At 42.1% G+C, this 144,179-nt stretch overlaps 2 protein-coding genes across 2 annotated transcripts; both read left to right on the top strand.

Annotated features, from left to right (window-relative positions):
- Positions 1-42,579: 42,579 nt before the first annotated feature.
- Positions 42,580-42,774, top strand: LOC122698357 (H/ACA ribonucleoprotein complex subunit 3-like). The gene has a single exon (XM_043909272.1). The coding sequence runs from the start codon at positions 42,580-42,582 to the stop codon at positions 42,772-42,774; it is 195 nt and encodes a 64-aa protein (XP_043765207.1).
- Positions 42,775-49,051: 6,277 nt separating this feature from the next.
- Positions 49,052-121,431, top strand: CLIC4 (chloride intracellular channel 4). The gene is made up of 6 exons (XM_043909271.1): positions 49,052-49,347; positions 88,441-88,550; positions 98,643-98,768; positions 105,855-105,961; positions 116,567-116,748; positions 117,923-121,431. Exons 1-6 carry the CDS (start codon positions 49,276-49,278, stop codon positions 118,085-118,087), a joined length of 762 nt encoding a protein of 253 aa, XP_043765206.1. The 5' UTR covers positions 49,052-49,275; the 3' UTR covers positions 118,088-121,431.
- The last annotated feature ends 22,748 nt before the right edge of the window (positions 121,432-144,179 follow it).

The following is a 144,179-nucleotide window of genomic DNA, read 5'->3' on the forward strand; positions in this document are numbered from 1 at the left end:
CCACTCTTGGCGTCCACCAAGTCCCCTGGAAAGGAAGAGACAGAGCAGGACGAAAGGCCCAAGCCTCGGATTCTTATCTAGAACTTCCCTCCACCCTGGGCCCTTCAGGGGAAGAGCAACTCTGAACTGTCACCACCGAGTTCCAGGCATTCCAAAGGGCTCAGCGGGGAGGAAGGCTGTCATCGCCCAAGCCAGCAGCAGCCAGAGAGAGGCCTGGAAGGGTTGGCGGAAATCCAGGCCTTGCAGCCTCCATCCTTGCCCTGCCCTGGTCTCACTGTCCTACCCGAGGCCCGAGAGACTGGTCCGCCCAAGAGAAGCCGCGGACCGCAGGCCCCAGCAGTGATGGCCCACTGCCCAACCCTCCCGAGCGGCAGCTTTAAGGGCGACTGGGATTTGGACTCAGGGGGCCTGGCCTCTGTTCTGGTTTAGTCCTCTCCCCTCTCTGGACCTCAGTGTCCCCCCTGTGGACTAGGAATGTCAGGGAAGGGCACTGCAGTCCTGAGGTGAAGTCAGAGTCCCTGCTACGCGGTCACAAAGTGCCCCTCTCATCCTTCTTCCCAGGCTGCCCTCTGGGTCCCGGTCACAGTCCTCCAGCCCAGGGCTTCCACGTGCATGCCATCTTTATAATTCTGTATCCCTGATGCTTCCTGAATTCTAGGTCTTTCTTGCTCCCAGTTAGGCTGAGAGGTCCTTAAGGCTGAGAGTATGGGGGCTTGCTCGCTTCTCTGCACCCCTCAGAGCCTAGCCCAAGGCTGAGTTCTTTCCTGATCGTGCTGCTGGGCCCTCCTGGGGACCCCTGATGGACACTCAGTCCACTCCCAGTGCCTGTCGGAAAGAGTTCTGGCCAAAGAGATGGGGCAGTCCTGCCTTCTGACCCCAGCTGCCCCCAACTCAGACTGCGTGATTTTGTTCAGGGCCCTTCCCCTCTCCCAGAAGGATCTGTGGCTCTTTGAAACATGCTCAGTGGAGACCCAGTGAACACTGCGGCTCCGAGGAGAGTGAGAAGTGGGTATTCCTGGGTGGTGGGGTGAGGCCCAGGGCAGGAGCCGGTACTTTAGACCTCAATACCACCCTGCCCCCAGAGCTGCTCTGCTTTTAACTTGTATGCACTGGGCAAACCTGGGATTTGTGTTGTGTGTGTGTTTAAGGCTTTCCTGAGGCAAAACTGATGCACAATAAACTGCCATATTTAATATGTAGGCACTTTTGGACTTCCCTGGTGGTCCAGTGGATAAGAAAGTGAAAGTCGCTCAGTCATGTCCGACTCTTTGCGACCTCATGGACTATACAGTCCATGGGATTCTTCAGGCCAGAATACTGGAGTGGGAAGCCTTTCCCTTCTCCAGGGGATCTTCCCAACCCAGGGATCAAACCCAGGTCTCCCACATTGCGGGCAGATTCTTTACCAGCTGAGCTATCAGGGAATCCTCCTGCCAATGCAGGAGACACAGGTTGGATCCCTGGTCTGCGAAGAGCCATCATCCCATGGGGCAACTAGGCTCATGCACCACAACTAGGCAGCCTATGCTCTAGAGACAGTCCTCTGCAACAAGAGAAGTTATTAAAATGGGAAGCTGGTATACTGTACGAAGACCCAGAGAAACCAAAAATAATTTTTTAAAAAAAGACTTAAGAAAGTGTACGCTTTGATAAGTTTTGACATACGTGTACACACAGGAAATCATCTACAATCATGAGGGCGGAGGTATCCATCACCCTCAAAACTTGCCCCACGCCCCTTTCTAGTTCCCCCCATTACCCAAGAGCCACCAATCCGCTTTCTGTCACCGCACACCAGTGGTCATGTTGGACATTTTTTTTATGTAAATTGGCTCACCTAGTACGGTCTTTTGCCTGGTTTCTTTCACTCAGCATAAATACTCTGAGATTCGTCTATGTAGGCACCTGTATCAGTAGCCCATCCCCTTTTAATGCTGCCTGGGGTTCTGCTGTGTAGATTCACTGCAGTTGTTAACCCACTGACCTGGTGATGGCCATTTGGGTTGCTTCCCATTTTTACCTATTGCAAATGCGTGTTCCTGCTATGAGTGTTCCAGTTCACAGGATTTTATCTGAAAAAGTTGCACTATTTAAAAAAAAAAAAAAAGCTAGGGGACTTCCCTAGTGATCCAGTGGTTAAGAATCTGCCTTGCAATGCAGAGGATGCAGGTTCAACCCCTGGTCCGGAAACAAACATTTCACATGCTATGGAGCAGCTAAGCCCACACCACAACTACAGAGCCTCTGCGCACAATGAAAGCCCAGCAGCATGCAACAAAGACGCCTCACGCTGCGATGAAGACCTGATGCAGCCAAATAAATGAATAAATAAATAAATGTTTTAATCGGTATTGCTGTTGTTCAGTTGCTAAGTTACGTTTGATTCTTTGCGACCTCATGGACCGCAGCAAGCTGAGCTTCTCTGCCCTTCACCATCTCCCGGAGTTTGCTCATACTCGTGTCCACTGAGTCCATGATGCCATCCAACCATCTCATCCGCTGTCATCCCCTTCTCCTCCTGCCCTCACTTTCCCAGCATCAGGGTCTTTTCCAATGAGTCAGCTCTTCCCGTCAGTGGCCAAAGTATGGGGACTTCAGCTTCAACATCATTCCTTCCAATGAATATTCAGGGTTGATTTCCTTTAGGATTGACTGGTTTGATCTCCTTACTGCCCAAGGGACTCTCCAGAGTCTTCTCCAGCACCACAATTCAAAAGCATCAGTTCTTCAGTGCTCAGCCTTCTTTGTAGTCCAACTCTCACATCCTTACATGACTACTGGAAAAACGATAGTTTTGACTACACTGACCTTTGTTGGTAAAGTAACGTCTCTTCTTTTTAATATGCTATCTAGGGTTGTTATAACTTTTCTTACAAGGATTAAGTGTCTTTTAATTTCATGGCTGCGGTCACCATCCGCAGTGATTTTCTGCAGTGATTTTGGAGCCCAAGAAAATAAAATCTACTGCTGTTTCCCCTTCCCCCCATCTATTTGTCATGAAGTGATGGGACTGGATGCCATGATCTTAGTTTTTCAGTGTTAAGTTTTAAGCCAGCTTTTGCACTCTCCTCTTTCACCCTCATCAAGAGGCTCTTTAGTTCCTCTTCACTTTTTGCCATTAGAGTGGTATCATCTGCATATCTGAGGTTACTAGTATTTCTCCTGGCAATCTGGATTCCACCTTGTGATTCATCTAGCCCAGCATTTCGCATGATGTAGTCTGCTTATAAGCTAAATAAGCAGGGTGATAATATAAAGCCTTGACAAACTCCTCTCTCAATTTTGAACCAGTCTGTTGCTCCATGTCTGGCTCTAACTTTTGCTTCCTGGTCTGCATATAGGTTTCTCAAGAGGCAGGTAAAAATGTATACGTGTGTACATATTTTTTTTTAAGCTAGACAATGTGATTCCTCCCAATTGAAGGCTCTTAAGGACCAGAAAGCTGTCAAGGACTTCAGGGAGCTGCTGTTTTGCTCTCCTACTGGTGCCAAGAACCTGACCACATCTGCTCATTTAATTATAGAACATCTGGAAAGCAGGTGCCATTGTTATTTTACAGATAAAATAGCTGAGACCTAGAGGCATGGATGCAGCTAGCTGACGACACGTATCTAGGCTGGGGCAGAGCCATGACCCAGGCCCAAAGCCTAGCTGCCTCTTGCCTGTGAAGAGAAACAGCACTGGTTCCTTCTTGACTCATTGTGTGGCTGGGGATGACGTCTGCGTTGACTTTTGTCATACTGGGCCTGCTGGGGATAACCAGTCAAGCCTGGAAGGCACAGTGGGGAGCTGGGGCCAGAGCAGGGGCAGGAAGTGAGTCAGTCAGCCGCACTCATGAGGGCCACCGGGTCGGGGCCCGGCCGAGGAAGACCTCACACAGAGGTCACCAGGCTTCCCGCACAGGTTCTCTCCTACAATGTTCACCGCAATTCTGAGACGTGAGAATGACCATCTCCATCTTACAGATGGGAAAACGGAGGCTCGGGAGGGTCTCTTAGTCAGGATTCTGTCAGCTTCCAGTAACAGAAAAGCCAGCTGAAAGTGGCTTCGGGGATTCCCTGGCAGTCCAGTGGTTAGCACTCTGTCCTTGCACTGCAGGGGCCCGGGGTCAATATCTGGTCGAGGAACTAAGATCCTGGGCCAAAAAAATATAAATAAATAAGTGGCTTAAACCATAAATACATTTAGTTGACAAAACCTCCAAAGCTCTAGGTTCGGCAAGAGCCAGGTTGTTGTCCAGAGGCCCCACGGGCCCTTAGGACCTGGGTTCTTCCCCTCATGGAGGCCTTCATCCTTCAGGTCTTGGCTCATCCCTCCCTCACAGCCCTGAGAAAGCCTGTAATGGTTTCAGGGGCCACAAGCCAACCATGACAACTGAAGGCAAACAGAGAACCCTCTCCCCCTTGTCACCCCGTGTAAGAGGGAGGAGGTCCTCCTGGGGCTCCCAGCACACTTCCCCTCACTTACCATCAGCTGTGCGTGTGTGCTAAGTCACTTCAGTCGTATCTGACTCTTTGTGACCTATGGACTGTAACCAGCCAGGCTCCTCTGTCCAAGGGAGTCTCCAGGCAAGAATAGTGGAGTGGGTTGCCAAACCCTCCTCCAGGGGATCTTCCTGACCCAGGGATCGAACCCATGTCTCTTATGTCTCCGGCATTGGCCGGCGGGTTCTTTACCACTAGCGCCACCTGGGAAACCCCTACCATCAGCCAGAATTGCCTAAAACCATCACTGGGTTAGGGATTGGACCTCACTTGTGGCCCAGACCCATCCGGACCCACCTCCAGGGTGGGATCCCTCTGGAGGCTGGGTGCTGAGAGGGGGATCTTGTTTTCGAGGAAGAAGGGGTCTGCCATGGGAGGAACAGAGGCCTGCACAATGTCATCTAGCTGGTAGAGGAGAAAATTGTGGCTCCTGTTATGGAAACCAGAAGCTTCCTTAGGCCGCCCTACTGTGCCAGCTGGGTATTATCCCGCCACCGTGAGGTGAGATGCTAATATTACACCCACTTTATAGAGGGAGATATGGAAGCTCAGAGAACAAGAAGTTTGCCTGAGGTCACACAGCCAGAAAGTGATGGCCCTGGTATTTGAACTCTGTCTGGAATTCCAGCTTGTTCTTCCTCCAGCCCAGCATTTCTCATGATGTACTCTGCATATGAGTTAAATAAGCAGGGCGACAATATACAGCCTTGACGTACTCCTTTTCCTATTTGGAAACAGTCTGTTGTTCCATGTCCAGTTCTAACTGTTGCTTCCTGACCTGCGTACAAGAGGCAGGTCAGGTGGTCTGGTATTCCCATCTCTTTCAGAATTTTCCACACTTTATTGTGATCCACACAGTCAAAGGCTTTGGCATAGTCAATAAATCAGAAATAGATGTTTTTCTGGAACTCCCTTGCTTTTTCGATGATCCAGCAGATGTTGGCAATTTGATCTCTGGTTGCTCTGCCTTTTCTAAAACCAGCTTGAACATCTGGAAGTTCACGTTTCACCTATTGCTGAAGCCTGACTTGAAGAATTTTGAGCATTACTTTACTAGCGTGTGAGATGAGTGCAATTGTGCGGTAGTTTGAGCATACTTTGACATTGCCTTTCTTAGGGATTGGAATAAAAACTGACCTTTTCCAGTCCTGTGGCCACTGCTGAGTTTCCCAAATTTGCTGACATATTGAGTGCAGCACTTTCACAGCATCATCTTTCAGGATTTGAAATAGCTCAACTGGAATTCCATCACCTCCACTAGCTTTGTTCATAGTGATGCTTCCTAAGGCCCACTTGACTTCACATTCCAGGACGTCTGGCTCTAGGTGAGTGATCACACCATTGTGATTATCTGGGTTGTGAAGATCTTTTTTGTATAGTTCTTCTGTGTATTCTTGCCACCTCTTCTTAATATCTTCTGCTTCTGTTAGGTCCATACCATTTCTATCGTTTATTGTGCCCATCTTTGCATGAAATGTTCTCTTGGTATCTCTAATTTTCTTCAAGAGATCTCTAGTCTTTCCTATTCTATTGTTTTCCTCTATTTCTTTGCACTGATCACTGAGGAGGGCTTTCTTATCTCTCCTGGCTATTCTTTGGAACTCTGCATTCAAATGGGTATATCTTTCCTTTTCTCCTTTGCTTTTCGCTTCTCTTCTTTTCACAGCTATTTGTAACGTGTCCTCCCCAGCCATTTTGCTTTTCTGCATTTCTTTTTCTTGGGGATGGTCTTGATCCCTGTCTCCTGTACAATGTCACGAACCTCCATCCATAGTTCATCAGGCAATCTGTCTATCAGATCTAGTCCCTTAAATCTATTTCTCACTTTCACTGTATAGTCATAAGGGATTTGATTTAGATCATACGGGAATGGTCTAGTGGTTTTCCCCACTTTCTTCAATTTAAGTCTGAATTTGGCAATAAGGAGTTCATGATCCGAGCCACAGTCAGCTCCCGGTCTTGTTTTTGCTGACTGTATAGGCTTCTCCATCTTTGGCTGCAAAGAATATAATCAATCTGATTTCAGTGTTGGCCATATGGTGATGTCCATGTGTAGAGTCTTCTCTTGTGTTGTTGGAAGAGGGTGTTTGCTATGACCAGTGCGTTCTCTTGGCAAAACTCTTATTAGCCTTTGCCCTGCTTCATTCCTTACTCCAAGGCCAAATTTGCCTGTTACTCCAGGTATTTCTTGACTTCCTACTTTTGCATTCCAGACCCCTATAATGAAAAGAACATTTTCTTGGTTTTAGTTCTAGAAGGTCTTGTAGGTCCTCACAGAACTGTTCAACTTCAGCTTCTTCAGCGTTACTGGTCCAACCAGTCCATCCTAAAGGAGATCAGTCCTGGGTGTTCATTGGAAGGACTGATGTTGAAGCTGAAACTCCAATACTTTGGCCACCTGATGTGAAGAACTGACTCATTGAAAAGACCCTGATCCTGGGAAAGATTGAAGGTGGGAGAAGAAGGGGACGACAGAGGATGAGATGGTTGGATGGCATCACTGACTCAATGGACATGAGTTTGAGTAAACTCCAGGAATTGGTGATGAACAGGGAGGCCTGGCATGCTGCAGTTCATTGGGTCGCAAAGAGTTGGACACAACTGAGTGACTGAACTGAACTGGTATTTGGATCCCACCTCACACAAAGATCAAGGGAGGGGCTTAGAGAAGGCCCAGGTGAGTGAATCAGAGGGCAGGTGGGGCAGCCCCCAGGCCAAGAAGAGATGGCTGAGCAGTGACAGGTAAGGGTCAGCTGCTTGGGAAGTCCAGTTGCCAGGAATAGGTCTGGGGCCAAGCTGGCCGGCAAGCCCAGCCCAGCCCGTAACACAAGCCCAGGAGGCTACCCCAGCCACCAACCTTGCCTGATTCTCAAGTTCCAAGTCTCTTGCCTGAGCCCCCTGCTCCACATTCTAGATTGAAAAACTGAGGCTGACCTTGCATAAAAGTCTGGTCTATCTGTTTTATTCACTGCCTCATCCTTTGGCCTAGAACAGTGCTTAGCCCATCGTAGGCAATAAATAAACATTTTTTCAATGACTGACTTGTTGAATGAAGGTGGTTTTCTGGAGGCACTCAGAATTGCAACAGAAAGCTGACTATCAGAACCAAGTCTCGGGACTTCTCTCTGGTGGTTCAATGGCTAGGACTCTGCTCCCAGTGCTGGGGTGGGGGAGGGCAGGGTTCAATCCCTGGTCCGGGAACGAGATCCCACATGCCACCATTGAAAAGATCCCCAAAGCCACAACTAAGATCTGGTGCAGCCAAATAAATACATTTTTTTTTTTAAGAGCAGCCTCTTCTTCAGTCCCTGATGTTGCACATGGGAAGAGTACTGGGGGTATCCCTCACAAGGCACACAGGCTCTCGCAGACACAACATTTAATACATTTCCCCCAATGCACGCACACACACGCAGACACACACACACTCACCTTACTTTGGTTCCAAGGACAGACTCCCCTCAGCCTACTTAAGCATAAACGGGGTGGCGGGAGGTGGAGAGGGTCACTGGCAGGACCCTTGTGTAAGGGCAAGATCAGGAAAAGCAGCCTGAGCTCCAAAGGGTCAGAAACAAAACGAGGGGAAAAAATGACATCACCCGCCACCACCCCTGCCCATTTGGGCTGAATGCCTCCTCTTTTCTCCCCTTCTCTGAACACTAGCTTTCTCAGGACTCCTGGCTACCTCAACCCCAGGTGTGCAGGTCCTCTCAGTTCCAACACCCAACTGAGACTGGTGTCTAGGTCTCAATTTCAAATTCTTTGAGAGTGAATCTGATTGGCTAGCTGGGGTTGGAAGCCACCTCCGGTTCAGGGGCCACCGCCCAGGACCCATGATGGTGGGGGCAGACCCTGAAAATGCCAGTGCACATGCCTTCTCTAACAGGAACGTGGAGGGTAGAGGAAGTGATGCCTTCACAGCCCCCATCCTTCAGGATATTCAAGAAGTCTTGAGTATCTCCCGTGATGGCGCTCTTGTTACCCATGCAGCACAATGCCATCCATTGTCCCTTGTTATTCAGCGCCTCGGTCACGTCTGACTCTGTGACCCATGGACTGCAGCACGCCAGGCTTCCTGTTTTTCACTGTCTCATGGAGCTTGCTCAAACTCATGTCCATTGAGTTGGTGATGCCATCCAAACATCTCATCCTCTGTCACCCCCTTTTCCTCCTGCCTTCAATCTTTTCTAGCACTGGGTCTTTTCCAATGAGTCAGCTCTTCCCATCAGGTGGCCAGTGTATTGGAGCCTCAGCTTCAGCATCAGTCCTTCCAATGAATATTCAGGGCTGATTTCCTTTAGGATTGACTCGTTGGATTTCCTTGCTGTCCAAAGGACTCACAAGAGTCTTCTCCAGCACCACATTTTGAAAGCATCAATTTTTCTGCAATCAGCCTTCTTTGAGGTTCAACTCTCACATCCATACGTTACTACTGGAAAAACCATAGTTTGATTATACTGACGTTTGTCAGTAAAGTGATGTCTCTGCTTTTTAATTGCTGTCTAGGTTTGTCATGGTTTTTCTTCCAAGGAAAATTATCTCTTAATTTCATGGCTACAATCACCACCCACAGTGATTTGGAGCCCAAGAAAATAAAATCTATCACTGTTTCCACTTCTTCCCATCTATTCGCCATGAAGTGATGGGACCGGATCCCATGATCTTAGTTTTTCAGTGTTGAGTTTTAAGCCAGCTTTTGCACTCTCCTCTTTCACCCTCATCAAGAGGCTCTTTAGTTCCTCTTCACTTTCTGTCATTGGAGTGGTGTCATCTGCATATCTGAGGTAGTTGATATTTCTCCTGGCAATCTTGATTCCAGCTTGTGATTCAGCTAGCCCGGCATTTCTCATGATGTACTCTGCATCTAAGTTAAATAAACAGGGTGACAATATACAGCCTTGTGGTACTCCTTTCCCAGTTTTGAATCAATCTCTTGTTTCATGTCTGGTTCAAACTGTTGCTTCTTGACCTGCATAAAGTTTCTCAGGAGGCAGATAGGGTGGTCTGGTATTCTCATCTCTTCAAAAATTTTCCACAGTTTGTTATGATCCATACAGTCAAATGCTTTAGCATAATGAAGGAAGCAGAAGGAGATGTTTTCCTGAAATTCCCTTGCTTTTTCTATGATCCAACGGATGTTGGCAATTTGGCCTCTATTTCCTCTGCCTTTTCTTAATCCAGCTTGCACATCTTGAAGTTCTCAGTTCATACACTGTGGAAGCCTAATTGAAGGATTGTGAGCATTACACCTTGGTAGCATGTGAAATGAGCACAGTTGTATAGTAGTTTCAACATTCTTTGGCATTGCCTTTCTTTGGGATTGGAATGAAAACTGACCTTTTCCAGTCCCATGGCCACTGCTGAGTTTTCCAAATTTGCTGGCATATTGAGTGTAGCATTTTCACAGCATCATCTTTTAGGATTTGAAATAGCTCAGCTGCAATTCCATCACCTCCACTAGCTTTGTTCGTTGTGCTGTTTCCTAGGGCCCACTTGACTTTACATTCCAGGGTGTCTGGCTATGGGTGAGTGACCACACCATCATAGTTATCTGGGTCATTAAGACCTTTTTTGTATAGTTCTTCTGGGCATTTTTGGCACCTCTTCTTCATCTCTTCTGCTTTTGTTAGGTCCTTGTTGCTTCTGTCCTTTATTGAGCCCATCTTTGCATGAAATGTTTCCTTAGTATCTCCAATTTTCTTGAATATCTCTAGTCTTTCCCACTCTATTGCTTTCCTCTATTTCTTTGCATTGTTCACTAAGAAGGCTTTCTTATCTCTCCTTGCTGTTCTCCGGAATTCTACATTCAGTTGGGTGTATCTTTCCCTTTCTCCTTTGCTTTTCGCTTCTCTTCTTTTTTCAGCTATTTGTAAGGCCCCCTCAGACAACCACTTTGCTTCCTGGTATTTCTTTTTCTTTGAGATGGTTTTGGTCACTACCTCCTGTACAATGTTATGAACTTCCATCCACAATTCTTCAGGCACTCTGTCTACTAGATCTAATCCTTTAAATGTATTTGAGAGATGTATACCACCTCTTCTATATAATCATAAGGGATTCGGTTTAGGTCATACCTGAATGGTCTAGTGGTTTTCCCTAGCTTCTTCAATTTAAGCCTGAATTTTTCGATAAGGAGTTCATGATCTGAGCCATAGTCAGCTCTCAGTCTAATTTTTGCTGACTGTGTAGAGCTTCTCCATTTTGGGCTGAAAAGACTATAATCCATCTTATTTCAGTATTGACCATCTGGTGATGTCCATGTGTAGTTATCTCCTGTGTCATTGGAAGAGAAGGTTTGATATGACCAGTGTGCTCTCTTGGAAAAATTCTTTTAGCTTTTTCCCTGCTTCATTTTGTACTCCAAGGCCAAACTTGCCTGTTATTCCAGGTATCGCTTGACTTTCTGCTTTTGCATTCCTATACCCTATGATGAAAAGGACATCTTTTTTTGCTGTAAGCTCTGGAAGGTGTTGTGGGTCTTCACAGAACCTTCAACTTCAGCTTATTTGGCTTTAGTGTTTGGGGCATAGATTCAGATTACTGTGATGTTGAATGCTTTGCATTGGAAATGAACCAAGATTGTTCTGTCTTGAGACTACACCCAAGTACTGTATTTTGGACTCTTTTGTTGATTGTGGGGGAGTACTCCATTTCTTCTAAGGGATTCTTGCCTAAAGCAGTAGATATAATGGCCAACCCGAGGATCAAACCCAGGTCTCCTGTATTGAGGCAGATTCTTTACCAACTGAGTCACTAGGGAAACCCTAGATATAACGGCCATCTGAATTAAATTCACCCATTCCTATCCTTTTTAGTTCACTAATTCCTAAAATGTTGATATTCACTCTTACCATCTCTTGCTTGATTGTGTCCAATTTACCTTGATTCATGGACCTAACATTCCAGGTTCCTATGCAATTGTTCTTTATGGCATTGGACCATTGTCCCTTATTACTCATTATTGGTTGAGGGCTCTTAAGTAATCCCTTCTTCTGAACTCACCATTGCTCATATGCTCACATCTGTGGCTGCAGCATTTACACAGTTTTAAGTCAAGGCAACAACCTGTTTCCTCATTCTGCTTCTTCCTAAATAATTTTTATACCTTGTAGAGCCAAACCTCACGTAAGAGAGGATGTGACTGGTTCTCTCATTTGTTAGCTTGCCAGTGCTTCCCCTGTTGGCCAGAGCATTCATGCCAGCTTGCCCACTGGTTGCTAGCCAACCTATAGATGGCTGTCCAAAGACCAGAGCCCCGCCCATTTCTGGACAGAGACGTTTGGGGTCATTTTTTAGCTTTGGCTTTTGAAAGTGTTTTCTCCTCTTATCCTAAGTTTCCTGCGGGTCTGGGCCAGTTCCCCCACCAGAATTCTTTGCTCATTGTTTACAGAGGCTTATTCTTCTCCTTCCTAGTGTTTCTCCACCTTTTCCCTGCCAATTGTGCGTTTTGGACACAGCTCTAATCATTTCAAGCAATGATCACATGTATCGCTGTGAGCAGGTCTCTTATCCTCTTTGAACCTCAGTTTTTCTGTGTGTATGTTGGGGCTGTGTGTGTGTGTGTGTGTGTGTGTGTGTGTGTGTGTGCTCAGCTGCTCAGTCACATCCTAGCCCATGGGCTGTAATCCACCAGGCTCCTCCGTCCGTGGAATTCTCCAAGCAAGATTATGGAGTGGGTTGCCATTTCCTCCTCCAGGGGATCTTCCTGACACAGGGATAGAACCCTCATCTCTTGCATCTCCTGCACTGGCAGGCAGATTCTTTACCACTGAGCCAACTGGGAAGTCAATGCTGGGGCTCCTAACTCTCATCTCACAGGATTACTGAGAAGATGAAAGGAGTCTATGTATGGGCAAGCTCCACAGAACTGAATCCTAAACAAACTCAGTGTTGGTCTTTCCTTTTGGCATCAGCCCTTAGTTAAGTTGATCAAAAGCTGAACCAGGAGAGAGAAGAGGTTTGACTTCAAGCCTCAGCTTGGCCATCTAATTTTCCGTGTTTGGGAAATTCCCTTCCTCTCTGGGATCAGTTTCCCCATCTGTATGCAGCTTCACTGAAAGGCAACTCCCCTCATCCGTCACCCATGGATCAGTGAAAGTCTACCACATCCTCACACGTGACCTTGGAGAAAGTTTTTACAAAGTGGGTGGGCTATGTTCAACCTTTGGGCTGCCAATGGAGTGGAAAGGGCCTTTAAGGGAGTTGAGAACTGAAGGAGATCAAGAATTCAGCAGGAGTAGGTTTTATGAAAGGAGGAAGTGAAGAAGCTGACTAGGAGAAATGGATCCCCTTCCCAAGAATTCCCATAGAGATTAGGAGGTGTGGTGGTCCTAAAACATGGTGCCCAAATGCTTTCTGACCCTCCCATAAGAATGTGGGGTTTTGTATGCCTTCCCCTTGAATATGGATTTTGTGACTGACCAATAGAGTATAGGGAATGACCCAAATCTTAAGAGACTGGAAGGTCACTTCCTATTTCCAAGAACACTTATTCTTGGAATCCAGCTGCCATACTGTGCCCAGGGTACCATAAGAGGCCATATGTAAGTGTTCTGGCCAACAGCCCCAGCTGACAACCAGTATCAACTGCCAGACATGTGAGTGGGGGAAGCCTCTAGAATACTCCAATTCCATCCACCATCTACACTTGATCTCAGTCAAAAGGCCAAGAAGTGTTCCATCCACCATCTGATCGCAACCACACGAAGAACCCTGAGAGAGAACCCAGCCTAGCTGAGCACAATTGACCCAGAGATCCAGAAATAATAACAAATAAAATAAAAATAACCCAGAAATAATAACAAATGATATTGTTTTAAGCAACTAAGTTTTCTGGTTTACTCCTTTCACAGCAACAGTTTAACTGGAATAGGAGACCAGCCATGAATCCTTCCACAGTGGGATAGGATAGGAAAGCCCATTCTTCATGAGATCTTAAAGCACAGGGGGACCCCTAGCAAGCTGTTAGACTTGGAGGTCGAAAGCAGTGACATCTGGAGGAAATTGGAGTGAGATAAGTTTCTGCTGTGACCTTTAGGAGTTGGCCAGAGACTCACCAGGTGAGAGAAAGTGTCAAAAATGACTTGGAAGTTTCTATCTCGAGCAACTGTCCTCGGTGATAGCAGGAGATGAAACTGGAAAAGAGGAGAGCAAGAGGATGAGCAGGTTTGGAGGGAGATGATGAGATCAGTTCTGTACACAATGTTGCATTTGCCAAGTGTCTTCTATAAGTACAAGAGCCTGCAGATAGACTGAGAAAAAAAGAGGAATTCTTTCTGGAAGCTTCAGCTTAGAACCCCAGTCCTCATTCATCAATGCCCATGCTAATTCACTCATTCATTCATTTATTCATCCATTCATTCACTCATTTAGTAACCCATTCAGACAGACAGGTATATTTAAGAACCCAGACTCTAGAGACTGCCTGGGTTCAAAGCCCATTTCTACCTCTTCCTACCCATATCCACCATGGCCTTGGGCAAGTAACATAATCTCTTGGTACCACAGCTTCCTTATCTCCAAACAGGAACGATAATAACAGTATTTATATTATTATAAAGATTAAAAGAGCATATACTTGGAAACCTTTAGAATAGTACTTGGAACATAAATAGATATTACATGCTAGCTATTAACAGTTCAACAGAAAATCTGTATGCTGGACCCCTTACTGCACTGAGGATGCAGCTGAGAATTAGGCAGACACAAGCCCTGCCACATGAGGCTTACATTTTTATCCTTAAGCACTTGGGCCCTAGGCTTCCTCAAGTTTTCTTTCATGAGTATTGTCCCTTTTGATCCTCAGGAAAAGATTATTAAAAACAAACAAACAAAAAAAAAAAACAGAAAGAGCCCATGAGGCTGGCATGACAGTGACCTTCTCCCCATTTGACAGAGGTGGAAACTGAGGCCCAGAGAGGAGCATGGATGTCCTCTTTGCACAGTGCCTCTGTCTACTGGCACAAATCAATGTGTCCCTTTAACAAAGGCACACTGGGGACTTCCCTGGCAGTCCAGTGGTTAAGACTCTGCCTTCCAATGCAGGGGGTGTGGGTTTGATCCCTGGTCAGGGAACTAGGATCTCACACACAGTGGGGTGTGGCCAACAAGTTAAAAAAAAAAAAAAAACAACCAAACATAAAAACAAAGACACTCCCATGAGTGGGCCTTTCTCCTGTCAGGTAACTCTGCTTCCTCTGCCCATAAATCCTTCAGCAAATGAAATCTCAACCATGATTAACCTCTGACCTCTGCGCGGGGATCTCCACAAGCCTTTTAAGGCGGAGTTTCCGGAGGGACAAGGTCAGGACCCTGTGCTTACACTGCCCCGCTCCTTACTTGGTCTTCCAGGGGAACTGGGTGTTTTTCCTCTTGGTGGGACAGCGCCAAACCCCACCCAATCCATATTATCTTCATGGATGCCTGAAATTCTAGCATTCATGATTCATTCTTTCAAGTTGAGCAACGCTCCCAGAAACATCCTGTAATATCCCCAAATCCCTCTGAAGTGGGTCACCAACACCTTATTGAGCTAAAAGCGGGTCTTGAACACGGTCACCTTCCTCCTACAAATGAGGAAACTCTGGTCCAGAAGGAACCTGCCTGAGGGCACAGAACTGGTCAGTGGCAAAGCAGGAGCGGAAGACAGCCCTGTTTCCTCATCCCATAGGAGGGACACAGGGTAGTCCCGTGGGTCTCCTGCTCAGTTCAGTTCAGTTCAGTGGCTCAGTCATGTCCGACGACTCTTTGAGACCCCATGGACTGCTGCACACCAGGCCTCCGTATCCATCACCAACTCCTGGAGTCTACCCAAAATCATGTCCACTGAGTCAGTGATGCCATCCAACCATCTCATCTCCCTGCTCATCTCATCTCCCTGCTTGTTTACAGCCTGCAAAGAGCTTCCCCATCAGAGCTCACCTGATGGAGGCCATGCCTATGAGCAGACCATCTTCCTCCCTGAGGTGCACATGGGCTGCCTGAGGCTACACAACAATCATGCCTGCTTCTGATAACAGGGCCTGGTCAATCGTTTAGGGAATCAGCTTAAAGGTACTGTTCATCGGTCCCAGCCGCTGGGTCCCCTGAGTGGCCCTGGTTGCTGGCCTTTCCAAGGCCTCGTTCAGGTCCTCCTCCCATTCTCTGGGCAGCCCTAGATCCTTCCAAGGCATTCCATTTATTGTCATTTAGGGAAAGCCAAGTTGTTTTCTGTCCTGGTTTCTTAAGAACTCTTAACTGACATACCCACTTTACAGGTAAGAGGGATGAGGTGTAGGGAGGAAATGTGAATGATAAGAAATAGGGCCAGGGGACTTCCCTGATGGTCCAGTGGTAAAGAACCTGCCTGCCACTGCAGGAGACGTGGGTTCGATCCCTGGCTTGGGAAGATCCCGTGCAGCAGGAAATGGCAACCCACTCCTGTATTCTTGTCTGGGAAACCCCATGGACAGAGGAGCCTTGCAGGTTACAGCTCATAGGGTCGCAAAAGTGTCAGACACAACCGAGCGACTAAAACAACAACAGCACCTCCGCTGTGCAGTGAACAGCTACACACAACAGCCCTGGAGACAGATTGTTGTTGTTTAGTTGCTAGGTTGTGTCTGACTCTTTTTTGCAACCCCATGGGCTGTAGCCCTCCAGGCTCCTCTGTCCTTGGAATTTTCCAGGCAAGAATACTGGAGTGCCTTGCCATTTCCTTCTCCAGGGGATCCTCCCCACCCAGGGATCGAAACCACATCTCCTGCATTGGCAGGTGGATTCTTTATCACTGAGCCGCTTACCTTATACGGTTGTTTTAAGGACTAAATGACATAAAGTCTTTGGCACCATGCCCAACACTTAGTAAGTGCTCAATAAATAGTAGCTAAATATGACACCCTCATCACAGGCTCTGTCTGGAAGGTGTCTGGCAGTCTGTGGTGAACCTGCAGGTCCTAAGTGCCTCGCTTTCTCATCGCCCACTCGCAAACCTCCTAACCTTTCCTGGATGGCCTCCGTGCCTGATCTCTTCCTCCAGGGCCCTGCAGGCTTGGCTGGGCTGTTGAGGAACAGGGTTCTGGCCTTGTCAGGCACATCGTAGCTTTCAGTTTGGCAAAGGCTCCGGATATACCAGGGCTCAGCTGTCAAGTCGTTCCTGCTCCAAGGTTCAAAAGGTTCCAGCAGGGTGTTCTACCCTCCAGCCTCCTTCAGCCCCCAAGCAGATAGAAATCCGAATGCAGCACCTCTTCAGGGCCCACCTACAGCACACCCAGTAGCCCCCATAGCTGCCCAAGCCTCCTCACACCTTCTCCGCCTCCCCTGCCAGCAGGCCCAAGCAGCCAGAGACAGGCATGGCCGGACCCAGGGCCTCTGGGAGAGCCACGTGTGCCAGCCCAGCGCCTGCCAGCTCTCAGGCTGATCTCACAATGGCCCCTTTCACCAGGGAGAGAGCTGGCTACCCTGGAGCCCCAGGGGTGACGTCCCAGCCCCAGGGGCAGGGAGGAGGAGGTCAGAACTCAGGAGGGGGCGGCCGAGGCTGGGAGAGAGCAAGGTGCTGAGGCCCTGCCGCCGCCATCTCCGCCTGACAGCAAGGTGCCCACAGCACAGCCAAACCACAGAGATCAGACCCCCCGGGGCCCGGGTGTGGGGGGACAGATAAGTGTGGGAGCAGATGGAGGGAAGGAGTTAGTCATGGGGTTCTGAGGGAAGGGAGGCTGGGCCCTCAGCCCACGCTCTGGCTGGCATCTCCAGGCCCATAGCAAAAGGGTGACGTGGTCTTGGTCCTTGAAACAGCCCTTCCCGTAACAATCCGGGCATCCCAGCCAGGCACCTTTTGCCCCTCCCCTTTGTCCCCATGCCTTTTGCCCCAGGCCTCCAGGAGCTCTTAAAGGAACTCGCATCTTCCTACAAGTATCTCTGTCCCTGTTGTTCAGTTCAGTTCAGTCGCTCAGTTGTGTCCGACTCTTTGCAACCCCATGGACTGCAGCGCGCTAGGCCTCCCTGTCCATCACCAACTCCTGGAGTTTACTCAAACTCATCTCCATGGAGTCGGTGATGCCAACCAACCACCTCATCCTCTGTCATCCCCTTCTCCTTCTACCTTCAATCTTTCCCAGCCTCAGGGTCTTTTCAAATGAGTCAGCTCTTCGCATCAGGTGGCCAAAGTATTGGTGTCCCAGATTCAGCATCAGTCCTTCCAATGAATATTCAGGCCTGATTTCCTTTAGGATGGACTGGTTTGATCTCCTTGCAGTGCAAGGGACTCTCAAGAGTCTTCTCCAACACCACAGTTCAAAAGCATCAGTTCTTCGGCACTCTGTCCCTGTTAGCTGCCCCCTTCTCCACTCCTAGTGCCTAAATCTAATCTAAGCCACTCAATCCCCAAATTAAAGCTTTCACTGGCTCCCCACTGCCCAAAGGACCATGACCTCAAAGTCTGGACTGTCAACTTTGCCCACCCAGTAGCCATTCCTTTTCCTTATTATCTCTAAATTCCTTTATTCCAGGGAAGCCATCCCTCCCTCACTCTGTCCCTGCGGTTTGGATGGGGCTCAGGGATATAGGCAAAGGCAGGTGACCCCAACCTGGCCAATCAGAGTAGTTAAGCCCCACCCCCAAACAGTGATTGGTTCAGGTGTAGTCATGTGACCCAGACCAGTCCAGGGAGAGTCAACTGCAGAACCTGTGTTTAAACCCTGGGAGAAATTGATTTTTTCCTTCCCCTGGGCTGGAAATTGGGATGGGACCAGTCTGGAGAGGCCTTCGTTTGGAAAGGAACTGCTCCAGAGGGAAGGCAACACAGGGAGAAGCAGAAAGATGGAGAATAAGTCCTCATGGCAGCATTTCAATCCCTAGATCCAGCTCTTTCCTGAAGCAGAGAAAATGAAGTTTTTGTTTTTGGTGGGGGCAAATTTCCTTCTCATTTAAGCCTCTTGGGATTGTGTTTTCTGTGTCTTGCAACCCAGGAGCTCTGACCGGTTCAGAGACCCTCCCTAGTCCAGTGCAGCACCGCATCAGCGTGGAGCACGCTGTCTGCCTCCCTCTGGATATACCGAACTTGCTGCTCTCCCAAACACCCCATGTACCCTGTGACTCTGCTGGGCTCTCTGCCTATGGTGAACTCACTTTTCCCTTTTGCTTTTGCTCAGCTCTTAAAGGTCCAGTTCAAATGCCCAGTTCCTCCACAGAGCCTCTGCCAGCTCCTCCCGGAGGAGAATTTGCTCTTTGCCCCTGGTCACTATAGAACCATTATTTGGCTGGATCACAGTAGTTTGTGTGTGAATCCATCTCCTTCACTAGATTATTGAGCTTCTCGAGGGCAGCGACTGTGATTTTCTTTTCTCAGTGTACAGTACCCGGTCTGGTACATCGTAGGGGCTCAGAAATGCTTGTGAAATGATCTGAATTGCCATCAGACTGGGTGGCTCCCAGCTTGGGGTTGGCATCATGGGGCTGGGCCCTGACTCTGGCATCACTATTGGCAACTCTGCAGCCCGTTCCCACCTCTGTGTGGATGCTCTTTCCTCAGCTTAAAATGTCTGTCTCAGCCTGTCCTTGTGGTTCAGTGGTTAAGACTCCATGATCCCAATGCAGGGGATGTGGGTTTGATCCCTGGTCAGGGAACTAGATTCAGCATGCCATCAGAAGAGCTCATCTGCTGTGACTAAGATCTGATGCAGTCAAATTAATAATAAAAAAAAGTCTGTCTCCCCTCAATTTATAAATCCTGCTCATCCATCAAGGAGCTCGAAGCTCTTAATATATGAGATGAAGGCTGCTTTGAAATTGAACAGACTTGAGTCCAAGTCCTGGCCCTTCCACACGGCACACGTGTTTATGGGGTGAGTCATAGAACTTCCCTGAGCCTCAGTTTCCTTCAAGTGGCAAGTGCAAAGGGTTTATTACATGCTGGGCATTGTTCTAAATGCTTTACTGGTGCCAGCGTGCCTCATTCTTCTGTCCATCCTCTGGGGTGGAGGCATTAATATTATCCTCATAACAGATGAGGGAACAGAGGCCCAGAGAGGTTAAGTGCTGCCTGAAGCCATGACTCGGAGGTGGCAGAACTGGGGTTGGAACTCACAGTCAGTCGCCAGAGCAGTCCTGCCCCTTGCAAAATGAGGACAGTACTAGCACCTTCTTTTCAAGGTTGTTGTGACAGTCAACCTTCACATAATGTGTGCAGAGGACTAGCAGAGCTGAGCACTGCTGTTACCTCTGGTGTGTTCTGAGCCTGGTAAAGTCCAGTCTTCCCAGAGAATCCTGGACCAGGGAGGGAGTGGGGCTGTGGCTTGGCCAGGACAGTGTCCACGTGGCTCTGGCTGCATTTTAGGCCTCTCTCTGCTTGGCAGAAGGATTCTGCTCATAATGCTCATTTGTCCAGACTGTGGGTCAATGGCTTCTGCATTCTCTGCATGCACTTCCCTGGGCGCAGAAGGGGTGGAAGAGGACAGCATGGACTCCAGCCAGGCTAGGGAAAGCTTCTGGGAATTGGGAGGTCTGGGGTGGCCAGAGGGCCTCGTTTCTAGAAACCCCAGCTCTGCCACTGCCTGGATATGAGAACTTGATCACTTAATCACCTTGGGCCTCAATTTCTTCATCTGTAAAGTGGGGACAGTCATGATATCTACTTGATCTGGTGGTGTGAAGATGAAAGATGGTGTGTTTTGCAGTATGTGTTGCGGGCACTCAGTGAAAGACAGTTGAGTATCAGTCTCATTTTGCTTTTTGCTCAATCAGGCTGTCTGGGACTCTGTCCTGGCTCTACTGTTTCCTAGTAGTGGGACCTTGAGCAAATTACTCAACTTCTCTGTGGTCAGCTCCTCACTTATGAATCTGGGACAAGGACAAGACATAATGAAACAACTGTGTCTGGCACATTAAGGATGCTCCATACATTTCAGTGCTTGTTGTTATTATTCTCCAGCTGTAAGACCTTGGGAGACAACCAGCCCCTCCACAAGACTTGGCTTCCCCATCTATTAAGTGAAGTTTAGACTTGGCTCTTGGGGCCATTTCCTAAGAGATTCCCGATTCCAGCCCCCACCACTGAATCACTCCCTCTGGGAGAGAGGCCAGATATCCTTTCTCTGGGAGCCGCTGTGTCCTCCTTCATCTTACTTCACTCCCTGCTGGGTCACCAAAGCCTGACCTGGACCTGGCAGATGATGGGACCTCAGTAAATGTTTACTGAATTTATGTGTGTTTTTTTTTAAATGAAACAAACACTGATTTAGAGATTTTTATGTTCCAGGCACTCCTCTGAAGTCTTTACAGACATATAAATGCGTTCACTCTTTGTGATCTTGGAGGAAGGGACTGTTTGTTTTTTTTTTTTTTTTTAATTAATTTATGTATTTGGCTGCACCAGGTCTTAGTTGCAGCACACAGGATCTTCAATCTTCGTTGTGGCAGGCGGGATCTAGTTCCTTGATCAGGGAGCAAACCCGGTTCCCCTTCAGTAGGAGCCCAGGGTCTTAGCCACTGGACCAGCAGAGAAGCCCCAGGAGGGATTCTTATTATCTCCATTTTTTTCACAAGTGAAGCAGCTGAGGCAGGGAGTCAGGCTGGTGTACCCAGGATTTACACCCAGGTTCTCTGGCTCCAGGTTCATCTTCAGACCTTCTCTGACCCTGCTCTCTCTGCTCTCTCTCTCTGCTCTCTCTGTTCAAGAACCGACATACACACTGTACCCATCCACCCACAGGTATCCATTACACATCTCCTGGGATGGGATTCTCCCATCCTCAGGGTGAGAGGCGGGGACTGGCCGTGAGATGCACAGAACTGAGCAATGGGTCTAGCCTCTTGGGGACAGTCTGCCAACACCTGCCACTCTGCCAAGTCCAAAAACGGCCTGGGAACAGCTCACATCCTGCTGCTCTTCCGGAGCCCGAGGAGCTAACAGGAAAGGCTCAGAGGCCTGGCTGCAGTGCTGACTCGCTGGGAGGCGGGGCAAGCAGCCGGTAGGGAAGGGCGAGCAGCACATTAAGTTCATCTTTCCTTTCTTGGGCACTCACTGGAATAAGGCTGGGCCCTGGAGCCAGAGGCCTGAATCCTCCAACCCAGAACCACAAGATGCTCCCAGGCCACACGTACTGGATTAAAACCTGGCCACAGCACCCCTCTAAGAAGATGAGGGTCTCTGCACGGCCAAATCCAGTATTGGCCTCCTTGAGCACTGCCCACTTGCTGACCACAGCCTGGCGGCCTAGAAAGGCCCCGGGAAGGAAATAAGGAGAAACTTGAAGCCTGAAAGTGGGAGGAGGGGATGAGAGCAGAGAAATGCAATCGGAAGAAAGAAGCAACGTGTCTAGACTCCGAAGGCTCCTAGGATGGAAATGGTTGCTGAACTTTTAAGAGGAAGTATATTTAATATTCAGATTTTATCTTTTAGTGGTGCCTCCACCCACCATCACCACCAACCTTCCAGATGGCCTTGTGGGATAAATTGTGAGTGTGTTAAGGGTAGGGCCATGTTCCTGGAATGGGACTTGGGGGTATGCACAGCACACATGGGACACAAGAGATGTCGAGACTGAGAACTCAGTAAAATGCAGCCCTGGGAGGCTGGTGAGTCAGGCTCTGTAACCTGCACATCTCCTGGGCTTCTTACAGGCAGGCGCTGGAGGCTTGAGCCATGTGGTAGAGTGCAAACTTTAGAGCTAGATTATGTGAGTCACACACTCTCTACATCTGTCTTAGACTCCTTGAGCCTTGATCTCATCTATAAAATGGGAATAATAAAGACTAATTTTTTCAGTACCTAGTACATGCTCGACACTGATATCAGTATACCTTATGTGGATTACCCTTTTTAAAATTCTTAATGCAACCCTATGAAGTACCTTCTGTTTTCCGATGAGGAAACTGAGGCATAAGAAGTTTAAGTTTATACAATAAGTAGCAGAGTTGCTAAAACTCAGGAGGTCTCAAATGACACAGGTCACATCTACCCACTAAGGGAGCTGTGAGTGTTTAATGAATACACACGTGTAAGTCTCACAGACCAGTGCCTGGCACATAGTTGCTATTGCTCAGTCTCTCAGTTGTGTCCAACACTCGCGACCCCATGGACTGCAGCACATCAGGATTCACTGGCCTTCACTATCTCCTAGAGTCTGCTCAAACTCACGTTCACTGAGTCTGTGAAACCATCCAAACATCTCATCCTCTGTCGTCCCCTTCTCCTACTGCCTTCTATCTTTCCCAGCCTCAGGGTCTTTTCCAATGAGTCAGCTGTTCACATCAGGTGGCCAAAGTATTGGAGTTTCAGCTTCAGCATCAGTCCTTCCAGTGAATATTCAGGGTGATTTCCTTTAGGATTAACTGATTTCATCTCCTTGCAGTCCAAGGGACTCTCAAGAGTCTTCTCCAACACCACAGTTCTACAGTATCACTTCTTTGGTGCTCAGACTTTCTTATTGTCCAGCTCTCACATCCGTACATGACTACTGGAAAAACCATAGCTTTGACTATACAGATCTTTGTAGGCAAAGTAATGTCTCTGCTTTTTAATATGCTGTCTAGGTTTGTCATTGCTTTTCTTCCAAGGAGCAAGTGTCTTTTAATTTCATGGCTCAGTCACTGTCCACAGTGATTTTGGAGCCCAAGAAAATAAAGTCTGCCACTGTTTCCATTGTTTCCCCATCTACTAGCTACGAAGTGTTGAAACCAGATGCCATGATCTTTGTTCTTTGAATGTTGAGTTTCAAACAAGTTTTTTCACTGTCCTCTTTTACCTTCATCAAGAGGCTCTTTAATTCCTCTTCGCTTTCTGCCATTTAAGTGGTATCATCGGTATACTGAGGTTATTGATATTTCTCTCTGCAGTCTTGATTCCAGCTTGTGATTCAACCAGCCAGGCATTTCGCATGGTGTACTCTGCATAGAAATTAAATAAGCAGGGTGACTATATGCAGCCTTGATGTACTTCTTTTCCAATTTGGAACCATTCTGTTCCATGTCTGGTTCTAACTGTTGCATCTTGACCTGCATACAGGTTTCTCAGGTGGCAGGTAATGTGGCCTGGTATTCCCAACTCTTTAAGAATTTTCCACAGTTTGTTAGTAACCACACAGTCAAAAGCTTCTGAGTAGTCAATAAAACAGAAGTAGATGTTTTTCTGGAACTCTCTAGCTTTTTCTATGATCCAATGGATATTGGCAATTTGATCTCTGGTTCCTCTGCCTTTTCTAAATCCAGCTTGTACATCTAGAAGTTCTCTGTTCAGACACTATTGAAGCCTAGCTTGAAGGATTTTGAGCATTACTTTCCTAGCATGTGAAATGTGTGCAATTGTGTGGTAGTTTGAACACTCCTTGGCATTGCCTTTCTCCCTCTTCCAACAACTGAAGAGATGACTCTACACATGGACATCATCAGATGGTCAATACTAAAATCAGATGGATTATGTCCTTTGAGCTGAAGATGGAGAAACTCTATACAGTCAGCAAAGACAAGACGGGGAATGGACTGGCACAGAGTAAGTTCTATGCGCCACAAGTACTGGCACATAATAAATTAAATGTGAGCTCTTGTGCTCACAGTGAAGCACAAGAGTGGCATCAGTGAAGATGTGACCATCTGACTCATTGGGGTTAAACAACAAGGGAATTTGTTATTTCATCAACTGGAAGTCCCTGGGCATTCTTGACCTCAGGATTGATTGAGGCAGTGGTTCTATGATGGCATAAAGACCTAGAATCTGTCTCCTGCTCTGCACATTGGCTTCAACCCAAGGGAAGTGGCGACACTTGGTGGCAAGGTGGCTGCCAGCAACACCTGGAAAATCCTACATCCTCATTCTTCCCCAGCAAGAGGAAGAAACTGTGTTCCTGAACTTAAACGAAGCAGGGCAAAGTCTAAGAGAGTTTTGCCAAAAGAATACACTTTTGGGTCACAGCAACCACCCTCTTCCAACAACACAAGAGATACACTACACATGGACATCACCAGATGGTCAATACTGATTTCAGATTGATTACACTCTTTTAGTCAAAGATGGAGAAGCTCTATACAGTCAGCAAAGACAAGACATGGAACTGACAGTGGCTCAGATCATGAGCTCCTTATAAAAAAAATTCAGGCTTAAATTGAAAAAACTAGGGAAAACCACTGGACTATTCAGTTCAGTTCAGTCGCTCAGTCATGTCTGACTCTTTGTGACCCCATGGACTGCAGCATGCCAGGCTTCCCTGTCCATCACCAACTCCCAGAGCTTGCTTAAACTCATGTCCATCGAGTCGGTGATGCCATCCAACCATCTAATCCTCTTTCATTCCCTTCTTTTCCTCCCTTCAATCTTTCCCAGCCTCAGGGTCTTTTCCAACGAGTCAGTTCTTAGCATCAGGTGGCAAAAGGATTGGAGCTTCAGCTTCAGCATCAGTTCTTCCAATGAACACCCAGGACTGATCTCCTTTAGGATGGACTGGTTGGATCTCCATGCAGTCCAAGGGACTCTCAAAAGTCTTCTCCAACACTGCAGTTCAAAAGCACCAATTCTTTGGCGCTCAGCTTCCTTTATAGTCCAACTCTCACATCCATACATGACTACTGGAAAAACCATAGCTTTTACTAGATGGATCTTTGCCGACAAAGTAATGTCTCTGCTTTTAAATATGCTGGTAACCCACTCCAGTATTCTTGCCTGGAAAATCCCATGGACAGAGGAGCCTGGTGGGCTACAGTCCATGGGGTCGCTAAGAGTTGGACACGACTGAGTGACTTCACTCATTTTTCACTTTCATGCATTGGAGAAGGAAATGGCAACCCACTCCAGTATTCTTGCCTGGAGAATCCCAGGGACAGAGGAGCCTGGTAGGCTGCCGTCTATGGGGTTACACAGAGTTGGACATGACTGACGCGTCTTAGCATCAGCAGCAGCTTGGTCATAGCTTTTCTTCCAAGGAGCAAGCGTCTTAATTTCATGGCTGCAGTCACCATCTGCAGTGATTTTGGAGCCCCCAAAAATAAAGTCTCTCACTGTTTCCATTGTTTCCCCACCTATTTGACATGAAGTGATGGGACTGGATGCCATGATCTTAGTTTTTTGAATGTTGAGTTTTAAGCCAGCTTTTTCACTCTCCTCTTTCACTTTCATCAAGAGGCTCTTTAGTTCTTCTTCACTTTCTGCCATAAGGGTGGTGTCATCTGCATATTTGAAGTTATTGATATATCTCTTTGCAGTCTTGATTCCAGCTTGTGATTCATCCAGCCTGGCATTTCTCATGATGTACTCTGCATATAAGTTAAATAAGCAGAGTGACAATATGCAGCCTTGTTGTACTCCTTTCCCAATTTGGAACCAGTCTATTGTTCCATTTCTGGTTCTAACTGTTGCTTCTTGACCTGCATACAGATTTCTCAGGAGGCAGGTAAGATGGTCTATTATTCCCAACTTTTTAAGAGTTTTCCCCATTTTGTTGAATCTGCACAAAATGGATCACAAGTCACTTGCTTTGGCATAGTCAATAAAGCAGAAATAGATGTTTTTCTGGAGCTCTCTTGCTTTTTCGATGATCCAACGGATGTTGACAATCTCTGGTTCCTCTGCCTTTTCTAAAACAAGCTTGAACATCTGGAAGTTCATGGTTCACATACTGTTGAAGCCTGGCTTGGAAAATTTTGAGCATTACTTTGCTAGTGTGTGAGATGAATGCAATTGTGTGGTAGTTTGAGCATTTTTGGCATTACCTTTCTTTGAGATTGGAATAAAAACTGACCTTTTCCAGTCCTGTGGCCACTGTTGAGTGTTCCAAATTTGCTGGCATATTGAGTGCAGCACTTTCACAGCATCATCTTTTTGGATTTGAAATAGATCAACTGGAATTCTATCACCTCCACTAGCTTTGTTTGTAGTGATGCTTTCTAAGGCCCACTTGATTTCTCATTCCAGGATGTCTGGCTCTAGGTGAGTGATAACACCATCATGATTATATGTGTCATGAAGATCTTTTTTGTGTAGTTCTTCTGTGTATTCTTGCCACCTCTTCTTGATATCTTCTGCTTCTGTTAGGTCCATACCATTTCTGTCCTTTCTTGTGCTCATCTTTGCATGAAATGTTACATTGGTGTCATTGATTTTCTTGAAGAGATCTCTAGTCTTTCCCATTCTATTGTTTTCCTCCATTTCTTTGCACTGATTACTGGTTACTGAGGAAGGCTTTCTTATCTCTCCATGGTATTCTTTGGAACTCTGCATTCAGTTGGGTATATCTTTCCTTTTATTCTTTGCCTTTAGCATCTCTTCTTTTCTCAGCTATTTGTAAGTCCTCCTCATACAAGTATCTTGCCTTTTTGCTTTTCTTTTTTGTGGGGATGGTCTTGATCACTGCCTCCTGTATAATGTCACAAACCATTTATGTATGACCTAAATCAAATCCCTTATGATTATACAGTGGAGGTGACAAATAGATTCAAGGGATTAGATCTGGTAGACACTGCCTGAAGAACTATGGATGGAAGTTCATAACACTGTACAGGAGGCAGTGACCAAAACCATCTCAAAGAAAAAGAAATACAAGAAGGCAAAGTGGTTGTCTGAACAGGCCTTACAAATAGCTGAGAAAAGAAGAGAAGTGAATGGCAAAGGAGAAAGGGAAAGACATACCCAACTGAATGCAGAGTTCCAGAGAACAGCAAGGAGAGATAAGAAAGCCTTCTTAAGTGAACAATGCAAAGAAATAGAGGAAAGCAATAGAGTGGGAAAGACTAGAGATCTTCAAGAAAATTGGAGATATCAAGGGAATATTTCATGCAAAGATGGGCTCAATAAAGGACAGAAACAACAAGGACCTAACAAAAGCAGAAGAGATGAAGAAGAGGTGGCAAGAATGCCCAGAAGAACTATACCAAAAAGGTCTTAATGACCCAGATAACCACAGTGGTGTGGTCACTCACCTAGAACCAGATATCCTGGGGTGTAAAGTCAAGTGGACCTTAGGAAGCATTATTTAGAACAAAGCTAGTGGAGGTGATGGAATTGCAGCTGAGCTATTTCAAATCCTAAAAGATGATGCTGTGAAAGTGCTGCACTCAGTATGCCAGCAAATTTGTAAAACTTAGCAGTGGCCACAGGACTGGAAAAAGTTTTCATTCCAATCCCAAAGAAAAGCAATGCTAAAGAAAGTTCAAACTACTGTACAGTTGCTCTCATCTCCTATACTAGCAAGGTGATGCTCCAAATCCTTCAAGCTAGGCTTCAATAGCATGTGAACTGAGAACTTCGAGATGTGCAAGCTGGATTTAGAAAAGGCAGGATTTAGAAAAGGATTTAGAAAATCCTAAAGAGGAACCAGAGATCAAATTACCAACATCCGCTGGATCATAGAAAAAGCAAGAGAATTCCAGAGAAACATCTACTGCTTTGTTGACTACTTAAAAGCCTTTGATTGTTGGATCACAACAAACTGGAAAATTCTTAGAGAAATGGAAATACCAGACCACCTTGCCTGCCTCCTGAGAAACCCGTATGCAGGTCAAGAAGCAACAGTTCTAACCAGACATGGAACAACAAACTGGTTCAAAACTGGGAAAGGAATACATCAAGACCATATATTGTCACCCTGCTTATTTAACTTCTATGCAGTGTACATCATGTGAAATCCTGAGCTGGATGAATCACAAGCTGGAATCAAGACTGCAAAGAGATATATCAATAACTTCAAATATGCAGATGGTACCACCCTAATGGCAGAAAGCGAAGAAGAATGAAAAACCTCTTGATGAGGGTGAAAGAGAAGAGTGAAAAAACTGGCTCAAAACTCAACATTTGAAAAACGAAGGTCATAGCATCTGGTCTAATCACTTTATGGTTAATAGATGGGGAAAAATGGAAACAGTGACAGATTTTACTTTCTTCGGCTCCAAAATCACTGTGGATGGTGACTGTCACTATGAAATTAAAGGGCACTTGCTCCTTGGAAGGAAAGCTATGAGCAACCTAGACAGCATATTAAAAAGCAGAGACTTCACTTTGCTGACAAAGATCCATCTAGCCAAAGCTATGGTTTTCCCAACAGTCATGTATGCATGTGAGAGTAGAACTGTAAAGAAGGCTGAGTGCCTAAGAATTGATACTTTCGAATTGTGGTCTGGAGAAGACTCTTGAGAATCCCCTTGAACAGCAAGGAGATCCAACAAGTCAATCCTAAAGGAAATCAACCCTGAATATTCATTGGAAGGACTGATGCTGAAGCTGAAGCTCCAATACTTTGGCCACCTGATGTGAAAAGCCAACTCACTGGAAAAGACCCTGATACTGGGAGGAATTGAAGGCAAGAGGAGAGGGGGTGACAGAAGATGAAGTGGGTGGATGGCATCGTTGACTCAATGGACATGAGTTTGGGCAAACTCTGGGAGATAGTGAAGGACAGAGAAGCATGGCATGCTGCAGTCCATGGTGTCACAAAGAGTTTGCCATGGCTTAGCGACTGAACAGCAAGTCTGACTGGTCAAGCTGAATCTTGTGCTCATCTGTGGACCAATAACAGCACCAAAACAGTGCCAGGAGCTGCTAGTATTAGCCTTCACTGGCTCCACCCCTAGAGCTGAAACTGGGGCAAACATTCCCAGAATAGGGGGGCTGGCCAGAGGACTCTGTTAGGAAGGTATAAGGAGGGGTGTGGATGCAACTTTAAAGAACTGGTGACCCGTGTTAGCTGGAGGACTGGGGGAACCCTGGGTTACACAATCCTGTGTACTCATCCAGTGTCCAGTGGTGCTGGATCCAGAGGAAGAAGAGGTTTATTTGGATTGAGGGTGGAGGTATGTTTTTGGAGGCTCCCTGGAGGCTTTGCCTCTGAATCCTGAAATATGAGAAAGATTTCCTCAGCCAGGAAAGTCTGGAAAGAGAGTCAGAGAGTATAGCGTGAGCAAAGATCTGTGGATTTGGGGGAAGTTGGGACCCTGGGCAGAGTAGCCTGGGGGGAGGGAGGTGTAATGTGAGATGGGGGCTTCAGGGCACAGGACTCCTGTCCTCCCCACCTCACCTCTGGGCTGAGAGGACCAGAATAACAGATAACATTACCAAGCGCTTGCTCTCTGTGCATACTTTCTGGGCAATTAATCCTCATGACAGCTCTAGGGAGAGGTACTGCTACTGTCCCATTTTACAGCTGGGGAAAGTGAGACACAGATTAAGTAATTTGCCTAAGATCACACAACTGGACAGGGCAGACCTGGGCTACAAATCCAAGCAGTCTGACCTCAAAGCCTATGCTTTCAACATGCCCTTGACCTTCCTTGCTTGTCCCCATCCCAAAAGGGGCTGAGCAGCACGGGGCAGGGAGAGAGAAGTTCCATCAGGCCTGTGCGTCATTTTGTGTCACTGCAGCTGGTGCTTGCCGCAGCAGGGGCACCTGCATCTGGCAGACAAAGGCTCAAGAAGGTTTTGTCTCCAGTGGGCAGGGAGTCAGCCCCCTTCCTGAGGCACGGGAGACAGGGAGAAGGCGGGAGAGCTGACGTGGAAGGAGCTCCAGGGCCAGGAGATCTTCCTTCCTAGTACTTGAGTTCTTTGAGTCTCCATTCTCTCCTTTGAAATAATAATAATTCTCATTATTCCAAATATCATGCTATTAGGAGGAGGCAGATGGAACTCGGTAAAGAATACAAAGCTGCTTTTTACCATGTCATTCAAAGGTTATTTGTTTTTCTTGCTAAAGCAGAAATCCTGGGTTGGAAATGTTAGCAGTGATTGCCTTTGCAGCTTCATTCTTTGTTCTGCTTTTCATTCTTTTTTTTTTTTTTTAAATCTTCTGTACAATGAACATATTTTACTTTTTAATGGACTCTCCCCCACAAAGAAGAACATTAAAATTCATTATTAAAATTCTTCCATGGGATATATCTACATAAACCTATGCAGATGTATGTAGAATGGCTTTGGAAGGCAACCCAGGAAAATGACTGTGTGCAGCCTAGGGGAGGGGAAATAAGAGCCTGGGGTGGGGGTGGGGAACTACCCTTGAGCTGTAGGCTCTCTGGGACTGCTTGAATTATTATTTATTTATTTTACCCCTTGCTTGCATAACCTCTCAAAAACTGTTTTTTTTTTTCAGCCAAGAGAAAGAATCAGAGCCAAGCCCCAAATCCTCGCTGGGTCCCCTGGTGACCATTCTTGGGATCCATCTCTGAGCTCCCCTTCCCCTTCTCTGTTCTGGCTTTTTAAGAGATGCCTTAAAAAGACCCCGGTGGGACTGGAAGACTGACTTGCCTTGTCTCCCAGCCAAGTGGCTGATTCCAATGAAGTGGGTGTCAGACATCTTGCGTGGGGCGGGGAGTTCTTCCCCCACTCAGCATGGAGCTACTCACTGCAGCCTCCACACCAAGACCACATTTCTTTTCTTTTTAGTTAATAAAATTAATTAATCTTTAGCTGCGATGAGTCTTCGATGCTGTGCATGCTCAGGCTTTCTCTAGCTGCAGAGAGTGAGGGCTACTCTTCGCGGTGGCTCGAGGGCTTATTGTGGAGGCTTCTCTTTTGGAGCGCGGCTCTAGGCACTCGGGTTTCAGTAGTTGCAGCCCAAGAGGCTTAGTTGCTCCGCTGCATATGGGATCTTCCCAGACCAGGGGTTGAACCCGTGTGCCCTTCATTGGCAGGCAGATTCTTAACCACTGGACCATCAGGGGAATCCTGGCCACATTTCTTAGGGCAGTATAAGGCCCTCCCTGCCTGGCCTTTCCTCTGTCCAGTTTCACATTCTCCACCCCCTCATCTCAGACTGATGGCCAGGCACCAAAAGAGCCTATCTTCTCTCACCCCAGGTCCACGCACAAGCTGTTCCCTCCACCTGAACAGTCCTTCTCCCCCGTCTGCACAGCTAATACCAACTGATTATGCAAACCTCGTCTTAGATGGAACCTCCTCCAGGAAGCTCTCCTTGATCCATCCTGTTAGGGGCCCTCCTCTGGACTCCCACAACACCCTGGGATCCCCTAGTGCAGAATTCTAGCTGCGCCACTTTTTCCCTGGCTGTGTAACTCTGGGCTAATGATCTAACCTCTCTGTGCCTCAGTTTCCTCATGTGTAAAAGTGCACTTAGCTCAGAGTTGTTGTAAAGATGATATGACTCAACGCAGATAAAATGTTCAGAATCGTGCCTGGTACTTTGTAAACTCTGGATAACTCTCGTTCTTATCACGTGATGTTTGGAATGGCCTGTTTATCTGTCTCCCCCGCTAGATTGTTATGAGCTTCCTGAACCCTGGGTCATCCTGATGTTCACTCAGGGCCTGGTACATATTAAGACAATCTTGAAAAATTCCTGTTAAATAAGTGAAATAATCTGTTCAGATTAATAAACATTTCTTGAGCACTTGCAAAGCATGTATAATATGTAACACTCCTTATTAGACACGGGGCTACTAGGTACCTTCTAAGCAATGTTTCACTTAACCCTTATTACAAGGGTTTGAGTCAGGTACTTGCAGCATTCCCATTTCACAGACAGGTAAGCTTTCTGTCCCCATGACCTGTTTCATTTTTTCACCATAGCACATCACCTCCTGACATGTTATGCATTTATTTGTCTGTGAGACAGGCTGCCTCCCCTGGCAGTTCTGTAACAGCAGAGACTCTATTTTGTATTATATTTTGCAGTGTTCACAGGGCCTAGGACAATGTCTTACACAGAGCAAGTGCTCATTTTTTGTCTGTATTAAACACCATTGCCTTTTCTTTTTTTTTTACCATTGCCTCTTGAGAAAACTTTGATGACTGCCTTCCACCCCAGACTAAGTTAGATGCCCCCATCTGTGCTTTCATAGCACCTGGAAATTATGTGCACTTCCCCTAACCCAGCAGTTATCAGGCTTTGCTGATATTTCTTCTTAAATCTTGGCCAATGGGAGGGCAGGGCCTGTGGTTAATAATAATAATAATAATAAAAAACAATGAACATTTGTTGAGTATTTAGCGTGGGACAGCTCTTTCCGTGAGGTATCTATCCCACTCAGTAGTATCTGTCCTCCTCAGTAGGACCCTATGAGGAAGCATGTTGTCTCCATTTTACAGAGGAGGAAAACTGAGGCTCCTGGAGGTGAAGACACTTGCTGCAGATAAAGTGAGTAGCAAGTCACGTGCTAGCAGTGCCTGGCCTAGGCAGTCCGAATTTAGCATTGGGATCCTTAACCACTACACCTATTGCCTCTTTAGAAAAGACAACAGCTATTTATGCTACAAACTGAGTCGGGAGCACTTGAGAAATGTCTTCTGAATGCCTCTGACAAGCAGGAAACAAAAAGGTGTTCCCAGTTCCGGTTCTGCTGATTTCTGGTCCACTGGAGACAATAGGGGGCGGGGTGCTGAACCAGTCTGCGCAAAGGGAGGAATCACGCGGGGCTTTTTGGAAAGGGCGTAATAATGCCTCTTCCTTCTCACTCCCCAGCGCAGGTCCCAGAGGCTCAGAATCCCTGGAAAGACCAGTGGTTAAGCCGGTACTGCTGTTGTTTCCTGGCTGGCCCAGCCCCTATGGCCAGACTTGGGGGTGGCCCCAGTGATGGTGATCTAAAAGGCTGGAATGTCTTCCTGGCTATTAGCAAAAAGGAAACCAACCAACACATAAAAAAGTCCTTCAAAAGAGAGATATCATAGAATGAGTTCCGTTGGTTCAGCCACTCCAAGAGAGAGGGAAAAACTCCCTGGATTTCAGTTAGGGATCTAGCTTTTCCTGTCTCCGGGCCCCTATGATGTTTATTTTAATTTAAAGCAATTTCAAACCAACAGAAAAGTTGCAAGAATAATATGAAAGCTCATATTATGGATAAGTTTATTTATATGAGATATATAAATATATGTTATTTATATATGAGAAATATATACATATTTGTCACCTAGATTCCACAAACTTTTTACATTTTGCCGCTTTTATTTTTTCTCTCCATTGATAGATAGATGATAGATATTAGATATAGGTCGATAAATAGATGGATATTAGATATAGATAGATGGTAGATGTTAGAAATATGGATATACATCTAATTCTAGGATATATACTATGGTTTCTGAACCATTTGAGAGTAGGCTGCAGACATCACACTCTGTATCCCTTGATATTTCAGTACATATTTCCAAAAAATGAGGATATTCTCCTTCATAACCACAGTACAGCCATGAAATTCAGGAAACTTAGCATTGACATGACTCTGTAATTACTATGCATACTGCCATCCTGTCAGATGACGCAGTAACTTTCTTTATGGTATTCCTTTCTCTAGTATAAGCTCTGGGCCGAGGTTATGTACTGTGTTTGGCTGTTGCGTCTTTTTACTCTCCTCTAACCTGGAAAAGCCCCCTGCCTTTCTTTACATTTGTGACATTGAAATCTTGAAGAAGACAGAGCGTTTTGCAGAATGTTGCTCGTTTGGGGTGTGTCTGATGTCTTCTCATGATTAGATTTGGGTTGTACACTCAGCTGGAATCTTACAAAAGTGATGCTGTGTGCTTCTTCGGGCATCACTTCAAGAACCCCCCAATGTTTGTCTGCTTGGAGAGGGTGCTCTTTTTATTTTTCCTAACTTGTTATTTAATATTGGAGTATAGCCGATTAACAATGTTGTGGTAGTTTCCGGTGGACAGCAAAAAGATTCAGCCACACATATAAATGTATCCATTCTCCCCCAAACTCCCCTCCCACCCAGGCTGCCCCACAACATGCAGCAGAGTTCCCTGTGCTACACAATAGGTCCTCATTGGTTATCAATTTTAAATAAAACAGTGCGTACGTGTTGATGGAGAGTGTGCTCATTTTGATCATCGGGTTAAGAGGTGGTCTGGTTTCTCCACTGTACATGTTGCAATCTCCCCCCTTGCCGGGGGGGAAAAAGCAATCTGTTAGGGGGCACTTGAAGGTCAAGTAAATATGCTGTTCCTGCTGATTCTTGCAGTGTTTATTTCCGATCAGCAGGAAGAGGTGCCCCGTCCCCTTTTACCGTCTTTGTCCCAGTCAGCCCCCACACCGTGAAGCTGGGATGAGGCCTCTCCTAGCATACTTCATCAGCGTTCATTGGGGCTTGGACATGTTTACCCCACCTGACCCTGTTATTTGAATCCAGGGACTCTGGTGCATGCCTTAACAGGGTGGACTCAGCAGCTGAAGGGTATGGGCAGGTTTTGGGCAAGAAAGGACTCCTTTTAGAGTTTCACTTGAAAACAAAGAGGCAAACCAAGTGGGAGGAAAAAAAATAAGTGTTGGGCTCAGCCTCCAGAAGCCTGGCCATGTCTGCGGTCAGCTCAGGAGCAATGGCTGTGGTCCTTCTGTTAGGGACTGTCCCCTGTGTGTATACAAATGCTGGCAGTCCTGGTCCAAACACAGACAGCCCAAAGGAAGCACAGTGCTATTTAAGGAGATGAGTGACTGATATGGGAAACAAACAGATCAACTAGCCAAGCCTCCAAGTATCACCAAGCCACCGACCATGAAGGGAGCAGGTCTGAGCATGTGGGGTGCAGCTGGGAAAACACCGGCCCGTGGCTCGCAGGTCTCCTCTGGCCGCTGAGACTCGGCGTGGCTCAGAGCTGGGGGCCGTGTTTATTCTTTTGAAGCGTGAAGGGTACGTCTCAGCTTTGAAAAAATACAGTTGCCGGCTTGAGTTTCAAATAGTTCAACGCCCCCTCTGCTACCTAGCTGTGATCTAAAAAACTGGGATCGTTCAGACCTAAGAGTACCAAATAAATGAACTGTGAACGCCCAAGGATGAGAAAGAAGTGTCCTTACTCAAATCAATCTTTGTGGCTGGAAAAGATGGTCGATTTTTGGTCTGATGTTGCAGGGAAGCTGCTGGGGGCTGGAGACCCACCCCTGCGTTCTCCTGTGGCAGCACCTGGCTGTCCCTGCGCCTTTAAACCGTAGGAAATGGACACCTCATCTGAGTCGAGGCCTCCAGCTCTAGTGCTGAGAGCTATTTCTCTGTGCTGAAGGTCATATCCATGGTCTTAGGTCAAGAGGCAAAGGGCGGAACAGGCATTTGGTGGAAGACGGTGCAGTCTGGAGTAAGAATCGATTTGGGTTCAAATCCCACCTCTGTCTCTTACTTACCAGCTATTTGACTTGGGCAACTGATTGAAGGTCTCTAAGCCTCAGTTTCTTCCTCTGCAAAATGGGGTTCAATAATAACAGTGGACTTAGGTTGTAGGTATTATATGAGATTGTGTATACAGTGTACTCAATGAAGCATGTATTAAGTGCTAAATGCACCTCTAGTAATAAGAACAGTGATGATGGTGGTGGTCACTATTATTATTTCTGAACTATTATTTCTGAACATTCCAGGCTATGTTTGGCTTGGCTAGGAGGTTGGAGCCGGGGTGGAGGTAGGAGTGGGGATGTGGGCCGAGGGAGCAATGAGTGGCACTGAATTGAAGCCACCAGGCACAGAATGCCATCATCCTGATGGCCAACTCCACTAGCTCCTACCCTCATCAGCAGCCTCATTCTCAGCAACCTTGGACACCATTTTAAGTGACTGTGTATTATTGCATTGTGTGGATGAACTATGGGGGTTTTTCAAACTATGTTTTATTTGAGGAATTTTTAATAGCTGCAGAATATTCCAGTGATTGGTTGGATCATGTTTTGACAGGGAAACAAAATAGTGTATTAGAATACAAACAGGCTTTGGAAATACAGATCTTCAACTGTTTAGTCAACATTTTTTGAGCATCAACTTTGGGCCAGGCCCTGTGCTGTGTGCTGGTCATACGAGGGTAAAGAAGACTGACGGGGATCTGCCCTCATGATGCTTAGGGTCTAGAGGGCCGACAAGCATACGAGCGGACCTGAGTTTAAACCCTGACTGTGTGATCTTAGTCTCGTGTCTTCCCTGAGCCATAGTATCCTCATATACAGAGGCTCAACGTAGAGTGTTACAGCCACAGTATTTGGCCAACAAACATTAGTTCTCTTTTATATATATGCATATATATGTGGTTTTATATATATGCACATATATATGCATTAGTGGCTTTATATATATGCATATGTATAAACATTTATACATATATATCTGTATTATATATACATATCTAATTATAAAATAAACTATACATAACATAATTACTAATATATACATCTTTTTTTGCCCTTATGGATAATATAGCCGTGGATAGCTTCCTAAAATACCTTTTTCTTTTGGGGATGGATTATTTATTGTCATGAGATGATTTTTGCTATCTAGCTAAAGAAGGTTTTTTTTTTCTTTGTTTTTTTAGGCTGTGCTGGAGGCTTGTGGAGTCTTACTTTCTGGACGACGATTGAAACAGGCCCTGGCAGTCAAAGCACCAAGTCCCAACCACTGAAGCATCAGGGAATTCCTTGAAGAAGTTTTTCTAAACCCTCTGCTACTCTCCAGTGTTCACCGGGCAAGAAGTGGGCAGGAGCCACTGAACTGGCAGGAGGTCTCAGCAAGCAAGTAAGATCTTTGGTTTCCCATCTGCCTCCTTTGTGACACCAAGGGAATTCCTGCCTCTGCGCCTTTGCACTTGCTGTTCTCTCTGCCTAAAGCACTGGATGCCGCCTAGACATCACCTTCACTTTCTTCAGGTCTTTACTTAACTGTCATCTTATCAGAGAGGCTGTTCTTAACCACTCCCTCTCAACTCCTCTCTTCATCTCCTTTCTCCTATTTCTTCTTCTTCATAACTCTTATTACCTCCTAGCATAGGTATATTGGCCTGGGTATTGGCTTATTGTCTGTCTTTGTCAATGTTTGTGAAAACCAGGATGTTGTCTGACCTGGGCCTGGAACAATGCCTGGCATATAGGAGGCCCTCAATAAAAATTTGTGGCATAAGTAAATAAAGAGATCACATGGGACTACTCATAATATGTACAGTATATACTAGTGTCTGGAAACAGTAAAAAGCTGTTCAAATGAAAGGGAGAATGAAAATAATTGGAAACTGAATACAATACCTTATTTGGGTGATAGGCCATTGAAGATCTTGGCTGGGGTGTATGTGAGTGTCAGAGAGACAGTATTTTTTCCCTGCCAAGCTGCAGTGAGAGACTAATGGCTTCTATGGGGATCCAACCCAATTAAGGCCCTGGCTCCAAGTCAGCTCGGGTTCCCTTGCTGGCTGCAGCAGCTTCCAAGTAACAGAATGAAACCTGTAACTTTCCCGAGATGAGACAGTCTCCAGGCGAGCAGGGCAGAAAGGGGCTGAGGGTAGGGTTTCTGCTCCCTAGGGAGCAAATCTGCCTTGCATGCACGTGGTTCTAATATTCTGTGTATGTGTGTGTGTGTCTGTCTGTCTCTGTGTGTCTATATGTCTGTCTATGTCTGTCTGTCTGTCTATGTGTGTATGTGTGTGTGTGCGTGTGTGCGTTCTAGGCAAAGTGGCTATTTACCATCCTCCAAAACCAGTGCTCACAGTGAAGCAGCTGGATGCGGTGGAAAGACATCAAATGCAAAGCAAGGGGACGTGGGTTCTGAGATCTGCTCCCACATAGCTGTGTGACAGGGCAAGAAACCAAGAAGGCAGGGAAGCTGAGACCTGCCCCGACTCACACAGCTCCCTACTACAGAGCTGGAGAGGTGACTGTCCACAAGTTTAGGCTTCATTGCACTCAGAATGCTCTTTCAACTGTTGGGTTGTTTTTTTTTTTTCCTTTAAAAAAGCATTTTTTGGAGAGGTAATACATAGCCAAAGGAAAAAATTTTAAATTTATGTAAAAAAAAATCTCTATTGTAGTAAACAAATGTATACCTGTATCCCCAGTGAGCTAGTTCTCCTTTCTGGGGTAAACACTGTGTCCAATTTCTTGTGTATCTTTCCAGAGAGAAATGCACTTGTGACATAGAGTTATGAAAAAGTTATTATGGTATGTGAATGTGATACACAGGCATGCAGAAATGATGCACAAGCATTACATTAAAATTTAAACTAATATAGAGAAATCTAATATCACAGGTATAGATTATGCTTCTTCATGTATCCAAGCATTTTCAAGGTTTTTTGGTGAATATATTATATGTGTGTGTATGCTCAATTGCTCAGTTATGTCTGACTCTTTGGACCCCCTGGCTTGTAGCCCGCCAGGCTCCAATGTTCATGGGATTTTCCAGGCAAGAATATTGTGGAGTGGGTTCCCATTTCCTACTCCAGACTATCTTCCCAACCCAGGGATCAAACCCACATCTCTTGCATCTCCTGCCTTGGCAGGCAGATTCTTTACCACTTTACCACCTGGGAAACCTGGTACATATATATGAGTATCAGTTCAGTTCAGTCGCTCAGTCGTGTCCAACTCTTTGCAACCCCATGGACTGCAGCACACCAGGCCTCCCTGTCCATCACCAACTCCCGGAGCTTGCTCAAACTCACGTCCATCAAGTTGGTGATGCCAGGTGGCGCCATCCAATCATCTCATCCTCTGTCATCCCCTTCTTATTCTGCCTTCAATCTTTCCCAGCCTCATGGTCAGGGTCTTTTTCAATGAGTCAGTTACTTGCATCAGGTGGCCAAAGTGCTGGAGTTTCAGCTTCATCATCATTCCTTCCAATGAATATATATATATATATATATATGAATATATATATTCTAAGAATATATTCTAAGCATATATATATGCTAAGTTGCTTCAGTCATGTCTGACTCTATGATGCTATGGGCTGTATGTAGCCCACCAGGTTCCTCAGTCCATGGGATTCTCCAAGCAAGAATACTGGGATGGATTGCCACGCCCTCTTCCAGGGAATCTTGCTGACCCAGGGATTGAACCCAGGTTTCTTTTTCCTGTATTGCAGACAGATTCTTTACTGCTGAGACACCAGGGAAGCCCAATTTCCTTTATAATATGCCTTATATTATATATCAATAACATATATGTGCCATATATATGTATGTTTCTCAAAAACAATTTTGATAGAACTTCACATATTATTGAAGATTTCCTATTCCCAGATACTTTTATGTTTTTGGTTGCAATAATAACTCAGATGTTTACTTCTATTATAATTTCGAACTGGCAGGGCTTTGAATATAGGAAGGCACTGGTTTCTAAAAAAAATAATCACTTTATATCTTATCATTTCCATGAGATTGCTCACTGTTTTGTTGTTGTTTCAGTCATGCCATTTGGCATGTGGGATTTTAGTCCTCAGACCAGGGATTGAACCCATGCCCCCTGCAATGGAAGCATGGTGTCTTAACCTCTGGACTGCCAGGGAAATCCTAAGGTTGCTTATTGTTGCTTACGGATTTCCAGTTGTTTTTCTTTGTAACTAATGTAGAAGACAGTCAGCCCAGTAGATTCTGCTCCCATGGATGCTTTGTTAATAAACTCTTCTTGATGTGACTGATGACCTATCACATCTGTGTAAACTTCCCCTTCTTTCCCTGACTCAACATAAGCCTCTGTTATAGATATTATCCCCACACTTGACAGAAGAAATTGTGGCTTGGCAAGGTGAAATGATTTGCCTTAGCTAGTGAGTGGCAGACCTGGCATTTCAACTGAGGTTTGTTATGCAAAATCTTTTGATCTTAGCGTGGCGAAACGAAGGAGAGAAGAGGTTAGAGAGGGGTTTCTGCAAAAGCAGCAGAAGACGACATTTTTTGAATGCCTAAGCCATGCCAAAAACTTTATGTACTATCTTTTTGAATGCTCATAAGACCTCTTGGAGGCCAGTGTTATGAGCAGATGGTTGGCCAGGGCCTGGGCTCAAGGACAAAGAGATCTGGGTTTGATTATTAGCTCGGCCGCTTTCCAGCTGTGTGACCCTAGGCACATTGCTTAACTTTTCTGAGCCTCAGTTTCTGTGCTGTATCCTTGTTACAAATGGTACCTGAATGGTCGTCCTCTCAAAGGTCTGTGTCCTGGAGCTTGTGGCCAAGAACACCTCAGTCCTTGGACCCACACACTGGAACTCTGTTTCTAAAGCCTAGAAAAGCTGAATTGACATGTGTCTCCAGCTCCTATGTTTGCTGAATGACTTTGCTTCCTCCAGAGGAACCCATATCTACAGGGAGGTGGGAAGTTGGTGCTTCTGTGGACACAGCATTCAGGTTAAACTTTAGCCAAAATTATGGCTAAGTCACAATTAGCAGGATTTTATAGGACCTAATTGTGGGGACACATCTGAAGTTCAAAGATGCATTGGGATTTTCCAGAACTGAGTTGACTGACATCACTGGAGATTAGTTTGTTGCTATTGTTTAATCGCTCAGTCGTGTCCCACTGATTTTGATCCCATAGACTGTAGCCCATCAGGCTCCTCTGTCCATGGGATTTCCCAGGCAAGAGTACTGGAGTTGCCATTACCTACACAGGGGATCTTCCAGACTCAGGGACCAAACTCATGGCTCCTGACACGTCTCTGGCATTGCAGGTTGATTCTTTCCTGCTGAGCCACTGGAGAAGCCCCCAGAGATTAATTAAGCACCTGTCACAGGTGCAATGAGAGAAACGACGATGTGAAACTTAGGAGATGGAGGTTAAAAGGCAATGTTTGAATTTTACTTATTCTTTCACTGAATCTCATCAAACTTGGGGCTTCCCAGGTGGTGCTTGTGGTAAAGAACCTGCCTGCCAATGCAGGAGACATAAGAGTCTCAGGTTCAATACCTGGGTCAGGAAGATCCCCTGGAGGAGAGCGTCAAGATTATTATTATTTTATTATGTCCCAAGCACTGAGCTAGGTATAAGAAAGTATAAATAGGAACTATAGGCATACATGATTTTGTTGTACATCATTGTATTGTGCTTTGTAGATATTGCATTTTCTTACAAATTAAAGGCTTTTGGCAACCTGGCATTGAGCAAGTCTATTGGCACTATTTCTCCAGCACTGTTAATTTATTTAATATACTTATTTTTAAAATGTATTTCACATCTGTAATGTATCAAGTACTCTGCTAAATCATTTGCATGTATTATCTCACTTAATCCTCACAATTACCCTGTGACATTAGTATTCTTATCACCCTTATCTTATACATAAAGAAACTGAGGCTTACAGACTAATTTGCTATTTTTCCCATTGTCAATTTAGTTAGCAAAGAATAAATATTTGAAACCCAGGTCTAGTGTACCAACAGCATTATTTTTACTTACTTACTTTATTTATTTATTTTTTGTTTGTTATTTTTGGTTATGCCATGGGATCTTAGTTCCCCAACCAGGGATCAAACCTGTGCCCTCAGCAGTGAAAGTGTGCAATCCTTCCGCCAGGGAGTTTCCTAACAGCATTATTTCTTTTTTGAATTTTTAATTTTTTTAAACTTCTAATTTTGTGTTGGGTTATAGCCAATTAGCAATGCCATGATGGTTTCAGGTGAGCAGCAAAGGGACTCAGCCATGCATATACTTGTGACCATTCTCCCCCAACCTAGACAGCATATTAAAAAGTAGAGACATCACTTTGTCAACAAAGGTCCGTCTAGTCAAGGCTATGGTTTTTCCAGTAGTCATGTATGGATGTGAGAGTTGGGCTATAAAGAAAGCTGAGCGCTGAACAATTGATGCTTTTGAACTGTGGTGTTGGAGAAGACTCTTGAGAGTCCCTTGGCCTGCAAGGACATCCACCCAGTCCATCGTAAAGGAGATCAGTCCTGGGTGTTCATTGGAAGGACTGATGCTGAAGCTGAAACTCCAATACTTTGGCCACCTGATGCGAAGAGCTAACTCATTTGAAAAGACCCTGATGCTGGGAAAGATTGAAGGCAGGAGGAGAAGGGGATGACAGAGGATGAGATGGTTGGATGGCATCACCGACTCAGTGGACATAGGTTTGGGTGGACTCTGTGAGTTGGTGATGGACAGGGAGGCCTGGTGTGCTTCGGTCCATGGGATCGCAAAGAGTTGGACACAACTGAGTGACTGAACTGAACTGAACTGATTCTCCCCCAAACTCCCCTCCCACCCAGATTGCCATATAACATTGAGCAGGGTTCCGTGTGCTGTACAGTAGAACAGCATTATTTTTCAATTAAAGTATGTATATTATTTTTTTCAGGATAATGCTACTACACACTTAATAGACTACGTACAGTGCAAACATAATTTTTATATGTACTGGGAAGCCAAAAAAATCTGTGTGACTTGCTTTATTAAGATACTGGCTTTATGAGTTAGAGGTAGCTGCAGAGGGAATTGAAAGCTTAGGCTTTGCTGTGGTCATGTTTCTCCAGTATTACTACAGTGGGCAGGGAGACCAGGTCTACACGCTGAAGAAGCCTGACTCTATGGGACAACAGACCCACTGGGCCTATACCGCTCAATTCTCCCTGGACGACAAAAACTCTCAAGATGAAATCACCATCAAGAAATGCTTCAAGGTGCTCATGACCCAGCAACCTCGGCCCGTCCTCTGAGGATCTCTTAAAATCTCATATCCCTTCTGCTGCCTGCTAGCCCCAGGAGACTTTCTGAAACCATGCTCTTCAATCTGTAAGCCTTGAAGTCTTGCTACAACTCTTGCTTCTTGAATCTGGTCTCATCCTTTCCTTTGATCATGCTTGTTGTGAAGCAATTATGGTAGCATCCTCTTTAAAGGGAAGATGTTTGAATCATCTTTTCATACTTTGAATCACTGCTAGGTTATTAAAATGATTTGAAAGAGAAAAAAAAAGATACTGGCTTTATTATAGTGGCCTGGAACTGAACTCACGTCTCTAAGGCCTGCCTCTCATGTTTATTAGCATTTAGTATATGCCAGGCAGTGTGTTAATAAGGTTTACATTTATTTACCTGTTTAATCTCCATAATGACTCTATGAGATAGGTATTGTAATTATCATCATTTTATAAGAGGAAATTGGTATAGAGAGGACTACTTTCTCAAAATTGCACAGCTGGGAAATTTCGCTCAACTAAAGATGGAGATAAAGTTCCTTCTACTCTGAGAATCTCACAGTATACCAAGGAAGAAGACTTTGATATGAACAGTAATAATAGCTAACATTTATTAAATGTTTATAATTAAATGCTTTACATGAATTATCTCATTTAATCCTCAAAGTGACTTTATTAGTTAGGTTCTATTCTAGTCTCTTGTAATGAGGAGGCTTGCTTGAGTTAAGTAACTTATCCAAATGGAGTTCAAAATCAGGCAGTTTGCAAAGAAGCTCACGTTAGTACATGCAATACCACCTAACCTCCTTGATGGATGATGTAGAATCCAGACCAATACATTGGTTCAAGGCAGCTCCTTGGAGCAGGGGAATATTTGAGTTGGGCCTTAAAGGATAGGTAGAACCTTACCCATACCCACTAAGTATACAATGTGGTGAAAAGACAATTGTGGGTTGAACTCTCAGCTCTGCCATCTTCCCAACTGAATGACTTGTGTTTAATCTCCTCCATTCTCTAGTTTCCTTAATTTTAAGTGTGGACAATGAAAATTATTCATCTGAAACACCAGGAGGAATAAAGTTTTTTTTATTTTTTTAAGAGTGCAGTCTCAGTAGTTGTGGCACACACAGGCTTATTTGCCCCAGGGTATGTGGGATCTTCCAGATGTACAAGCTGGATATAGAAAAGGAAGAGATCAAATTGCCAGAATCTTTTGGATCATAGAAAAAGAAAAGGAAGTTCCAGAAAAACATCTACTTCTGCTTCATTGACTATTCAAAAGCCTTTGACTATGTGGATCACAAAAAAATGTGGAAAATTTTTAAAGAGATGGGAATACCAGGCCACTTTACCTGCCTCCTGAGAAACCTGTATGTGGGTCAAGAAGCAACAGTTAGAACCTTACATGGAACAACTAACTGGTTCCAAACTGAGAAAGGAGTACATCAAGGCTGTACATTTTCACCCTGCAAACTGCTGGGCTGGATGATCACAAGCTGGAATCAAGATTGCTGGGAAAAATATCAACAACCTCAGATATGCAGATGATACCACTTTAATGGCAGAACGCGAAGAGGAACTAAAGAGCCTCTTGATGAAGGTGAAAGCAGAGAGTGAAAAAGCTGGCTTGAAACTCAACATTCAAAAAACTAAGACCATGGGATCTGGGCCCATCACTTCACGGCAAATAGAAGGGGAAAAACTGGACGTGATGACAGATTTTCTTTTCTTGGTCTCCAAAATCACTGCGGACTGTGACTGCAGCCATGAAATTAAAAGATGCTTAATCCTTGGAAGAAAAGCTATGACCAACCTAGACAGCATATTAGAAAGCAGAGGCGTCACTTTGCCAACAAAGGTCTGTGTAGTCATAGCTATGGTTTTTCCAGTAGTCATGTATAGATGTGAGGGTTGGACCATCAAGAAGGCTGCTGGTGCTGCTGCTAAGTCGCTTCAGTCGTGTCTGACTCTGTGCGACCCCATAGACGGCAGCCCACCAGACTCCCCTGTCCCTGGGATTCTCCAGGCAAGAATACTGGAGTGGGTTGCCATTTCCTTCTCCAAGGCATGGAAGTGAAAAGTGAAAGTGAAGTCTCTCAGTCGTGTCCGACTCTTAGCGACCCCATGGACTGCAGCCTACCAGGCTCCTCTGTCCATGGGATTTTCCAGGCAAGAGTACTAGAGTGGGGTGCCATTGCCTTTTCCCAAGAAAGCTGAGCACTGAAGAAATGATGCTTTCTAATTGTGGTGCTGGAGAAGACTCTGGAGAGTCCCTTGGACTGCAAGGAGATTCAATGAGTCAATTCTCAAGGAAATCAACCCTGAGTATTCATTGGTAGGACTGATGCTGAAGCCAAAGCTCCAAAACTTTGGCCACCTAATGTGAAGAGATGACTCATTGGAAGACCCTGATGCTGGGAAAGAGTGAAGGCAAAAGAAGAAGAAAACAGCAGAGGATAAGATGGTTAGATAGCAACATCAACTCAATGGATATGAATTTGAACAAACTCTGGGAGACAGTGAAGGATAGGGAAGCCTGTAGGCCGTGGAGTCGCAAAGAGTTGGACATGACTTAGGGACAGAACAATGATATGTGGGATCTTAGTTCCCCAACCAGGGATCAAACCCACATTCCCTTCATTGGAAGGCAGATTCTTAACCACTGGACCCCCAGGGAAGTCCCCATGAGGAATAAATGTGATTGGATATAAAAACACTCAGATATCTAGCATGTAGGGAATTCAGTAGTGGAGATTAAGGACAGATGGGTTTGAGACCAACAGTTCGTTCCTAAGCAGCACCAGGCACCATTGCAAGCATTTAACATGCATTTACTTATCCATAATCCTATTTACTCATTAAAAATCATAACTATTATTTGTTACTATTTTTAGACCCATTTTATAGAGGAGCAAAGGGAACACAGTGAAGTTAAATAAGGTATTCTGAGCCAGCAAACGACAGTGGCAGAACTGGAACCCAGGCAGTCTGACCCAAGAGTCCACGTGCTTAGCACTTCGCTGCCTCAGTGGCAGAGAGTGGGTTTGAGACAGTCAGCTAGAGCAGCACTCCAGAATCAGGACTGGGAAGAGGCACGTGTGCCAGCAGTGGGGGCTTTCTGGAGGTGCCACCTTGCCCCTTGGAAAACCTGACTTCTCATGTAGCAGCAATCACAGACAAACACAAACCACCTGGCCTCTCAGAAGGGGTGAACAAGACCTTCCAAAGGGTACATCAGGGGTACAGGAAACCGTAGCTTAAACAAGGCACATACACCCATTCCATAAGTTCTTACTGTGTATTATGAATTGTTGTATGAGCTGGGAATATCAGCCATAACCAAAAATCAAACAAAAAGTTCTGCCCTCATAGAATTGATGTTTAGTGGCAGGAGAGAGACAATAAGCAAATAAACAAGTAAAATGTATTTCAGAGGGTGATAAGTGTTATGGAGAGAAATAAAGTGGAGAGTAGAATGAGGTTGAACCACTTGCAATGTTGAGTAGGATGGTATTGGGGGAGATTTCCCTGAGAAAGAGGTATGTGAGCAAAGACCTGAAGGAGGCAAGGGAATGGGAATTGCAGGAATCCTGGGGGAAAGAATGTTCCTCTGGGGGAGGAATGTTCCATAGAAGGAGAAGAGCAAGTGCAAAGGCCCTGAGGCAAGAGGGCATTTGGCACATTCAAAGAATAGCAAGGAAGCAGGTGTGCCTGGGATAGAGAGCAAAGGGGAGAGGAATAAGAGATGAGGTCAGAAGCGGGTGGGGGTGGAGGAGGGAGGAGAACACATCTCTACCTGTCTTCAAGATCTGTGTGTGTGTGTTATAAAAGCAAAACAATACAGAATGTAAAACATGCATGCATTTCAATACTCGAATATGAGACTTAAATGCAATATGCTTGTGGACCCTCCCCCACATACACGTCCTGGTTCTCTCCCTTTCTACCTCTCCCTGGACTGGCTCTGCCCATTCATGCAAGCCACATGATGGTGGAAATTGGGAAATGTAGGTATAAGTGACTGTGATCAGATTTCTAAGCACAGGCTCTGGGTCTCAGCCTGAGATCATCACTGCCTCAAGGTTCTGTTGGGGAGGATGTCAGTGGCTTCCTCTCAGTTAGGATCTGCCTCAATAAGGCCTAAAAACTCCTGGTTGGCTCATCCCTCCACGCCTTGGTCACTTTCATGTCCTCGGCCGAGAGGCCAGTATGGGGCTGTCAGCAGACACTCACCACAGGTAACAGTGACTGATTCAAGCTGAATTTGATGACCTTCAGGCAATCTTTGGAAAAGAGAACTGCCTGGAAATACTCCTTTGCCTCAGGGCCAGTCTGGGGTCATCTTGGAGTTACCATTTGATTGTTTTGGACCTGGATCTGCTTTGAACTGGTTCACCATTTTGGTTCCTTTTCAGGCCGGTAGAGACTGGAAGCAAACTTTGGTTCACTTTCTGACTCTATGAAGAACTAACACTAGGTTCAGTTGGCACTTCAGTTTTTGTTTTGTTTTTGTTTCTTTTTTTTTTTGGTTTGGGTTCCCATCTCGGGGACAGCCTCCTAGCATTTACTTCTTTTCAACAAATGGGCTGGTCTCACAGAGTTGAGTATGATGCCATCCTTGCCTGCAGGGGTGGACAAGGACAGTAGGAGGCCTAGAGTAGCGATAATAGCTATCACTGACTAAGCAGGAGGTGAGGTAAGGAAGGCCCAGTAACAGCCCCACTCCCATCTAGAGAATGAAACTGAGACTTAGGGAGTTGGGGCTTCCCAGGTGGCTCAGTGGTAAAATAATCTGCCTACCAATGCTGATTTGATCCCTGTGTCGAGAAGATCCCCTGGAGGAGGAAATGGCAACCCACTCCAGTATTCTTGCCTGGAGAATCCCACGGACAGAGGCGCCTGGCAGGCTACAGTTCATGGGGTCGCAAACTGAGTGACTGAACAGGCAGGGATTGAAGGATCTTGCAGTTTCAGGGCTTAGGCTGACTCTAGATCATGTGCTCCTAACCCCTGGGGTAGGATGTTTCTTTAACAGAGTTCCTGCAAGAGAATTTGAGCAACACGCTATGGACTGGGAGAGGGAGGAGCTGCAGGTTTCACTATATTTTCACACACACTTCTGACAAGTGCTATGCTCTGAGGATGTGGAGAGATAAACCTCAGTCTGATCCTCTCAGGACTCAGCCTTCAAGTTAAGCTAGGAGGTGGGGAGGAGTAGCTGAGTCATGTGTTACCGAAAGTTAGAAGAGGGGACAAGTAACTGTTTCCAGAGGGGATGACACTTGCCCCAGGCGTTCATCAGTCACAAAACCAGACCGGTGCTTACCTCCTGCCTGACTCAAAAGTATACGGCCACTGTCCTCAAGGACTTCAAATCCCAGTAGAATTTTTCCAGTTTGAAGACCACCGCATCAAAAAGGTCCCGGTGCTTGTTAAAATGGCAATTTGTCCCTTCCCCTCCGGAGGAGAATCAGAGAATTGGGTAAAGCAGGTCTGGGAGTAGCACCCAGGTGATTCTGGTACACACTTCAGGTTTGCCAGGTGGACGGGGAAAGGAAATCACTTCAGGCAAGAGGAACCCTATGGATTAATGGCTTGAGAGTCCTTCGTAGCCTCGGGCAAAGGCGTTCAGTTCCAGACCTTAGGCTCTCCGAGGATAGGGATCACGGTCCGTGCTGTTTACTGCGGGGGGGTGGGGGGGGTAGGCACACTGTAGGGCCTGATAAATATTTGTTAATAAGCTGGCTCCCAAGACAGAAGTGACGGGAGAGTCAAAAGGGAAAACGGAGAAGTCAGAGAGGAAGGATAAAACAGTGCTTCTAAGGGGATGAAAACTTTCTCCGAAGAGGCAGAAGGGAGCTCTGCCTAACTGAGGGTGTTGGGGGGAGGCGACTGCTGAGGGAAAGGGGGACGACTCCCGGTGGGCTGCAGCAGAGGGGAGAGGGCGGGAGATGCCTTCTCACTTCTCCAGGCCGGCCGAAGGCTGAGGTCACCTGGCGCAGCGCCAACAGCAGCTGCGAGGACGCGCCCGCGCTTCGGCGGGAGGCGGTGTCAGGCGCTGGTCCCCGGGGGACTTTCCCCTCCGCCCCACCTCGGGAGGCGAGGCTCGGAGTCCCGCCCTCCGCTCGCCCAAGCCCAGGCTTCTCTTGGTCCCCACCGGCGCCACGCCCCTGAGCCGAGGTCAAGCCGCCTCAACAGCCTCCAGGGGCCGGAGCCATCCTTCAGCCGCCAACCCCCCGCCCCACCTCAACACCCACTTGGCCGAGGCCACGCCCCCAGCCGAGACCCCGCCCCCTGCGCCCCGCCTCCGCGACTTGAAGGGGCCGGGGCTGCGGCCGCCTCAGAGTCGCGCGCGCGGGGCGTGGGGCGGTGCTGAGGCGACGAGCCTGAGGCACGGAGGCTGAGGCGAGCTAGACGCCAGGACAGTCCAGGGTGCTGCAGCGCGGCGGGAGCCCGTAGCCAGAGCAGTCCCGGAGCAGAAACAGCCGCCGCCGCCGTCCGCGGAGTCCAGCCGAACCGGCCATGGCGTTGTCGATGCCGCTGAACGGGTTGAAGGAGGAGGACAAAGAGCCCATCATCGAGCTTTTCGTCAAGGTGAGCGCTCGCCGCCGTCCCGTCCTCCCAGAGCCGACAACCCCCCGCCCGCCGGGACGCAGGGGGCGGCGGCCCTTGGGCGCTCCTCAGCCGCGGCGCCCCCACGCGGCGCAGGGCAAGCGGGCTGGAGGGGAGCTTTGCTCCCGCGCCCCCGGCCCATTGTCTTGGGCCCACCCGCGCCTTCCCGCCGCCGAGGCCGGTCGAGGGAGCCGGGGTGGGACCGGGACCCCAGAAAGCCAGCACTGCGGGGCGGGGAGGGAGGGCGGGCACCGCCTCCAGCCGCGGGGACCCCGGCGGATGCCTCACCATCGTCCCGCGTCCGGGTGGGGCGAGCTTCTCCCTCCACCCCCGCCGCCACCCCGGGGCCCCGGAGGCCCCAATTCCTGGGACCGGGACCGGGGCGGGGGTGGGTCCTGTCACCCCTCTCTTCCCAAGCCACCGCCGGGGCGCCCGACCCCACCCCACCTCAGCCCTCGGCTCTCGACCCAAGTCCACTCCCAGCCCGGGAGGTGAAGCCTCAGCGCCGTCGTGAGCTGAACTTGCTTGAATACTTTCTGAAAGAGCGTGTCACTCCCGGCTGTAGGAAACTGTAACTTTAATTTTCGATTCCATCTGAAAAAATGTTTTAAAAAGAGCAGACGTTCCTGGGCCTCCGGAAAAGACCGAGATTCCCCACTTGGGTTTTCCTGTCTTAGGTATTTTACCACCATCTGGTTTCTTGTTTCTCAAGCGCGAGTGTTTTGTATGATGCAACATTTTGGCTGCTCCCCTCGGTGTTGCTGCCTCGGGAAAGATTATGTGCCCTTTTGTTTTGAAAGAAAAACTGATGAGGAAAGAATTCGTAACTTGTTTGGGCTTTAAAGGGTTGATTTTTTACCCCTTCTTGTCTCTTCAGTTTTTGTATCTTGGAACTACCATGTTTGTTGACAAGTACTACCTCTAGCCCTTTACTTTTTTCTTCAGTATTTTTCGTTTTCGCAAAGGAGATAGATAGAAGTTATGAACATCTGGATCCAACTGCCTCTCTCAAAACTTCTTTAAAATCCTCGAGATTTTCTTTCTTAGTCACTTACTTAAGCCAGCTCTCAGATTTAAGCTCTTAGTTGGAGAATTTAACAGAAATCCAGAACAACTTTGTTCTTTATTTCCTGAGTTTTTCTTCTAAAGTACAGAAGACATTTAGGGGTGTGTTTGAGACATGGAAGGAAGAAATGCTCTGAAAATGATGGGAACAGTGTTTTAAGATTTCTTTCAGTTATCAGTTTTAGAAGCAGTTTGATTCAGGGAGCTGAAACAGCAGACAGGTATAGAACCCGCAGAGTATCTTCAAAGAGTCTCAGTTATTTATAGTGGCAAATATAGTACTTTGAGGCGCAGAGAATGTAGGAAGAAATCTGAAATAAGAAAAAGGAAGAGGCCTGGAAGGCAGCATGGAGAAGGGAGAGGGGTGGGTCAGAGAGAAGTATTCAAAAAATTTCACTGAGCCAAGGAATAGGAAGGAATTTCCATAAATTCAAAAACAATGTATCTACTGAAAACCAAAAAAAAAAAAAAAAAATGTTACTTAAACATATTACTTTAGAAGTATCATTAAATTTACAGTCAGATAAAGGTGCTATCAATAGTGGCCTTTCAGCTTTGTACTGGAGGTCTAGCCAATACAATAAGACAAGAAAAAGAAATAAAGGATATGAATTACAGGTAAGGAGATCAGTGCTTAATTCCCTATTGCTATTAATTTAACTCTTCAGTTAGGAGAGAGATGTGGTGCCTTGTTTCTAAGACTTGAGTCACTTGTATGCATCCCTTCTTAATTTTCTGTATATTTCTTGAATTGGTCTTACTTACTAAATCCAGCTCACTTTTTAAAAAGCATAAACACATTGCCCTAAGCAATAATGCTTGTGAAACTGGATTAGGTGTGGTGATTATATTTCTTATGTGCATAACTATCAAAATAAATGTTTGTGAGCCATTTAAAAGCATCCTGCTTATCAATAGTTGTAAGAACCAGGTTCAAGTCATAGTTCTGTGTTCACTGGCTAGTTTAACCTGGGCAGGTTATTTTCCCTCTCTGAGACTTGTTTTCCTTTTTATGAAGTAAGAGGTGAAATGTTTTCTGCTGCCCCATGATTCTGCATAGGCAAAACTTTGTACTGATATAAATCAGGATAGCTGTTTCAAAGAGGGAAAAGGGGACAGTTAAGTTGTGGTAAAGAGTATTCTTGATTACCAAAATCTATGTGTGGGAAATGCCAGTGGGGAAAATATTCTTGTAAATAAAATTATTTTGAGAGCAGCAAAGGGGTGGCGACTGGTTGTCCAGTGTGGTGTTTTAAACATCTGAGTTTGTAGCAGGAAACTGTTACCTACACCTAAAGGAAATGAGTATAAACATGCTACCTGTTTAGGTAGCATTAAATTTTATGGAAATAGGCTAGGACCTTACCAGCTAGTGTGACTAGACTCACTGCTACATTTTTTTTCCCTTGTGAGTGTTGTTTTTGGAGTTGTCTGTTCATGAGCCCAGTGAACTCTCATGGCCTATGTAACAGCAGTGCTCCATTTTTGTTTGTTTACCCCAGCATGTACAGGATGGGGGGTACCCTCCCAACAGTAAAAGAGGCCTACAAAGGCAGTCATCCTCAAGAGTTAGGATGCCCTCTTTTTCCTACTCTGAGGGGCCTGGTATGGATTTTGATACATTAGTCCTACTTGGGGACCACTGATTAGTAAGGTGAAGTTCAAGCCCTTTAGCAAGGTCATAAAGTCTCTTATCTTCTGCCAGGTTTCTAATCCAATTTGTCCACTTACTAATTGTGAGTCCCAGACACATTGCTTAAACCTCTCTATGGCTCATCTGCATAGGTGAGATATTAATAGACCAACTTCATGGGATTAAATTAGTTAATAGATATGGTGGTAATAAGCTTAGAACAATGCCTAGTTCTAAGATACTAGAAGTAAGTAAATAAGTAAATAAATGCTAGTAGTGTGTCATTTTGTATACACTCATTTGTATATACATCTTCCCTACTTGAAAGGCAGTAAGTTTCTTGATGGTAAGGTCTGTGTATTGTTCTGAGTGAGTACCTAGGATGGTACCAAATAGTTGGAATGAGATTGTTTCCTTTCTGAGCATTTTGGTGTTGATATATGTGTCTGACATGCTTTGGAATTGAGGGCTACTTACTTTTTAGATCCTGATGGTCTGTGTCTCAAACCTTGGTCCTTCATTTGTTTAACTTTGCTTACCCTCCAGCCTCCAAAGTTGTGTGGTTTTATCTATTTTCCCTTCCATTTTTGGTACTTCTAGTATGTTCATGTATCTGCCATATATTTTCCACCAGTATTTCTTCTTTGTTACATTTAGAATTTGAAAACCCAGATTTCTATATGGGGTAAAAGTAAATACTGTGTTGAACAACAAAATGAGAGAAGTTGAGAAGAGTCTGAATCTTTGGATTTTTCCTTTGCTTCTATATCCCTAACTCCTATTGATTCCCCTGCTGCCCTCCGGCCCCACCCCCTGCTAGAATCTTTGGTATGATGTGATGGTGTTTCTGATCTTGGGGAGGAGGATTCCCTTTGCAGAGTTTACTTTTATTGGCTGGAATGTAAAGTCGTTGGTGTTGCCATTTTGAACTGGGACACTCACTGTTGGCTGTCATTCCTAAACTGCTAGAATTGGAGTGGTGTAAAAAGTTAAGCTGGTGCAGAGTGGCTTAATACACAAGAATGATTGTTTCTTTGAGGTATCTGGCAGAATTTTTAATGTGCGTGAACCCTGACTGCTTGGAGCCCGACTGCATGGCTTGAATCTGGCTTCTAGAAGTGTCAGGGAAGTTTCTTAAGTTCTTAGTACCTCAGTTTCTTGACCTCTAATATTGAGATGATGGTAACAGCACAATTTTATGGGGTTGCTGATGGGATTAATTGGTGATCTTTGTGTATTAATTAGGCTAATCTAAGCTTCTGTAATAAGTACTGTTATCTACCCCAAACAGTGGTTCAAACAAAATGGAAGTTAATTTCCTTTCTCACCTGGCAACCCAGGCAGGGTATTCTCAATGTTGATGGCTTTCCTCCTTAGAGTCATTTAGGGACCAAAGCCTTTTCAGCTTCTTTTCCCACCAGCCCCCATGGCATTGTTCTCTCAGTTGGCCGAGCTGGTAACAGAAATACTGGTTGCAGCAGTTGGTGAAGAGTATGGAGGAGGCTCATCATAAGGGCACCAGCCTAGAACTTCTACCTGTCACTTCCTTTCATTCTCCACTGGGGAGAACTATAATCACATGATTCCATCTAACTGCAAGGAATGCTGGGAAATATGATCCAGCCATATATCATCCTATGTAAAGTATTAGGAATAGTGCTTGGCACACAGTAGAACAGTGGACACCTATTTTCGTTCTTGATAATATATTTTTCTTCTTTTTTTGGCTGTGTTGTGTGGCTTCGTAGGATCTTATTTCCCACCAGGGATTAAACCCAGGCCATCGGCAGTGAAAGTAGAGTCCTAACCACTGGATTTCCAGGAAATTCCCAATAGTGTATTATTCATAAGTACGAGCTTCATTAATTGGATTCAGGGGATTTCGTAAATCCTTAAAATTACATCTAAAATTCTATATGAATCTCTTTTTCTTGGAATTAGGAGCCATTGTTCTAAAAAGTATATGGTGGCATTCTGATTGTTGAGTATTAATTCATATAAGAAAGATATAGAAGAAAAGTTTGACCTAGATGATCCCTAAAGTCACTTCCATTTGTTATCTGTGATTTAAAGCATTTATTGGAAAGAAGTAAGTGACTAAAACTGAGTTAGGTGTTAAGGGAAATATAAGAAATTATTAAACATTTTCTGTTTTTAGGTTTATAAATTTTATTGGAAAGAAAACAACAATACAGGGTAGTACATGCTTAACGAGTCGACTGTGGTTCACATTAAGTTGGGCCAGGACAGATGGGTAAAGGCAGAGAAGTAAGCTTTGACTTGACTTTGAAAAAATAGCTATCGTAAGGGAATTGGGAATAGCCAAGAATGGGAATGTTAGGGGTGTGTGTGTGTGTGTGTGTTTTATAATTTTATTTATTTATTTTGGCTGTGCTAGATCTTTGTTGCTGCGAGGGCTTTTCTCTTCTTGCTGTGTGCGAACTTCTTATTTCGGTGAAGGCTTCTCTTATTGCAGAGCACAGGTTCTAGGACATGCAGCCTTCAGTAGTTGCAACTCCCATCCTCAAGAGCACAGGCTCAATAGTCGTGGGATAGGGACTTAATTGCTCTGCATCATGTGGGATCGACCTTGGACCAACCCAAGTCTCCTGCATTGACAGGTGGATTCTTTACCACTGAGCCACCAGGGAAGCCCTGGGAATGTTAGTTTTGACATCACTTGTAAACATTATGCAGGAAACAGTAGATAGATGATACTTTCAGAAGAAGAAGGAACCAGCAATGTTTCAAACCCATAGTGCCAGGGAGACAAGTTATTTAAAAGTTGAGAATGAGACTTTCAAAACCTAAGTCTGAGTCTCATTGTTTTCCCAATACTTCTCTACTTTTTGGATTGCTGTCTATTCATCAGCTTCTCATCTGCATTTGGAGAGGTGCAAATGGATTATGGGCAGGCTTGAAGCTATCTTTTTTTTATTGTATAAAGTGGGAGTTCTTTATGTTTTGTTTTGAGGGCAGGCTTTTTTTTTTAAACACAGACAAATGAAATTAATTTTCTATAGGCAGTGATGCTGAGAACTTTGTTTTAATAACTGAACAAAAACTAACCCAACATCAAGACAGTGTTACCTTGGATGAATTGCTTTGACATTTATTTGAGGTTTTCAGAGGGGAAAATTCAGGAGATAGAAATGAATGTAAAAATGTGAAGTTAATGGCAGCTCTGTTTTGTTATGTTTTGTCTGAGCTGTTCCTGAAGACTTAACAGTGCAATTCTTGGCAAAGGCCAAGGTGATAACTTGATTAAATGTAAAATTCTGAGAGAAAGGGGCCCCAAATGGGTAACAGATGGGAGGATTCTGAGACAAGGTGACTGAAAACATGAAAAGTCTAACATGAAGGAAGGAGATTGATGGGAGGGATAAATTATGAGGTAGAGGTTAACACATACACACTACTATATATAAAGTAGATAACCAACAAGGATCTACTCTATAGCACAGGGACCTATACTCAATATTTTGTAACACCCGTAAAGAAAAAGAATCTGAGAAAGAGACTGTGTGTATATAACTGAAGCACTGTTCTGTACACCTGAAACACAACATTCTAAGTCAACTGTACGTCAATTAAAGAAATTCTAATGGTATGAATAATAATAGGAAAGAGCAATGCGGAGGACCTGGCTGTCACTAAAAGTTAGAGTTGGTTTGGAAGGGTGCTTACAGAGATTCCTGAAAGCCAGTAAAATGATGGTGAGCAAGACTTTCCCATTTCCTGTTTCATTGGCAGTGTGGAACCTCAGTGTTCTTATGTCTCCTGACTAGGGAATTAGTGAGTCCATAAAAGGGAAATTTGTTAGCCAGGCTGAAGAGTGTGATTAAGGCAGATTTCAATCAAGTAGGGGAGGAAGTTAAGATGGGTTTGTCCACTGTATAGGATTTTGTAGAAAATGGAAAGGGAGTTTCTGAAGGAAAGTAACATTAAGGTCATGGATGCAAACTGTCCAAGTTTGATTTACTAGAAATCTAAATTTAATTCAGAGATCAGTTTGTGAATTCTTTTAGAAGTTTTAATCCTTGTCTTTTTGGTAACTTGACTTTATCCCTCAGTACTCAGTACCAAGAAATGGTATACAGAATATCAATTAGCCTTATTTGATTTGTTATTTTCCTTTATTTAAAATATAAAACCAGGAAACTATATTAGTATAAATTGATGAAAATAACAACTTAATGTAGATAAATGAGACTATATTTGAAAGGTGTGCCAAAGATGGTCTAGGAGTATTTTATATTTTAATATTTTGAAGAAGTAGTAATATTAGAATCAGGGCCAGGTATTGACCCTCAGAGCATATATTTTGTTTTATAGATTTTTTTTTTTTGTTGCTTTGCTTAGAGCTGAAATACAGTATGACTCTGGGCAAGAGGTATAACAGTTTTCTTACTTTTTTTGTAATAAAATTATTACTTCCAACTTTACAGGTGAAATAATTTATTTTTATGGAAATAATTAAGTTTTCATTATAATAGAATTGTAAAAATATCAATCATCTGTAATAATTTAAGTATTAAATTTTACCATCATGTAGCATAGCTATTTATTTGTATGTGTGAGAGAAGGAAAAAGGAGAATCTGAATAAATATTAGAGACTACAAAAGCAATTAGCTGAAAGTTGAAGTAATTAAGAACTTTTAAGAATATGTGAGTTCTGTGTATGTTTCCTTAGTTAACAACCTGTTGCTTTATTATGGAGGTAGAGACCAGGTGGTAGATTGCTAGAGTGAAAGTTCATTAAAAGCTAAAGATGACCCAATTAGTCTGCTGTGCTGTTTAGGAAAATGGAAGAGTGGTAGCTATGAGCCAGACTACATAGACTAATTGAGAGAAAAGAAGACAGACTTAAATGAAGTTTTGGCCTTGAATATACATATGCCCTAGACTTAACTGAAAAATTTGCAGAGGTATAAACTTATGAAGAGTATGAAGTTTTGTATTATTTGATTCTGTAGGTTACAGAATATATTAGTTAACATGTGAAATGAAAGACTCTTAGTCGTGTTCGACTCTTTGTGACCCCATGGTCTATACAGTCCATGGAATTCTTCTGGCCAGAATACTGGGGTGGGTAGCCTTTCCCTTTTCCAGGGAATCTTCCCAACCCAGGGATTGAACCTAGGTCTCCCGCAGCGCCGGCAGATTCTTTACCAGCTGAGCCACAAACGAAGCCCAAGAATACTGGAGTGGGTAGCCTATCTCGTCTCCAGCGGATCTTCCTGACCCAGGAATTGAACTGGGATCTCATGCATTGCAGGTGGATTTTTTACCAACTGAGCTATCAGGGAAGTCCATATTCGTTAACATAGGGATCTAAATTTTTGATTTATAGGTATTGAGGGCTTGTTGATCTTCATTAAATCAAGTAAAAACTAACGCTAGCCATCAATAACATAGACTTTACTGACATTTTTACTTTTCAGCAGGACCCTTGATTGCAAAGGTATCTAAAAAAAAATGACTCAGCATCAGTGGTATCTAACCTTAGTCTGTTTTAGTTTAAATATTGGCCCTAAATTTGAAAAATAATGTCAGTTTTCTTCTGCTTCCTAGTATAGTCATCTGTACGTATTATGCTTTTAAAAAAATGTTTCTAAAAAAAAATGTTTCTTTCTAGTTATAAACCAACAGTTATTTACTGTAGACAACCTGGAAAACACAGAAAAGCATCATAAAATAAAATTACTTTTGTCTGTCTTTTCTTAAAGTGACTACTGTTGCTATTTTGTTATATGTTCTAATCTTATTCAGAAACTTGCATGAATTATTGGTGACAGTTTATGTATAATGTTTTAATGTTCTTCATGCAGAATACTTGGAAGAATGAACAGTAAAACCCAATCTAAAGTAACATATACTGAGTTAAGTGAGTTGGTTTAAAGAAAATTAACTTCATTTAAGTTTAACCAGAGAAACTCAGATTGAATTTGGATTTATTTTCCTAATGGCACTAAAAGAACATTTACCCTGTTTGATCTTTGCAGGAAGAAGGGAAGCTTTTATGTTGTGAAATCTGCCAACACGTATAATTGCTCTTAGTGTAGATATTGTTTAAATGGTTTGAAGGTAGGCCCTCCTCTGTGCTTTTTGGGATATCCATTTTGAAAAGTCTTTTTTTTTTTTTTTTTTTAGGTATTTCCCCCCTCAAGTTCTATCTATTAATAGTAGGTTGAGGTATGCCCATTTTATAGTTGGAGGATATAAGATGCAGTCTTTGTTTAGGAACAGTCAAGCACAGTATAGGGATCATAATAGAAGCAAACATTGAATACTTTCCATGCACCAAGTGCTAGAGAGATAAAGGAATAAGAACAGTTTCCTTTGTCTTCAAGGAACTCGCAAAACAGTTTAATGGACAAGGGTGAGTAAATGAGCCGTGTTTGATGATGTCATTTTCCATATAATACAGTGACTTTTTGTCTCATGTGCTTTTTAAAATCCAGTTGAATTAAGGTCTTAAGACACAATTTATGTGGCAACCTAAATGACATAATTGACTTAAGAGATGAGTGAAATATTTATGTTGTATTCTAACAGATGAAGGGTAGTTGGTATTACTGAATCTACCAGGTATTGTATATTATTAGTTTGAAGAAACTTTTATCCTTTCCTTCAATAATTGTGTTATATTCTGTGATTTTTGCCTGAAATAAAACTGATACTTTAGTCATAAATTTTAAAAGGATCCTCCTTTCTCTAGCTGTTTATTGAATTAGATACAAACTCCATGATCTAGCATTTCTAGTCTTTCAGATCATGATCCCAACGTGTTTTCAGTCTTATCCCCCCACTGCAGCTGCAGATATATGTCATGTTCTAGCTAGATTGGTCCTCAACATGCCCTGTACTTCTCTGCCTTCATGGAAGATTTTTGCTCTTGTTTCTTTCATCTGAAATATGCTAGCCTCTCCCCCTACCTCCAGTTTCTGCCTGCTGGAATAATATTTGTTATTTTTTCAATCAGTCATTTAACAAGTAACTGTGATACTATTCTGTGGACTTGGATATACCAAAGAACATTATGGCATTCATATTCAGTTGAGGGAGGCATGTAGTGAATGTATGTCTACTAGTGATAAGTGCTGTGAAGAAAACTGAAGTGTAGGGTAAGGAGCATGGAGAATGATAGCGGTGTTCTTTCTGATTTAACGGGACATTGAATAGAATCTTTAGCTCTGCAGAAAGTAGCAAATAGGGAGGGGAGGGCAGAAGCAAGGAGACTAAGTAGTGGACTGTCTATAATTAAGGCAAGAAATGGTGGTGGCTTGGGCTAAGGTGAGAAGTAGTCTAGTTCTGGATATATTTCTAAGATGGAGGTCACAGGATTTCCTAATAGATTGGATGAGGAATTTGAGAGAAGGAGAAGTCGAAGATGATACTGAGATTTTTTTTTTTTGATAACTAGAATGATGGAGTTGCTATTAGCCAAGATGGGAAATGCTTTGGGAAGGGCTAGTTCTGATGGAGAGATCAGGAATTTTGTTTTTGATATGTTAAATTTGAATATTTTAAGACCTCATAGAACCTGTTGTCTAGTGAAAGAGGCTTCTGTTAAAGAAATACACAGATATGGTATATAATTACGTTAAGGACAAGAACAGGGTATCTGAGAAAGAATGACAGGAAACCAATTTAGATGGAAGCTTAATGGGAGCTTCTCTGAGAAAACGACTTGTAGGATGAATAGTAATTAGGGGAAGAATGAGAGGAAGATCATTCTAGGCTGGAGGAACTGGCATATGTAAAGGCTGGAAATACTCAATGGAGGTATTCAACAAATTGAGACTGTGTTTGGAATAGAGAGAACAAGACTGAGGTGCAGAGTGAGCAATAGGCAGGCCACGTCATGGAGGTCCTTGTGTGTCATGTGGGTTTTCTCCTTAGTAAAACGGCAGTGTCATGGTTTAGTCTGTGTTTTAGGGTGAGTAGTCTAGCCATTCTGTGGCAAGAGTGGAAGCAGGGAACACTACTTGCAGGCTGTTGTGATGGACAAAGATGGTGGTGGTGGTGGCTTGAATTAGGATGGCGATGGCGAGAATAGAATGGATTTGAGATAAATTTTGGAAGTGGAGTACATAAGAAGATGCTGAAGAAGGAGTTCTGTGAGATGACGGGGGCATCTTAGTAGAATCACTGGTTGATAGTGGTCCCTTTTATGAGAAGGAGAAGGAGCAGTGTTCAGGTTTTGACTTGTTGAGTTTGAGATGACTGAGATGTCAAGCGGACATTTCTAGTAGAAAGTTGGATGTACAGACCCAATGCTCGGAAAGAAGTCTCAGGAGGGTAGGGAAATTTGGGACGTGTGTGTGTGTGTGTGTGTACATACTTTATTTGTTTATGTGGTGTTTAAAGTGTGTGAGGTCATTCTGTAAATGAGTGAAGAGTAGGAAAAATGCTCAGGACCAAATTCCTGGGAGCTCATAACACTGAAGGGTTGTGTAATAAAGAATCTGGAAAAGGGGAAGTAGGAGGAGTTGCAATCAAGCGATAGTGGGAAGAGGAAGGTGATAAGAGCAAGGTACCAAGGAAACTAGAAATTTTTAAGGAGGGAGCAATTGGTTGTGTCAAGTAAAAGTTGGGTGTTCTGTTTGATTTATCAGTCTGAAAGTCATGGGTAACCTTAGTAGTAACGGCTTTGATGAAGAGGTGGTGGGGAAGCTATAGCAGAGCTAGAAGAGTGAAGAGGAAGTGAGAGAGTGGGCTCAATGAGTAAGTAAAGCCAAACTCTAACAAGAACCTTGGCTGTGTCAAAGAGACAGGTTGGTAGGTAGAAGGGGATACATGTCAAGGGAAGGGCTTTTTAAAAAAGTTCAGCTGTAAGAGCTTTATTGTAGGAAGGAAAACTTACAACATCATCTTAGAGATGAAAATAGTTCTCATGAGAATCATGATAATTCACTGACTGGGATGCCTCTTTACTACAAGGAAGATCTGATTTGTAGATTTTAAAGAACAGATGCTTAATCTCACTGACTTAATTTTCCTGTTGCATTTTCCAAATGCACAAGATAGAAATGTAGAAGAGTATTTCATACTTAACTGAACTAATATAAATATTTATGAGGTGCTTTCTATGTGCCAGGCACCACTGTTCACTGCATTACGTATATTAACTCATTTGATTCTTCTTCAATAAAATATTTGCTGAAAGAATATACAAAAGCTTTGTGTTTTTTTTCCCCCCTGTTCCCTTGAACAGGGTTGATTCCAGAGGAGACTGGGGGTGGGGGTGGGGGGCGGAGAAGAAATAAAAAATCACATTACTGGGGAAAAGCAGATGCCTATTAAATTCACAGAAATCTTCATATAGAGAAGCCAGAGAAATAGGCTGAAAGTATAGTACACATCACAGGGCTCAGTTCATATTTGCAGTTTTGATTTAGTACCTCAAAATCGTTGTTACTTTAGATTGAAATGAACAGTTACCTTTTTTTCCTGGCAAAATAAAAAATTTCAGGGAGAGTCCTTGGCTGAGTTCTGGCCCTGAGTTTGTGGTTTAACAGCCGCTGGGGTAAAGAGTTGCTATCATTGTCCTGATGACTCAGCAGGGACCCCATGCTAGATTGTAGTGTTGCCTCAGTGTTGGTTGCAAAAGTTCTTTCTATCCTGTGTAGTATTTGAGATTCCAGATCCCAAAGTCAGAGTCAGGGAGTGATTGTTGACTTGAAGTATCATTTGTATTCCCTTTATGGGCACTGAAATAGTCTACTTCAGAGTTGAAGATCATTAGGATTAATATTTTAAGTAAGGTAATTGAAGTGTCATTTGGAAGACTGGTTCTTTGTGTTACGTTGTTGCCACAGGGTAGTGGTTAAGAGCATAGGCTCTCAAGCCATGTAGACTGTTTTAATCTTAGTTCTACCTTTCTGCCTGAGTGTCTCCATTGCATAACAGTGTTTACTTCTTGGGTTTTGTGAAAATTAAGAGTTAATATAAGAAAAGCATTTAATGTCTGACACAGTTAGCATTGTTTGCTTATTATCCCATGGACCTTTGGGAATGCTGAGTTAAGCCTGCCTGTGGTTACTTTATATGTTTAATGTATCTGGTTTCAACCACCAGGATGTTACTATGAGAAGCATCTGCCAAGCTGTCATAGGTGGGGAATTTTCTATTCTTTATCAGAAGACAAGGTTTAGCACAAAAAAAGGTTAGTTTTGAACTTATTCCTGAATTTAACTTCAGTGAACCATGATCCTGTTCACACTTACTAGGTAACCACAGATAGTCAGGTTGGACTCTGCCATCTTAGAACATCTGCCTCAGCAACTCTTTCTGGACTTGGAGCTAAAGCTGAGAGTCCATTATTATCAAGAGTGTTTTTCTTATTTTTTTATTTCTTCTTATTCTTTCTTTCTTTTCTTTTTGTGACAGCATGAAAAAAAATAGAGATAATCTAAAACATATAGGATCTAGTGGTTCTGCAGAAGTATGTTATAATTATGGATCTTGGTGTATATGTGTGTGTATATATATGTGTGTGTGTGTTAGTTGCTCAGTCATGTCCAACTCTTTGCGACCCCATGGACAGTAGCCTGTCAGGCTTCTCTGTCCTTGGAATTCTCCAGGCAAGAATACTGGAGTGGGTTGCCATTTCCTTCGCCAGAGGTTCTTCCAAACTGAGGGATCAAACCTCGGTTTCATGCATTGCAGGCAGATTCTTTACCATCTGAGCCCCCAGGGAATCCTATATATTATATATATATATATATTTTTTTTTTTTTCCATTTAGCTCCCTGTGTTACTAAATTTCACTGTTCCTTGATTTTTATGGTAAACTTTGGCATGAATATAATGATGCATGGTGTAAGGATCATAAAGTGACTTTGAAATACTTCATTTTATAACATTATAAGCTTCTTGAAACTACTTGATTTATTCCTATGCAAGATGGAGTACACTGGTACATGAAAGTGAACAGTAGGTTTTTGTTTTCCTAATAATAGTCATAGATGATAGATAGCATTGAGTGCTTGCTGTGGTTCATGCACAGTGTGCCAAGCCCTTTAACTGTGTTAAGTAGTTTAATCCTCATATAAACTCAGCAATAAGTACTATCAATACTGTTTAACACAATGAGGTTTAATTCATTTTTTGTGTTTGGTCACAGGGCTGGTAAGTAGCAGTACTGGAATTTGTACCAGGGTCTTTGTAATTCAGAGAGGCTGCCTCTTAACCACTAAGAGCTTTTTTATTTGTTTGTATTCTTTTTCTCTACTTGAAACTTGAATTTTTAAACTAAGTTTTGTTTTCACTATTCACTATTTTCAGTCACCCTGAAAAATAAAAAAGAAAGAATTCAGAGAATGTTTAAGAATATTTCTAAAACACTAACCCATGGACTTAGATGGTTTTTAAAAGAGTTTGGTGCTTCCAATTCTCTTGGTTAAATTTGAAGGAAGCTGTAAATTTTCCATTACTTCATCTCTTTGCATTTTGGGGGCCTGGTTAATTAGTATTTTTAAAAGTACTTTAAGGGTTTATTTATAATCTTGTTGAGGAACTTGACTTGAACATCACATATTTGATTTAAGGATTGTTTTCCAGTTTAAAAGTTTCAGACAGTCCCAAGTTTAACAAAAATCACATACTATATTGTTAGTTTTCCTGTTGGTTTTTTTTTTAACCTCTCCCTTCAGAGGAGCCTGCACTAATCTTTTCATTGTTGATAGGAAAAAAGCAAGGAAGTTTCTTTTTGTGGAGAGAGGAAATGGCTGTTAGTTCAGGACTTTATCCATATTAGGTATAAACTAAATATAGATGTGTAATCCAGGAGTGAAGTCACATCTATAAAGTTTCTTAAGCAGAGCTAATGACATCAGTTAGTGCTTTTGGATCTGGGTTTTTTCTTTAAAATTTTTTTATTGTTGTTGGACTTTAGTTCACTAAAAGGTTATCAAACTTATTAGTTCTATGATCTGCCTTCCATGTCCCTTGAATTTTTTAATAAGGAATCTTTCTTTAAGCAAACATAAATAAATTCTGCTTTGTCTGTAAGGAATGTTTGCTTATGCTTTTTTTTTTTTGGCTGCACTGCACAGCTTGCTGGAACTCTGTTCCCTGACCAAGGATTGAACCCTGGTAGTGAAAGCCCAAAATCCTAACCACTAGGTCACCAGGGAACTCCTGCTTATGCCTCTTTTTGAGGGGCGGTAATAAATATGTTAGTTTCTTTAGTTTCTTGATCCTATTGTTATTTTCCTATCTCTGTGTTGTTGTTGTTTTTTAAACTTAGTTGCGCCCTTAAGTCTTCTTTACACATACTGGTACTACACGGCTAGACTCTTGTTTTGTGTAAGAAATGTGTTTTACTTAGCATCTTCTTGGGTTTAAGTCAGATCTCAGTGTGGCCAAGTGGTTACCGGATTCTTCTGATTAGTTGGTTAGTACAAATACTAGAGCAGAACAGAATGAAGGAATAAATTTCCTGTTTCTGGCCAAAAGCACAAATGAGGACTTTTAAAAGACCCTCCAAAGAATTCTTATAAATGTCAGCTCTTATGCTTCTTCTCAGAGCCCTTTGCAAGCATGCCAACACATTCAGGCACTTAGCACTGTACAGTGCGCTGAAGAGAAGAATGATCTACCTTTATGGCATATCGTCATTATAAATATCTTAAAATACAAACTAACTGTAAAAAAGTTTATCTTAATGTGCCTCAAGGGTTTTAGTTCATGAAACCAGTGCCCTCCAAGGTTTAAGTTGAAATATGTTGTGAATCTGCCTCTGACTTTGTTGCTCCCTCAGCGAAGCTAATCCTTTCTACTATCTGTCTGGAGCACTTTGTGTATTTGCATATTCTGCCAGTCATTGAGTCATTTTTCTTCATATCTTTGCAGTTAGAATATGAATTCCATGAGATCAGGGATCAAGGATTATTTTCTTCATCTTTTATATCGCCTAACACAAATCTTGTTACACAGGAGGTAACTCATTAATTTAGTAAATATCTATTAATGTTTTGGGACAAATTGGTATGTGTAGTCTGGGGATGGAAGCATATAAGAGAGGATTAAGCCTATTTCTGGTATTGTATTCTATATTACCTCATAGTAAAATACCAGAAATAAAAACAGTATTCAGTTATTGAACTTGAGACTTGTAATTTGGGTTTTATGACTAAGCTGTTCACTAGACAGATAGCTGTTATTCTAAACTTAATAATAGATTGGTTTAGAGTGTGAGAATCTTCAAATTATATAACTGGAAGATCAGGTTTATGTTGTTTTCATCTGTAAATCAGGTGTGGTTTCTTAGAAATGATGACCACTCTAGCTCAGATTTATGTTATGTACCTGAAGTAGACTTAGTCTTGAGTATTTAGGCTCAGACAGAAAGTTGAGACCTGAGATTTCAAAATCAGGTCCAGATAATTAAATTTTCATAATTGGAAGCAGTTTATTAGAAAACAGATATAAATGGAGCCAATAAAATTTCTCATTGATAATGGGGGCAGTTTGCCAGAGAAGTGAAAAATATTTCAGGAGTAACTTATTTGACCAGAAAGAATATATTGTATTTTTCAAATAAACTAGCTGAAAGATAATGGGAAGATTTTGTTGTGTCTAATATATAGACACAACACAAATATATAGAACTATTTTAAGTTCTATAGAACTTAGTTCTATAGTTCTTGTACTATAGTACAAGAAAGGACTGTAGTACAAAAAGAACTATATTGTCTTTATAGTATTTAAGGCACCCATGCATTAAAATGGTAAGTAACTTTTCACACTTGCAATATGTTGTTGAATATATAGTTTTAAAAGAAAAACTTATCTTGTAATATATTTTAATGAAAAATTTAAACATAGATAATCCGAAATAAAATACCAGAGAAAGATTAATTCTTTTGTGTGTTCATTGTGTTCCAATATTCTATAACATTTTTATGATTTCAGTTTTGCATTGCTCATTATCACTACTAATCCTCTGTTCCTAGTCATTTAGAGGTCCAAAATTTAGCTCTTAAACAATCTTGTAGTGTAATGAGCACTTGAAAAAGGTGCTTAACATCTCTAGTAATTAGAGAAATGCACATCAGAACTACAGTGAGGTATCACTTCACACTGGTCAGGACGGCTATCATCAAAAAGTCTCCAAATAATAAATGCTGGACAGGGTGTGGGGAAAAAGGAACCCTTGTACAGTATTGGTGGGGCTGTAAATTGGTACAGTCACTATGGAAAACAGTATGGAGTTTCCTTAAAAAACTAAGAATCGATCTACCATATGATCCACCAATCCTACACCTGGGCATATATTTGAAAAAGATGAAAACTCTAATTTGAAAAGACACATGTACCCCTAATAGCACTATTTACACTAGCCAAGACATGGAGGCAACCTAAATGTCCATTGACAGATAAATGGATAAAGAAGATGTGGTATATACATACAATGGAATATTACTCAGCCATATAAAAGAATGAAATATTGCCATTTTTAGCAACATGGATGGACCTAGAGATTATCATACTAAGTGAAGTAAGTTAGAGAAAGACAAATACTATACGTTATCACTTTATGTAAAATCTAAAAAATAGAATCAATGAATCTATATATGAAGCAGAAACAGATTCATAGACATAGAAAACAAATTTATAGTTACCAAAGGGGAGAGGGAAGGGTAGAGTATGGAATAAACATATGTACACTACTGTATATAAAATAGCTAAGCAACAAGGATTTACTGTATAGCAAAGGGAACTATGGTCTTCCCTCGTGGTTCAGATCATAGAGAATCTGCCCGTAATGCAGGAGACCTGGGTTCGATCCCTGGGTCAGGAAGATCGTCTGGAGAAGGGAATAGCAACCTACTCCAGTATTCTTGCCTGGTGAATCGCATGGACAGAAGAGCCTGGTGGGCTATAGTCTATGGGGTTGTAAGAGTTGACATGACGTAGTGACTAAAACCACCATCATCATAGGGAACTGTATTCAATATCTTGTAATAACTTGTAATAGAAAATAATCTGAAATATATACATACATAACTGAATTACTTTGCTGTGTACCTTGAAAAGTGAAAGTGAAAGTCAGTCACTTAGTTGTGTCCAACTCTTTGTGACCCCATGGACTGTAGCCCACCAGGCTCCTTGGTCCATGGAATTCTCCAGGCAAGAATACTGGAGTGGGTTGCTATTTCCTTCTCCATGGGAGTGTATACCTTAAACTAACACAAAATTGTAAATCAACTGTATTTCAATTAAAAAGGCAAAAATAAATAAGTAGGTCAAGGAAAAAAATACCCTGTGCTGTAATGTGTATTTTTATAGCCAATTTTCTGTGCATAACCATATCATGTAATTGTTTTTAAAGACCCTCACCTATCTTTTATTCTCTGAATTCTTCATTTTCCTTTATTTATTTATGTAAAATGTGATCTCTTAGATTCTTTGTGCTCAGTTGTGTCCAGCTCTTTGCAACCCCATGGACTGTAGCCCACCAGGCTCCTCTGTCCGTGGAGTTTTCCAGCTAAGAATACTGGAGTGGGTTGCCATTTCCTACTCCAGAGTAGATTCTTTACAAAGGAAGAAACTTTTGACTCTACTGCTGAATGCTTGATGGAGTTTCTAGTTAAAATTGCTTGGTCTTGGAACATGTTGATAAAGAGAAATAGCTCTTACCTACTTTAGTTAGGTAGTTGCCATAAGCACAGACTGGGGAGGGAGTATTTTTTTTAATACTTAATTGTTTTCTTCCTCTCCTAGCATTCTTTTTGTATATTTTTAAACTACCTTTAGCGATTTTGACTTGCATTAGAATTTCACTCATACCTCTAACATATTTGTCTTCAGCTGATAAGCAAAGGAGCACTCTGACAGTTAGTGAATTTATCTTTGGTTAGAAGATGTTAAGAGAACAAGGCTTAGGCAGTGACAAAGTTTGAGATACATTTTTTGTATGTGACCAAAATGAGAATCTGTAATTGTAAAGGGGATGTGTTTATTTTTAAAACTAATATAAACATGCCTTAATATAATAAACATTAATTAGTTTTCTGTGTTACTGAAATTAACTCATTTAAATGTCAAACATTCAAATTCTATATAGTTTTATCTGAAAATGTCTTGATTCACCTCCATTCCAAGATATTTTTCCTGGATGTAAGGTTTGGGGGTGATTTTTGTTGTTTTTGTTGTTATTGTTTTTATTTCAGTATTTAAAAAATGTAATTCTGTGTTTTCTGGCCTCCATTATTTCTGATGAGAATTCAGATGTCATTCAAATCATTATTCCTTTGTTTGCAGTGTGTATGTTTATCCTGGTTCCTTTTAGGATTTTCTTTTTTTTTTCCACTTTCTAGCATTTTAATTATGATCTACCTAGGTGTGGCTTTCTTTATGTTACTTCTACTTGATGTTAAATTTCTTGAATCTTTAAACTTGTCTTAATTTGGGAAAATTTTGGCTGTTATTTCTTGAAATTTTTTTTGCCTCCTTCTTTCCTCTCTTTCTGAGATTCTAATTAAACATATAGACCTTTTGATATTTTCATAGGTCTTTGAGGTTCCCTTAGTTTTTTTCACTTGTTTTCTTCTGTTCTTCAGATTGAGTAGTTTCTTGCATCTGTCTTCACATTCATAGATTCTTTTCTCTCTGCTTCTGCTGCTAAGTTGCTTCAGTTGTGTCCGACTCTGTGCAACCCCATAGATGGCAGCCCACCAGGCTCCCCCATCCCTGGGATTCTCCAGGCAAGAACACTGGAGTGGGTTGCCATTTCCTTCTCCAGTGCGTGAAAGTGAGGTCGCTCAGTCGTGTCTGACTCTTAGCGACCCTATGGACTGCAGCCCACCAGGCTCCTCTGTCCATGGGATTTTCCAGGCAAGAGTACTGGAGTGGGGTGCCATTGCCTTCTCCATCTTTTCTCTCTATTCTACTGTTAAACCCATCTTGTGGTTTTTAAAATTTTTCAGATACTGTATTTTTCAGTTCTAGAATTTACATTTTATTCTTTTTTGTGGTCTCCTTTCTCTACTGAGAATTTTCCACCTTTCTTATAGAGCTTATTTTCCTTTGTCTTTGAACATAGTTATAATAACTGCTTCAGAAATTCTTGTCTAAGGACTTTGCTGGTGGTCCAGTGTCTAAGACTTCATGCTCCCAATGCAGAGGGCCTGTGTGCGCTCCCTGATCAGAGAACTAGATCCTGCATGCCCCAGCTAAAGATTCCACATGCTGCAATGAAGATCAAAGATACAGCATGCTGCTCCTAAGACTCAGTGCAGCCAAATAAATAATATTTTTAAAAAAAAATCCTTGTCTGTAAAATGCAGCATCTGGATCAGTTTACCATGTGTCTCCTTGATGATTTTTTCTCTTGAGAACGGTTCATGTTTTTTCATGTTTTTATAGGGAATCATTTGGATTATATTCTGGACATTGTGAATAAATAAATTGTAGAAAATTTGGATTTTGTTATATTCTTCTGAAGAGTATTTTTTTTTCTTCTTTTTTTTTCAGGCTAATAGTTTACTCAGCTGAACTCAAATGTCTCTTGAAGTGAAGGCAGCTCATATTTCAATTCAGTTCTTTTAGCTGGCCTACTTGGAATCTCCCCTATGCATGTATATGCCAGGGATCAGCCAGAGATCTACACAGAGTTTTGTGCAGATTTTAGGACTCCCTCCCTCTAGTTCTCTTTTTCGTGATATTCAGCGTTATTTTCCATTGGTGATGGTTTCCCTGAATCGCTGAACTCTGTTCTTCGGTTCTTCAAGCCAGCAGGACTGTGAGTTGTTCATTGGAATTTTAGCTGCCTTGCATAGCACAAGGTTAAAAGATAAAAATTGGAGAAGCTTGTCCAGTGCATTTTCCTCCTGGGTATCAGCTCCCCTCTAGCATATGTTGCTTCTGTTCATTCTGCAGTGTAGTTCGCCCCAAGTGGTCATTTCTGTCTCGATGTTATCATTGTTCTGGGTGCAGGGGGTTGATCTTATGGGAACTACAGTTCAGTCGCTCAGTCGTGTCCAACTCTTTGCAACCCCATGAACTGCAGCACGCCAGGCCTCCCTGTCCATCACCAACTCACAGAGTCCACCCAAACCCATGTCCATTGAGTCGGTGATGCCATCCAACCATTACATTCTCTGTTGCCCCCTTCTCTTCCTGCCCTCAATCGTTCCCAGCATCAGGGTCTTTTCAAATGAGTCAACTCTTTGCATCAGGTGGCCAAAGTATTGGAGTTTCAGCTTCAATATCAGTCCTACCAGTGAACACCTAGGACTGATCTCCTTTAGGATGGACTGGTTGGATCTCCTTGCAGTCCGAGGGACTCTCAGGAGTCTTCTCCGACAACCACAGTTCAAAGCATCAATTGTTCAGCGCTCAGCTTTGTTTATAGCCCAACTCTCACATCCATACATGACTACTGGAAAAACCATAGTCTTGACTAGACAGACCTTTGTTGACAAAGTAATGTCTCTGCTTTTTAATATGCTATCTAGGTTGGTCATACCTTTCCTTCCAAGGAGTAAGCATCTTTTAATTTCATGGCTGCAATCACCATCTGCAGTGATTTTGGAGCCCAGAAAAATAGTCAGCCACTGTTTCCACTGTTTCCCCATCTATTTGCCATGAAGTGATGGGACCAGATGCCATGATCTTAGTTTTCTGAATGTTGAGCTTTAAGCCAACTTTTTCACTCCTTTTTCACTTTCATCAAGAGGCTCTTTAGTTCTTCTTCACTTTCTGCCATAAGGGTGGTGTCATCTGCATATCTGAGGTTATTAATGTTTCTCCTGGCAATCTTGATTCCAGCTTGTGCTTCATGCAGCCCAGCGAACTACTGGGCCATACTAAATGCTTCAAATTGTTTTTTTAAAGCTAACTTTATAATTTTGGAATAGTTTTAGATTATAGAAAATTTACAAAAATAGTGTAGAGTTATAATTGGTTTTATTTGTTTTTAAAACTTATTTACTTTGTCATTGTGCTGGGTCTTCCTGGCTGTGCCCGGCCTTTATGTAGTTGTGGGGACGGGGGGCACTACTCTCTAGTGTGGTACATGGGCTTCTCAGTGCAGTGACTTCTCTCGTTGTGGAGCATGGGCTCTAGGCAGAGGGGCTTCAGTAGCTGTGGCGCAGGGGCTTAGCTGCCCCGGGGCCTGTGGAATCTTCCTGGACCACGGATCAAATCCATGTCCCCTGCACTGGCAGGTGGATTCCTATCCACTGCACCACCAGGGAAGTCTAAAATTGATTTTAAATGAAAATATTTCTAACATATGTTAATACTTCCTGGACTTCTTAAAATGCTGAATTTAACTGTCAGTTAATGTCAGCATTCTGAATACAAATTCAGAAATGCAATGATGGCCTCAGAAACTGTTGAACTATGTGGACTATTTTTGCCTTTCTGCTAAAGGGCCTCAGCTATTGTGCTTTTTGAATCGCCTCTGTGTGTGTGTGTGTGTGCGTGCATACCATGGCTGCATGTGTGTTTATGTGTGTGTTTTCTGTTTCTTCCTTTGCCAACTGAACTCTATTGATGCAGCCCATTTCCTTTAATTTTCTATTGTAGTGTTTTGTGGCTTGGGTAAGCCAGATAAACAAACTCATTAAAGTTTGTTTGAAATAAGAGTAAATAATCTGAGTTGATGCATCAGGTACATGACCTTTAGTACATGGTCTCGGTGACAGACATTAGTGTTTGTTGTTCATAGACTGATTATCTGGCCATGTGCTGTCTGGTATGATAGCCACTAGCCATATGTGGTTGTTAAGTGATTGTTTGAATTGCGATGTACTCTAAGTATAAAATATACACCAGATTTCAAAGATTTAGTACAAAGAAAATAAGCTAACAACTCTGTTGATTACATGTTCAAATTATACTAATAATATTCTAGATATATTGGATAAAATAAAATATTTAAATTAATTTCACTTTTTTTCTTTTTAAAATATGGCTGCTAGAAAATTTTAAATAACATTTTGGATCACATTGTCATGGTTGTGGTTCAGGTAATATAACTTACTTGATAGGAATGTCATGTGTAAGATGGTGGTTGTACCATACAGATCATGAGACTAAGCAGGTGCCATTCCAGGTTTTCATTCTTATCTTGGTGTTAGAAACTGTAAACGTGGTTAACAGCATGAATTTAAAGTTCAAACTTCAGTTCTGCCATTCCTCAGTTGTATGACCTATGGCAAGTTGCTTAGTTATATGAAGAAAACAATACCTAACTTCATGTGGTTATTGTGAGGATTAATATATCAATAAAAAGCACTTTCCTATAGTGCATGTTGAATGAGAAATTAACCACTAAATTGAACAGTAGCTGTTAACTTGTTTGCAGGCAGTTTTGGCAACATTTTCATTTATTATTGTTGATTCTTATAAGGAATACTCTCAAGATTGATCCAGACAAGGAAAAGGGTTATACTTTTGGCTGTCTTTTTTTTTTTTTCTTTCTTATCATTCAGTATTTTTAGTTATATGGATTATAATTTGTTCTGAAGAGATAATAGACTTTGTTCCTCCTAATTTAGGCTCTGGGTGACTGACCGTGAACAGAGCTTGTTTTTTTCCATTATGGTTCTGTTGTTCTTAGATGGAAAACCTGGTCATTGTATATCTGGCACTTAGTTTTAACAAATGATTCTGGCTGAGACAGTTCAGATTTGATTTTAATCTTGATTAGAACCTTTGTTTTCATTTTCAGCATACACTTCAAATATGTAATGGAGAACAAAAGTAGTACTCAGTAGAATCTTGACTGTCATTAATTCCCTACGTTAGTTCAGGTAGTAGTTTTTGAGTTTGCATTCAGAATTTCTTTTGAGTTCTTCATAGTGCTTGAAAAAAATGCTGTCATATTTGAACAGCTTAATTTTTTGACAGTGATGAGGAGCAGGAATAAGATTATCATGTATAAACATGTGGGACATTTTCTTAAATTTTTTCTTAAATCTTAAGAAAAAACAGTACAGAGATGTATAAAGTTAATACCCCTGTTTCTACCTTTCCCCAAGTCTGTCCTGAGGTATAAACAATGTTAATTTTGGTTTGTAGTCTCCCACACCTGAGAAATACCTTCAAATCAAGGTTATAGCTCTTGTGGTTAAGAGCTGTAAGTGGTTATGACTTGAAGGGATTTCTCTTTCTGTCCTCCAGCAAAGAATAGGCAGGCACAGCCTCACCTCCATCCATCTTGAGGCTTTCCTCTACCCAGTTGCTGAAACCCAGAAATCTAGAAGATACTTGATTTCTTCCTTTCCCTCACTTCCCACATCCAAACCATCCACAATTTAGGATTGTACCCTCCCAAATTAAATTTAATCCATGCATTTCTTTCCACCTTCATTGCCTCCCTGTAATCCAAGCCACATCCCACTGGGACTATTGCAGTAGATCTCTCAGCTTCCATTATTCATCAGCTCCATGCTCCCAACCTGTTTTCCACTTGGTAGCAAGTGTTATTTATTGTCTTGAAATTGAAATTGGATTTTACCCTCATGTATCCCCACCTACCAAAACCCTTCAGTGGTATCCCATTACCCTCTCCACACAAGACACACACACAACACACACAAACTCCCCTCCCAACACACGCGTGCCGATTCCATAAAGTTGTACCCCATTAACACACACACACCCCTCCCAACACACACACACACATGCTCATTCCGTAAAGTTGGAATATATTCTCTTCTTGGCACATACTTTGTTACCAAGCACCTACCACATGCTGGCAATATTTTAAGAGATTTTCATATATTAACTCATTTAATCTCATAAATACTATGAAATGGATATTATTCCCCTTTCATATATAAGGAAACTGAGTTCCAGAGGTTAAGTATGTGCCCAGTATCATACAGGTGTTAAGTAGAAGAACCCTTATGTCAAACCAGGTTCTCTGCTTTCAGAATCCTTGCTCTTATGTTAAATAATTTTTTTTTTTTTTTTTACATAGAGGGTGCATGGTAAACATTTGTTCAATGAATATAAAATTGTTCCTTCTGCGAGTATAAGTTTAAACTCCTTAGTTTGGTCTAGAAAGTCTTTCATGATCTGGCCCCCTCCAACACCACTTTCTCTAGTATTCATAGCAATCTAGTCACACTGACTCTTTGTGGGGCTGGTTTCTTCTCATTCTTAAGGTCTAATCTTTTATGACCATCTTATCTAAAGTAGGCGCTCCTTGTCCTCTTTCTTAGTACTTTGTTTCCCTTTAGGTACTTATTGCAGTTTTCAATTTTAACTTGATGGGTTTATTCTGTTTTCTTCCACAATCATGAAGTCAGCTGTTATCTTTCTCATTCACAGTTGTTTCTCCAGTGCCAGTCACCAGCACTTGGGAGGTAGTGAGTCCTCAGTAAATATGTGTTGAATGTTGAATAAATAAATATATCTGGGTCCTAGGCAAGGAGGTGTATGTAAGATGTCTGTGAATGAGGAAGAAGAGCGCATAGCTTGAACTTCAGTGGTAAGTATTACACAGACTGCTGAAATCCTAGAGCAAAGTCTGAATGGCAGCCTATGAAAATAGAATTAATTGTAAACAAACCAGAGCCCTGGTTATTATATCTCCTTTAACTTACCTTGTGAATTTTCTTCTTTCATTCCGTACCACATTTACATATTTTTATTTTTCCTCCTTTTTTTTTTTTTTTTTTTGCTGTGCTGAGGGGCTTGCAGGATCTTCCCTGACCAGAAATTGAACCCACGCCCTGGGCAGTGAGATTGTGGAGTCCTAACCTCTGCACCACTAGGGAATTCCCTCTTCCTGCTAGTCTTAATTGGAGGTAAATGGCAATGTTAGTTTGGATACTTATGATTGTAAATAACAGAAAACTTTGCCCCAGATTGTCTTAAACCACTGAGACAAAGTACCTAGTGAAAGAAGTCTAGCAGGGAGACTGGCTACTGCGTGATTTTCTTATGTTGGTTGTAGCCTCAGGTTACTGGTAAGTTGGGCACATCAGCCACAGGTTTCTCACTGAAGGATTTCCTCTCCTGGTATCTTTGTCTTAAGAGTGAGAAACTTTTCTGTGGGGACTGTTGACTAGAACTGGGTCACGTGACTATACTGTCAGTCACTGGCAAGAGGATTGGAACTATCATGACTGGCTTAGAATCAGGATTTACCCCTAGAATTGGAGATTGGGTTATCATCCCCTGTGTCTCTTAGGGGAGGGAGGAGTGGATTGCTGATCAAAATTTCAAGGTCTATCAGCAAAAAAAAATGGGAGAATGGATCTTGGGCAAGCAACTGTCAGACTTTGCTTTTAGCGGTTTCTGTGGTTTGTTAACTTTATCCCAATGTGATTTGGAGACCTAATTAAATTTTTTGAAAAAACTTATTGAATCAGAAAGATTTGACTTAAGTTTTTCTATACTGATAATCCTTTTTTGTGATTCAAAAGCTTTCATTGTTAGCAACCAATAGAAAGCTATTAAATAGTAAGACATTTGTAGCAGATGAAGTCCGATAGATTAAAAAAAGTATGGTGTGTCACTGAGTTTATAGTCTAGTTCAGGAGATACAGTGCAGAGATATGAATATTAAAGTAATAATACATAGTAGTGTTTTAAGAATCACAAGGCAAGTCACAATTAACTTTTAAAAAATGATGTAGAGTTGCTATATCTTAGGAGTTTGTAAGAGACTCAGAATCTTGGGCTTTACCCAGGATCTACTGAATAAGAATCTGCATTTTAACAAGATCTTCTTCCCACATGCCAAAACTAAAAAGATCTCCATGTCCTAACTAAAAAAAAAAAAGAAAACAATCTGCTTATTTGCGTTGAGATCAGGGTTTGAAAAGCTGGAACAGAAAGTTCTCTTGCGGGTGAGACTGGAGCTTGACCTGAAGGACAGGTGCAGCCAGGGGCATTCAGATGAGGGTAGTGTGACTTTCGTCATGAAGGTGTCCACGTAATTACTGCCCGTTGTACAGAATGAATGCAAGGGGATAAAGGAATAGTAGTGTGAATCCTCATGAATATTGGTAGGGATTCACTCTAGGAAAGAAAGAAAACTTTTGCAAGACCTCATTTTTTAAAAAAATTATTTATTTATGGTTGCCCTGGGTCTTTGTTGGAGCAGGAAATGGCAACCCACTCCAGTATTCTTGCCTGGAGAATCCCAGGGACAGAGGAGCCTGGTGGGCTGCCGTCTGTGGGGTTGCACCGAGTCAGACACTGAAGCGACTTAGCGTGCATACATGCATGGGTCCTTGTCACTGTGCCCAGGCTTTCTCTAGTTGGAGCAAGCAGGGGCTACTCTGCAGTTGTGACGTGCAGGCTTCTCATTGCAGTAACTTCTTGTTGTGAAGCATGGGTTCTAGGGGGCACGGGCTTCAGTAGCTGCAGCACGTGGGCTCAATAGTTGGAGCTCGCAGGCTCCTAGAGCACAGGCTCAGTAGTTGTAACGCATGGGCTTAGCTGCCCCACAGCATGTGGGATCTTCCCAGATCGGGGATCAAACCTTTGTTCCTTGCATCGGTGGGTGTATTCTTAACCACTGGACAACCAGGGAAATCCAAGACCTCATTTTTAAAGACTGTTGTACATGTTTGCTGTGCTGTGCTTAGTCACTCAGTCATGTCCAACTCTTTGTGACCCCATGGACTGTAGCCTGCCAGGCTCCTCTGTCCATGGGATTCTCCAGGCAGGAACACTGGAGTTGGTAGCCATTTCCTTCTCCAGGGGATCTTCCTGACCCAGGGCTCAAACCTGGGTCTCCTGCATTGCAGGCAGATTCTTGACTGTCTGAGCCATTGTACATGTTTATAAGTTTTTAAAAAAATGTATTAGCTAAGGTAGATAGTTGAATCATAATTTGATCACTTATTGAAGGAAAGAAACTGACAACCTTTGAAACTACTGGAGTTGAATTATCACTCCTATTTGATAACTGGATAGTTGTGAGAGAACTGTCTATACCTTGACATTTAGCTAAAACAATTGGCTTAATCATGTATCTTAGCGATTTCTTACAATGGCATTCAAGTAACTTTGAATCTTAAAGACTTTAGTAATAACTATAGATTTTAGTGGCTTGTTTCAGATAGGTAAGCATGATAAGGGCTTCCCAGGTGATGCTAGTGGTGAAGAACTCACTTGCCAAGGCAGGCGACATAAGAGACATAGCTTTGATCCCTGGGTTGGGAAAATCCCCTGGAGGATGGCATGGCAACCCACTCCAGTATTCTTGCCTGGAGAATCCCCATGGACTGCAGTCACCAGTCCATGGAGTTGCAAAGAGTTGAATATGACTGAGCATGCACACACACACACACATACAGTTTTTTAGTGGAAAATCAGGTATTGGTTCTCATCCCTAAATCACAGCAGAATTTGGCTTTTTTTTTTCTTCTCTTGACAAGTCAAATCATTTAGTAGTATAACATACTAATTAAAATGTGTAATTGTTCTTTTAAGCCAGATATAGTCATCCTGCAGCATAAAGGACTTGATCTGTAAAGGATTCTAGGTCACCATCATTGTCTTTGACATTATATTTGGTCTTAAGATATAGACAGTGGTGGTAGTGGGCTTCTTTGGTGGCTCAGAAGGTATAGAGAATCCGCCTGCAAAGCAGGAGACCTGGCTTCGATCCCTGGGTCGGGAAGATCCCCTGGAGGAGGGCATGGCAATCTACTCCAGTATTCTTCCCTGGAGAATCCCCATGAACAGAGAAGCCTGGTGGGCGACAGTCCATGGGGTCTCAAAGAGTCAGACATGACTGAATGACTAAGCACAGCACAGTAGTGGTTTAGTCGCTCCGTCATGTCTGACTCTTTGGCTTAAGATAAGCTTCTAGAAACTTTAATATATTGTTTTGTACCAAAAGATACTTGCCTCTGCTTCTTAGATTGTGTGGAATAAGAATGAGTGTTTAGGCTTTAAGAGGCTTTAGGCTACTAGTTTGGTTTAAGTAACTTGACTTTTGCCAGGTTTGAGGCAAGATAGCTTGGCATTCCTTTAAAGTATGAGAGGAGGCTGTTATTTATCAAATTCAACCCTAGCAAATCGTGACTAGATTGCTGGCTTACAAAGAGCAGAGTCCAAAAGGCATCATGAGGAATTCAAAGTTTAACAGTGGAGTAAAGTTCTTTTCCTGTCTTTTATTTTTTGGCATGTTTTCTCTCCATGTCAGTGTTTACCAAAATATGGTCTGCCCACCAAATGCATGAGAATTAGAATTGTTTGAAGTACTTGTTAAAAACTGCAGATTCCTGTACCCCACCACAGATGTTCTGAATCAGTGTCTGGAGGTGAGACCTGGTAATCTGTTTTAAACCCACCTCCTTACAGATTTATGTATCCTAAGGTTTTGAGAATCCAGTTTCTACGTGGATTCCTTTTATTTTCAGGTCTTTTCCACATTCATCTATAACTTATGTTTCACTTAATTTTCATATGTTGAGGGCAGGAAGTTTTTTCTTTCTTGGCTGAATCACACAGCATGTGGGATCTTAGTTCCCTGACCAGGTATCAAACCTGTGCCACCCACAGTCCTGCAGTGCAAGCACAGAGTCCTAAACACTGGACCACCAGGGAATTTCCTAGGGTAGGAAGGTTTTTGGGGCTTCCCAGGTGGTGCTAGTGGTAAAGAATCCCCCTGGCAATGAAGGAGATATAAGAGACTCGGGTTCGATCCCTGGGTCGAGAAGATCCCCTGGAGTAGGGCATGGCAACCCACTCCAGTATTCTTGCCTAGAGAATCCCATGGACAGAGGAGCCTGGCAAGCTACAGTCTACAGGGTCGCAAAGAGTCGGACACCACCAAAGCGACTTAGCATGCATGCAGGAAGGTTTTTGATTGCTTGCTTTTTGTTGTTGTTGTTAAATGAGAGATTCATGTGCATGGTATGAATATCAAAAAGTATGAAAGGACATACAATGAACAATTCACTCATCTCCCTGTTTTAGTGCATTGTGCTGTTCTAAGCCCTTTAATATATTAATTCATTCAGTTCTTCCAAACAATCCAGTTAGGTAGTTCATGTTACTGTTCCCATTTTATAGAAGACAGAAACAGGCCCAGAAAGGTTAAATCACTTTTGAAAGTCACACAGCTGGGATGTGCTGGAATTGTCTAGGAGTCTGACTCTTAACTCTTAACCACCATCCTCTGCTGCGCGAGAAGGATATAAGGGTTAACTAGATTAAAACATGTGAAGAGCTTGTTTTGGGAGAGTGTAGAGTTCATCTTCAACATGGTAAATGTTTCACATGAACTCTTAACAGCCTACCCTGGAGTTTCGTCTAAGCATGGTATCTATTCCTCATGTAATTTCTTTTCAAACTAATCTGTTCTTTAAATTGCACTGGCTCTCATCTGGAGAGTAGACTTCATGGATTGGTAATACTGAACAAGAAAAATGGTAGCAACTGAGGTCTTTTCAATGTCCTCTGATTGACTGGCTTTGTTTTATTTACATGAGCAGAGCTTGGGATGTGGTAATTCTTCCTTTACACATCCGTTGCCTTTATTTATGGAGTTATTTCTATGATGCTTCTTTCTCTTCCCCTAGTCATAGCACCCTTCACCCCCAGCCCCTTCAACACAAAGAAATATAGAGAAACCAAGTTAAAGCTCTCTTCCTAGGGTGTTTTAAAATCTGACTATTCTGAAAACTGATTAAACTGGGTTTTCTAAGTGAGCAGTTCCTTAACCTTGAATTAGTAAAACATTAAAAATATTTATGGCACCTACCACTGACTCCTCTTCTGCAATGTAGTAGTTAATCTGGGTAGTTTCTGAATAAATACTAGTATTGGGCAATTCAAGAATTACAACAGAGGTGGGATGGGAGAGGGTGAGGAATAGAAAGTGTACAAGAAGAGCTCTCGATCACAGATTAAACAAAACCACCCTTTTTATAAGAGCAAAACCTAAATGAATGCTAAGACGCATTATTTGTATGGAATTAGTGGTTGTTTCTGTCAGTGGTATTGTTCATGTTTTTGCTTTGATTGTTTGGAATAATTAATTTTTAAGAAAATGTTTTCTGTAATATGAAATCATAGTTTAAAAACTATTTATGTATTCCAAATTAAAGTTTTGTCTAGTATGTATATATTTATACTTGTAATCTGTATCTACATTTAAAACAGCTTTATCGCGATATTCAGATATTACTCAATTCACCCATTTCAAATGTACAATTCAGTGGTTTCTTGGTATACTCACAAAGTTATGCAACCATCAGCACAGTTTAATTTTAGAACATTTTTATCACTTCAAAAAGAAATGACGACCCATTAGCAGTCTTTCTCAACTCCCTTTTCTTTCCAACCTCTCTCCCCTATCCTTAGCCCTAGGCAACTGCTAATCTGTCTCTTTGGATTTGCCTATTTTGGACATTTCATATAAATGAAATCATGTGATCTTTTGTTACTAGCTGCTTTTTTTTTAAACTTTATTGCTACTTTTAAAATATTTCTATTTATTTGGCTGCACTGAGCCTTATTGCAGCATGTGGGATCTGGTTCCCTGACCAGGGATTTAACCCCGGCCGCTTGCATTGGGAGTGTAGAGTCTTAGCCACTGGACCACCGAGGAAGTCCCTGGCCCCTTTTATTTAACATAATTATTCAAAGTTCATCCAAGTTATAGAACGTATCAGCACTTCATTTTATGTAGGTATACTACCACCTTTTATATATTTTTAATTTTGCATTTTAATTTTTATAAATTTTATTGACATATTGACATATATTGGCATATAGTTGCTTTGCAATGTTGTGTTAATTTCTGACATACAGCAAAATGATTCAATTATACATATATAGTTTTCATTTTCTTTTCCACTTCCAAATGTTCATCTGTGTTGTGTTTTAGATTCCACATATAAGTGATGTCATATAGTATGTGTCTTTCTGACTTAACTTTGCTTATTAATATACACTCTAGATTTATCCTTGTTGCTGCAAATGGCATTATTTCTTTTTTATGGCTTAGTAATAATCCATTGTATTAGTTTTGCTTTTTAAATTTAATACATCTGAAAAACTTGCACTTCTGGGAAGATGGAGTAGTGGATGGTGGTGGTGAGTTTCCTGAGTTTTTGCTTCATGTATCCCAGACTTGGCGCTACAAAAACCAGCAACCTGGAAACACCTACAGCTGCAGACAAAACACCACCACCAACAGAAGGCTGTCTCTAGCCAGAAAACCAGGAAAGGGACAGCCTAAGCAAGACAGAAAACTTTCAGACAATAGCTGCTCTACTCCAAACACCGCAGGTCCTATCCCCCACCCATGCCAGCAAAGGCCAAATGGGTTAGCCCTGACTTCCACCCTCTGATGGGGTGATAACGTTTACCAGATCCTTTACTAATGGGCATTGGGTGGTTGGGGGAGGGGGTCTCCAATGTTTTGTTTTCTGGTTCCTCCTTATATCTTGAATTTCTTTGCTGAAGTTATTTTTATGTTTGTTTTTATGTTTTAAGCTGTTCATACTTGCTCATTGAAGCATCTTTATCATGGCAGCTTTAAAATCTTTGTCAGATAATTCTGACATTTCTGTCATCTTGATGTTGACATCTTTTGACTGCTTTTTTTAAAATTCAGTTTGATATGGTTATTGTTATGACAAGTGATTTTCAGTTGAAACCTAAAATTTTCTTATTATGTTATGAAACTCTGGATCTTATTTAAACCTTCTCTTTAAACTTCTCTGACATGCAAATAAGGCTTCTCTGACACTCGTCTGGAAGAGGGTGGGAGAGAAGAAGGGTGGTGGGAAGGAGAAGCCGGATGGAGATAGATGTCCAAGTAGAGATGGAAGTCCATGTGCCCTGCTTGGCCTCCACTGATACCCAACGTGGGAGGCTCCTCAGTATTGCTGAGCCAGGATCAGAGTTCCAGCTCCCCATGGGGTCTCCACTGACACCCCAGTTCAAAGTGGCCTCTTTATAGCTGGTTGAGCTTGAAAGTCCTGGCTACTCTGTTCTAGGCCTCCTTTTCTGACACCCTTCACCCCACTTCCCTCCTGCCAAGGAGAAGGGAGGGTTCTCATCACTGGCTGGCAGTGTTGAAGGCCCTGGCTCCCTCCTTGGCCTTCTCTGATGCCATCCTGGTTGGGACATTTACAGTCTCCAGAGGACTGATTATATTAGTTTGGGAATAAAATGTTATAAAAAAAACTATGCAGTGTGATCACATGTTTAAAAGAAAAAGTAGTGTGTATGTAGAAAATGAAAATCTAGAAGAATGACTGGTGAATGGTTCAAGGGCAGGGGAACTCTGACCTTCTGTAGTGTTTCAGTTTTTGTTTTAAAAGTAATAGAGTTAAAAGACCTATACTCAGAAAACTATAAAACACTGATGAAAGAAATTAAAAGCAATGCAAACAGATAGAAAAATATACCATGCTCTTGGATTGAAAGAATTAATATTGTTAAATAATCAGCGTTCAGAAAACTAAGATCATGGTATCCAGATCCATCACTTCAAGACAAATAACAGGGAAAAAAATGGAAACAGTGATAGACTTAATTCTTGGACTCCAAAATCACTGCGTTGACTGCAGCCGTGGAATTAAAAGATGCTTGCTTCTTGGAAGAAGAGCTATGACAAACCTAGACAGTGTGTTAAAAAGCAGAGACATCACTTTGCTGACAAAGGTCCATATATTCAAAGCTATGGGTTTTCCAGTAGTCATGTGTATGTGAGAGGTGGACCATAAAGAAGGCTGAGAGACAAAGAATTGATGCTCTGAAACTATGGTGCTGGAAAAGACTTTTTAAGAGTCTCTTGGACAGTAAGAAGATCAAACCAGTCAATCCTAATAGAAATCAGCCCTGAATATTCATTGGAAGAACTGATGCTGAAGCTGAAGCTCCAATACTTTGGCCACTTGATACGAAGAGCTGACTCATTGGAAAAGACCCTGGTGCTGGGAAAGATTAAAGGCAGGAGAAGGGGACGACAGCAGATGAGATGGTTGGGTGGCGTCACTGACGCAATGGACATGAGTTTGAGCAAGCTCCGGGAGATGGTGAAAGACAGGGAAGACTGGGGTGCTTCAGTCCATGGGTTCATAAAGAGTCGGACATGACTAAGTGACTGAACAACAACCCAAGGCAGATGGCATTTCCCACAGAACTAGAACAAATAATTAAAAATTTTGTATGGAAATATAAAAGACCCTGAGTAGCCAAAACAATCTTGAGAAAGAACAAAGAGGGAGAAATCATGCTTCCTGACCTTCGACTGTACTACAAAAGCTACAGTAATCAAAACAGTGTGGTACTGGCACAAAGACAGATTGATAGATTTATAATAAGCCCATTAACCCACCCACCTATGGTCAATTAATTTATGACGCAGGAGGCAAGAATATACAAAGGAACAAAGATAGTCTCTTCAATAAATGGTGTTGGGAAAACTGGAGCTACATGTAAAAGAACGAAATTAGAATATTCTCTGATACCATACACAAACTCAAAATGGATTAAAAACCTAAATTTAAGACCAGATACTATAAAATTTCTACAGGAAAACATTGATAAATGAGGTTTTAAAGTGTACCTGTAGTGTGGTAGTGGTTTAGTCACTAAGTTTTGTCTGACTCTCGCAAGCCCATGGATTGTAGCCCTCCTGGCTCCTCTGTCCATGAGATTTTCCAGGCAAGAATACTGGAGTGGGTTGCCCTTTCCTTCTCCAGGGGATCTTCCTGACACAGTGGTCAAACCTGTGTTTCCTGCATTGCAGGCAGATTCTTTACTGCAGGGCCACCAGGGAAGCCCAGCTTTTAGCATGGATTTTGTCTAAATTAGCTGCTAAATTCATGAAAAGACTTTCTTTGATTAGATTAACTTAGAAGTCATATAGAACAATCTTTGACATAAATTGCAGCAATGTTTGTTTGGATCTGCCTACTAAAGCAAAGAAACAAAAGCAAAAATAAATAAATGGGACCTAATGAAACTTAAAAGCTTTTGCACAGCAAAGGAAACCAACTACAAAATGAAAAGGCAGTCTACTGAATGAAAGAAGATATTTGCAAATGATAGACTGATAAGGGGTTAATATCCATTAATATCCAAAATATATAAACTGCTCATACAACTCAACATCAAAACAACCAGATTAAAAAATGGGCTGAAGAACTAAATAGACATTTTTCCAAAGAGGAAATGCAGATGGCCAACAGGACATGAAAAGATGCTCAACATCACTAATTATCAGGGAAATGTAAATGAAAACTGCAATGAGATATCACCGTACACTGGTCAGAAAGGAAATCATCAAAAAGAACACAAATAGCAAATGTTGACAAGGGTGTGGAGAAAAGGGACACTTAGACACAGTTGGTAAGAGTGTAAATTGGTACAGCCACTGTGGAAAACAGTATAGTGGTTTCCTCAGAAACTAAAAATAGAACTACCATGTGACCCAGGAATTCCACTCCTAGGAATATATCTGAAAAAAACAAAAACACTGATTCAAAAAGGTACACGAACCCCAGTGTTCATAGCAGCATTATTTACAGTTGCCAAGGTAAATAATATGGGAACAAGCTAAGAGCCCATCAACAGATGAATGGATAAAGAAGATGTGATATGTGTGTGTATATATATACACACATATATACATAACATACAATGGAATACTACTCAGCCGTAAAAAAGAAAGTAATTTTGCCTTTTGTAGCGACATGGATGAACTTGGCGGGGCATTATGCTAAGTGAAATGAGTCAAATAGAAGACAAGTACTGTATGATATCACTTAAAAATGGAATCTAAAAAATGCAACAAACCAGTGAATAAAACAAAAGAAGCAGATTCACAGATTTAGAGCACAAACTAGTGGCTACTGGTGAGGGGGGCGGAAGGAGAAAGGGGCAGTAGAGGGGTAGGAGTAAAAAAAGGTTATTTTGGGATTATATGAAATTGTGTGTGGAACTTTAAAAATGTTAAAGCACTATATAATTTAAAGAATCTTTCATTTAATAAAAAAATTGAAAATGTGTATGTTGCTGTTAGAAGAAATAAAGAAAAAGCAAAACTTTAAAAATGCTATATGTATGCTTTTTAAAATGCTATATGTACCTTTTTAAATGCTATATGTTCATTTTTGTCATCAATACAAAACTGAGTGTAGAATAAGATACCATGATTCCCAGTTGTAGTATGCTTTTTGTATACTACATTGTACCATAATACCCTTCTCAATCAGTTGGACCAACTATTCATTGCAGTTGATACTCAAAAGATTGATTTAGATCCTTTAACTTTGTTGAAATGGAATTTTATTAGTACAACTTGGATTAAAGGAGAAAGTTTTGATTTATGACTACTGGAAATCTTGAGTTTTTCCACAGTTTCACTCTACTATATGAAAACATCATCTGACTAGTAACTCCCAATTTTCTAGTGGTCTTATGACTTTGGAAAAACTTATTCATGGTACTATTTCTTATTTGAATTGTTTTGAATTTTAGGAGAGTAGTTAATAAGAAGCCTTTTTCCGAATTTGTATTGGAGAGTGCACATACTGTGGTTTTTTTTTTTTTAATTAATTAATTTCGCTGCACTGGGTCTTAGTTGTGGCATGTGGGATCTAGTTTCCTGACCAGGGATCAAACCCAGGCCCACTGCATTGAGACGCAGAGTCTTAGCCCCTGGGCCACCAAGGAAGTCTCCTACGTGCTGTTTTTACTTGTGCATAAAGGAAAGTAGCTTGATGAGGAGTATGAGATGTGTAACAGCTTTTGTTATACCTGAAAGAGAAGTAAATTGGTAAAACCGGTAGAAAATTATAGACAAAAGAGGTGAAAACACAGGGACGTTTGTAGTCTGACCAGGTTTTCATGAAGCAGCTAATGTACCAAGATTCTTTTGTCCATACTCTAGGATGTGCTGTGCAGACCACTGTAGGAAATTGAGGTGCAATGTCTTTGACCTGTAGCCAGTCACTGTTTACCTCCAACTTGTCTTCAGTTTAATGTGTTTCCCGGTGCTTGGATATAACATCTTCGTTACCAGTTTATTTATTTTCACACTGCTGTCACAGAGACTTGGAAAATATAGTTAATTTTATAGATTAAATACATGGAATAGGATGAAGACAATAAGCCATACTCATTCTTTGTCTATCAAACTACTGCTTTTCCAGTAAGTCTCGGTTTGTTCAACTTTTTCTTATACTTCTGTTGCTAAGGATATTAAAACTGGGAGGGAAAAAAAATGCAAAAAATAAAATAAAAATTGGAGCATATGAAGCTACAGGTTTGTATGAAAATATTAATCATCAAGCTGTGTAGACAGGTAGTATGTTACCTTTTTATCTGTGAAAAATTTAGTTGTATGTTACCTGTGTTCCATATGTTGTTTAGATGGTCAGCATCTTCTAAAAAACGGATTTGGGTGCTGACTTATTATATATTTAACCTAGTGGTATGACTTAGTACTGTAAACTGACTTGTGCTCTGAAGAAAAAAATTACTGTCCTCACTTTTCCACATCAGTGTTTCATCATGTGTCCAGCAGATGCCTCACTTTGTCTCCTTGAAAAGTGAAAGTTAGTTGTTCTGTCGTGACCCCATGGACTGTAGCCCACCAAGCTCCTCTGTCCATGGAATTCTCCAGGCAAGAATATTGGAGTCGGTTGCCATTTCCTTCTCCAGGGGATCTCCCCAATCCGGGGATGGAACCCAGGTCTCCTGCATCGCAGGCAGATTACCATCAGAGCCCTGAGGGAAGCCCCTCTTCAGGTTGTTTTTAATCACACCAAAGTTTAAGAACTAGACCTTTTTTAGAAAGTGAATTTTTGTACAAGTTGTATTATTATAAATGAATATAATTCATGCTGGCTACAATTTGGTGTTTTGTTACTGATAAAGAATGATCAAAAAATTTTTTTATGAAACCAAACATATCCCATGCTATGTGATTAGGGTGGAGTTCTGAGATCCTCCTTATATGCCCATGTATTTTGTTGGTTGTATCAATATCTTTAATCATGTAACTGCTTTTGTTTTAACTCCACTCCATTTCCCTGTTAGCATAGGAATTAATGACTTTCCTAATGTAGCATTTTACTGAAATGGCTTCTGAAGTTTTTGAGAATTACTTTAGGAAAATGAGCTATTTTTACCAACATCTTTGAGTACTTGTGTTGAAAGGTAACTTCTGGCCCTATTCATAGACTTCATGGTGAAGAGGGCTGTGTTGGCTGCTGGTCAGTGTCAGAGTGTTCTCTTCCACCCTGTAGGCTCTTTCTCTCATTTCTTGCTCCCCCTTGCCTCCTTTATAAACTCAGGGACCTACATGATGGAGTTAAAAATTTGTCTCACTCTGATTTTTAGGAAAATTTTGTGTCATTGTTGAGCTCAGTGAAATCAGCTGCTTCCTTTATTAAGTAGGATTACAGATAACTTGGTTTCCCTGGTGGCTCAGACGGGTAAGCATCTGCCTACAATGCAGGAGACCTGGGTTCAATCCCTGGGTTGCGAAGATCTCCTGGAGAAGGAAATGGCCACCCACTCCAGTACTCTTGCCTGGAAAATCCCATGGACAGAGGAGCCTGGTAGGCTACAGTCCATGGGGTCACAAAGAGTCAGACACAACTGAGCAACTTCACTTTCACAGATAACTTATCCAAAAGATATCTTCTGTTATTTTCTTGTTCCCTGAAGGAATGTGTAAACAGGATACGGGATTTTTACAATGAATAATTTAAAAATTATTATTTTAAATTGGTGATTTAAATATTGGGGGAGGTTGGCAATTAGTTTACTCTTTGGAGGCAAGCATGGTTGTCCTGTAAAGAACACTGTCTCATAGAGTAAGAAGTAATTTACATTTCACAAAACCTGTGATAGTTTTTGCCCCCACGCAAGGATATATGTTCCCCCTAGGGGTTGATTATACCTGTGCTATCCAATATGGTAACCTTTAGCCACATGTGGCTGTTTAAATATAAATTAATTAGAAGTAAATAAAATTCAGTTCAGTTGAACCAACTAAATTTTAAGTACTCATTAGCCACGTATCACAAGTAACTACTGTTTTGGACAGTGGTAGTTTCTATCATTGCAGAAGGTGCTCTTGGACAATGCTGTATTAGGCTAGCCATTTTTAAGAAGAGAAAGAGGTGAGAATTCTCTGGTGGTCCAGTGGTCAGGATTGTGTGCTTTCACTGCTGAAGCCCAGAGTTCAATCCCTAGTCAGAGAGAGCTAAGATCCTGCAAGCCACGAGGCACAGTCAAATAAATAGAAGAGTGAAAGAAAGAGGCCAATGAAAGACCTGAGTTTCTTCCTTCCACAGTGCAACTTTCCCTGTCTCCTCGTACCCTTGATTAAAAATTCAGAAAAAGGTCTGTAGTTTTGTATATCATCACTTTGACTTTTTTTTTAATGTTCATTTCTGTTTCCCAGGCTGGCAGTGATGGTGAAAGCATAGGAAACTGCCCCTTTTCCCAGAGGCTCTTCATGATTCTTTGGCTCAAAGGAGTTGTGTTTAGTGTCACAACTGTTGACCTGAAAAGGTAAGATTTGGTTATAGTTGGGGATCAACTTGAGTACATACTTTACTGTTTTCAGTTTGATCCTTTCCCCATCTCTCACTTTGCTTGCATATGTTCTCTAAAGAAATGTATTAAAGTTCAGCTGATTGATGGACACATTTAACTTGCATAAGTATTACAGATAATTCACAGTGTCAGTATATTACATGTGACCACTCTGTGTTTTTAAGAACTTATTGTATGTTTACCCTATATTTCGAGAGGAGCACCAGGAGCTATTTTAGTGTAGATGCAGTGACATCTTTGACGTTACAGGATGAGCATGGAACTATGAAGAACTTTCTAAGCAGATGACTTCTCATGTGCTAGTAAACACATGGCCAAGTATCTGGATTTTTAAAGCCAAGCATGGAATTTTAGGAAGCTGATTACTGCTGTGGTCTTTCTCATTTCATCTACTTTTCAGGGAATAATAGGAGTTTTCTATAATACGATTTTGACCATATTTGGTTAAATACAATTATAGAGTAAGAGCAATTATCTTGCTCTATGGCCCTGTGATTGTTCTTGCTAGTTGAAGGATGTTTCTAATTTTCTCTCCATAGACCAAAGTGGAGAGGGCTGTGAAGAGCCCTGATAAGCAGTAAGCTGTTTTCCTCAGGAACTTCTGTTGTCCCCTAGCAAACAGATCCGAGGCGAAGAACATTCATACTTTTTTTTAAAAAAGGTTTAAGCCAAGGGTTGAGAGCATTTATACCAATAGATAGTTTAGGATGTGGCAGTGGAAATATATTCCTCTTGACACAAACGCCACGACATGCGTTGCTGTTTATTTTGTGAGCATGTCAATCATGGACAGTGTCCAAAGCTGTCACTTGTGGATAGCAGAATTCACGTGCATTCTTCTTCTGGGCATCACAAGGTGAGAGTTATTTGACAGCTGTAATCCCATGCCCTGTTCTTGGTTATCATTCTCTGGGACCTTAAAATTTTTTTTTTTTGCTTCACTTAGTTAGATTTTGAGGACTTAAAATGTCTTTATTGAAAATAAGTCATAAAGTCTTCTAGGAACCCCTTTGGTTATATATATGAGCGTAGAAGTAAGCCTTGGAAATTGTAAGAATTAAAACTACAGGTTCATTTGAAGAAAAACCTGGCTATATTGGACAGGACTGTTGTAAGAATGAAATAATTTATAGTTACCCTTCTATTACTGTTTTTTTCCTACACGCATTCACAAAGGGAGTTTCCCAATATAACTCCTAAAAATAGACCATGCTGCTAAGCACACACCCTTAGTGTGTCTTAAAATACATGGATTCCTCCTATTCCATTTTTGGCTTGGAGTAAGTGAGTTGACTGCCATGCTTTGAAAAAAGCCTTTTTTGAACAGCTCAATAACAGTGCTTGATTGTGGTACATACCAGTAATAGCACAAAAAACGATGGGAATCTGGTTCAGAAAAGGAAGTGAACTTGTAACAGCCGTTTCTAACTCATCTGTTTCACTTTTCACTTATAAACTTTTTAAGACATTATTCCTGGAAGTTGATTGATATTTGAGGGCTTGTATATGTTTAGGGCTTGTATATGTAATGTACCCTACATGTAAAAAGTGACACAGAAGTGGGATGAAAGATTCAGGGTTTTCTCACAGAAAATCTACTACTCTAGATATATGTTTATTTCCTAGAGCTTTGTGTTAAATAAACAGAGAGCACTGAATATTAGAGCCTATATTCTTTAGCTTTCTTTAAAAATCTTAGGTCTATAGTATATATTAAAAAAGAAAAAACCTTCTTAAGATCAATTAAAAGTATACAGCTAGTAAATGGTAATGAGTCCCCTTCATTCCCAACCTTGGTCATCAAGTTCCCCTTCACAGAGATAATTGAACTTAGGTTTGGTGTTTATCATTCTTCCAGATCTTTCCTATGAGTTTCACCCTTATATGGGCTTCCCAGGTGACTCAGTGGTAAAGAGTCTGCCTGCCAAGTAGGAGACATGGTTTTGATCCCTGGATTGGGAAGATCCCCTGGAGAAGGAAATGGCAACCTACTCCAGTATTCTTGTCCGAGAAATTCCATGGACAAAGGAGCCTGGTGGGCTACAGTCCATGGGGTCGCTAAAGAGTTGGACACGAGTGAGCAACAACACCACCCTTAATATGTAGTCTTAACTAAGATTTCAAAGAGAAGGTACCTCAAGAAAGTAAACATTGGCTCAAAAAAAAAAAATGTAAATAGAATAAAGTTGTCACAGAAGAATAAAACATCATGTAGTAAAAAGTACCTTTCATAATTTTTAAAACTTTAAATGTGACTGTTTTTAGAAAGCTGTGGGGGAGAAAAGATTTGGTGCCCACAGTGGTTGTTTTCCTGCTTTTTCTGATAATTGCCTAATTTCTTGGTGAAATGTACTGATCCCAGAACAAGCTGGTGGAGAGCAATAGAGCTCTACTGAGAGCTTTTTAGAAGCCCACTCTCTGCTCTCAAAAAATTATTGTTACCTGACATTTCATCCATAAGAACAAGCCAGTTTCTAGTTCTGGCACTGTATGACAGGTTCTCTTTGCAGCTCAGTTGGTGTTAATGACTATGCTGGAGGTATTCATGTGCCCCTGTGAGACTTGGAGCAACCTCCCTTTGCTTGCCTGCCAGCGCTGCCTTGATACTCTTGTGGGAGTAATTTCTAAACCTAATTTTTGGTTTATGCTGCAATCATATTACAGAACTTTTAGATTAAAAAAAAGTTTGTAGGCTTTAGGAGGAATTTAAGTTTTTACCAACTGCCGTTTGAACAAAAGCTTCAGGCAAATGTAAGTGAAAATAATAAAATGTGGGGCACATTTCAAGATGTTATCACATCATCAAAAGGGGGGCAGCCATGGCATAGTAGAAAATGCGAGGGGCAGAGGCCTGGATCTGTGCAGAGAGAGCCTGTCCCTGGTTTCCCTGGGACCTCGGGCAAGCTACCTTATCTTCTTGGAGGTCAGTTACCTCATTTTTAATCTCAGAAAGGAGGAAGGGGAAAATAAACTGGCATTTCTTCAGTGTCTGTTACATGTTAAATATCTTCACCATACTTATTAGAAACTACTCATATCAAACCATGTTCAGACCTTTCATTGAATAGAATTATTTTATCACACTGGTGTTATAGGGCCTTTCTGGCTAACAGGTTCATGGCAGTGATCAAGATCTTTATTTAAGGACTTCCACTACCTTCACTGTGTTCAGAAGTTCCTAAATCAGAGGTCAGCATCATCAGAGCACAAATAAGCCTGAGAGGTAGGCTGGGGTAAGAGAAAGAAGAAAGCATGAGAACAGTAATGAGAGAGACAGTCACACTGACGGGTGTAGCTGAGTGTGGCCATGCAGTTGTTAGGGTAAACTCCTCTGGTTTGGGGAACTGAGAGTAGAAATGATAACTTTAAGAAATTAGTTTTTTACTTTAAAAGCAGTGTTATATTACTAGTGCATAAAATTCCTCCTCCATGATATTCTCAGAGAAATTAAGTAAATTGGAGAAGACCACCTTAAAAGTCTGAGCAGTATTTGTTTTCATTTTCCATTCCTATCTTAAACATTGAAACTCTCATCCTTTGAGGTGTCTAATTTCCTTCTGCTTTAGAAGTCTGCACACCATTTGTAACATTGTGTGAATCAGACCCACAGTAAGTTGCCATTGTCATGGCATAAAGTTTGGAAGATTACTATGATAGTTTAAAACAATTTTGAAGTAATTTAAAATGTTACAATGGAAAAAATGATAGCTCTATATCTTAAAAAGGCTTATAAACTCAGAACTAAATCTGATTTCCAAGTATATTTTTGAGGTAATTTGCTTTCATTATCACTTTCATTATCTCTGTGGTTCCACCCTTCTGAAAATAGTCATTAGCAAGTTGAGAGATCAGTTTGAGTTCCAGGTATGTCTTTAGTAAACAGCAGCTTGAATAACATGTACAGAGAGACTAAGTGGAGTGAAACAGTCCAGCCTTTTAGAGAAATCATTCATTTCCTGCTGCTGGTCAGGCAGGAAAGTACAGACTCTGTCCTTTCCCTTCGTGAAGTTGACTTGGGCTGCGTGAAGCCCTTGTTAGAATGGTCCTACAATTGAAGATACATGTCTCATGAATGCATTCTGAATCACATGTATACTTTCGGTATGTGTGTGTGAGAGACAGACAGACAGGGAGAATTTCATTGCCATGTGTCTTTATGTTCTTTTTCAAGATAATTTCAAAGATGGAAATCCTGTTGAGGCCACTGAGAGCTGAATTAGAAAATTGGATTGTAAATGAAAGGTTTTTTAAACCTGTTACCAGTGTGTGTTCTGAGTGCTCGGTCACTTGAGTCATGTCCAACTCATGTCCAGACCCCATGGACTGTAGCCCTCCAGGCTGCCTCTGTTCTTGGGATTCTAGGCAGGAATAGTAGAGTGGATTGCCATTCCCTCCCCCAGGGGATCTTCTCCACCCAGGGATTGAACCTGGTGTCTCCTGCATTGTAAGTGGATTCTTTACTGCTGAGGCACGGAAAAGCCCTGTTATCAGTATACATTCTGCTTATAAACTATAAATCTGTTAAGAATTATTAAAGTTGTATTTGATACCTTTTCATAGATGTTATTTTGTTTTAAAATGATTGCTCCACAAATTGACTTTCAAGTAGACAGGGATCAGCAGTATACCACATTTGATCACAATAAATAAAATCCTTTAACTGGTTGAACTGGGACACATAGGCAGATGCTTAGTAATGGGATCTTGGTGTGTGTGGTTTGATGTCCACAACAATTCAGTCATTCAGTTAGTGATTTAGTATTAGTCAGAATATAGCAAATCTAGTGAAGAATAATTAATAGGAGTAAAGTGATCTGAAACAAAAGATTTGTGTTGTTACTTTTTTTTTTTTTTTTGCTTATTTGCCATATACTATGTCTAGCATTCTCTTGACTTATGTGAATTAATTTTATGTCTGAAAAATCAACACCTTTAAAGTTTTAAAAGGAAACTCAATTAACAAATAAGTCTACATCCTTAGTATTTTTTTCTATTTAGTGAGTCGACTAGTTACATTTGGTCATTTTTAAGAACCAGCTCCAGTCTCCTGTGGCTGTGCTATACTCATTTTTACCAAGCAGCTGGAACTGAGCCACCAGCCCAAGGGCCTCCAATTGTTTGTGCTGAATTAAATTTTAATTGAAGTTAACCCACTTAAGTTGCTTAAAGTATTAGCTTCTATAAGGTGCCTCCTTTTCATTCCTTCTTTCTCTTTCTGTTTTTTTTTGTTTGTTTGTTTTAGTTTTTTCTCTTTATATATTTCCTTTTTTTCATTTGGAAACAAAAGAGGCAATAACAAAATAATTTTTTTTCGTCTAAATAGAAGACTACTATAAAAAAAGACTTACTCTGATGAGTAACTGTGAAAATAAATAGCCTCCAAAACATTCATGCTCTCATATCAAGGCATGAATTCTATGCACTTTACTTTCCTAGATATCTGTTAAGGGAAATATTTGAATGAATTGCTGAATACTTATTGAAGGCCTTTTATGAAATAAACCAAAGATGTCCTGAAAATTTTAGCCATTACCTGTTCAGTTTCATTTTTCTCATGTTGCAGTTCTTGAAATGTCAAGTTTCGGTGAAGCATCTGTAAAAACGAGCCTTTGTGGGTCAAACAAAACATGAGACCTTAGAGTGCCCAGTGAGGACTCGAAGGTGAAGAATCTTAGATTCTATCTGGTTGCTGACTTGATAATAGCTTCTAAGTGAGTCACTTCAGTGCTTACAACTTGTCCATTTGAAATCTGCTGATCTGTTTAGAGGCATTAAAGTTTTTTCTCAAATCTACTTTCACTTGGAGCAAGGACCTAACATGATTGTCCTTCATCTTAACAGTTAATCCTGGAAAATAGTTTCATCACCTTAAAAAAAAATCTACATAGCCTTTCAGCAGAAACAAGGATTATTCACTAGTTGTGCATAGTTTCACTTTACTTACACACTTCTATGTTAATCAAATTTCTTAGTACCAGCTAATGCTAAATAACCATCAGACTCAAATAGAATTTTGAACCATCAGATTCAGAGTTTAAAATTGCCACTTTCATGAACACTTGTATAAAGTTCAATTCACTTTCATACCCATCATTTAATTTGATCTTTATAGACAAATCAAGTCTTATATCCATAATACAAATGAGGAAATCTAGGCCCAGACAGGATGTGATTTATTTAGTCACATAGCTGATGAATAGCAGAACTGTTCAATTTGGGACTTTAACCAGGTTCTTTTTATTTGGTTTTTTGGTTCTTTCTTCTCTACCATGCTAACTTTATCCCTCCTCTAACAAATATTTTTGTTTGGAAACCTTGAAAATTGTCGTAATTTATTGTAGAAGTAGTAACTGCTATTTATTTTGCCACCCTACCTTATGGATTATTTTATAGCATTGATTTCCTTCTTCTCCTTTACCTAACTCTGCCCTGTTCATGAAAAAATGATTACCTTATACTTAAGCATTAATGGACTCTTCGTTAGTCATAAGAATGTTAGTGGATATGTTTTATAACTTTGAAGTGAGAAAAGTGTCTTCCGGGTGACCACAATTTGTGTGTGACAGATTAAAGGATGTTCTTATTCATCACTGGCATTGATGGAAGATTTGTGTATTTTCTTTCTCGTGTATTTTATACAGTTTTATTAGCCCTCCTTGCAGTGATGAGTTACTATTGTTCTTTCTTACCTTTGTGCTACTTTCTTAAAACTTTTTTAAGTGTTAGGAGTTGGAAATAAATATATAAACCCTAAATTGTTAGGGTTTCCGGACTCTTGATTTTGTGTATGGTCTTTCTGAGTTGAGGAGGAAATAAATTATAAATGGGAACAAATGTGATTCTGAGTGAGAATATGAATGGGTGACTTGAAGACTAGAGATGACTACCGTCTTGGACATGCTGGACCCTTTAGTGATCAAAGAACAGATGGTTAAGATGAGTAAAAAGGAATAACAAAAAGAAACCAGTGGCAATTCCCTGGTGGTCCAGTGGTTAGGGCTGCTGTGTGCCCATGCCTAGGTTCAGTCCCTGCCAAAAACAAAAAAAGAAACCAGTGAAATGAAAAAGAACAATTCTAATTTGGAGTTGAATACTTATATAAAAGTTACTGGAACCCTCTAGTCATACCTCACTATTTAACTCACGTTCCATGTATTCCGATTATTTTGTGCTCAACTTTACCTTGTCCAACCAAAGAATGCTCAGTAAAAGAATAAGAGTTGAAAATCAGATCAGATTTTGCCTTTTAAAAGTTCTCTTCTGGAATTTAGGTTATTGCAGAAGTCGATAAATAGTGTTACTTTTTCTTTGGCGTGGGATGGAGATATGCTGTAGAATATGAGTAGAGGGGGCCCTGAGTTAGAACATCTGAGCTGTTGGGATAATTCCTAAGTCCTTGTATATTTGATTGGAATGTAATAGTAGATGAGGCACTCTCCAGACCTAAACTGAGAGAGAGTTAACGTGGTGTGGGTGGGGTAAGGGGAGGTAAAGAAAGGGAGAGAGAGAATTGATGTGAATTAGCCCAGGGGAAATTGATAAGCTGGACTGAGTATAGATTTTAGGGTACACTCTATTTTAAAAATTCTTTTTAATGACAAAATATTTTACCTTCATGATACACTTAAAGATATCCTTTATTTTATTCAAATTGTGTGCATTTGTGGTAAGGAGGGAAGGAAGGAAGGTCTGTACTAGGGGAAAAGTTCTTTGAAGCAATGCGTTAATTTTTTTAAGTTTTTAATGTTCATCTTCTTAATTATGAGAGTTCTCAAACATATACAAAAATGAATCAACTTCCTCATAACTTCAGTTCTATTAACAAGGTTTTGCTTCCGTTTGCTTTGTCCCCCCCTTTTTTTTCTTCCCTGAAATATTTCAAAGCGCACCCCAGGAATACTGTCATTTCATCTCTATTTATTTCATTGTATATCTCCAAACAATAATGACATTTCTTTACCTAACCACAATGCCATTATAATATCTAGTTCCCAGTGTATAATCCAGTTTCCCTGTTGTTTAGTCACTCAGTCATGTCCGACTCTTTTGCAACGCCATGGACTGTAGCCCCCAGTCACCTCTGTCCATGGAATTTTCCAGGCAAGAATACTGGAGTGGGTTGTCATTTCCTCCTCCAGGGGATCTTCCTTGAGACCCAGGGACCAAACCCACAGCTTCTACCATATCTCCTGCATTACAGGTGGATTCTTTACCGCTGAGCCACTGGAGAGGTTCCCCGCCCCAGTTTGCTTAGTTGTCTCCAAAATATTTTCTCTTTCACTGGTTTGTTCAAATTAGGATTCAAACAAATTAAACTCATATTTGGTTGTTATGTCTCATAAATTTTTCTTAATCTATAATAATCCCTTCTAACTCCCACTTGTGGCTTTTTGTCCTTCTGTCATTGACTGGTGAAAATCCAATTAGTTGAACTGTAGATTGCCCCAAATTCTAGATTTGGCTGACTGCTTCCTTGTGGTATCACTTAACTTTGTCCTGTAATGCCTCATGTTTCCTATAAATGAACTTTTTGGTCACAGGACCCCTTTATTCTTTTAAATTACTGAAGACCTCAAAGAGCTTTCAGTTAATATTGATTTTACTATATTAGCAATTAAAGTGAGGAATAAAATTTAAAATTTCTATTTAAAGTTAGAAATTTAAAATAATTATTTACTAATTCATTTAAGTAGAATAATCATGAACTCATTGTCATCACAGTTTTTAATTAAAAATAACTTTATTCTCCAAAATTAGTGAGAAGAGTGGCATTGTTTTATATTTTTGTACATATCTAATGACTGCCTTAATAGAAGACAGATTCTTATATCTGCTTCTGTATTTGTTACTTTGTGATATCACCAAGTAACCTGTGGAAAACTCCACTATACAACATGAGAGTGAAAAAGCTACATGATGTCTTTGTATTATTGGAGTGGTTTTGACCTCATGGACTATCTGATGAAAAAGTGAAAGTTGCTCAGTCGTGTCCGACTCTGCGACCCTATGGGCTACACAGTCCATGGAATTCTCCAGTCCAGAACACTGAAGTGGGCAGCCACTCCCTCTCCAGGGGACCCTGGTTCCCTAGATGACAGACTGAGAGACAGCTGCCCTAGGAGGCTTGATTGGTAAGAATGCTTTTAGGTGGTGATGTGTGCTTAATGTTTTATCATTAGGATGCACACCATATCTGGTCACGCATGTTGGGCTTAGTTGAGGCATTTTGCTTTTTAATAGGGCAACATACCAGTTTTGCCATTTTTATTAGTGTTCTGTGTATTTTCAGTTTTTCCTAATAGGAGGAGAATGTCTTCATTCTTTAATTTTGAATTTCTTTGATAATTGGGTTTGTGGACATTTTTCCATATGTTCACTTATCTGTTGCTTATCAATTTATTTTGACCCATACCTATTAGAATTTTTGAATTTGGACAAAGTCCTTCTTATTACTGTCATATTTTTCCATTCTGTGTTGCCTTTTATCTTTGTTTATGCTCTCTTTTATATATTAAAGTATTTTGATACTAGTCAAATCTTTTGATTTTTTTCCATCAAGTCTGGACTTGGAAAATGGAAAGGAAGTAACACCTGAATTTGAAATGTTATGGAAAAGGATTGTGGGAATCAGCTACTCCTCTCCCTTATTTAAAAAATAAAAGGCCTAGAGAAGTTATAGTTTGTCCATCTTTATACAGTAAGTTGATGCCAGGGTCTAGACTAGAGACTGACTTTCCCAAGTCGTCTTCCCCTCATTCTGTCTCCATTTCTAATAAGTACCTCAGTTAAATTTGAAACATGAATGAAGGACTTTGTAATTAAAATAAAAGATTTAAAATTTTCTTATCATAAATTATATGCTTTGTGGAGGTTTGCCTCTTACTAGAGTACTGTTGCAGCTATTATACTTAGTGGAAAAAGTATATTTTTTCTTATTCATTTTTATATACTTCAAATTTTAGAATCACTCTGAGAATGTGAAGTATTGTTGCCTTCTTTAGTTAGAGTTAAAAATGATCTGATGTTGACCACTGTTTTGCCTAACAGGAAGCCTGCAGACCTGCAGAACTTGGCTCCGGGGACCCACCCACCATTTATAACTTTCAACAATGAGGTCAAAACGGATGTAAATAAGATTGAAGAATTCCTTGAAGAAGTCTTATGCCCCCCCAAGTGAGTATCCAAGAAAATATGCCTGGAAATAGTGCTGTCTTTTTAAAGCTTTGTCTTATCCGGCCCTTAGAGATATTTCTATTCATTGTACTTAAGTTAAATTGTCACAGAATTAAGTTGGAATTACTAGGACTTCTCTTCATTCATTATAATGCTACACAGATGTCAGAATTGGCTGCTGGCTAGGCCAGTGAGCCATACTAAGAAAGGTAGGAATCGGGTTAAGCTGGAGAATACATGGTGTTTGGGATATGTGAGACAGGTCAGGAAAGACTGATTATTTGAGGTCCCAAAATGAGAGTGAAATTTAAGGATAAGAAGAGATGGGGAAAGACCTACTCACATTGAACCCAGCCAGAATGTCTAAGCAGGAGTGTGGTACAGGTTGCTGGGAGATTTCCTATCAGGCCATTTTAAAGGTAATTTTCTGAAGCTACTACCCAAGGGCATTAACTTTTTAGACTGTGTCCCTGGGATTCCATTTTTATGTATATATTTCTTAGAGGTGTTCTAGATACCCTGGTCCTGCATATTAGCCCACGTGGTAAATGATTTTAAAATACTCAACTATTGCCTATAATGTGAGATGTAGTTGAGAAATAAATGTACTGTAATGACAGTTACTTAAATTGCAACGATGCAGGTTTGCATCATAATGTAATCTTCGCATAGATTCAAAGCCTTTTAGGCTTTTCCAGTTTCATTATCCTGAAAACCAGGTTTCTTTTTTTTTGGGCCCAAGCTTTTTCTTGTTAGTTGTCTTACTCTCCACACATACAGATAAATTTCCCTGGAATGAGATTACTGAGTTAGAGAGTTCTAAAATAATAGTTACTCAGTATTCATTCCTTCATTGACTGGTTTATTCTGCAAACAGTTACTGGGCAACAAAGCTCTATGGATACAATATGAGATAGTTCCTGCTCTCTAGAGGTGCAGTTGAATAAGGACAGATAGTGGTGCTATGGGAAGGTGAGTGGAATCAGGAAAGGCTTTAGAGAAAGAGATAATATTTGAATTAAGCTATAATTGAAAAAAAAGATTGGCATTCCACAGGTGAGTGCAAAGATGACAGACGTTCTAGGCAGAAAAATAATTTTGAATAAACTGTTTCTTTGGAGGACCTGAGGATGTGACTGCAGCATAGCGTGCAGGGTTGAAGATGGTAGGCAAGAAGGCCGCCAGGAGGTACATGAATAATGACACCCCTGTCTGCAACTAGTTCATCTTCAGTTAGGAACAGAATTACCCTCTATTCAGCAATCTTACACTAAGCTTAAAATTTCATTTTCTTAATCCTATATTCTAAAGTTTATCCTCTGCTTTCCTGTCTTTCTGAGAACCTCAAACTTCTTTTATCTCTGTTTTCCAAGAGTCCTAACCTATCTTCCATCCCTAGTAAAGTTTCTGTAGACCAATATCTATAAAACTATGTTTGACTTTTCCTCCAGAACATGTATATAGTTAGAATACTGATAAACTAAAACTAAGATCTTTATAAAATAGAAACTGAAGATTTATATACATCAGTAATGAACTATTATGAACATTCATTCAAATAACTGTTGAGAGAAAATGGAACCTGCCAGACCTCTTTTTATTCTTTTTATGTATGTATGTGTATATATATATATATATATATATATATATGTATGTATGTATGTATATCTTACCCTTTTCATTTTTAAAGTCAGTCAGCTGTGAGGAAAGTTCCATATTTGCTAGTTTATCCTCAGATGCTAGTGAAAGTAGTCTTTCTCTCATAACTGTAGATTATTGTATCAACACTAAATTATAAATAGAGAAACAGTTTGAATGACATTCATTCTCTGGGAGGGAAACTGTATATTGTTTCAAATCATAGTCTGAAAAGTTTCTTGTGTAAATCCTTCCAAGGATATTTACGTTTTTGAAGTCAGTATGCTGATAACATTATATACCATTTCAGTAAAATGGGGGTATTTCTACATATTCTCTCCTAAACTTATTCAACAATATCAGCAATAACAATAACAAATTTCATTATTCTTATTTTTTCTAAGAGGGAATACATATTAAGTAATAATATTAAAGTTATTAATAAATAATAATAGCTTCATAATAAATATTAATGGAGCTAATATTAAAATATTCTAATTTTTTGGCATCCAGGACTCTCTAAGACATCATAGCATTTTTAATTTGATTTGGACTTTGAAAATAAACATTTTCACTTTTTTTTTTGGCCACGTTTTGTGGCTTGTGGGATTTTAATTCCCCAATCAGGGAATGAATCTGGGTGCTCAGCAGTGAGAGCAGAGTCCTAACCACACCACCAGGGAATTTCTTCACTTTGTTTTTTATATATAGAAAATTTAGCTTCATTTCGTTTGGGCATATTTAAAGAGATACTCTAAGCAGAGATGATCTTTTCGTTTAAATAATTTAATTTAAAACTTTGGAGATCTTTCTGTTTTAAAGGGTTCTTAATCTGCTAAATTCTCTCTGTGGTTAATTTTCCTTGTTTTTATGTTGATGTTTCTGATGGCTCAAATGGTTAAAGAATCTGCCTGCAATTCGGGAGACCTGGGTTCAACCCCTGGGTAGGGACGATCCCCTGGAGCAGGGAATGGCAACCCACTCCAGTATTCTTGCCTAGAGAATCCCATGGACAGAGGAGACTGTCAGGCTACAGTCTATGGGGTTGCAAAGAGTCGGACACAACTGACTGACTAACAACTTTGACTTTATATTCTGAAGAGAGTTTCTAAATAAAGTTTAAAATTTTACTTTAAATAGAAGGGAGTATTTTTTATGTTACCAATGCCTCTGCTGTTATTAACATTCAAGTGCTAATTATGTGCCATGCACTGTCCATTGTGGAGTATTTTGTGGAGTATCTCAATCCTCTCCAAGACTTTATGGAAAAACTGAAGATGAGTAATCAAAATAATTTGTCCAAGGTTTCACAGTTAATGGTGGCAGAGTTGGCATGTGCATACTGCATGCTAAGTCGCTTCAGTTGTGTCCGACTTTGTGAGACCCCATGGACTGTAGCCTGCCAGACTCCTTTGTCCATGGGAATTCTCCAGGCAAGAATACTAGAGTGGGTTGCTGTCCCTCCTCCAGGGGATCTTCCCAACCCAGGGATTGAACCTGCTTCTCTTATGTCTCCTGCATTGACAGGAGGGTTCTTTACCACCAGCGCCACCTGGGCAGAGTTGGCATACTTACTTTGAAAGCTAGATCTTTTTGCCTTCAAAAACCTATGTTTCCTCTTACTTCTGTTTTTCATTTGGTTGAGTTTGACTTTTGTTAAAGGTAAACTGTGAGTCTTTAGTTGGAATTGTGCTTTAGTGAGTACAAAATTGAAGGGTAGCTCAAGTTTAGAGGAAGGGTAGGATAGAAAGCAAAGGGAGTTTGTTTTACTGTGATGACCACGTGAGACTGAAAGTGGTTGTCCAACTTAATTTAGTGAATCCTTTTTAAAAAGTAGGGGAGGTTTAATTTCTGATGAGTTTTTGTTTATATGCATGGGAGCAGCATGTTTGGATTGAGAGTACTTTGCCCTTAGTGGGTTCTGTAACCTGTAATGTGAAATACTGATCAAACAGCATGTTCTCTGTCACACAGACTTGCTTTTAGAGGATGAGAGAGAGAGAAGGAAGTGGGATCATCACATGCATTCTTTTCCCTTTCCTCTGTTCTAGGGCAGTCAGGGATCAGCCTTTTCTCTAGGATGAGGTCTTAGCTGATCCTATTCACACTGATTGTAAGCCTTGTTTCCAGGTAGGAGGAGGAGAAAAGGCAGAAGAGTTGTATAAGCTGGTGAACCAGAATCCAGCATTTCTAATAACATGTTTTTGGCATTTGATGACTGAGAACAGAGGGGTTTTTATGTGAGCATTTCTAATTTAATCATGACAAATATAAGCTATTTTAGAGTTGTTTAGAATTTAGAGACTGATGAAAAGCTAAAATCAAGGAGCTTTTGCTAGTCTAAGTAACTATAGGTTTTAACGGAGAAGCTGTCTTCTCTTCTGGGGTATTTTTTTTTCAGTTTCCCCCTTGCTTGAAAGAAGGAACTACTTTGCCACCCCCCACCCCCACCCCCACCAAAAGCTTTTAAAAAACTTTGAAATTTGGATTTTTAACTGAAGCAGGCTTGTATACTTGGCCAACTTACTGATAAAAGGAGAGAAGGATAGAGGAAGATAGATAATTTCGGAGAAAAGTTCTATAAACTGTTGTTAAGCCTTTTCTCTTTCTTTCTTTTTTTTTTTTAAGAGAAATAACAATGAAACTTACAGGAATGAATTTACAGGAATAATTTAATAGACTTGTATAACCACACTTTATTCTCACATTAACACAAGAAAGGAGAAAATGTCTGAGATCTTTCTTAAAGGATGGAATTATTCTTAGCTAGTCTACCATAAATACTAGTCAGTGATGTGATACAGGATGTAATAAAGGACTGATCGTAAAGTCTCAGTGCCCTGGATGTGCGTGTCTGTTCTGTGGTTGACACATAGCCTTTTATTAATCATTTACTTTTGTTTTGTTAAATGTTAAAGTAAATGTTCATAATAGTTGAAAAGTATTGCTTAATCAAGCAGTTTGCCAAAACTACTACTAATGAATTATTAAAATCCAGTGTTTGGGGGAAATGCAAAAAAGTTGACAACTGATTTTGGACCTAATGGTTTAGAATTTGATTTATCTTTTTGAACTTGATCTGTAATAAAAACAACAACACTGGACTTGGGGACAGGAGATGTGAGTTTGATGATACTTTTAATAAGTCCAATGATTTGGGGGTAACTATGTAAGTTTTTTGGAATATAATTTCCTCTTAGCAAATTGAGAGATTTAGGTTGAGTGGTCTCTTGTACCTATATTATTGTGTGCATTAAATTAATAATACAAGTTTAATTGTTTGTCTTGGAGAAGAATAGGGCATGTTTTAGAGAACAGTAGTTTTTGTTTTTTTAAACAGTTGTAATAGTATCTGTTTCCATGTAATAAAGGATACACTGATTGCAAGTCCTACATTTTTACCTGCTTATTAAAATAGGTCTCTGGTAAGTATGATTCTGTGTGTTCGTCTTTATAACCCCAGTACCTAGTACAACTTCTGACACATAGTAGATACCTAATTATTAGAATAAGTCAATATATGCATAAAATGAATATGTAAATAATCTATAATTCAAATCTACTTCCTTATAAGTTACTTTGAGAATTATGAAGTTTACTTCATTAGAAAAAGTAGGTACTCTTAAATATTGGTTGGGGAATAGAAGAATAAATTTGGAAACTTGGCTAGAGGAAGACATAGGTGTACTGAAGAGGCGCTTTTGTTCCTTGCACTATATTTTCTTTGGAATGAGTCAATGAAGGTACTGTATTATAAGTGGTGGAAATATTTAAACTACAGGCTGGTTATTTTCATAGTCAAGGGAAATCCAGGGATGTTGAAGCTGGAATTAACTGTTTCAGCTCAGGTAGGGGGCGGAGGGAAAGAGAGAGAGATAATAAAGTTTCCTGTAGTTAATAGGAAAAAAAACATGTTATATATGTGTATATATAAACACACACATCACACACACATATAATATGCATATACATACACTCAGGTGAAATTTATTTACTGTAATCATTCACTGAAAAACTCATTATGTAGTTACTATAACTTCTAATTATAAAGAACCTTTTAAGCTTAAAAATAGATATTAAAAAGGAAATAACTTGAGCATATAGGTATTTAATATATATTTTATATTTTCCTTCCCAGTATAGTACTATGTCTAGTTTAGAAGATATCTTTTCTTGAATTTAAAATGGTAAACATAAAAAATATGAATATAAAAACTAGCCTGAAACTACAACTTGCAACTGGACTAAATTTTTTCCCTAAAAATTTTTCATTTTTAGTTTAAAGAAAAGTGGTAAGAAAGCATCTTAAAATGCATGAATAAATCTGAATAACTAGTTCAATGTAAGATTTTTTTTCTGTAGTTTTACTGCCCCAGTCCATTTTCCAGGGAAGTTTTGCAGGGCTTTTAAGAAAAGATCAATCTTTCCTAAAGTGGTGCTAAGAGTCTGAATTTCTCTAGTCCTGGCTCCTTGGAGTTGCTGCAAACTCTACTGAAGGGAAAAGTAAAGAATTGGGCTTTTTCACGTGTGTTTTCTAATTTAAGGAAGAAATAAAAATTAAGTATATGTGTTGAAATTTGAGTATATAAAATACACGTGTGTATGTCTTTTTAAAAAAGCTGTTGTGTCATGAAATGTCTCTTCTCAAAGTAGAAAGACTTTGTAATAACACAACAGAGCACTTGTTAGCAAAATTCCAATGTCTTATTTTTCTCTTGCTTGGTGTCACCCTTACAAGTAAGTATTTCGTGTATGGAAGTTGTGGAAAATCCTGAGTGTGGGGCTAAAGTGAATGATCGGCCTCCTGCTGTTTTGTCCTTGACCTAAATTTGGCCAGTCTAGATTCTTTTCCTACTGCCACGGTTCTGTGGTACTGTTGTGCACGGCTGGCTCGGTGCATGGCATACCAAAGATGTCTCTTTGGCATTCCTATGTGAGAAAGCGCTACAGTTGAAATGTGGCTAGTGCAACTGAGGAAATGAGTTTTAACTTTATTATGATTAATTTAGATTCCTATTTGGATAGGCACAAGTCACTAATGGCTACCATATTGGACAATTTAGATATGTAATATTTCCGTCAGCACAGAAAGTTCTTTTGGACAGCTCTGCTCTACAGTTCGCTTACTAAGACGCCCATTGACTTGGCACCATTCTCTGAACAAGTAGACTGTTTTCCCAGCATTTTAATTTATAAAATGGAGATGGGGTGCGGATGCCCTTTGGATGCCAAGAATATTAATATGTGAACAAAAGCACTGTGCAGAACTTTGTTTCCTAAGGAAAAAGCACATCTTAAAAAATTCTGTGGAAAACTGATGATGGCATTTCTTAGAGTAATAACTGTTAAAAGATGTCTAGTAACTGCTAGCACAATGGTTTGATTGAGAGGATTTATGCAAATGTCTCTTTGGAGGCTGTATAATCCATTATTACATTTTTCATTTAGGTACTTAAAGCTTTCACCAAAACACCCAGAATCAAATACTGCTGGAATGGACATCTTTGCCAAATTCTCTGCATATATCAAGAATTCAAGGCCAGAGGCTAATGAAGGTAAAAAAAAAAACCCAAGTGGTTGAATTAGCAGTGTAGAACCAGTCCCTCCTACCTACCCCCCAGAAAACCTCCAAAACAAAACAAAAACAGGAACAAAGATCAGAAAACCCTATTATGACAGTGATTGTAAATGATTACTTTGGAGGCCGTTCCTTAAAGTATTAAAAACTAGCTTTCAGAGTTGATCGGAGATTTGATGATAAACCAGAGTAAGTCCTTAAATTGTTCTTTTTCTTTGTTTCTTGTTGATTAACTGTGCCTAGCATAAAGTGGGTGTGTGATTAAATGTTTATTGAGTGAATTTGTTCACATATTCTTCTGAGAAGTTACCATGAAGGCAGCTATACAGAAAATTACAGTGTCTCAGAAACAATGGATTGGGTGGTTGTAGTGTTGGGATAGATTGATATAGCTTAATTTAAACTATTACTAAAGCTTTTGTTTATTGTTGGGTGCCAGGAACCTAAAGTCAGCCTGGGTGAATTTTTGTGCTAATTACCCTTATGAGCAGTTTTTGGAGTTGCTCTAAGAGAGCATTTGGACACACAAGCCTTGCAAAGGTCTCTGTATCCTAAAACTAAGGTTTTCGCTTCAAGTCCTATTTTCATGGTGAGAGTGGTTTGTGTAGTACAGATGCTACCTCCTTCTTTTATTTATTAAAAGACACTGTCTTATCATTTCATTTACCAAACTTACATATAGTAAAAGGGAAATCTCTTTGAAAGAGGTCCCATTGAATGAACCTTGTCTTAACTACACCATTCAGTCATCTCCCCTTTTCTTCTCTTTGGGATGTTAAGCATTGTTCTTTCTGCCAAAAACTATATAGAGAGAGCATTAGTGTTTAATTAAAAGTATCAGTAATTACCAAAGAGCCAATTCCTAAAGACATTATAATCCATCATAATTTTAGAGTGTTTGGTAGCTTGGGTGGGGTTCTTTGGGTGGAGTTTATGGCCGCAGATGAGCAAGAATACCAAAGGGAAAAAATATCTCAGTGCCAGTTGAGCAAGAATAAACATTTAAAAAGTTGACACATTTGCCGATTTCCTTCTGTTATTTCAATGGGTAGATTTCCAAGCTATTCAGGCTTTTAAAAATTACTATTAAATTTTTAAATTGCAGCATTTTACAATTTAGTATTGAATTTCAGTGATTTCTGGAATAATATTCACTGCATGAAATCGTGTTTCTATAGGGAAGGGAAAAACTTTAGTGCTCAGGCCTGTCTTACATCTATTAAATGTGTTTCAGTAGCTGCCACAGCTAGGGAGCAATTTTCCTTAGTAATTGTCTTTTTTTGTCCGACTAATGGTTCTGTATGAGTCTCTCATACGCTCAGTAAACAGTTCACTGGAGCCCCTCCTGTCCATGGACAGTGTCTCTGCTCTGCTCTTCCTTCCTGCAGGTGGCTGTTCTCTGTACACCCAGATGTTCTTGCTGAACATCTTCTATGAGCTTCTTCTATGAACTCTCTAAGTTAAAGTCATAATGTTTTTATTTCTCAGTGTGGCTGTTGGAAACTGGAGGGTGGTTGAATTTCTTTTGATGCTTGGTAAAGAGGAGAGGGAAATAAAATGTGTCTGCTTAAAAAAAAAACACTGCTTTGAGGGATGGGAATGGGGGAGGAGACTAGGGGAGAAAGTGACTCACTTAATTATAACTTTGTATTCTATTTTCCTATCAATTTGTTCCTGTCTTAAGTAGCCACCTACATGTACTGTCCTTTGAATGCTATAACCAATAAGAACAAGCGATATAATAGATTATACCGCGCATAACTTAGAAGGCCTTTTATATTAAATTACCTATTGCTAAATAAGAATTCCAGTTGCCAAGCAGCTTCTCCCCACACTGCCATGAGATTTCAGAAAACAGTATTCCACATCACTTGGAGCTTAAGGGGTCTCCCTTGTATATATTTGTTGCAGGCCTTTTATCTGTCTGTTTAGTACAATTAAATACCTTAAATAAGCCTTAATGATCTACCTCCTTATTCCCCCAAATAATCAACAACCTACATACACATCAATTGGTTTTTCATTTTACATGGTAAATTAGAGTAGGCAAGCCTTGATTGGTTTTAAAAACATATTAAATATTTCACAAAATTCAGTGTATTTGGACAATTTTAAGGCCCTTTAAGACCTACTTCATAAGGGATTAGATGTTTGGATGCCTTAGCAGTTGGGCGAGTGAAACAGAAGGGTCAAAGCTTTTATCAGGGTACAGAGTAAACAAAAAAGATTTAGAGAATAAAATAAATAAAAGGAAACATAGATAGATAAAACATATAATTCTTTAGTAACTTGTCTAAGGTGACCGAGAGTAACTGTGTTTTCTTTTGAAACATTAAAGGAGAAATTAATGGGTAATTACTTTTATGGGATGGGTTAGGTATGACCTGTCCCAGATCTCTCATGTTTTTTTAAAATTCTTTGATTTCATTAATTTATATAATTTATTAAGCTCCCAAATGTAACTCATAGATAATTTGTTAGTCTGTTGATGTTTATAATATTCTTAAGAGGTCAGTGAATTTAGCAGTGATGAAATCTGCCACTATATCCTCAGAGGCGTATTCCATAATGTCCCAATTCCCATTTTTAGATGGAGGCAAGGAATTCTGTAACAGAAATTGTCTTGTTTAGTTAATGCCTTCTGCCTTGTTCTTACTCATTCACATTATACAATTCATAGAGTGAATGCATGCTTATTGAAGAAGTTAAAATAGTACAGAAATTAATAAAACTCCAGTGCCCTTTGTGAGTCACATCACATAACCTGTTCCCCAGCAGTTAGGATGTTGCCTCCTTTTTTCTATGCACACACATTGTACTTAAATGTGTATTTATGTGTGTGTGTGTGTGTACAGCAGTTGTCTTTATCGTGTATTATATGGTAGAAATACTTCCATTTCGAAGTGTAGATCTACCTCACTTTAAGAAATGCTGCTTGATATTCCATAATATGGAGTTTTTAGTTAACTATTTCGCTGCTGATAGACATTTAGATTGCCTCAAGTTTTTTCATTATGACAAACTATGCTGCCACTGATATCCTTGTGCTAGATTTCAAATAGGTCAAAAGATTTTGTTCTCCAAAGACTATTCCAGTTTATCGTCCCACCATGAAGGTATTCATTTCCCCACACTTATGATCTTGGTGTGTTTGTGAGAGTGTTTGTTAATATTTTGATTTTTCACAATTAAATTTAAAAGATAATTTGTATAGCCTCTGTTGTACTTAGTAATTTTTTATTGAGAACTTTTGAAATACCTTCTTAGAGATACAGCATTAGTACAGTAGGGGTATTAGAGAATAATAGTGCTTGTTACTAGTTACAGAAGACAAGGAGCTTAAACAAAAAGGGAGTTACTTTCTGATGGCCTGCTACTGCCTTCTAGTGGTTAATCTTGAGATTTTCATCTTAACCAATTTCAAATTCCTTTGTGATGGTTTGTTTTCAAAACTTTATTATGTTTATTAAATGATGTTCTTTAGTTCTTGTTACCTCATTTTTTAGTTCTCGTTACCTCATTTTTCATTGTTATCCATTCCTTATATTCTTACATAAAAATTGTATCAAACTAATTCATCCTTCTTTGTTTTCATTAATACACCCTTTATTCCAACATTCTTAACTATGAAAAATCACTAACACTGGTTGAATACAGCAAGTTGGCTTCATTGCAGGTATTTTGCTAAGTCCAGAATTACAGGGCAAAAATAAACAAGAAGAAAAAAAAAAAAACAGGAAAAAAAAGAAAACAACAACAAAAAAAAAAAAAAAAGAAGAAGAAAGAAAATTAAAAAAAGAAAAAAAATTACAGGGCAGCAATTGTAATGTTCTGTTAGCCTCTGAATTTTAGTGCCTTACAGCTACAAATATAAACACTGTACATTATAAACCTTGTAAATTTAGGATATTTTATTTTTCTTTTGGATACTTTTGAGAATTAATTCAGGAAAAGGATTTATTTAGAGCAGATCAGAGATCATATACTTGCTCAGACTGGTCATGCCACTCAAGTGCCGTTTGAGACATTATTTCAGTGTTTGAATTCAGTATTATCTTCCTTGTAGACAATGATCCTGTTCGTTGTAATCTGATCAAAGAACAAGTCCTTGTATCTAATGTGTATTTATTCTGTATTCACTGCTTTTGACAGAAGCATATTGAATCTTCAAAAGTGAAAGCAAGCACTTTGAAGCATTTTATTTTTACCTCAAGATTTGACACTTATGTTTACAGCCCTGGATCTATATAAGGGCTTCCCTGATAGCTCAGTTGGTAAAGAATCCACTTGCTATGCAGGAGACCCTGTTTCGATTCCTGGGTCAGGAAGATCCACTGGATCATGTACTTGCTAACCAGTCAACTTTTTCTTACTGCCTCCTCTATGAGCCTGTGAAATTTACAATTCACTTTATAATATCAGGGAGTTGTAACAAGTCAAATTCCAAGATGTCAGATCTCCTTTCTTTGATGTTGAGAAAAGGCAAATGCTCTTCTCCTTTATCTCAGTATCTGTAAGATAGGATAATATCTGCTCTATGTCCTGTGGCTGCTCTGAGAATCAGTTCTGTTAACATGTTCATCAAGTTTTTCAACTGAAAAATAGGAAAGTAATGATTAATTGTTTTTTATTTATGAATTTTAAATGGTAATGGCAAAATAGACATCTTCAAATAAACAGAAACCAAACATTCATGTTAGCAGACTCATACTAAATGAAATACTACTAAAAGTAGCTTTTCAGGCAGAAGGAAAATGATTTCAAATGAATACCCAGAGATGTAGGAAGGAAGAGAAACCAAAAATTCATGTAAATATAATAAAGTATAAATGAATACTGTCTGTATAGAACAGTAATAACTTCTGAAATTTAAAATATATGTCAAATTAATACAAAAAACAATAGTAGCATGTGATTGAAGTGAAGTCACTCAGTCGTGTCTGACTCTTTGCAACCCCACAGACTGTATAGTCCATGGAATTCTCCAGGCCAGAATACTGGAGTGGGTAGCCTTTCCCTTCTCCAGGGGACCTTCCCAACCTAGGGATTGAACCCAGGTATCCTGCATTACAGGCAGATTCTTTACCAGCTGAGCCACAAGGGAAACCCATGTGAGACAGGAAGGCAATTAAATACAGTTAGAGTGCTCTAGGGCTCTTCCATTATCCTGGAAATGGTAAAAGTTATAATTATGCTTTAGTAAGTCAAGGAAACATTCTAGCCAAAAAGATGTGTAATACACGAGTAGAGGGAGAAATGAATAATAATTTTTTTTTTAAATTCAAAAGAAGGCAAGAAAGAAGAGAACAAGAATAGGTTAATAGAAAACAAATGTATGATAGCAATTCTAAACCAAAGTTTGTTTAGATGTAAATGATTCAGATACTCCCAAGTAGAAAACAAAATATGCTAACAGGATTAAAAATAGTTGTTTATGTACAAGAAGAAATACTCCCCCTTCACACACATTTGAAATACACACAGATAGACAGACCGATCATCAGACCCAGGAAAGTTGAATGTAACAGTGTAACCAGAAAGATGGTAAAGCTATATAGACATTGCACAAAGTAGACTTTGAGGAAAGAAGCATTACTAGAGATAATGAAACATGTTTCAGAATGATTTAAAAAGATCAACCTACCAGGAAAATAAAATAACTCTAGATTTATATTTATAAATAAATTAACTACCCTGGCCTGGAGAATTCCATGGACTGTATAGTCCATGGGATCACAGAGTCGGACGTGACTGAGCAACTTTCACTTTCACCCTCAAAATATATAAACCAGATTGACAGAGCTAAAAGAGAAATAAACTAATCCACAGTCTTAGTGGGAGATCTTAACTGACTCCTTTAGTAACTATTAGAATCTGCCAAAAAGAAAAATTCAGTGAGAATATAGAAGAATTGAATAAGACAGTGAACAAGTTTAATCTCACTGATACTATAAATTTAATCTCACAGTGCCCCAAAACTGCAGAATATACCCTTGTTTTTCAAATGCACATGGAACACAAAATTGACTGTAAAACTGATGTGTGTGTGTGCTTAGTCGCCCAGTTATGTCTGACTCTTTGTGACCACATGGACTATAGCCTGCCAGGCTCCTCTGTCCATGGGGATTCTCCAGGTGAGAATACTGGAGTGGGTTGCCATGCCCTTCTCGAGGGGATCTTCCCAACCAAGGAACTGGACCCAGGTCTCCCACATTGCAGATTGTTTGCTATCTGAGCCACTCAGTTCAGTTCAGTTCAGTTCAGTTCAGTTGCTCAGTCGTGTCCGACTCTGTGACCCCATGAACTGCAGCATGCAGGCCTCCCTATCCATCACCAACTCCTGCATGTCCATTAAGTCGGTGATGTCATCCAACCGTCTCATCCTCTGTCACCCCCTTCTTTTCCCACCTTCAGTCTTTCCCAGCATCAAGGTCTTTTCCAGTGAGTCAGTTCTTCACATCAGGTGGCCAACGTATTGGAGTTTCAGCTTCAGCCTCAGGCCTTCCAATGAACACTCGGGACTGATTTCCTTTAGGATGGACAGATTGGATCTCCTTGCAGTCCAAGGGACTCTCAAGAGTCTTCTCCAACACCACAGTTCAAAAGCATCAATTCTTTGGTGCTCAGCTTTCTTTACAGTCCAGCTCTCACATCCATACATGACCACTGGAAAAACCATAGCCTTGACTAGATGGACCTTTGTTGACAAAGTAATGTCTCTGCTTTTTAATATGCTGTCTACGTTGGTCATAACTTTTCTGCCAAGGAGCAAGCATCTTAATTTCATGGCTGCAGTCACCATCTGCAGTGATTTTGGAGCCCCCAAAAATAGTCTGTCACTGTTTCCATTGTTTCCCCATCTATTTGCCATGAAGTGATGGGACCAGATGCCATGATCTTAGTTTTCAGAATGTTGAGCTTTAATCCAACTTTTTCACTCTCCTTTTTCACTTTCATCAAGAGGCTCTTTAGTCCTTCTTCACTTGCTGCCATAAGGGTGGTGTCATCTGCATATCTGAGGTTATTGATATTTCTCCCGGCAAGCTTGATTCCATCTTGTGTTTTATCCAGCCCAGTGTTTCTCGTGATGTACTCTGCATATAAGTTAAATAAACAGGGTGACAATGTACAGCCTTGACTTACTCCTTTCCCAATTTGGAACCAGTCTGTTGTTCCTTGTCCAGTTCTATCTGTTCCTTCCTGACCTGCATACAGATCTCTCAAGAGGCAGGTCAGGTGGTCTGGTATTCTGAGCCACTAGGGAAGCCCATAAAGCTGAACCATAAAGCAAATCTGAAAAATTTTCCAAAAGAAATTTGTATCGTATCAACCACAAAGAAAATAAGCTAGATATTGGTAGCAAAAGTACAGCTAGAAAATTTCTACATGTTTGAAAAATAAGCAGTGTATTTCTGAATAATCCATGGGTTGAAGAATAACATGATGAAAATATACCACGTCTAAATTTATATGCTATCATTTGGGCTTCCCAGGTGGTGCTAGTGGTAAAGAATCCACCTGCCAGTGCAGGAGACACAAGAGATGCAGGTTCAATCCCTGGGTTGGGAAGATCCCCTGGAGTAGGGAGTGGCCACCCATTCTGGTATTCTTGTCTGGAAAATTCTGTGGACAGAGGAGCCTGGCAGGCTACAGTGTGTGGGGCCGTAAAGAGTCTGACAAAACTGAGTGTACATACACACACACACATGTACACACACAGAGCTTTGTTTAGAGGAAAATTTATAGCTCTAAATGCATATATTAGAAAAAAAGAAGAGCTAAAAATTGGTAACCTTAAAGTATCCACTTCAGGGATTTAGTTAGATCAGCAAATTAAACCCAAGAAAGTAGAAGGAATGGGATACTCAAAGAGTAGAATTTTATGAAATAGAAAACAACTAGGAGAGGATTAGCAAAGCTAAAAGTTCTTTGAAAAGTATAAGAAAACTGATGAATTCTTGACAGGAAAAATCAAGGTAAGTAAAAGAAGGTAATAACCAATATTAGCAATGAAAGGGAATTACTACAGATCTTACATTTAAATGATTTGGGGAGGATGTTATGAAAATGTTTATGTTTATATATTTGAAAACACTATTGCATAAATTTACAGAGAGTACCATGTAAGAAAATTGTTACAAGAAGTGATGCAAGATGTGAATTGTCTTATATCTATAATTAAAAACTGTCTCACAAAGATGGCTTCTCTGATGAACTCTTCTAAGTATTGGGGAAGATGTAACATCAGTCTTGCATATATTCTTCCAGGAAACAGAAAAAAGGATATACTTCCCAGCTTGCCTTTTGAGGTCAAACGAAACAAAAACATCAAAAGGAAGGAGTCTTTCAGGCCAGTCTCTCTCAAACATAGTCATAAAAGGCTAAAACAAAATATGCCAGATCCAGCAATATGATAAATACATATGATAAATACATATAACCAAGTTGAGTTTAATTCAGGAATGGAAGATTGGACATTCAAAAAAATCTATTCAAATTGTCACAATAATAGACTACAAGAGAAAAATTATGATATTATTTCAATTTATGCAGAAAAAGTACTTGATAAAATTTAGTACTTATTAAAATGTTTATTTTTTAAAAGTACAAACTATATATAGCAAGGAATTTCCTTAATCTGACAGAGAATCCACATAAAAGTCAGACTTAATAGAGGAATAGTGAAAGATTTCCTCTTCAAACCGAGACTAGAAAACAATGCTATTGTCACCACTTCTATTTAGCATTGGATTGGTGGTTATGACCAGTATAATAGGCAAGAAAAAGTAATGAGTCGTATGAGACTTGTGAAAGAAGGGATAAATTTGTCATTATTCTTAATATAATCGAAAATGTGGAAAATCCAAAGTAATCTACAGACAAACCCTAAGAATTAAAAAAAAAGTGAATTATCAGAGTGACTGCATATGAGGCTATTATAAAAATCAGTTTTATCTGTGCCTGCTAGCAAGAAGCAATAGAAAATGTGATAAAAATATTTATACAATAAAAAATATCAGATATTTAGGAATAAATGTAACAACAATGGACAAGACTTCTACATAGAAAACATAGAAGAAATCTCTTTTAATTTCATAAAATTGAATAAAATTTAAAAAAATCATAGATTGGGACACTCAAAATTATAAAGATTCCAGTTCTCAAATTGGAGTTGTGTTGAATTTATAAATCATTCAAAAGTTCAACAGTTTGTGTGTGTGCGTGCTTACACACATGTAAATTAACATGCTAATTCTATAGTTTATTAGGGATATGTAAGGAGCCAGGAATAGCCAAGATGATCTTGAAGAAAGATTTGTTTGAAAACTTATACTGCCTAATATCAGGATGTGTTGTAAAGGTACAGTAGCTAAAACTGTGGTATTAACAGAAGGATAGACAAATAGAACAATAAAACAGAATACAGAGTCAGAAAACATCCCTGTCTCACACTATACACAATCAATTCTAAGTGGATTAGAGATATAAATATACTTGGTAAAATATCTTCTAGAATATAATGGACAATAGCTTCATAATTTGGGTTTAGGTAACCAAGGCAACCACAGCCTTGTCTAACTCAGTAAAACTAAGCCATGCTGTGTGGAGCCACCCAAGATGGACGGTCATGGTGGAGAGGTCTGACAGAATGTGGTCCACTGGAGAAGGGAATGGCAAACCACTTCAGTATTCTTGCCTTGAGAACCCCATCAGTAGGAAAAGGCAAAATGATAGGATGGCTGGATGGCATCACCGACTCGATGGACATGAGTTTGAGTTAAACTCTGGGAGTTGGTGATGGACAGGGAGGCCTGGTATGCTGCGATTCATGGGGTCGCAGAGTCAGGCACGACTGAGCGACTGAACTGACTGAACTGAACTAAACACGTTTCATGGATATAAATCCAAACATTTTTATAGGAGCAGGATTTAAAATTGAGGGCAAGAATCTCAGTCTCAGCAAGACTTTCTTCCCTAGATTTGAAATAACAGGTTTGTCTTTTTAACCCTTTTTTTTTTTTTCCCGGTTTAGACATCAACTGTGTTGGGCCACGATGTGTTTGTATATGGGGCATTTAGTTATTAAAAAATGTTTATAGATGACACTATCTGAAATTATCATACTTGTTTTTATATTTATCTGTAAATTTGTCTCATCTCTTTCCCGCAAGTGAATAAATAAGCTCCTGGAGAGTAGGAACCTTGTCTGTTTTGTACCCCAGTGTCAGAGAGACCAGTTACTGACTGAAGGAGTAACACTTCTAGACTTTGGGGATTGGGTGATTTTCCTTCTTATAGCATTTCCATCTTTCTTTCTTTCTTTTTTTTTTTTTCTTTTTTCATTTATTTTTATTAGCTGGAGGCTAATTACTTTACAATATTGTGGCGGTTTTTGCCATACATTGACATGAATCAGCCATGGATTTACATGTGTTCCCCATCCTGATCCCCCCTCCCACCTCCCTCCCCATCCCATCCCTCTGGGTCTTCCCAGTGTACCAGCCCTGAGCACTTGTCTCATGCATCCAACCTGGGCTGGCGATCTGTTTCACACTTGATAACATTTCCATCTTTCTTTCAGCTTTGGAGCGGGGTCTCTTGAAAACACTGCAGAAACTAGATGAATATCTGAATTCTCCCCTCCCTGATGAAATTGATGAGAATAGTATGGAGGACATCAAGTTTTCTACACGTAAATTTCTGGATGGCAATGAAATGACTCTAGCCGACTGCAACCTGCTGCCCAAGCTGCACATTGTCAAGGTAGGCCTGCAGGATGTGGGGTCACGTTGCTATTAAACCTGATACCTTTTTAAGAAGACAGGACTCCCCCTGTGTGTAAAACTTGGCTGATATTCTGACAGTCACAATTTAGAACCTCCAAACAGTGTAACTTAATGTTGTCTAGGCAATAGGTGAAACACCCTAAGGTGTATTAAATGGAAAATTGTGTATTAAAATCAATGCCTATGCGAAATGGAAAATTTTTTTCTATGACTGCATAAAAATTCAAGGTAACTTTAAAGTGGTTGCTACACTGACATACAGCATCAAACTTTGTTCTTTGATCACCTGGCTTTTTCTTTTCAAGGCAGAAAATATTTATTGAGCATTTATTGTGTGAATACATTTACTGGGCTTCCCAGGTAACACTAGTGGGGAGACATAAGAGACATGGGTTCAGTCCCTGAGTTGGAAAGATCCCCTGAAGGAGGGCACAGCAACCCACTCCAGTATTCTTGCCTGGACAATCCTATGGACAGGCGAGCCTGGTGGGCTATGGTCCACAGGGTCGCAAAAAGTCAGACTCGACTGGGCGACTGACACAGGTGACAGTGCGTGAAACACTGTGCTCTGAAGGTCAAGGTCAAGAAGAACAGGTCGCAACTCGTGTGTATGTTTGCAGCGATGTCTTTTTCAATCCATCTCTCAGAATAATGGAAATAAAAACAAGAATAAACAAATGGGACCTACCTAAACTCAAAAACTTTTGCACAGCAAAGGAAACAAACAAAATGAAAAGACAACCCACAGATTGGGAGAAAATATTTGCAAACGATGTGACTGACAGGAGATTAGGCTCCAAAATTTACAAACATCTCATGATTTTTAACAACATCAGAACAACCCAATCAAAAAATGGGCTGAAGACCTAGACTAGTGTGTATGTTTTAAAGTATTTATCCAGTGATTTCGCTTGACTGTTTCTATTGTTGGTAAAGGCAGGCATTTGCAGTCACCACCACACTTCTGAATCTCTGGTATAGTTTACAGTCCTTGTCATTATTTTAAATGTCTAGTTATAATGAAGGGGAGAGACTTCAAGTAGAGGCAGTTTTGAGAGGCTCACAGAATTAATTTGCCCTAAAATCAGATACATGTCTGGTTTATAAGACATGGCATATAAACAGTAACGTTTGATCTCTTTGTATTTCAGGTGGTGGCGAAAAAATACCGCAACTTTGATATTCCAAAAGGAATGACTGGCATCTGGAGATACCTAACCAATGCCTACAGTAGGGATGAGTTCACCAACACCTGCCCCAGCGATAAGGAGGTTGAAATAGCATACAGTGATGTAGCCAAAAGACTTACCAAGTAAAGGAGCACTTACGAGAGAAATGTCTCCACATCTTCCCCTGACTAAGAACACACTTTTCCTAACAGACTGCTCCTCTTCCTAGAAAGTAGAAACTTTATTTGGCACGAACATGCAGTTATTCCACATTAGGATAAAGGATAGACAAGGTATAGTAGCTGTCTTGAAATATATATACTCTCTAAGCAGTATTATTTGAAAATTCCTTTACCCTGCCTATATCCCCTAGCCCATATCCTCCTTTCCTCCAATTTGGAGACACTCCATCACAGACTTTCACTTTAAAGGTAGTTTGCCATCTCTCTGGAGCCTTCATCACTGGAGTCCATTCACTGTGTATCGATGACAGAACTTTTGAGGTGCACTGTTCAACTGTTAAAATAGTAACCATAAAAAAATAAAAAAAATAAAATAGTAACCGTGACCCCTTCAGTCAGGCCCAAACTGGTGCATAATGCATGGTACAAGGAATATTTATGTATTTTGGGAGTTTTATAATATTTAGTAAGAGTATATGAAAGGATTGCTACTGTATCAAAATATTCTCTTTCAGTTTAGTCTATCCTGGATATGTACTAAAGGATGTTACCACCCGAGAAGAGTGCTTTTATAGAAAGTCAGTGCAGATTTTGTTATTTTACTTTGTACATGGGTTTTTACTTTTGCCTAAAAGCATTTTTCTTTCATACTAACGATAACATCTGACACTACTCAGAAGCTGAAAATTTAGAGGGAAGGATGGTATTTTCAAGATCTTCTCAAGCATATATGTATTTTGTCCAGTGCCATTCATTTGGAACATTTTTCATTTCTTCCTTTATTTTAAAAGTGCTCTTTTTTAAGGTAAACATCAGCCTTGCTGTCTATAGATCTTTTGAGCAACACTACGTAAACTGTTATTTAGTTCATTTAGCTCTAGCAGTACAGTGATTAGTAATATAAAAGTTAACCTAAGGAATATAGCATGGGTTTGTCAAAATATCAGGCATATTTAATGTGGATAATCTAGAGTGCAGTATAAATCCTATATTAAAAATAAGATAAAACAAGTTATTATTCCACCCCATTTACTGGTAGACATCAGGTAGAGGATGGTTCACTCCTTTTGGACTAAATTATAGTTGTGATGGTGACTTCATATTTACTGCAGTTTTGCCTAATCTCAATCATTGCATTTCCTTCAATTAAATTTTTCTGGAGCTACATTGAGGAATAGCACTCTGCATGTTTGTTTCTTAAACTGAAGTCCTAAACCAGGAATTTTTTTGTGTTGTAACAAGGAAGGATAAACATGATGAAAATAAAACTTGGCTAAGTATTTATTCACTTAAAAGAAGAAAAAAATGACTTTCTGTGTACTACTCCAAAGACTGTGGTTGTGACTGTAGTTAATGTTTTTGGTCATTTTTATACCTAACTTGTTTAAGAAGTGCTATTTCTCATAGGCTGTTTTTGGAAATTTTAAGTATATTGCTTTAAAATGGCAATGTTTTTTTTTCCCTATGATATGCTAACATTTAGTAAACACTGGCTTTAAGGAAGCAGCCTGATTTTTTTATAAGCATTATGCATTTATTTAAATCTATCAGTAATTAGCTTGGTGTAGAAAGATAAGAAAAACTCCATATTGTATCCATTTGGCTCAGGGAGATTTCTTTGCTTTACCTTTTTTAGAACTCCTTATTGCTGAACAAAGTTAGGGTACCCACCATTTTGTAATAAAGTATTGGGTGATGACTTATCTTGTTCCAGGAAGAAGCAGTATCAGGTTATATATTGAGAAATTCTATGGCAGCAGCTTCCGTGGGTGAATTGCGTCACCTCTGCACCAGTACACAGACAGCCATATTCACTTTTCACTTACTTTTACAATAGGACTAACTTGGCATCAGGTGATATTGAATCTTGCCTCATAGCTTAAAGCATAATTCAGAAGTAGAGCATCTGTTTCAGGTGAACGGTGGACTAAGTGATGCAGAGTAGAGGGCTAATGAGGAAAGAGCCCACAGTCCTCAAAACAGGGATGAAAAACACATTCTGAAGTTCAATTGTAAGAGCTTTCCACTTTGGATATTTATTCTCTTCTTCTTTTTAAAAAATGTACCCCATGATTACACTTGGCTGTCTCTCTAGATATCCAAGGAAGGGAGGGTCTATCTGTTACAATTTCGATGAAGGCCGAGTTATGTTTCTGTCGAAAGACAGATCTTATTACTTCATCAGGAAAGTTAGTCAGATGAGACTGATATTGGCAAATGGACCAAAGCTAGTAGAAGATGGTCCTGGAACAGACCTTTCCCCCATCTCACACTGTGGAGAAGTCACAGCTCACAGTCTTGGGAGACTCGGAACATGAAAGATTTTCATGGCAGCTCATGTAGTGTATGGGTTGATGTAATAGAAATCATCTGATATTATTTCTACAACTACTGAATCATTCCCCCCTTCATTTAAACCCCTTTTGTTCCACTTAAACAAGATAAGAGTCTGAATGGAAGATCTTACAGTTTCCAAGGGATTCTGAGAAATTTTTGTGTTCAACATTTGGAAGGCTGTCTACCATTTCAGTTGATATAACTTCCCCCTTTAAAAAAAAATAGATGTGGATTTTCTGTATAGTTCTGTTATTTTCCTTTACCAAGATTGTTGACTTTTGTGATAAAATTCATACAAGATTTTATTTCTTGGTAACTTCGGCTTATACAACTATCTTTAAACCCTTGAGCAATCTGTATACAATGAAGAGGTTTCTGACATTTATTCTTACACTCATTTGTTTGATTTAGAATTTAGGCACGTTTACTTCTGTTGTTTTGAATCTCTTTAGAGCTGTGTGTAGATAGCCTTTATTTCTGTGCATTTAAAATAATCCATTTAGAAAATATCTACATGGTAAAAATGAGAAGAAATAGAAATGTATTTTTTCATAAACATTTTGATACACATTTCACCAAATTTATTGATTAACCAATTTCTTACACTGGTTATAATCAGTATTTGATTCAAAGAGAGGGAAGCATTCATTATTGTTATACTGTATCATCATTTTTATTCCATCCTTTACAAATTACCAAGGTTGGGGCTGTCAAAATTATACTTCTATTATGGAAAAACATTTCAACTCCCCCAAACCATAATGTTGAACAGAATTGAAGTATTTTTTTTTAATTACTTGAAAAGGAAAATGAAAGCTTATTATAGAATGCTTGTATTTTCTTTTCTCTCTCTGGAACCAGTATATTGCTGGCAGCTATTGTATTAAAAAATAAAGTATATTTTCACTATCATAAAAGGTTCTTTCTTCCCCCCCCTCATGGAAATAAATAACAATTTGGGGTAAAAGTGTTTATTTGAGACTACCTTTGTTTTTCTTGAGGGGGCAGTTCACCACATTTAATAGATTAAAGGGAAAAACCATACGATCATCTCAGTAGGTGCATAAAACAACTTACAAAAACTTTCACGGTACCCATTCTTAGCAAAGCGGGATCAAAGATTAACATTTTTTTAACCCAGTAAAGACATCTGCCAAAAACCTACAGCAAATTTCATAAATAAGTGTGAAACAAGCCATCATTAAAGTCAGAAGCAAAATACGATTGCCTTCTGTCACAGCTGTTACTCAGCTGTTTTACATAACTACTGTGTTAGAGGTGTCCTACACCAGTACAGGAAAACCAGTAAAAGGAATAAGGAATGGAAAAAGATGGACTAAGTGACTTCTCCTTTGTGGATGACACATATATAAGAAAGAAATTCAAAATAACCTATTAGAAATAATAAAATTCACTTGCTTACTAGATACAAGATTGAACTATATACTAACATTAACCACATTAAAAATAAATAGGTAACATTCATTTCTTCTAGAAGAAAACTGGGTGACAGAAAAATGGATGAAAATTGTCAGTGTTACTTTTTTGAGCTTTTGGAAATTTGTACCATAAATACCTATTCTTTTTAAAAAGTACTTTAGAAGATCATCTCTAAGGTATTTGGGATAAAACCTGATAAAGTATGTGCAATTCCTTGATGGAGAAAAGTACAAAATATTATTAAAGGACCTAAAAGAAACCTACTCAATGGATAGGTATACCATATTCGTGGATGGAGAATGTAAAAGTTATAAGAATTTCAGTTTTAAGTAATTTATAAATTCAATATATTTTCCCAGCAAAATCCCAAGAGGATTTTTTTGGGGGACACAGATAAATGGATTTAAAACATTCATGTGGAAGAAGTATGCTCCCCAAATAGCCAACATATATCTGGAAGGAGAGGGAAAGAAAAGAAACTTGCTTGACAGGATATAAAGTCTTAAAAAGCTTAATATAATTGATGAGTAGGATATATTAGGTCACATCAACACAACACTCCTGCTGCAACTACCAGAAAAAACTGGTTTAAAATACCAAAAATTCAATACCGCTTTTAAACATCAGAAAACTGCAGAAGCAATAAAGACTAAATGAATTGGATTTCGGAGGAGGAAGCCTTTCTGAGGTGAACTGATGGTCTGGCCATTTTTTCCTTAGCCTTTGCTGATTCTGGGCCTGGGATTGAAGATTGGGTTTAGCCCATGCAGAAGGGCACTACTTGGTAAAAGAAAGTAAAGGTCCTCGGTGACGACATACTGGATGCCTGAGACACCTTACATAAGTGACTGGTTTTCTCCCAGGACATTTGCTGAATTCCAGCGCTCTACATGCCATGCCAGATGCTAAGCCCAGGGCCACCAAAAGGCAGAGTGAAACGTCCCACAATGACACAACACTTAGGAGATAAAATCTCATTAAAAGGTGGGCTTACCTGAAACAGAGCAGCCGTAGCTTAGTGGTTGCCTGTTACTAGGGTTGGGAGTTCACCAAGAGTCAAACACGACTGAGCAAGTGAGCAACAGGGTTGGGAGTGGGAATTGACCGCAAACGGACACGAGAGGTCTGCTTTAAATAAAGTAGATAAGGGTCTAGTATCCAGAATATATAAAGAATTGTTAAAACTCAATAATAAAAGGACAACCCAGCTGGGGGCTTTGCTGGCAGTCCAGTGGTTAGGACTCTTCTTCTACTGCAGGGGGCATAGATTCAGTCCCTGGTGAGGGAACTTAAGATCCCTGCATGCCATGAGTGTGGCCAAACAAAACTCCACAACCCAATCAAAAAATGAACAAGGGTTTAAATATACATTTCTCCAAAGAAGATCTACAGATGACCAGTAAACACTTCGAAGCTTAACATTATTAGTCATTAGGGAAATGTAAATCAAAAGCCATAAAAAACACCTTTTAGGATGGCTTTAATCGAGAAGACAGTGTTTGCAGTGACATGGATAAATTAGAACTCATGCATACATTGCTGGTGGGAACGTAAAATGGTACAGCCACTTTGGCAGATCCTTAAAAAGCTAAGCATAGAACTAGTAATACTTACCCAGCAATTCCACTCCTAGGTTTATAACCAGGAGAAATGATGCTCATGGCATGGTTTTTCATAGTAGCCCTACATGGAAACAAATAGCCATCAACCAGTGACTGGATGAAATGTCCATATAATGGAATACTATTCGGCCGTTAAAAAAGTTCTGATGCCACCTACAATGTGATCCTTGAAAGCATGCCCAGTGAAAGAAGCCAGACACAAAAAGGCTGCATATTATATGGTGCCATTTATATGAAATGGCCAGCTTAGACAAATCTATAGAGAGTAAATTAGTAAATTAACAGCTGGGGAAGGAGAGAATGGGAAGTAACTGCTAGTGACTATAGGTTTCTTTTTGGAGTGATGAATGTTCTGGAATTAACTAATAGTGATGATTGCACAACTTTGTGAATATACTAAAATCCACTGAGTTGTATACTTTCAAAGGTAAACTTTATGATATATGAATTATATCTCAATTTTTAAAAGTTACAAGGGGGCCATTCTGCCTGCTTAAAAGTTTTGGGTAAGCAGTGTATAGACAGGTTGATTGGCAAAGCTAGTGATGTCTGTTTCCTTTGTATTTGACTTAAATTTCAATTTAGATGTCATCCAGAATATATTCTTAAAGAAGAAAGAGGGGGAAAATTGTGTTAATGGCTGCCCAACTTAATAAATCTAAAAAAAATTTTGTTTGCCTCAAATGGGTGAATTCTGCAGTTTGTAAGTTAAACCTCAATAAAGCTGGTTGAAAAGAATATTGCAATAAAAGCTCAAATCTGAAATGAAGAACTCACTGTGTGGGTTTAACAGCAGAGTGCACCCAGCAGGAGATAGGATTAGTGCTTGAAGATCGGGCAATAGAAAAATTCAAATGGAAGCAAACAGTAAAAAGAATGTACAAACCAAACAAAAAAACAGCATAAGAAACATGGTGAACACAACCTAAAGATGCATGTAATTGAGGTCCCAGACGTAAAAGGGAATGGGGCAGAATCAATATTTGATGAAATAATAACAGAATTTTCCAAAATTGTTGACAAACTTTAACCTACAGATGCATAAAACTCAGCAAATTCATTATGGAGTAAAAGCAAAACCAAAAGGCACACTTAAGAATATCTTAGTCAGACTGCTGGAAACCAAAGGCAGAAAATTCTAAAGATGGCCAGAGAGAAATATGTGACCTTTGAAGGAGCAGTGGCTGACTTTTGAGCAGAAACTTTGGAAGCCAGAATCTTAAAAGTCCTGAGAAAGGTCTGCCAACTTGGTGAAAATATTCTTAAAAACAAGCTAAAGGCATTTTCAGACAGACAAAAGCTGAGAGAATTAAGCAGCAGCAGACATGTGCTACAAAAATACTTAAGGAAGTACTTCAGCCTAAAGGAAAACGACCCCAGGTGGTAGTACAGAACCGGAAGGAAGAATAAAGAGCAATGAACAGGGTAAATATATAGGCAAATATGAAAGAATATTGACTATTTTAAACAGCAGTAATGTCTTGACATTGTTAAAAATATGTTATTGTTAAAATAACATTATTGTTAAAAATATGTATTGTTAAAAATATGTGAAATGGAATACATAACAGTGGTTATATATTATACATGTATAATAGTGTGGAAGGGTAGAAGCAAGGGTTGTTTGTACTTGGCAAGTGGTAAAAGTACTAATTTTTTTTTTTTTTTTAAAAGTACTAATTTTTAAAAACTGTAGTCATAAATATTGTAATCTCTAGAGAAGCTTAGGTATTATTAGGATAACTATAAAAAATAGCTTGAAAATCTAAGCTTCAAGAGTACATGAATGCATTTCAAAAAATCTAAGATGCAAGAGGAAAGTGAAATTTTTAAAAAATCCAGCGACTCCAAAAGAAAAAAGGACTAAAGGAACAAAGGATAGGATTAATTGGAAAAACAGCAAAAGATTAGCTATAAAGTCTACACCATTAGTTATAGTCAATATAAGTGGGGTAAACAATCCAACTAAAAGGGAGTATGAAACTATTTAATCAAAACCCAATATATGGCATTTACAAGAAACAAACTTTATAATGACACAGAAAGTTTGAAATTCACGGATGTAACAGTTATTTCATTGACACAGCAAACAGGAAAGCAGATGTAACCATTATAAAAAGCAGGCTTTGAGGCAAGAAGTATTTACCAGAGACAAAGAAGGACATTTTACAATATAGACAATGCCCTTTTATAATTATGAAAGTTTTATTCACTAGGAAGATACAAGAGTCCTAAATTTATACTTATCTAATAACACAGCCTTGGATACATACAGCAAAAGTTAGTGAAGCTGAAAGGAGAAATAGACAAATTCACCATCATAAGGAGATTTTTAACAGCTCTCTCACTAACAGAACAAGCAGGAAATGAACCACACACATGCCCACATACTCAGTAAGGAATAACTCAATTAACTAATTTGACTTAATTGACATTGGAACATTACATCTGGCAGCTGCAGAATGCACATTCTTTTCAGGTGCACAAGGAGGTTTTAGGAGAGCAGTCCATATGCTGGTCCAGGAAGGAAGCCTCCACACATTTCAGAAGAGTGGCATCATACAAGGCAAGTTCTCCCAATGCTGTGGAACTGAAGGAAGGTAGGCTTGGATGAAAGACAGCAAGAGGGCTTCCCTGGTGGCTCAGTGGGACAGAGTCTGCCTGTCAATGCCAGAGACACAGGTTTGACCCCTGCTGGGGGAAGCTGTTGTGTTTTTTTTTCCCCCTGCAGTGGAGCAACTAAGCCCCTGCGCCACAACTAGTAGTGAGTCTGTGCTCTAGAGCCCAGGGACCGCAGCTATTGAAGCCTGCCCACCCTAGAGCCTGTGCTCCACAAGAGGAGTCAGGGCAATGAGAAACCCTTCCACCACAACTAGAGAGTGGCCCCCCACCGCGTCTCCACAACTAGAGAAGGCCTGAGCAGCAAGGACGGTCCAGCACAGCCAAAAAATCTATATACATATATATATAAAGGCAGCAAGAAAATCCCCAGAACAAGGAACCAGTTACAGCAAGTTCAACAAGCCTTCAGCCTACAGTGAAATTTAAACAATTTAACAGACGGATGTGCACTAAGCCAGGAAGCTGTTCTAAGCACTTTTACATATATTAACTCTGTCTTCCCTACAACCTTGTGGGGTGGTCTATGATTCCCATTTTATGAAAGAGGAAACCGAAACACAGGGAACTTGCTCAAGGTCACACAGCCAGGAAGCAACAGCAAAAAAATCAGAGCCCTGGAGCGGAGCTCTGCCATCTTCAGAAGTGCTTCTATACCTTTCTCAGTAGGGTGGGCTTGGCTCCGACCCCTGGACTGCCAAGGTAATTGGGTTGCCAGGGTCTTCCCTGTAGCTCAGACGGGTAAAGAATCTGCCTGCAACGCAGGAGATCCGGGTTCCATCCCTGGGTCAGGTAGATCCGCTGGAGAAGGGAATGGCAGTCCACTCCAGTATTCTGGCCTGGAGAATCCCCATGGACAGAGGAGCCTGGCGGGCTCCAGTTCGTGGAGACTCGCAAAGAGTCGGACACGACTGAGCGACTAAACACTACGAGGTAAGCAGAGCCCATCTGGAGCAAACCTGGCCCTGTGATTCTTTCTCTGCGGTGTCTGGCAGGCAGCCGAAGATAAAGGATCCAGGCCCAGGCAAGCTCCGTATCCCCCCCGGAGACTTACCCACCCAGGGCCTTTACCAACTAAGATTGAAGGCGGGAGGAGAAGGGGACGACAGAGGATGAGATGGTTGGATGGCGTCATCGACTCGATGGACATGAGTTTGGGTAAACTCCGAGAGCTGGCGATGGACAGGGAGGCCTGGCGTGCTGCAGTCCATGGAGCAGCAAAGATCGGACACGACTGAGCGACTGAAGTGAACTGAATTGAACTGAGGAGGAGGCGGTGGTCGCGCCCTGGTCCCCGCAGCCCGGCCCGCTCTCCGGGCCCCCGGGACGGTCGCTCCGAACGACCGACAGGGGGCGCAGGCTCCCCGGCCTTTCGGCCCGGCCTCCGCGCGCCCTCAGGGGCTGTGACAGCTGCAGGACCTCGTCGGTTTGGGGAGCCGGCAGCTCGGCTCAGCCGCGTCGAGGGCTTCCTTCCTCTTTTATCAGATCTGTCAGGGCAGCCGCGCTGTGAAGGCGCCTCCGGCCTCTTCCCTACTTCCTGTGGCGAACCGACGTGCCCCGCGCCGCCGCCCATCTCCGCCCCTGCCGCCGGCCGCAGGCCCCGCGGGCCCCGCTCGCACCCTTTTCGGGGGGTGGGGGCGGGGGGTGCGGGACCCTGCTTTGAGGTCAGGTCGCCGGGGGGCTCTGGTTTGCCCACCCGCCCCCCGGCCGGGGGCCGCGCGCGGAGCCGCTTCTTGCAGCTCTTTGCGCACTTCTGCACGCGCTCGGCCCGCGGCGGCTGGAGGAAGCGCCTCGGAAGCGAAACTCTTGGCAGGTCTGGGCGCAGCTGGGACGCGGGGCCTGGGTGCCGCCGACGTTAAGGCCCGGGCCTCCTCCTCACTTCGCCCTCACGCCAGGGGCGGGCCCCCCACCCCCGGGTCCAGGTCCCGCAAGGTGCCCCGCCGCCCGCAGAGGAGACCCGCCCGCGTGCCTCCGCCAGGGGTCCCCGCGCTGAACTTGACCCTGTCCCCGGGGAGGAGGGCCCCGCCTGCCAGACGGCCTTGGAGGGGGGACTGGCCTCAAGGGAGGCGAGCTGCCTCTGGGACGGCCTTTGGGGCAGGGGGCGGGGGTGGGAAGAAAAAGCCAGCCAGCCATTTCTGATCTCATTTCTTATAAGAAATGGACCTGCTTCCGTTCCTTCCAGTGTTTCTTCGTTCTCCGGTTTCCTCAGTCAAAGAAGAATAAATGGTTTTCCTTAAACACGTATGCCCGACTCTTGGTGATCCCATGGACTGTAGCCTGCTGGGCTCTTCTGTCCGTGGGATTCTCCAAGCAAGAATACTGGAGTGGGTAGTCATTCCCTTCTCCAGGGCATCTTCCCAATCCAGGGATCGAACCTAGGTCTCCCGCACTGCAGGCGGATTCTTTCCCTTCTGAGCCACCAGGGAAGCCCCTGCCAATTACTCGGCTTTATATACATACAGGTACAAATATATTGTTAATATAGGGAACTTTCATCATTTCAGCTTGTCAACAGTCTCTTGGAGTATTAACCCCATTTTAAAGATAAGGAACTTTGAGCATCCAGAGGTTCAGTAATTTGCCCAAGCTCACGCAGTCAAGAGCGGATGGAGGCCATCTGGCTCCAGAGCACTGGGTTCCTGGCTGTCACCTCTCCAGTGTTAGAAGGGGCTCAGGTTGGGGACACAAGAAGGCTGATTTCGTGGCACTGTGGTGGAGTAGCCCTGAGCTTCCGACTGGACTTTTCTCCTGGGGAGTTTGGGAGTTCCTGGTTACACCATGCCCAGCTCCAATCTCTGAAGGGCATGCAAGCGGGGACAAAGCAAGTGGAGCTCAGGGTTCTAATACCAAGAACCAAGCTTCAGGGCAGGCGCTCCATTTCTGTGTGATCGAGAGGGTCCTGGTTGATAACAGGGGACTCTGGGAGCCCGGGGAGAGCAGGAGGGGCCTCTTCACCTCCCGCTCAGAGACAAACGTGCAACTCCCTGCTGTCTGCAGAGGTCACTGCAAACCAGCAAAACCACCCTGTTGCGGATGAATGCAGAATTCTGGACCAAGGAGGGGAAAGAGAAGAAAAGCCCAGGATCCTCTCCATTCCCTGCTCTCACTGGAAACACTGACATTTCAGTGAGTCATCTCATTCTCTGAAATCATTGACTGTAAGAGGAATTGTTGCTTATCTCTACAGATGCTCCAGGAATCCCAGGGTCCTTGCCAGAACCTTAAGGTTGCCTAATTTAATTATTAAGATTGACGATAAAGACAAAAATGTCAATGAAGTGGAGCCCAGCTCACGGGTGCACATTATTGATTTGGTTTATCAATAGAGGGTGTTTTGCTTTTTTATTTTTTTAAGAAAAATTCTGCCATGTTCTGAAGATCCCTTTCACCTTGGTATTCCAAACCAACTTTCACTATCAGATGCTTTTTAGAAATCCTAGTGACAGCAAGCTAGAAGTACTCCAGCACCTTTGGTTCATGCGTGAGTGAACTAAGGATGAGTGACTTGCCCAGAGCCCCGTAGGTAGTTAACTGCAGCATGAGGACTCCTAGGACAGTGCTCTCAGGACTAGACAGCAGCTTTGGCGTAAACACCTGATGGCTTCCGGGTTGGGGCAGAGTTGCCACTAGAATCCCTTTTTTGATCTTCTTGTTCTTGGCTTTCAGGGAGTCCTACTTCAAGAGGCTTGGGTTTAACATAGTCTTTGGCATCCTGAATCTTTATCTCATGTGAGAAAACACTTAACTGTATGATATGCTCCATTCATTTAAAAATAACATTTGGAGCTCCTCCTGGGTTCAAGGCACTGGCTGGATGTGAATAAATGGAGACATGTGATTTCTGCCTTCTGAGACCTTCCAGGGTCACGAGGGAGAAAGCCATATACACAAATAACCAGGCAATAAAAGCAGAAAGTGAGAAACAATTCACAAGAGTCTTAAAAGCATTATTCACTCATTTGCTCACGAATATTTGTTGAACCTACGTGTCAATTCATAAAGGGAACAATTGCTTTTCACTAGAAAAATCGACTGTATCAAGGAGAATAATTGTTTTTTTCAGATTTTAACTACTTAAGTGATTATCAAAGTAATTCTGCACACTTAAGACATTTTGGAAAGCACAGAAAGTGGTAAAGAAGCACATAAACAAATTTCCCCTAAGTTCACCAGCCAGAGGCAATCCATGTGTGGTGTGTTTTCCCTTCTGTTGGCTAAAAATTTTTTTTCTTTAAGAAATTGAGAGCTTACTTCCCACTGCAAACCTATTACCTCATAAGCATTTCCCCACATCATTTGGAACCCTCGACTGTTATACGGTTTTTTACCCAGTGCTTTTAGTCACATGGACGTACGGTAATTGCCTCACCCGCTCCCTGACCGTAGGTCACTTAGGTTCTTTCCAGCTTTTCGTTACAGCCTGTTCACACTGCAGCAGACATCTCTTTATGTACATCCATCTTCAGCCGCATGTCAACTTGTAGATTTCAGAGAAGAAATATGAGTCAAAAGTACAACCATCTCAAGAGACTGATAAATATCAACAAGTTATTTGCTGAAAAGTTTCTAAAGAAACAGTAAAAAAAAAATGTGAACAAAGTAGAAACATTTTTCAGGCTTTTGATAAAGATCACCAAGTGGCTTGCCAGAAATAGCTCACGAATTTACAAGCCCCAGTGCCTACACAAATGCTATCCCTCTGTGCTTCAGTTAGCAGGGAGCAGTGTCTTTGATAACTTAATCTGTCTTATTGTTATTTGCGTTTCTTTGACCTTTAGAGAGATCGAGCATTCTTTCCCCCTCTTATATTTGCTTTTTATTAAATCATTTGCCCTTTTATCCATGAGCATCTTTGTATAAGTATCTTCAAAACTGATTTATGTGGGTTCTTTCTAAAGTAAGGGTCCTCACCATCTGTCTGTGGTATTTGTTGCAAACATTTTCCCCCAGTTGTTTGTCTTTTAATTTTGCTTGATTTTCTTAATCGCACCGGAATTTCTTGTTTTTATGTAGCGTGGGACTGTCAAGCATTTCCTCTGTGGTTTCTTCCACGGCTTTGAAGCTTAGAAAGCCCTTCCCCATTTAAAGATCATTTGGTGAAGGGAGTTCCCAGGTGATAGATACAGTGGGCCCTTGGCCAGGTGGCTGGAGGTGACAGTCTGGGGTGCCTGGGTTGCATTTGTCACTTTTTACCATGCTGGGCCAGATCAGGGACACTTTTTAAGGTGTGCTGGGGGTTACAGGTGGGGGAATTCACCGACTGTTTTTGAGCTGGGAGAGGGCATACAGAAGGAGTGTGCCAGCGTCTGTGTCTTCAGGATGCTACCGAATACTGAAATGTGTGATTTCTACTGAGAACAACGTGGAACCTGTTCTGGAAAGCTGTTATGGGAAATCCAAAATTTATAGCCCAGTGAAACTGGAGAATTTTCTCCACTGTCTTCTGAGCCTGCAGCTGTTTGGGGATTTGAAGGTGATGTTTCTGATTCTATTACTATCCGCACTGGGAGGGCTCCTGCAGGCCCGCAAATTTCCTTACTTCGCAGCAAATTAATACCTGCTGCTCTCTTTGCCCACCACGTCGCCGACACCTCCTGTCCGCCTGGCCTAGCTTCTCTCCACGCCCAGCTGGACTGTGAACTTTGAGCGTGGGCGCCCACTTTTCTGCTTAATGAGGACGGCAGTTTCAATAACTGATTCTGCTAGAGAAACCGCACTTGAACAACTTGTGAAATCTCTGGGAAGGAGTTATTCTGGGTGGTCAAACTTAGGGTGCATAAAAAGCTTACTCCTTACAGGATCGTATTTTCGTTTCTGGTTAGACTCCCTGTGAAAATGTATTATACCTCTCAGCCCTTTATTCATTCTCTATGACAAGACAGTCTAATACATTCCTAAATAAAATACTTCAAAGATTTTTAAGTTGTCCAGAATCCCTGCCTCACAATACAAACTTTTCATCTTTTTTCCACCCTGCCTTCTGTGTGTGTGTTTTACAAGACTGCAAATCATTGTACAGGCTCTCCTGAAGTTCTGCCCTTTTCATGGCCCAGAATCTGATTTTAGGTCTCTAGATTTCAAACAGTATCCATACAATGATCATTTAAAACCATTTCATATTGAAATATAGTGTGCATACAGATTAGAGCACGCATCACAAATATACAGCTTGATGAATTTTTACAAAAGAAGCATACCCATGATCTAAACTATACAGCCCCTAGTCTCTGGCCATACCACCCCGAATGTGGCTGATCTTGTCTAAACTATACAGCCCCCAGCCCAAAAAGCGGAACGTTATCAGCACTTCGAGGCTCGCTCCTAATTGGTCCCAGTGGCTACCCTGCTTCCCCTCCCAAAAAAGAACCACTATGCAGACAGCAAAGATTAACTTTGAGTGTTTAGGATCTTTGTGCCAATAAAATCACAGAGAATGCCCTCTTTGGTATCTGGCTTCTTTTGCTTAACATCGTGTTTATGAAATTCATCGTGTTTGTGAAACTACTGCTATTGTGTGGATAACAGTAGTTTAATCACTTTTTACTTTCGCTGCTGTATGAATTACATCATGTCTATTGCTTTCAAACAAATGACCTAAATCCTAGTGACTTGAAACAATGGCATTTATTGTCACTCATAGTTTCTATCTGTTAAGAATGTCAAGAGCGGTGTAGCTGGGCAATGCTGACTCAGGGCCTGCCATGAGTCTGCCCTTGAGACGTCCGGTCGGGCTGCGGTCATCTGAAGGCTTGACTGGGGCTGGCCATCCATTCCCAAAGTGGGGCACTCACCTGGCTCTTGGCCAGAGGCCCCAGGCCCTCTTCGTGGCTTGGGTTTCTCTACAATGTGGTGGCTGGCCTCCCCCAGAGTGAATGATCAAGAGACCGAGACAGAAGCTGCAACATCTTCCAAGACCTCTCCTTGGAGGTCACACATGGTCACTTCCACCCAACCCTACTGGTTACCAAGTCAGTTCTATGCAGCATCTAGAAGGGAACTTCACCAGGGCATGACTACCAGGGGGTGAGACTCACGGAGGGCAATTTGGGGACTGGCTACCACATATGGAGAAACTACTCGTCATAAAAAGTCGCTTTCTAAAGCATCTCCCATCACATTGTTGGGGCTTCCCCTGGTGGCTCAGCTGTAAAGAACCCGCCTGAAGTGTAGGAGATGTGGCAGGAGACGTGTGTGTGATCCCTGAGTCAGGGAGATCCCCTGGAGAAGGGAGTGGCAACCCACTCCAGTATTCTTGCCTGGAAAATCCCATGGACAGCCCAAGGGATCGAAAAAGAGTTGGACATGACTTTGCGACTAAACAACAAAATCACATCTGTCATTTTATAAGTCATTTGCTAGTGTAGTTAATACCGATACGAACATCTTTATGCCTGTCAATTTCTATTTTTTTTCTGCTGAAGTAGTTCTTAGAAATATATGCTTGGGAATGGAATTCCTGAGTCAAAAGGTCTTAACCTGTCTATGAGTCTTGCTCTGTTGTCACGTATTGCTTCCAAAAAGGATTGTACTGATTTTCTGTGCTACCGGCAACCAAATGGCACATGGAATCCACTTCAGCTTTATCTGCATTAGGCATTAACACTTCCAAATAAAACATTGTATTCAGAACATAAAAATGACCTTCTGTCATCAAAAGACTTGGCAAACAACAGCCAGAAGGGCAGTTGTATTGTGAGAAACTGGTGACTCTTCTCTAAGAAGTCCTAGATAATGGATACTCTGAAGCAAACTGGTTCGCTTGTTTGTTTATTTATTATGTGCTGGGTCTTAGTTGCAACATGTGGGATCTTTCATTGCAGCACACAGACTCCCTAGTTGTGGCACGCGGGCTCAGTCGTTGTGAGGGTTTAGTTGCTCTGAAGCATGTGGGGTGTTGTTAGCTCCCAGACCAGGGATCAAGCTCATGTTCCTTGCATTACAAGGTGGATTCTTAACCACTTTATTGCCAGAGAAGTCACCAAACTGGTTTTGGAGCTGCATTTTCTGCCACCTCTTGGAGAGGCAGCATGGTGAGTGGAGAGTTGCTTTCACTCTCAGCATCCCCATCTGTAAAATGGGGATCAAGGCACCAAACTCCCAGGGTCTTGAGGTGTGAAGATTGAAGGGATAATGGATGAGGGATTCCTAGCCACACAATAGGCATCCAACAAATACTGGTCATCCCCTTTGCACCCTCTCCCATTCTCTCTTCCTGTTTAACAAGAGTCACACATTTTACCTTCATTTGGATGAAATACTTCCTGTGATATGTCCTTGGTTTCTCCTGGAGGGGAAAAAAAAGCATAATAATTTTTTTCTAATTATAACACCGATGTGTGCTCACCCAATAAAAATTTGGAAACTGTGGGAAAGTACAAAGAAGGAAACAAAAATTACCCGCAATTTCACGCCTCAGATCTGCCACTGTGAACGTCTGGGTGTGTCCTAAGGGGTGTTGGGGCTGCTACTTATTCTCAGAATTCTAAGGTGTGGTTCCAGGCCAGCGTGGTATCACCCCTGTCCGGGCCCCGTCCCAGGGATGCTGAGGATGGGGTGCGCTGGAGCTGTCGGGTCCCAGCTGTGACCGGTTCCTCCCGGCGGCCTCACTTTTTCCTGCACACAGGAAGCAGATAGGATTTCAAGACTTGTCCTCACCGCCCGTGGAGAGCAAGACCACGTGGGGCAAGCCCTGTGGGGCAAAGGGCGATCTTTGTTCTTCCCCCTTTCCTCTGCAGGACCCTGACCAGACTCATCCAGACTCGGGCACTTCCTGTCTCTGGGCCCCAGTTTCCTCATCCGTCCGATGAGCAGCTGGGCCTTGCTTTGCAGGATTAACCCTGGGTGGCCTCGGCGGTGTCTGTGTCACCTGTACACACACGCGTGTCTACTTTATTCCTTTGGTGCCCATCCCTTCTCCTCCCCCAGCTTCAGCTCACGCTGGCACCTGGACCATCTCCAAGCAGGCTCCTCAGTTGCTCTGGGAGTCTCGAGTCAGGCACGGAGTCCTTCTGAGAGCTCCACGAGGAGGAAATGGAACAACATTGTGCGCAGGCCTCTGTGCTGAGACAGTAGAGCTGTCATGATGCCACTGCTAGAGAAGGACTGTCCAGGTTCAAATCCCAGCTTTGCCACTAACTGTGTGGCCTTGGGTAAGTTCCTTAAAAAGCTGTGTCTCACTCATCTGTAAACCGGGAAGGATGAAGATGGTAATGTGTGTTAAATCGTATATGGATTAACTGAGTTAATATGCCTAACATCCTTGGCATGTGGTATGTACTGTTATTGATCAGTTGCTCAGCTATGTTAGATTCTTTGCCACCCATTGGACTGCAGCACTCCAGGCTTCCCCATCCTTCAGTATCTCTCAGAGTTTGCCCAAACTCTTGTCCATTGAGTCAGTGATGCCATCTAGCCATCTCATCCTCTGTCACCCCCTTCTCCTCCTGCCTTCAATCTTTCCCAGCATCAGGGTCTTTTTCAATGAGTTGGCTCTTTTCCATCAGGTTTTGGAACGTCAGCATCAGTCCTTCCAAAATGAATATTCAAGGTTGAGTCCCTTTAGGATTGACTGGTTTGATCTCCCTGCAGTCCTATGTGGGTATTGGTATTACTATACTGTCTAGAAGGTAGTCAGTGGTCTGAGATGTGTGCTCTGTAGAACTGTAAGCAGTTTCCAAAAAATGCAAATGTGATTGACGTGGAAAGTGAGTTTCTTCTCCGTCACCTACTCTCACAGTCCAGAAATAACCACTGAGAATAGATCAGTGGGCCACCTTCCAGAGCATATATAGGGACTGTTTCCTCCTAAAAGCATTACGTATGGTTCTGCAATTTGCTTTTTCACTCAGGATGTTATTGAACATGCTTTCACGTCACAAGCTGCAGAGATGTGGCTGTTAAAATTATGCCTCCAACTCCCTGTAAATGGACAGTTAGACTAGTTCCAGTTTTTGACTATGCGAAGTACAGCAAGGAACATCTCTCTTTAGAGTTTCTCATTCCCAAAAGAGTACCCTGGGGGGAGGGGGTGGGGGCCATGACCTGTTCATTTTTGCTACCCTGGGAAGGTCTAGTCAGTGCTAGTGAGTGTTCTGAGTGGATCTACTGTGCCACCCTGGGAGGTCCCCCTCCATATCCCCAAAGGAAACAGGAGGGTCCCTCCTGGAGGTGAAGACAGCACCTTGAGGAGAGGACAGCGGGCACTCAGATGACCCTAGAGCCCCTTTCTCATCATTTCCTTTTAAAAATTATTATTTAAATATCTTTATTATAAAATTATCAAGCACATATAAAAGATGCAAGACTAGTCTAACATACATGCATACAGTAGGAGTGGAAGTGTTCATCGCTCAGTCGTGTCCCACTCTTTGCAATCGCATGGACTATACAGTCCATAGAATTCTCCAGGCCACAGTACTGGAGTGGGTAGATTTTCCCTTCTCCAGGGGATCTTCCTGACCCAGGGATCTAACCTGGGCCTCCTGCATCGCAGGCAGATTCTTTACCGACTGAGCCACCGGGGAAGCGTACATGCATATACCTACCATTAAATGTAATGACGGTTGTCACGTGGTCATGTGTGTTTTCCCCATTTATAGTATACCTTTCTCTATCTCTAGCCCTATAGTTTGGCTGGAATATTTCAAAGTAAGCTGTAAACTTCACAACATATCCCTCTTAAATAACTCAATGTTCATCTGCTGAGAATATAGATACTCTTCTATATAACCCCAAACCTGAGGAAATTAAAAGGCATTTCTTAATATCATCTAATAATAAATGGATTTTCAAATTTCCCAAGTTGTCCTCCATATAAATAATTTTACAAACCAGGCAGGCTCCAGTGACCTGGGGCTGGATGACAGTCCTTGGCAAAGGCTGATACTGGCCCTGTGACGGGAAGTGGCCTGAGCTCTGCAAAACCTATCACTACCCGTGTGGTGCGTTTGGAAAGAGTAGAAAACATACCCTTGTGGGCACAGGTCCCGTGCCAGTGTGCCTGGCTCTGTGGAGGCAGGTTGGAGTCCAGCCCCAATGCTGGCGACCACACTTTGTGCAGTGCGCAGACTAGGCCACTGCATGTGGCAACCATGCCTGGAAGGGGCAGTTTGGTCAGCAAGGCAGGGCAGAGAGAGCTTCCAGCCTGAAAGTGAGCAAGATGAGTGGTTAACAGCGGGCTCCCCACCTCCCCGCGACAGCCCTGACTGCAGCGGTGTTTACTGGGCATCTCGCTGTGCTGAGCCCTGCGCTGGGCGCTGTCTCGAATTCTCTCCCGTTGTTTCATTGGTGCCAGGATTACCCTCACTTGGCGGATGAGAATACAGGCTCAGAGACGTTCGGTGTTTGCTCAAGGCTGCACTGCTCATAAGGGGCTGAATCAGGGCTCGGTCCTGGGTCTGTTGGCTCTTGGGGTTGTGCTTTAAGAACTGTGCCCCAGGTGGCATTGTTTGGGGCCCAGGGGTGCATTCCAGGGCCAGGACCTCAGGGGTTCCATTTCGCAAGTCCAAAGTGGGGTCTGTGTAGTCAGGTTTTAAATGAGGCCCTCTCTACCCACTCCAGGGCATACTCATGTGCCCCCCATCCCCACCATTTAGGAACCACTGGGCAACAAAAACATCTGGAAATCCAGGGCCCCGCCCTCTCTTGGCGACTGTCAGCGGCTGTTTGCTGACCCGTAGGTCCCCAAGGCAGAAGTCCCACCACCTGGAGGTGCAAAGGGGCGTCAGGAAGGCGATGGGGATTCTGTGACTGGGGCCACAGCGGGTGCCAGTCTTGTCGCTCCCCCCGCCCTGGGGCATCAGACACGGGGCAGGGTGGCAGGAAGGAGGTGAGGTGGGGTGTGACCCACAAAGGCACCCAGCTGTCCTGGCAACCCTACCAGCTGCGTGGCCCCTGAGAGACTGGAGATCACGGCTTGCTCTGGGCTCCCCCAAAATGCAGTGATGTTGCTGGTTCCTCTCCCCTGGCCGTGACCATAACTGGGGCCTGGGGAGCCCTGGAGAAGGGGGTGCAGATGCTGAAGTCTGCGGCCCTGACACCACCCTCTCCAGGCCCTAGGCCGTCCTCTAGACAATGAGCAGTTTACCACCCGCCTGCCCAGAAGTTGGCTCACAGGGATGTGTGTTCTGATGGGCACTCCCTCTTGGCAGAACCCGTTGTTAACTTGGATGAATTGACTACATGGCCTCTGCCGTCTGGGTAGGTGCTTGAGAAGGCTGGGGTGCGGCCTTGAATAATTTCAACTCTGCACTCACCGGCCTGGGACTTGCCAGGTTACCTGTTCTCCAGAACAAACATCAGAACCCAGAGCTGTTTCTTAATTGTCAGATAAAGTGATGTTTTGTATAAAGGGGTCCTAAAAGAAATCAGGTGGGGCTTCAAGGAGATCCACAGCAGACCCAAAGACACTTGGATCGTGACTCCTGGATTGTTTGTTTTGGAGGGAGAGGCAATTAGTAGAAATTCTTGGCTGCTGCCTGAGCTAGGGAGGCTTGGGGTGAGGAGGAGGGCGCAGGTTTGGGTGTGTAGGAACCACGCTTGGTGGGGCCAGTGGGCAGCGTCAGACTGAGCCACAGATGGTGGGGAGGAGGGACTCCGAGATTCCCAGAGAGGAAACTGAGCCTCAGAGTGGTCAGGGGTGAGCCCAGGGTCACACAGTTTGAGGCAAAGCTTCTAAGTACAACTGAGCAGACACCAGACATCTTTCCAGGCCGCTCCCTGCCCCTCCTCCTGGTGACAGATACCCCTCTCCCTCCTAATTTATGCCAATGGTGGATGCTCAGACTCTATCCTCAGGGAACCCGGGGGTCCCTGCTCTCATCCACGTCCAGTTTTCCTTTCTGACTGCCATCTAGGTGACCTGTGGTGACTCAGGCCTCACCCCAGCTCCCTAACTCTACTATGGACCCTCACTGGGCTCCTTGGACAGGCCTGGTGTCTGCTGGGACCCTGCTCAGCGATCCCTCCCTGATCCCTTATGCTCCGGCTGCCTCTGTCTTCTTCCATCTCCCTCACCTCCCCTTCCACCCACCCAAACACAGGGTCTCCCAAGGTCCCTGCTTATGATAATAACATGACATAAAAATAATATCTCCCATTTACCAAGACTGTACCAGGCCCTGCAGCTAAGCGCTTGCAAGTCTCATCAGGCCCTCAGGCCACAGCGCATGGGGAAAACTGTCTCTTCCTGCAGCCCAGAGGGTGGGGCGCTGGCAATTTTGGACACCACCCCCCCCACCCACCCCCCCACCCCCGCCATGGAGGACCTTCTGATGGTTTGGTCAAGATGTGTAGAAGAGTGTGAGGGAGAGAAGTGTCTGGAGCCAGGCCCAGCTCCTCCGCCCTTTGGGAGGGGCAGGGGGACAAGGAAGTGAGACCCGGCTGTCCGGGGCGGGTGACCCTGCCCTGGAGGGTTTGAACCGAGGGGATCTGCTTGGGATGCGAGGGAGTCTGCTTGGGATGGCCCAGACTTCTGACCTTGCAGGTGTCTTTTCTCCCCAATCCCTTTCTTCTGGGAGCAGTTCTGTGTGTGTGCGTGTGTGTGTGAGTGTGTGGCACACGTGCGTTTGTATCCACCGTGATCCGATTTCCTGCATCTCGCGATTCGCCATCCCCTAGACTTTCCGGAGTCGTCCTCGTTAGCGGCCGCCGTGGTTCGCCGTGTGAGGGGATTTAATGCGGCTCGTAAAACACCCGCTTGACGATGTTTACTTTTCCCCGCTTTTCTCTCTCCCGGCAGCGCGAGTTTCTCCCCTGCATTTGGCCAGATCTATAAAATAAATACATCCACTGCACGGGAGGAAGTGACCTTCGGGTCTGGGGGCCTTTTTAATGGGGCCTGAGCTCTGCTGACAGCTCCTGGCTTCCCGGCTTTACCCGCTGGGGTAAAGCCTCGCGAAGCCCTCCAGTCACCCCCATTTCTAGCTTGGAGTTACCAGCTGAACCTCTGTCATAACTTCCCACAGCTTTGTGCTTGCTTGCTTTTTTTTTTTTTCCTTTTTTCAAGTAATAAAGAAATGTCTGTCTGTAAGACTGTAAAGAACCCAGACCCAAATGTCCTCGTCTCTTCTTGTCTGAATGGCCTGCACTGTCTTGGGAGCAGCTATGGATTTATCATCCCTCGTCTGGAGTAGAAATTGCGTGAGGCCCCTGTTGGAATCCTCAACTCCCAACCCCCATCCTCGGTGGGGGGCCCTTCACTGGGGGCTTGTGTATCCATCTCAAGAGGTGGGCGTGTGTCTGAGGACATATGTCATTTCCTTGAAGCAGGAGGCCTGGCTTGCTACAGGCCCCTGGCAAAGGTTGAGTGAATGAATGAGCAAATGAATGAAGGAGTGAATGCATGAGTGAGTGAATGAATGAGTGAGTGAATGCATGAGTGGATGAAGATGCGGTGAGCAGTCAGCCCCCAGTGGGTGGATCATCCCGGGGGCACCCTGTTCAGCCTTCCTGCGGCTCCACTTGCGGCTCTCTGTGACCTGGGGCAGTTGTCGTTTCTAGAAACTTCAGTTTTTCCATCTGCTGACTGGGGATATCACCTGCCTGTTTCCCATCAGGGGCCTGTGAAGGTCAAGGTAGAAGGCAGGAGGGAAGCACATCCTGGAAGCACCAGGACGTCTCAGAGACAAAGTGCTGATGGGAAAACCAAGTTCAGGCCAAGCCACACAGGATGGTGATACTCATTTTTTTAACTACCCCACCCCCCACCATCCCCCGCTGTACCCCTTCCCCTGCCTTATCTCTCCAGATGCGGTGGAAAGGTCTGGAATGGAAATTACTCACCAAGCCAACAGCGGTTGCTAGGAGCTCATCAGCTTTATTTGCAATGTTTTGGTAACAGAAATGTACTGAGGTTGTACTTTTGTATTGAAAAGCTTTTAATTTATTTGCAGAAGAATAAATAACATTAATCGTGGTCTCCATTGATTGGACTCTGGCTCTGTAGCAGACTGTGAGGGTTATTAAGATGTCCATTTTCCGGGTGAGGAAACCAAAGCCCAGAGGAGTGGGTGACTGTCCCAGGGTCACACAGCCAGGAAAGGCCGAGGCCGATTCTGGCCCCCTGCACAGCTGACCCCTGGGGGATGGTTGGGCCCTAAGCAGATCTTGACCACAGCATCCCCTGGGTGACCCGCTGGGCAGGGCAGGACTCAGAGTGGCTTCCTGGTACAAGGTGAGAAGCAACCCACAGAACGTGTTACCAGGGCCAGAATTCACAACATCCTGTCGAAGAGCGGGCAAGGGTTTTAGCATCAGAAAGACAGGCTGGTGTCCCGGTTCTGCCACTTGCAGGCTGTGTGAGCTCAGGCAGGTCCCCTCACCTCTCTGAGCCTTTGTTCATCTTCGAAAGGGCTGAGAAGCCACCTGCTGCTGGGCTTGTGTGGACTGAATGTGCTGCGGACCCAAGGGCATCGTGTAAACCACCAAGGGCTGCTTATTTGTTCTTGGAATGAGCATCTATAACACCCCTGCTTTCGTGCCTGGCAGGCCCTTCTCACAACAGACTGAGTCCTGGTCCCCCAAGGTGACCTATGATGCTGGGAACCGACAGTCAACCCGGAGGCCAGGGAGAGTTGTCCGGAGTGGTGACCCGGTGTGGGGGGAGGCTGGGCACTGAGTGGGTGGCCAGCGAAGGCCTCTGGGGAAGGTGACATCTGACTGAAGCCAAGACGTGGGAGGTCAGCGTGGGAAGCTCTTCAGGGGAGTGCCCTGGGCAGGCGACAGCCCCGAGGGAGGGAAGTGCTGGTGTGGTTGAGGTGCTAGGAAGGCCAGGGCAGGGAGCGCAGAGAGAGGGTGGGGGCCGGGCCGGAGCTGGAAGGCCCCGTGAGGACAGTAGACGGCTTTCCCGGGGCGCACGTGTGACTCCTCAAAGCCCCCCATCCTCGGCCGGGGGCCCTTCGCAGAGGGCTTATGTATCCATCTCAGGAGGTGGGCGTGTGTCTGAGGACATATGTCATTTCCTTGAAGCAGAGAGGCTTTCCTGCTGAGATCATGGACGAGCAGAAGGGCTTTGGGCAGGGCTGCTGGGAGGCGGGAGGAGGAGACACTTGTCCAGAGGCCCTGGTCCCCGGGAGCGGCCAGGGTGGATTAAAGGGCGGCAGTGGTGCGCAAAGTAGCGGAGCTCAAGGGGAAAGAAGAGCCTAATGTCCCCAGATTTGGGAAGATGTGAACAGGTCCAAAGTGGGGGGTGGCCAGAGGGGGACCCAGGAGGCCCCAGAAAGGGGCTCAGAGAGGTGCCCAGGGAAGCTCTGGAATGTATTCTCCCAGGCACCCCCATCGGAGGCAGGGGTTTGGACTGGTCCCTGGAGTTGCCACACCCTCAAAAAACCCCAGACATCTAATGCCCATCTACAGCTCATGATCCTTAGCAAGATGAGTCTTTCTAGAAATGCCATTTTCTCCCCAGTGCAATAGGTTTGATGGGGCTGCCCGTGGGACATCTCTAGGAGGGCGCCCTGCAGGGGTGGAGCCTGCCAGTGTCACTCTGGTGCCCTGAGACGCTTCTTCCCTGCCTGCAGCTTTGCTGGGAGGCTTGAGGCACTTGTGCCTGCAGAGCCCTCTGCTTAGCACTTGGCCCAAAGTGAGGAACCGGCAAGGCGGCTCTTTCAGTCCTGGGTCCCAAAGTCACAGGATCATGGACTCTCAGGGTGGGAGGTCCCAGAGCCCACCCCTCTGTTCGGTGACTGGTCAATTCTATGGAGTCCTGCTGGGCATCACCCACCTCAGCTTGGTCTCCTCTGATGACAGGATGCTCGCTCCCCACCCCTCAAGACAGCTCAGTCCAGTCTTAGGCAGATCTGTTGGCAGTGCTCCCTTTTGCAGAGCCCAGCTTTATATCCTTTATCTCCTCCCAGGGGTTCCAGTCTTTCCTCCTGGGACTGCAAAGAGCACGTGTGTGCCTCATGCGTAATTGCTCGGTCGTGTCCAACTCTTTGTGACCCCATAGACAGTAGCCTGCCAGGCTCCTCTGTCTGTGGGATTCTCCAGGCAATAATACTGGAGTGGGTTGCCATGCCCTCCTCCAGGGGATCTTCCTGACCCTGGGATGGAATCCTCATCTCCTGTGTCTTCTGCATTGGCAGGAGGATTGTTTTGGCCACTGAGCCCCTGCATAGAGCACATCACGTGTCTAATCCACACACAGATTACGGTTACCTGGGTCTGCTCTCTGGTCCCGCCAGCCACGCTCCATCAGGATGCTCTAGCTCTGATCCCCCACCTCCCACCCCTTCATTTGTCTGGATCCCTTTTCCATGCAGGGCTGAGCATAAGACTAGGTGCAGAACAGAGAAGACACAGGGGCCTCCGATCTCCTCCTTGTACGAGGTCGGCTTATCTGACATCGGGGCCTTTGCCAGCCGTCTCCCATCCTTTCCTTTCTCTGTCGTCCTAAAAGCACAGACACAGCTATCTGAGGCATGGAAGGGGGCTCCTGATTGCCCCCTTCCTTAGCCAGAGGAGGGTCAGGCTAAGCCAGCCACCAGAGACCAGAGGAGACTCCTGCCAACCGTGGGCATTTTTAACTGAAAACACGTTTTCGTCCTCTCGTCTTTAAGTGACAAAAATAAAACAAGCTCACTGTAAAACTATGAAGCAATTCCAAAGTGTACAGAGTACAAAGCAAAGGCCCCTTTCATAGCTCTCTCTCCCCAAATCTTAACCCCTGTCGACAGATTGGTGGGGCTCCTTCAAGCATTTTTCTTTCCTCATGGAAGTAAATCTCTTTTCCTCCCAAAGGGAGCACTACCCACAGTGATCGCTCATTTATCAGGAACAGGTTTCCACGTCAGCATGTTGAGCACAACCTCATTCTTTTTTTTTTTAAATATCAATTATGAAAAACAACTTTACTGTTCTTAGAACATAGCTGTGCCCATGCCGGCCACGTAAACAGCATAAAGGATTTATTGTGAAAAATGAGTTATCGTTCCATCTCATCCCCCACCCCCGCCACTGCCCTTTGCTCTGAGCTCTCTGCACCCCAAACCCACAGGGCCGGGCAAGTCACATCGAGTTTGGTCAAACAGCTGCCTAGGGGTG

Source organism: Cervus elaphus, chromosome 8, assembly GCF_910594005.1.
Source record: "Cervus elaphus chromosome 8, mCerEla1.1, whole genome shotgun sequence".
Classification (NCBI taxonomy): domain Eukaryota; kingdom Metazoa; phylum Chordata; class Mammalia; order Artiodactyla; family Cervidae; genus Cervus; species Cervus elaphus.

Bases quoted from the DNA above. Each gene is read 5' to 3' on its own strand.
- LOC122698357 (XM_043909272.1), top strand. From the start codon at position 42,580: ATGTTTCTCCAGTATTACTACAGTGGGCAGGGAGACCAGGTCTACACG.
- CLIC4 (XM_043909271.1), top strand. From the start codon at position 49,276: ATGGCGTTGTCGATGCCGCTGAACGGGTTGAAGGAGGAGGACAAAGAG. The intron at 88,551-98,642 runs GTAAGATTTGGT...TTTGCCTAACAG, and splicing joins ACAACTGTTGACCTGAAAAG to GAAGCCTGCAGACCTGCAGA. The intron at 105,962-116,566 runs GTAAAAAAAAAA...TCTTTCTTTCAG, and splicing joins AAGGCCAGAGGCTAATGAAG to CTTTGGAGCGGGGTCTCTTG.